This window comes from Marmota flaviventris, chromosome 11 (assembly GCF_047511675.1).
Source record: "Marmota flaviventris isolate mMarFla1 chromosome 11, mMarFla1.hap1, whole genome shotgun sequence".
Classification (NCBI taxonomy): Eukaryota; Metazoa; Chordata; class Mammalia; order Rodentia; family Sciuridae; genus Marmota; species Marmota flaviventris.
In genome coordinates this window covers 66,315,178-66,459,356 of record NC_092508.1, presented here as the reverse complement: position 1 = coordinate 66,459,356, position 144,179 = coordinate 66,315,178, and the positions used below count along the sequence as shown (strand labels likewise).

The window sequence follows — 144,179 nt, the reverse complement described above, 5'->3', positions numbered from 1 at the left end:
GACAAGACTTGCAATGAGATGCTTTGAAAGTTCAATTGTTGCTTTTTATTTATTAGCATACAGACTAAATTCCTAAAATATTTATGAATGTTTGATAGCCCGTAAGATTAAAAGAAAACTTTTAAGTAATTATCAATATTGATCATTTCCTCTGTCTATGCTCTGATCTTTGAGTTAAATAGACAATTTAGGGGTAGAGAAGATAACACCTGCTCAAGCTGGCATGGGTAGTGAGAGGTAGATTTGATCCTGATCCATCTGACAAGAGTCTATTCGCTTAACATTGATTTATTTTCTGGTTCACATTAAGGACCCATTTACATTATTAAATATGGATTCCATTTGCACTGATTTCATTATTGCATAACTTATGTAGCCATTCATTTGTTTCACAAATAGTGAATACACATGATGCTAAAAATGGATTCACTTCCTTGAGCATTTATTAGCTGATAGTTGAACTGCATCATTCTATTAATCCTCAAAGCAACCCCATTAAGTAGCTTAAGTAACCTGACAGTGTCTCAAAGTAAGTGATTATGGAACCAAGAGTTGAAAGCAGGTACTGTGAAGCCAGGGCTGATGCTATCCAACACATCTCTGGCAAGTTCATCACTGGAGTATAAGAAAGATGTTGATTTTTTTTTCTTTTTTGTGGTGCTGGGGATTAACTCAGGGCTCACACATGCAGGTGCTCTACCATCCCCAGCCCTAAGCTATTGATTTTTTATGTTCATCTTGTATCCTGCTACTTTGCTGAATTTGCTTATCAGATCCAGAAGTTTTCTGATAAAATTTTTTGGGTCTACTACACATAGAATTTTGTCATCAGCAAACCGAGATAGTTTGACTTCTTCTTTTACTATTTCTATCCCTTTAAAATGTCCTTCTCTTTCTGAACTGCTCTCACTGGAGCTTCAATAACTACAAGGAATAGGTGTGATGAGAGTAGACATCCTTGTCCTGGTCCTAATTTTAGAGAAAATGTTTTCAGTTTTCCTGTGTTCTGTGTGATGTTGGCTTTGGCTTTATCATGTATACCCTTTATGGTATTGAGGTAAGTTCCTTCTATCCCTAGTTCTCCAATGTTTTTAACATGAATGAGTGCTAAATTTTGTTGAAAGGCTTTTATTTGCATTTATTGAAATGATCATGTGATTTTTACCCTTGACTCTATTTATGTGATGAATCACATTTATTGATTTTTGTATATAACCAACCAGGCAGGGGATCGTGTTCAGGGCTGCAGCTTGTGGAAACTGCATAAATCACCAATGTTTCCTTCAGAGAACTTGGAATTCATTTTTGCTAATAAGATGTTCATATAACTCTAATGCTTACAGGAGAAGTTTACTGCTTCTAGAGATACAGACACATGCTATGAAGTTCATCAGGGAGAACATTCACTTCTTATAAAACAACGAAGACTTAACAGAAAAACAATATTTGAGCTTAATAAAAAAAAAGAAAGTGACATTTGAAAAAGGTGATATTTAGAAGATAAAATTCAGACAGAAAAATTTATTCATAGGAATTTTTAAAAAGTCACTAGAGTCTTGTTATTAATAGTTTGATTTCCATTTTTAAAACATAGTGTAGAAATTTTCCCTCCTTCATTCAGTTAGTATGTATCAAGTGCCTGTTTGATCCAGCTATTACTAATGTAGGCATTCAGGGTATGGCAGAGATCCAAAAGAGACAAAAATATTGCCAGCTCTCTTGGGACTTATGTTTTAGTGAGGAAAGGTTGACAACACAACAGTCATTGAAGTGCGCGGCTTATCTAATAGTGATGGTGTTGCCACCAAACTCAAAGAGCTGAGGGGAATAGCACGGAGCAGGGGAGATGCGTTGCTACTTCACACGTGGGGAGAGAAGTCCTCATCAAAGAGGTTACCTTTGAGCAAGAACCTGAGTTGGCCAACGGAAGAGCACATTTAAAGACTTGCTTTAACACATATAGCTTTAAGAACTTCCTACATGAGGGCCCATGCCAGGTAGCAAAAGATTTGAGTATAGTTTGATTGGGAGGGTGTATTTGTCAGGGTTCTCTAGAGCAACAGAATCAACAGGAAGGATTGTTGCCAGTTGGCCAGGCTGGCAACTAAAAAAAACAAAACAAACAGACAAAAAAAAAAAAACACACACACACAAACACAGAAATACCTTTTTGAGGAATCAGAGACTGCCCTGAGACCTCAGCTCTCACACTGGTTGGTAAGGGGAGCAAGAGAGGCAAGAGGCAAGAGAAAGAGCACACTCTGAACCCCTCTATTTATTTAGGGGAAAGACATTTAATAAAAAGTTCCACCCAGAGGCTGGGGTTGTGGCTTAGTGGTAGAACGCTCGTCTAGCACGTGCGGAGTGCTGGGTTTGATCCTCAGCACCACATATAAATAAAATAAAGTTATTGTGTCCAACTACAACTAAAACAAAATATTAAAAAAAGAGAGAAAGTTCCACCCAAATAAGGAAAGGGATTGGGTTTCAAAGGGTGGAGTCTTGCTTGGTGATGTCTTGTGGTCAGCAGATTGTCTGACATCTTGACAAGTCATGCCCATCTCAGGTGCTGTGTGGGATCACAAGCAGAGTGAGAGGAAAGGCACACGTGCGTGGCACAGCCCAAAAAGGACATAGCCAGACTAGTCTCCTCATATGCTCAAATGCATATAGCTCACACACACAGCCCATGGATGGCTCACTACAAAGTGTAATTTTAAAAAGGGGATTTATCAGGTTAGTTTTTGTGACCAGAGGCTGGAGAGTCCGAAATGGTTGTCTGCAGGCTGGAGGGCTAAAAGAACAAGTAACTGCATAGTCTAAGAGGCTGAAGCCCTAGAACAAGAGGGATCAAGGTGCTACCCTAGTCTGAGACCCAAGGCTTCTGGAGAATCACTGGCACAGTTTGCTTTAGAAGAATGAAGAGAGTCTGATATCCGCCGACAATCACAGCAGCAATCAAGAACCCGTTCAAGAAGAATCAGCTTGCCTCTACTGCAGCTTTCTTGTTTCTCCAATTTTTATTCCATCCAAGCCATCATCCTATTGCACGGTGCTGCACATGCTTAGGGAGGGTCTCCATTTCTGTTGGTTATCCCACATGCCAATCATTACTAGACACACCCTCATTGATACACCCACAAGCCTCTTAATCATGGGCATCTCCTAATCCAATCAAGTTGCCAATTTAAATTAACTATTAGAGAGGGTGTAATTGGGGAAATGGAAACTTCCTCCAAATATCTAACCTTTTTCCAAACTGAAATTAGCTTACAGAAAGGTAGTGGTTCTCTTTACAGATCTCTTTGGGCACTAGTGACTTAGTGACTTGACTGTATTTTTAAGAAGTATAAGTGTGCACACACAGAGAAACACACACAGAGACATATTTACATTTCAAGGGGTTAACAAATTACTTGAAGCTATTTTGCTGCTCATTCATAAATTCCAGAATAAGACCCCTGTTCCCTGAAAATGAGAAAAGACTCCTATTTTTAGGATACATGTTATATGAAATATAGTGGCAGTTAACATTTAACAATGCTTAATTTTTTGGTGGGGAAGAATAAAAGATAAAGTAAATGTTTTCTTCCACTTCTAGAGCCCACAGCTTTAATGTGGGCTCTAGGTCTGCTCTTGCATGAAAGCCAGATATTGCTCTGAAGCATTTTGGAAATTAATGTTCTATACAGACTACATATCTTTACTACTAGCTATAACTTAAATTACAAGAAACAATGTGTCTCCAAAAAATATTTCCCAAGTGTAGATGTATTCTTGAAATGATGGCACAGAATATTTGGGAACAGACAAAATGCTACTAGTGGTAGAATGAAAATAATTTAAAGTATTACTCAGATATACTAGCTAAATAAGTAGTTTATAAAACAATTGAATAAACAATAGAATTTGCCCTGTTTCTAGGGTGATCTGAGTTCCTTCATTTGTGCCACCTCATCTTTTTCTCTGACTTTCTAGGGCTTAGCATAGTACAACATACTATATAGAATTCCACTAAATACTGATGGCTATATATTATTTCTATTTAGAAAATAAAACAAATTGTTTATTGGTGGGATATGACTATGAGCAGCCCATGTTCTTGTTCTTAATAATGTTAAGAGGAGGTCTTTAAGTTCAAAATATAATAAAGATGATGAAATAAATATTTAGGATAAACTAAACTCACATTCATCAGTGAAACTTTAGGTATATTCTGTACAGTTAACTTAGTGATACATGTGTAAGTACACACACACACACACACACACACACCACTACTGTGACTTTTTTTGGTTGGGGGCAAACAAGGGATTGAACTCAGGGGCACTCGGCCACTGAGCCACATCCCCAGCCCTATTTTGTATTTTATTTAGAGATAGGGTCTCACTGAGTTGCTTTGTGCCTCTACTGTGACTTCTTGCATGAAAATCTTTAACTGTCTGTAATCCATTGTGCTTATTTGTTATGGCAGCAATAGGAAATTAATACAGTCATCTTAAAATAAATCATGAAAAATTTGAAAAGCCATAACAGAGCCATTTAAAGGTTAGGACAAACATATTCACAAAAATAATTCTTCATTTGTCCCTTTACTTTTTTTAGACCATGTGTAAATTGATGCAGAAAATGGAGAATAACGTTGTTTGTGGTAAATAATGGAATTAACTCCAGAACCCAAGTCACTGACCTCTGGATCTTTCACTACATCTCCTTCTCTGACTCTGACTGTCCTTGTCTGATTCTTTAAAGGGCGGTGTGATTATGTTAGACTCTCAGGAATAATCTCTCCATCAAACATCTTAATTTAGTTACATCTTCTAAGTCCCTTTTGTCATGTAGGGTACATTCACAGGTACTAGGAATCAGGCTAAGCTGTAACCACACTCTGAGAATGAACTTTTTTTAGGTGCTGTTGATCTGCTTCCACTTGTCACTAACTCTCTACTATGACATAGCTGCCTTCATCCAGGACTTTAACTCTTGACCACAGAATTAATAACTGGTCGTTTCCTAAGTGTTTCCTAATAAATAGGGTTTTTAGCTCTTTTTATTTCTCCACTACTTCATTCATTCATTCATTCAAATTAGTGAAGTCAGTTTTATCAGTTCATTTTATTGAAATGTTGCTTTATTTCCAATAGATTTAGGAAAGTATTAGCTGATTATTTTACACAGATAGAAGTTTCTGCAGGTTACAAGATGAAATAATTGTTATTGTTACTAGAGTCATTATTTGCTGGCTAGTGATAGGAATGTTATTACTATTATTATTTTTGTGGAAAGATTGACTTTTATGTTTAGAATCTTGTTTCGTAGAAGATTATTTTCCTATTAAATAATAATTGGGGACTAGCTTTATAATAATTACTATCAGTCATCCACTCTCAGCAAGCAGTTAAGGAGAATTATTGTTTTATCACTTCATGTTCAATAGTCTAAAGGTGGCAATAAGTTTTCCCCAATAAGGATAATATGGTTCAGTATAAAAATTAAAGCATCATTTAATAATTAAAAAAAAATTCTATCATCATATCGCTTCTCGGCCTTTTGGCTAAGATCAAGTGTAAAAATTCTATCATCAATGCAAGGAATTCATCTATGAATTCTGATATCATTATCGTTTGGTAGACATCTGTATAATATAAAATGCCTATTCATCATAGTCATTATTAAAAATGAATTCATACAATATTATAACTAAAAGAAAAATGGGAGATTGTTTAGATAATTCTCTATTTTGTACAAATGAGACCCCTGAGATCCAAAGGGAAAGTGACTTGCCTGAGGTCAAACAATTAAAATCAAAGCTAAATTAGGACTGCATTCAACTTAATTCTTCTGGATTTTGAGGAGGGTTGTTTTGAGCACAATTTCATTAAGAAATATGCATTAAAAATTCCTGTAGAAATGTGACTGTGAGTTTCAACATAATGCTATTGCAGGAGTGATGCAAAATATGATACGTATGCTGTGTGTGTGTGTGAGATACAAAAAGTACTCTGCTAGTTTCTCTTCGAGTGACCAACAGAAATATAATGACTGTGGTGAAGGCTTTGGGTCAAGCCATGAGAAATCCAATTCTAATATAAATTAGTACATGAAAAGAACTATGTGGAGGGGCCCAAAGATTATAATGGAAGTCTCACTGAGGAAATTTCAGTTCTATCTTCAGAAATAAATGAGGGATTTCCTCCTCTATAGTGCTCTTCAGTGCAGTTTTCCTAGAAGACTCTAACAAAACAAAAGACTCCTGATATTGCTCCAACTGTCTTAGCCAAAGAATGTAGTATTGTCTTTGTCAATATACACCTGGAGTGGATAATTGTTACTGGGTGGTGCCTGACTGAAATCCCTTTGAGTTGGATTTTGGGATGCTTTCTTGGGCTTTCACAATGCATAACCTATGGTACTTATTAGACTCATGTAGTTCACTTTATTAACCTGACATAACAAAATGCCACATAATGGGAATGAAAAAAAATTGGATCACACTGTGTTGTAAAAATATTTTACTACATTTATTAAACTCAAATCAGAATATGTTACTTTCCCGGTTAAAAATCTATGGCTTTCTTTGCTTTTAAGATGCAAACTTTAATCACACGGATTCAATTTCAATCTCAAACAGGAATTGGGAACAGGAAGTTGATGTGAATATATGCTGCCCATGCCTGTAAGACCATAGTGTGTGGTGGGGTCTGAGCCATCTGCATCTCTAGTTCCTATTGAAAGGCATTCAGATCCAATTAAAAATGAATCACAACAAACTGCAAATATGCCAATAAGGAGGAAAAATTTTGACTAGAATTTCACTGGGGCCACTTCTTCATTGTCTTGCCATTCCTCCCCTGCCCATATTTTGGTTTTCTGCAAATGTCTTTTTCCTACCTCCGAATTTAAGAATAGATTATTTTCTGTGCCTGACCTGTTTTCTTCATTTTTTTGCCCGATTACAAATCTCTTGCTACATAGACATTAGCTTAAAAATCACTTCATCATGAAAACATGTCTCTTGTTCTCCTCCTTAATTAACTTCCATTTTTCTATTACAGCATACTTGTCCTTTGTTCAACATTATGATTATTTGTCTGTTATCTATCGTTTCCTCTCCATCCATTTATCCATCCATCTTCTCATCCATGTAATCATTAATTCTATAAATTCTCATTAAGTATTGACTTCTCAGGATAGAGAAGTAGCTGAATGGCAGAGTGCTTGACTAGCATGTTTAAGATCCTGGCTTCAACCACCTGCGCTACAAAAAAACAACAAAACTTTTGTATGCAAAGCCTGAAAAAAAAAATGAGACTACTTGAGAATACAGAAAAATCAGGATGGAGGCATGTTTGGGGGTAGGAGAAAATATTCTTGTATCTAGAGATTGTAGTGAATCATTCAAAGATTAATGACTAATATACAAGAGAAGCTGGGGAGCCATTGGCAAATCATCTACCTAACTGTGATTATGAAGCTATGAGACTACTTACAGTCTCTAAGGGATAGACTAGAATGAAAAAAGAAAGCACGCATTGGCATATTTGAAGGGTACTTTAGAAAATTTGGCTGAAAAAATGAAAATTTTCTATCACATTTTGTATGTAATACAACTTGGCATAAAACAGCTTATTTTTTAAGGAAATGGGTATATTTAGCTTCAATAAACTAGGAAGATTAGATGAATTCCCTGATGTGTATTCTGCCACTAGCAAAGAATGGTGTAACACCTCCAAGGTGGAAAAAATACAGTAAGGTTCAGTGCTTGACTGAGCAATAATTGGTCTGTAATTGTACAAGTTGGAGCCTTAATTAGCCAATTACGTCTTGCTTCTTTATTCTTTCTATTTCTAAATATATATCTTGAACTCCCTTCTAATGTTGGAAAAACTCTTTTCTTTCACACAAAGCCTGATGATATTATCCAGTAGAAACCCTTCTGCGCAGTCATTGAGTCACAACAAACCTGATTCCTGGAATCCCTGGGAAAGGCTTGTCACGTCATCCCTCCATTTTCATTGTTCTGCGCTGGGGACATTGCGAGTTTGTTTGCAGACAGGATTTTCTGTGGTGCTCTACGCTGTCATTTCACATGAGGGCAGCAGAGAGGCGGCGTGGAAGGCCCTGAGTAGCAAACCAGAAGTGCCTGAAGCTCTAATTTTGGGCACAGTGTTTTCAGAAATACCCGTTCAAAAATTAAATCACATGTGTTGTCTTTTTAAACAATCCTAGTCAATAGATTTGTCTATTCTGCTCCTTTAAAAGAACAATCCGATCTGCAGCTAAGAATAGGTATGTCTATGTAAACAGTCTTTGAGAGGGTTATATCTGATATCCTCAGAATGCATTTCCTAATTTTTCTTGGTAGTCACAATTTGATAAAGGCTTGTTTAGGAATGGCTGTATCATATTGTCCTATATCCTTAACAATAATAATTTTGAGCACAGTCTGAGCACAGTCTGTTTTGATACATAGAAACATTTTTATTAAATGCAATTTGAATAGAAGAATAGCTTTTTGTATTACATTTGTGAATTGTCTTTGACATCATCCTACATTACAATAAAAATTATTGAGTTAATTTGAGTATTGTGAAAAAAAAATATCACTATTGAACTATAAGGATAGAGGGTAATGAATTCCCCAGGCTTCAGGCTTCCTGCCTCTGGGGAATGCCTTTGTTTTCTTGTCGCAGAAGGTCTTTTTCCCACCCGGCCTCCCAGCTCAGTTTCCAGCCACTCTCACTCTTTTTGCCTGAGGAATTGCAAGCTACTTTGGTCTCAGGGTAGAGGTACCAGCTGCAGACTGCCTTCCCACTGTTCTTGACTTTTCTGACCATTTTATGCCTCTTCTATTTACTCCCTTCGTGCCTTATAGGCTTCTATAGGAACTACATGTTCTTAATTTTATCTCCATTACTTAGTACTATGTGCTTAGTAGGCATTCCATAAAAAAAAAAAAAAAAAAAAAAAAAAAAAGAATTACTTAGAATTCTTATCAAAATGTGGGTGGGGAGTGAGGAACAGTTAATTTTCCAGCTGTGAAGAAGAGGTTAAAAATTTGCCACCCTGCCTATAGTAGGGTGGGGGTAGGTGTTCAATGTTCAAGGTCATAGCAAAGATGATCTCTTCTCAGCAAACATGTGACAGTCCCAGGTAAGACCAGATTGACCATAGGTTGGCAGCTAGTCAGTGTCAGTTATATGACTCAACACTGATGAGAGCCAGGGGCTTCAAAGGAATAAAAATGTGTTTGTGAAATTGCTTTGTGTAGTGCTCAGCACAGAGGAATGAGCACCCTATATCTGTTGAAAACAAAAGAAACTTAGCTTTATAGTGATCTTAGCAAAACTCCTCTCTTGTATCTGGTTGTTAAGGTGATTCTCTCAAGGGTATCCATCTGTTCTAGAGGTCACTGTAGCATGTAGCATGGTGGGGAGAGAGGAAGCTCTTTCTAGAGACAGAACCCAGCTCCCAGCTCTGCTTGCCTTCTTAGCACCTTGTTGCTAGGCAATGCTCCCTGTGAAAGCTCATCTCCCTCTTTAAAGATGGAGCGAGGTCTTGCTGAGGGAAATGTAGTTTGTATAAATTGGACCATATGCAAACAATATTTAGCTCTAGTTCTCAAAGCTGCCTTATCCTACAAGGGAGACAAAAGATTTCTACTTACAATCCTGTCACTTAGCAACCAGATACTATAACTCCCCTCTCTCTCCCTCTTTCTCTTTTCTGTAAAGCTATATACTTCCTTTTTAATCTTATTGATTTATTTTTGCCTTTCCACCCATATGCCTTTCCAAATTGATTTAATGAGAGTCAGCAGGGCATTGTTTGTGATAGTATTTCCCTAGACTGCTGAATTAATTTCCATTTGAAAAATTACTTTGGATCTGTAGCTTCTAACTAGCACCTTGACTAGTGTCTATTACATAATGACAAAACATACTAGGTTGTCAATTAGAAGGGCCAACATGTATAGAATGCAGCTTTTTTAAAAAACAAAATGTAAAATTATATTCTTTTTACATATCTTTAAAGAACTATACATGGCTTGCTAGACTCTAGAATTTCAAAAAATCAATGTAGAATAATTATCTTTTTTAGAACAGTAAAATATCCTCAGACTCAAAGAGATTTTGGTATTAAACTTCAACATTTTAAATTGTTGGTCAGTTTAGAAAGTCAAATTTGCAATTTACTTTTATTTTATCATCTTATCACACAGATTTTTGAAAGCTAGTGACCAAATTAATGTAGCTGCATTCTATCAGTCTTCTTCTCCTAAATTCTGGAAGACTGAAATTTCTAAATAATTAATTGGAAATTAATTTACCAAGGAGCTTTGACATTCTCTTCTAATTATTATTATATGATTTACATAGTAAATTATTAATGTTCATTACAAAGTTTCTAGTTTTTCTTTTCCAATTGGATTCTGAAGGTCTGACATATGATTGCTATCCAAGATTCATAATTCTGATTTCAAGTTTGCAAACTTTTGAATTCTTGAGTGATTAGTGAAGTTGAAGAAATTTTTTTAGCCATTTAGCTTTTTACCTTTTTTTTTCCATTCTTTCTTCTTCCTTCTATCATCTATTGTTTACATCAGAAATATAGGAAATAAAATGGCATAATAAAAAAAGCCATGACTAACACAAAATGTAACACTCTCCTCTATCTCCAACAAAACATAGAAAAATAATAGAAATTACTATATTTTAAGCAGAATAAAGACAAAAAATTAAAACGTGTTATAATCCTGATAATAGGTGTTAAAAAGAATGAGTAAGATACTGTTTATAATTTGTATAAGTTATAAGAATTTTTCAAACATAGGAACACCTCTTTTATTGTCTCATGGTGAAAATAATCTTGATTTGCTGATAAAATGAGCCACTGAAACACAAAACATTACATGAAGGTAATGTTTGAAATCTTGGTAAGTCCTCAGTTGTCTTATGGTAGAAACAATATATTCTGAGAAATATTGAAAACATAACTCAAACTAACAGTAGACGTTAATAGTAGCTATTTAAAAACACTGTAGACATACTTTATGATTTTCCTGGAAAATCTCTTTTCTCAATTATGATTTTCTAGTTAAATCTTAAAATTAGCTTTTATTTATTGAGTACATACCAGCTGGGCAGCAGAGGTAGCTAAAGTAAGACCATAGTGTGTCTGGAACTTACATGACTTTGAGTCTCCCATTTCATCTCTACAGAGATATAACCATATAAAGGAATTTAAAACATTGCATTAGTAAGATGTAAAATTTTATGCAGATATATATTCAATTATACATATAACTGAAGTAAAATATGTGAATAATACAAATGTGTTATTGTAACAGGAATTTTTTTCAGAGTCCTACCTGTTCTAATTCCTAGTTTAACTATGTACCATAAGTATTTCCCTTAAGTGATTTTATTTTTCATTTTGCCATTATTTTTCAGATTTCCTAAATAGTATACAGTGGCCACATATCAACTAGAGAAAAAGTCAGAGAAATGCTCCAAATGAATAAATCTTTGAACTAAGCTCAGACATTTGCAATGACTATGCTGCTTAAAATTCATTTATTCAGTCTCTTAGGCTGTTTAGAGTAGTAGTATGCATACAAAATTTGTCAGTTTTCTAAAGTGTAGCTCGAAAAATTCTGAACTTATGATGCTCATAATAATTTTACTGGCAATAGAATATGCACGAGTAAGTACATTAAAACATTTAAATTTTTATTGTTTATTCATCAGAAAGATTATAATTCTTCCTACCACAATTTGTCTATGTGTCTTTCTCCATGTTTTTTTTTTAATTCACTTATGTACTGATCAATTTAATTAAGATAAAAGAGAATTAAAGCCTTTTTCATAGACTTCTTTTCATTTATATCATATTCCTGGGACATGCAACTTAGTTAATGAAAATGTCTATAAATGGTTTGGGGATATAAAGATCTTAAAATAATTTGTTATGATATTCAAGGTCAGATGTTTAAATATGATTCCCAGGAGGGGGAGATTTCATCAGAGCAACATTAGAAGGGCTGTGTTGTAGGTGCTGTTGGATTAGATAAAAGTTCAATACTTTAGAAATAGCATTTAGGCTGAATTATAGAGAATGTTAAGGACATTACAGTAGTTTGTAGCTCTGAACCTCCAATTAAGACAACTTTTAAATGGAATTTGTTTTCAAATCCAAATGTATGATATAGCTTATGCAAATGTTTTATTTGTAAAAGCAGAGATGGAAATGCCATGCTGGATCATCTCCTGCCAATGCAAAATAGACTCCTGAAGTCTGCTTATGGTGACTTTGCCCATACTGATTTAACGCTATTGGGTCAAATTCAATAGTGATGGGGAAAATACATTTTAATGTAGAAGGTAGTTATTTTGATTTGACTTCCTATTAAAAACATCAGTAGAATCAAATATCTCTATTATAATTTTCAGATAATCCATTTACATATGATGTGACTCAGCAGAGATGTCAAAATCAAAAGCAGCCTGCTCTGTCTGATAAACTGCCTATACAATACTCAAAATGCTTCAAGAATCTTTAATGCTATTTAGGTTGATATTGTAAATTATCTAGCCCCACATGTTCAAAGAGTGTCTACGCAGCAACACCAAAGATCAAAAGCAATGTAAGTTGCTATTTTATTGAACTTCAAAGACTAATAAAAATCATGAAGTTAAATGAAAAATATTTTATACTGAATACCAGAAACCTTCAACAATATCAGTTGTATAGCCCTGGTGGAATTAAAGACATTCTGATGGGCTCTTGCTTTAAAGTTCTCTAGCTAGTTTCCTCTGAAGCCTCTCCTGACTTCTTTGTACATATTAAGACACAGATAAAGAACAATTTTAACAATAATATAACACTGAATTTAACCTATTACCAAAATCAGAAAGGAGTTTTTCATTCGCTACAAGAACCATGAAAAATAATTTTCAAGTGCTGAGAAGAGACTCCTAGTTTTGTCCTACTTTATTTTTTTTTATTTTTTATTTTTTTCAGTTTTACTGATTTTATTTTATTTTTAAATACACAACAGCGGAATGCATTACAGTTTGTCCTGCTTTATTTTTATTTTATCTACTTGAAAGGAGTAGAAAAAATGATTTTTTTTTTCTCCTTTTGGTCTCCTTATCCCTCTTTCCCCCCAAACATACAGTTCAGGGAGATTGAACCAATAAAAATCCGCGGCAAAACTAAGCTGTTATTCTGATGTCTTTTGGTTATCACTCACTGCTGCCTCCATCCCCGCCCCCCCGCCCCCCACCACCACATGCACAGACTGTACAAGCAGTCGTGGTCCATAAGAAAATAAGCAGCAGTGTGGTGGGGAATTTACTAATTGTAGCATGCTGCATCTTAGAGATAGTGGTGCACAACAAGTCAAGTACCATAGAGGAGATGCCCAGAGTCATGATACAAGCTTTTCTGTGACTTTTAGTGTTCCTGATACCACTGTAAAACCAGTGTGTGGGAGGTGGCAGAAGGCCAGTGCAGAGGAATATTATTGGATTAAAAGCTGCTAGTCTATTTAGAGTGGGCCTAAGACAACGTTTATTTTCTTGTCCCAAAACTGTAGATCACAGAGGGAGATCTACAGGATCAGGGCAAAGAGACAAAGTTAATTTACTCATTTGCTCTCACTAAATGTTTTCTATTAGAAAGTATTGAGAATCTGGATAGTAATGACTGACTTACATTGAGCAATCAATAAGAAAAAATCTACCATAGAGACTGAAAAATTGAGCAAGGTTATTATTCCTAAGAATCATATTTTATAAAAATGATTGGCATATCTGCCATGATGCTAGAAACGTTCCTCCTCCTCCTCCTCCTTCTTTTATTGGGAGCCAAGATGACAATAGGATAAAATCAAAAGGGAGATCCATGAAATAAAAAGGGAAATTCAAAGGGATTAAATAGCAAAAAAAAAAAAAAAAAAAAAAATCATTACATGGAATAAATTCACTTGGGATATAGTAAACTATTTTGACACCACAGAAATTTGAATCTGTAATATGAACAATGAGTAGCATCCTCAGACTAGAGGGAAAAAGACGCAATAATAAAAAGGATGTGGCGGACAATCATAGAAATGAGATGCCAGAAATGGAAAGCCAATCTTAAAATTATACATGTTATGAGGAAAAGATGAAAATAATTAGGTCAGAAGTAGTAATTCAGGATACAGTTGATGAAAAATTTCATGAGTTGACAGTTATAGTTAAAAGAGTTTTCTATGTCCAGACAATAATCAATATAAAGAAGCTTTTAGCTCGGCATATCTTGGCAGTGTTTCATTTTTTAAAAGTCCAGTGAAGTAACAGTATATTTCAAAAGGATTAAGATCATAAAAAGCAGCCTATTTGTAAGAGAATAAAAATCACAATGACGTTTGATGACTCTATCTATGCATGAAGATAATGAAACAAACAACCTGTACTAATATTCTATAATGCTAAGAGGAAAAGGTTGTTATCAGAAGGTTTTATGTAAAATTAAGATTTCTGTTATGAATAAGGCAGCAAAAAAGTAATTTTCACATGACTATATTCTCAGAAAATATATCAATTATTTTCTCTGAAAAGTAACATGAAAATGTTCTTCAACAAATGAAGACAAATCACAATCAAAAACAAATTGAGCTAGTTGCATATGCCTATAATTCCAGTGACTCAGGAGGATACAAATTTGAGGCTACCCTTAGCAACTTTGAGAGAGCCTCAGCAACTTAGTGAGAATTTTTATTTTTAAAATAGCTTATAGCTTCTAATTAGACCCATTTAATAAAACCAGGAAAACTAACCCAAACCAGACTTAATCCTTCCCATCTATTTCTGGACTTGCTATTTGCAATATGACAGTCTAAAATCTATTCTCTTGATTATTTCTGTTTATTTTAGATGGAAAGTGTAGAAAGCAGACAATCCGGCTCAGGGTGGAAAGTTACACCTCAAATGGCAGCACTAATTGATGATTAGTGGCTGTAAGGAAGGCTCCACAGGAGAACTGTGAGATCTGCTGTTCTCTGTGAAAAATTGCCTAAAGATGTCAGCAACGGCTGTGGAAAGTGGGGGCACACATGCACATCCTAACCTCTCATTAATAGCCAGCCTCACAGAGGTGACAGAGGTGCAATCATTATTTCAGCAGACTGGAGCTGTAGGCAGTATCTCATGAAAAATCGGGTCATTCAGATGCTAAGCCTAAAGGAGAATATAGTGGCAGGCATTCTGCAAAATGAGGTAGAACTCTGGTCCGTTGGCTCCCAGGTGCCATTCTTGGAGAAGCAGCTTGCCTAAGTGCCATATATCTGTTCATGTTATAACCAGCAGGTTTTAGCAAAAAGTGTGAAAAGGTGGTGTCAGAGAAGATCAATTTTAAAAAGTGGAAATATATCAAAATACTGAATAAGACAGTATCAAATTATTCTACAATTGATTTTAGCAGCATGTTGGTGGAAGGTTATATTTGGATCTTTGTACAAAAAGATAATATTTGAAATGTACATTTATAGACTTTAAGAGCTAGAAGCACTGTAACTAATTCATCCTGGCCTGGTGATTGTATAGCACCGGTGAGGTCCTGGGTTCTATCCTGCCCTCCCTCTCCCCAGCAATCCTGCTGGTATTCCTACCATTGTGTTTCTGCTGAAAATTCTTTCCTGCCTCAGGGCTTTTACTTGCCTGTGATCTCTTGCAGGACCAATTCCTTTCCTCCCCTTTTGCATGGCCAATTAATTATTTTTTTAAGTTGCAGCTTGGAGTTACTTCCTTGAGGTTCCTTCCCAATTTTCTTTCCTCAAAACACTCATGCTTGCATGCACAGGCATATACCACCTCCTATCTTTTTATGTTTCTCCACCTTCCACTGCTGTGATGTCATGTAAAAGGAAAGCCTAATCTAGCCTTTTAAAATAATTGCTTGTGCAATCATTTGCTTGTTGTTACTCTCCTACAGTAGAAAAAGTCTTGTACTGTACATATGCTGTTTGTTAGTCTAGATGTTCAATAAATATTTTTTAATAAATTAACATGGCTACCAGTATAAAAGCTATTCCATTTCATAGTTCAACACCAGGTACCTATGGTATTTGTTTCTGTGAGAAGCAGGCAGGTTCTGAGTGTGATGGACTTGGCCACCCTTGTATCATGTTTTCTTTTCTGAGGCAGCCCGGATGGATAGCAAGAGCCATGGACGTTTGTGGAGTTAATGATAGTGGACACTGTGTGGCAGATACCTAAAAGAATAGTTGGCAGGTTAGCAACCAGGTAAGTGGACCTGAGAAGTTCATATACAGATGTGCAGAGGACAGTTAAGAACAAAAAAATAAGTTATATAGATAGAGAATGATCAGGCAAAAATTCTAAGTCTCAAATTGTTGGGATGATTTTAAGTGATTCACTGTAAATCTACTATAAAGCTGCCAGCTGAAATTTCAGTTAGTGGAATATGTTAATAAAAAGATATTATGTAATTACTTTCCATAATTATCATTTACCATAAAAATCTGTTCCAGTTTCCTTTACCTTAAAATGGTAGGAGAGATAATGACTGATATAGACATGAAGAATGGAAATTATCACTATGAAAACTAAACTTATTAGAAAAACTCAGAGAGAAGAATATTGAGAACAGATGCAATACGCTTTGACTACAAAGAGTTAGTTTGCATAGAATCAAATAGTTTTAATTGCTACTACAAAACAAGAGGAAGTAAGCCTGAATCATTACAATTATTAACAATATCATAAACGCACGAGAATGGACCTTGTGTTCAGCATTATTGCTCCAATGCCTAATATGGTGCTTGGCAAATGGGGAATTCTTGACTAATGTAAATTGAATGAAGGAAGGAGTAAAAGTGTTAGCTATTTAGTGTTCATAAGCATGTGCTTATATGAAATGGTACCAAACAAAATAGATGATATTGGAACGTTTATAATGTGAGGTGTTGTTCTATAACACAGTTATAGATAAGATTTATTGAATATTCATAACAACTTGTTTTCAAATATGGGCTTTATTATTACTCACATCTGGAGAGGTGATAAGATCAGAAGGTGACTACCCCTGACAAGATATTTTTTAACTCATAGTTCCCAGGAGGAGAACCCATGAACACCATGTGGGGCCACACAGGAAAACACCAGAGACAGTTAGGGGTGAGGAGTGAGAGGAAAGCATTGGCAAAAGCTTTTATTATGGTTTTCATGAAAGTAGAGTAAATAATTGGGTGGGCGTTTCTTAGCCTGAAAAATTTAAATAAATAAAAAATTCAGTGGGCTCTGGGCTATAGGAATGGTTCCAAATTGTTTGGACCTGGCCCTGGGGTGATTTAGGGAAGCCTGGTAGAATCCAGGACTGCAGGATCTTGATAAAAGGGAGAGGGTGGTTTGCATAACAAAGATGTGCTCACAGGCAGGTTGTTTGTTATCCCCAGGAAGTAACTAAGCCTGGAAGGGGCCGTCCTTCTTTAGTTACACAGGCTCAAGATGTCAAACATCAAATACAGAAAAAAAAAAAGAAAAAACAAACAACAGAAAAGACATGATTAATATACAATGTCATGAAGTAGGAATTATTATTACACAAATTTTCAGATGAGTATGAAGGCAAGGAGAGGGTAACTTTCCCAGAATAACATCTAGTAAGTAGGCAAGCTGGGATGCAATATGGCTTTCAGAGACTCAGTTCTTAAGGATCACATTATACTTTCCATATTCATAGCAAGCAACTCTTGGATAAGACAAAAAGCTTAGATAAAACAAGTACACACAGAACCACACAATCAAGAAGTAAATTACTAAAACCATCAGTGTACATATATTTAACCTAGTCATAAATCTTGGTGAAAGGTAAATGGGTCATTAGAAAATAACTTTTACTTTCTGATTTTATGAGGAAGACTTCACAGAAAATGTATTCTTTTAGGATGAGAAGAAAGATACAATCCTGGGACAATAAAAACTATTTATGTTAACCCTTTCAAATACTCTATTGCATTGTGATTTTTTTTACATGTGATTTTTCCACATCAGACCTGTCTAATGGCAGAGAATTTATTTACATCAGTATCTTCCGATATCTAATGTATAATAGGAATTTTACTAAAATGTATGAAATACTGAAACTCCGGTGGAAGAATAGTAAGATGGGTAGATAGATGATGACCTAACAGAGATAAGAACAAATTGATACTACATATAGCATTTTGAAGGCAGTGGCCTGACCTGGATTGATCTGTGTTCTAAACTCAAATTTCCTCCTTATGTAATAGCATGGAGATAATTATCAGGGGTGAAATAGATAGGAAGAGAGGATATGACTATCTCCTGATTGCACTTTGGTTATTCAGCAACCCAACATATTCCCCAGATCATTGTTCCCATCCCATGGTCTGTTTTTATTAGTTGTACAACTGGGAGCTCATGGTTTGAGTGGACCAGTTTTGCTGAGGCCCAGCTCAAAGATCTTAAAAAGAAGATGACAGGAGACGGTTAAATATTTAAAGAGAACTAAAGGAGGCAGGATTCGTATTGTAATAAAATGCCATTAAACTTTAAAAAAAATCAGATCAGCATATTTGCACGTAGTGTTTGTGGTTCGTTTTCTATCTCTTCATCTGTGGAAGACATTTGTTTCTCATGGGAGAACATTTCACCAAGCATATGAGAGTTAATTGCATTTAGCTATTTTAGATTGTGAAATGAATGCACACTGAATATTAGACTGTTCATACAACAGCCTCTTGCAGAAACTGAAAAGCAAAAGGGCTTATTCCCACATGTTTGTTTAAATTTTAATTGCATTTTGAAGAAACCCAGAAGCTTCTAGCCAAGATTTGCAGATATTAGAATCTAGGTCATTATACTAGCTCACAACTTCTATCTGCAGGGCTGTAAGATGTGGTTTAGAAAAATGATTTAAATGACTTGTTTTCTACTGTTTTAGCAAGTCAATAAAATATTTCTAAACATTATAATGCTAGGTAAGAAGATGGCTAATCCTGTTCTGTGGATTCTTTTTGGTGCCTGCTTGGGTGCAGGTGGTTTAAAAAGCGTGTCTCATTAATAATTGCTAGAGCTATTAATTCAAAATGCAGACTTTGGACTCATTTCCTTTATAGTACCCTGCAGAAGGCCACACTTCCAGCTTTTGGTTTTATACCAAGCCAACCCAGTTTGATGGATTATCATTTTTCTTCTGTAAATATCTTTGGAGTAAGAAGAGAACAAAATCAAAGAAGCTGCTCTCTTTTTAAGGTGTATGTTAGAATAAGTTGGATGTGCCCAATTTTTTTTTCAATTATTTGTTTATAATATTTCTTTCTTGCTTTTTGTTGTTGTTGTTGTTGCTGCTGTTCTTAATTATTCTCATGCAAGTGTCAAAGCACAAAGCAGGAGGTTGTGAGTTTTCCTGAGTCCCCTCTTTAGCATGTTATTTGAGCTATTATACTTGTTTTCTGAGAATTTCAGTGAACAGAGGAGCACAAAATACTGCTAAATTCATTTTTAAAAGGATTATCATGAAACTTCCTAATTTATACTAGTAATTTAATTCAAAAATAAATTATTGAGCACCTAACATGTGATAGTCATGTGCCAACACTAGGGTTATCAGTATGAATAACACATAAGCATCGTTTCCAAGGATGGCTTGAATTATTAATTTTATAATGGTCATTGATTTTTTTTTATAAATCTGAAATCTGAGCTCAATAAAAGCCAATAATTGTAAATGTTTAAAATTTAAATCCAAGATCCATGTTCCTAGATCTTATATTTGAATGTTTAAGTTTTCTAGATATTTGTGTTTCTAGAAAATAATGCAAATATCAGGGAACAAAAAGTTCTATGTAAATAACTTTGTTATTTCTGGATTTTTGTGCCCTCCCCACCCTTTACCTCCTGAGAGGCTTTGCTTAGGTTCTTAAGAGAAGTGAGATCACAGGGATGGAAGGTGGACTGACTTCCACAAATATTTTAAGTAGACAATAAAACATTGAGTTGTATTCTGGGACCAGTCTTAAAGAAGACCTAGTCATCAAGTGCTGTCTTTGAACAGCGGAAATGCACTCTTGATATTATTTTGAAGACAATAAGTCTCCCAGTCATAAGAATAATGACAGTTAAATTTCAGTGAGCCTTTACCTAACCCTATGCTAATCCTTTACACCCTTGGAACATTTAATCCTTAGATGGTGTCAAACATTTTGGGTTGATATTATTCCTTCTGGGGCTAGTTGGTCTAGATTTCAGTCTACCAGAATATCCTACTAATAGTCCAAATGCCATATTTCCTAACTGAAATCTGTTGCTCCTGCCAACCACCAGTCCCCCTATACCTGCATTTGCAGTCGTATTAGGCAGTGATACTGCCATCTTTATCCAGTCATCAACTTTAAAAAGTGAAAGTCATTTTCAAGCCTCCACTTCTTTATCTCTTAATTGTTGATCATATGTATTCAAAATCAATCCTGTTGTCTCTTCCATCCAACACCATTGCCTTCCTGTGGCTGTCAGCATTTTTATGTAGACCATTCCACTAACAACTACTTGTCTTCAGTCTTGTACCACTAAAAATGACTACAAAACTGTGGGGAGTCACTCTGAATGACCCACACCTTCCATCCTGAAGTGAGAGGCTCTGACCGATCACTACATTTCCTAGTGACTTGGGCTTTGTCCTAGCTCAGGAAGTTGAGGGTACGTGTTCAGATGTAGGTGTGTCACCCGTGGGGTTGAGCTACACTCACCTATTTATTTATAGTACTACCCCATTTGCCCTGTTTGGAATAGAATGTTCCATGGGAACGCCCTTTGTGTGTTCCCTTCTCTTGCTCTGGTTTTGGGTGTGGCCTTCCTAGATGTCAGTCAACCTGCTGACAGCAGAAATCATGAAGCTAGACTCCACCACCTGAAACTTAACCCCTTGCCTCATTTGAATGGCTTCTCCTCAATAAAAAGGTTCAGCATGTGCTCTCTCTCTCTCTTTCTGTGGACCCTTAAGGTCAGAGGAACTGTCACAGGACCCCCCCCCCCCCCCAAGAAAAAAAGGTATCTCTGTCTATTGTGTGATTATTTCATGCAGCCCAGTTCACCTGGAGTGACCCTGAGTGTTTTAGTCATGAGGAACACGACACAAAACCATCCCATAAATCTAGCTGTGGCAAACCTAATTCAAAACGCTTTGTTTTCCCCTTGACAGTCAAATAGTCTATACAAAACTTACTTGCCAAAAGTCTGGAATATTGAAAATACTGTTATTTGACTTCTGGTTTCTGTTCTGGTATATAAGGAGCTTTTAAGTAGCCACTCTGTCTTAATAACAAGTTAAACGCTGGGAAAAAAAAAAAAAAAAACTGGAAAGAATCAACTATTTTTCTTACATCCTCAAGAGAAGTAAGGTCACAGGGTAGGCAGTAGTTTACTTACTGACCTCCAAATTGGAGAGCTCGGTGGTTATACAAATAACAACCTATCAGAACAGACACCAGCAAAAACTTCAGGGGGAACCAGCACTAGGATAGGAAAATCAGAACTGTAATTACTGAATTGTTGGAGGCTCAGTATGGGAAACTCCTAGAATTGAAACATCCAGAAGGACCCAGTCAGTGGAGGGCTTCCACATTTGCTTGAGTTTTACCTCTAGGAACTTTACCAGGTCCTCTCTTACAGTGAATACTAAGGAAAAAGTATTCACACTTCAGGCAAGGTTAAGGAAAAAGGAATCATTTTGAAATACTCTTGATCATTCTGTTCATACCAAGTCCTGCCCTGTATTTTATCAAAGCTTAATGTTCTGGGATTTTATCAGACACCAGTCAACCTTGGAGAAGGGAAATACTCAAGTATACCTGTCTCTAATCTTCACTTCAGGGAAGGGAAATATTCAACTGCATCTCCTCTAGCCAGCCTGTCCCCTCTAAGGATGGGTGGGATGGGAAACTGAGAAGCATTGATGAAATTCGCAATCCAAGGGAAGGGGTTTATCAGAAGACTGACATCTAATCATGGAGCAACAGAATGCTTCTGTTCTTCCTACTACAACGCTACCATATCACAAATGGCCTGTTTGCCACATTTGCTTCTATCCGGTTCATCATGTCTGTCACTCAACAAAAAAATTACAAGGCACACTAGAAGCCAGAAACATTTAAGGGAACTGAACATGCATTAGAAACAGAGACAAATATGGCAGAATGTAGGGCTGGGGTTGTGGCTCAGAGGAGATATGGCAGAATGTAGTGAGTATCACACCAAGAACTTTACACAGACCAACATTAATATGCTAATGGCTTTAATGTAGATTACACACAAGAACACATGGATAGCATAATCAGAGACATGAAAAATTTGAGAAAGAGTCAAAAAGAAATTCTAGAGATCAAAGACATTAATAGAAATGAGGAATGCCTTTGATGAGCTTATTAGTAAACCGTATGAGGCTGAGGAATCTATGAGCTTGAGGATGTGTCCATAGAAACTTCCAAAACTTATGAAAAAAAAAAGATATATAAAAAAGAAAAGAACTGAAATAAAAGAGAATAAAATAGTCAAGAATTGTGGGACAACTATAAAAGGTGCAATATATGTACAATGGGATTACTAGAATGAAAAGAAGAGCAAGGAACAGAAGGCATATCCGAAGCTATAAGGACTGATAATTCACTCAAATTGATGTCATGCACCAAAGCATGGATTTAGGAAGCTCAGAGAACACAGGAAGGATAAATTTGAAAAAACTACACCTAGGTATATCATACTCAAACTACAAATAATCAAAGGCAAAAGTCTTGGCCAGAGGAAAACACATCTTACCTATAGGGGCGTAGCTTATCCTCAGACCATGCAAGAATAGAATAAAAAATTTAAAGTGCTGAAAGAGAGAAAAACCTCACCAGCCTAGAATTTTATAGAATGTGAAATTGTCCTTCAAAGTAAAGGAGAAGTAATTTCCCAGGCAAAAATGGAGACAATTTTTTACCAGTATACCAATATTGCAAAAAATATGAAAAGAAGTTCTTATAGCAAAGAGAAAAATAATATAGGTCAAAAACTCAGATCTACATCAAGAAAGAAAAAGCATTATGGATGAAATAAGGGAATGTAAAGTGGAAACTTTTGTTTTCTTATTCTTTTTTTAAATAAATTTTTAAGTTGTAGATGGACACAATACCTTTATTTTGTTTATTTATTTTTATGTGGTGCTAAGGATCGAACCCAGTGCTTCACATATGTGAGGCAAGCATTCTATTGCTGAGCCACAACCCCAGCCCCATGTTTTCTTATTCTTTATTGACCTAACCAATAACAGCTTGTTAAAAAAGTAATAATGGCAATAATTAACTTAACAATGTGTACTTATGCATATAAATAAATGTGTACACATACATGTACACAATATGTTTGTTAGGTATAAGTAAAACAGTAGTGAGTCAATGAATGGGCCATAGGAGCCAGGATTATTGTTTATTATCAGACACTCTTAAGACTCATGAAACCATACAGTGTTACTTTAAAGTAGATTTTAGATTTGTTGTAAATGTATAATGCAGACTCTAGGGCATACATAACAAAGTAAAATGTGAAGCACAATTAATATTGTAATAAGGGAGGGAAAAATAAGAAATATAAAAAATGCTCAATTAAAATAACAAAAAGAAAAAGCATGTAAGATAAAAAGAAAAACAAAGAAGAGCATTGAATAGAAACCAGTAGCAGGGTTATTTTATCAATAATTATTTTAAATATCAATATTTAAAGTATAGTAGTTAAAAGATCAGGAAAAAGAGTTGAGGGGAGATAGAGAATGTTCAGGTAGGTTAAAACAAAAAGCAAAAACCAAAAATCCAAAACAGGATCCAGCTATATATTTTCTACAAGAAACCCACACTAAATACAAAGACACACATTCAAGGTAAACGTGTTTTTAACCATGTAATCCAGTAACTGTGTTCCTTAATATTTACCCAAGTATATTGAAAACTCAGGCTTACATGGAAACCTATTCAAGAATGTTTACAACAGCTTCATTCATAGTTTCCAAACCTCACACAAAACCGAAGTATTCTTATAGGTGAGTGGACAAATAAACTGAGGTACATCTAGGCAATGAACTATGAAGCCATAAAAAGGTATGGAGAATCTTAAACTATATGACTAAGTGAGAAAACCCCACCTTAAACAGTTATATATTGTGTCAAGATATGTGACTTTCTGGAAAAAGCAGAAGTATGGAAATAGTAAAAAGACCAGTGTTTGCTAAAGGTTAAGTGGGTGAGAGTAATGAATGGGCAAGGCACAGAATATTTTTAGAGCAGTGAAACTATTCTGTACAATATTACACTAGTGGATACATGTAATTATACACTTATCAAAAGCCATAGAATGTATAACAAACAACAAGAGTGAGCCTTTTTATTAACTATGGACTCTGGGTGATACGGAAAGGATGTCCCACTATGGATTCGTCCATTCTAATAAGTATACTGCTCCGCAGGGGGTGTATGAGATGTGCCTACACCTTCTGCTGATTTTTGCTGTGAACATAAAACTGATTCAAAATAAAATGTATTAGCTGGGCATGGTGCTGCACACCTATAATCCCAGCAGCTCTGAGGGCTGAAGCAGGAGTATTGAGAGTTCAAAGTCAGTTTCAGCAACTCATTGAAGTCCTAACCAACTTAGCAAGCCCTGTCTCAAAAACCAACAAAACAAACTAAAAAAAACTGGGGATGTGCCTCAGTGGTTAAAAATGCTTGGGTTAAATCCCTGATACCAAAATAATGAAATAAATAAATATAAAATAAATAAAATGTATTAATTATTGAAAATATACTTTTTTTAAACTTCTATGGAAACAGGTTATTATTCTACATATGGCCCCCAAAATTATTTCATAGCATTTCCTATATCTTTTCGGAGAAGGAAGACATACTTCCAGTAGCTGTTGAATTAGACGCATATGCATTAACATTACTATAACTGCATGTAAGCTTGAAGCCTTGATTTTAGTGCCCTCATTAACACAGAACTAGATACTATATCTATTTGCCATGGTAACATTATCTTGATGAAACATGGGCTTCTTATCAAAATGAGTCATGTTTCAGGGAGAGACCATATGATTCTCTTCCCAGAGCATCACGCACAGCAACTGATTTTTATGTTAGGAAAAGAGAGAACGTTTCATAAGTGTGTGGGTTGTAAACAGAACAAAGGGGTTATCTGCAATTCCGACTAAAAATAAATTGCAGAGTTAGCAACAGCATTTTCACTAAGGCCCTCTTCCAGAAAGGCTTCTGATAAAAATTGGTGTTTGAAATTTTCCTAAATAAAAAATTCAATCATAACACAAAATGGCATATTTTCTATCTTTCTACTTACATTTTTCCCCATATAGCCTATTACTGACTTCTTCATGTAATAATAAGATTGTAACAACTTTTCCTAAGGATGTTGTTAGAGAGTATTAAGTGTCTAAACTCAGGGAATTAAATCTACTGTCTACTCAGCAGACTTGCTGTCAAAACAAGAAGGACACTGCTATCAATGTGAAGCAGGGATTTGTTATTTAGCTTTACTGCTTAGTGAAAATAGAACACAGAAAGGAAAAGAAATTGTGCTAACATCTGGTAACAACTCTATGACCTAACAGTCTGTGTGTTTCTGTGTGTAAACATAAATTGTGAAGTCTTTTTAGAATTAGTAAAAAGAGGTTGTCATTTCTAAATAGAAGTGTTATATGCAAAAACAAAAGTTCTACTACAGGTGCACTTCTGATAATATGGACATAAGCCCATTCTACATCGAATACACTTATAATTTCTTTTATGATGCCACCTGCAGAAGATTTTTTTATAGACTCGTTTCTGACTTGGAGCCTACTTCTTTGCTGCCCAGACCATAAGACTTCTTTCTTCAAAATGAAGGTGTAAACAAACAGGCAACATTTGTGCGTGTGGCATGTCAACTGATGTTTTATTTTAGTGCAATAGCTCTCAAGCTTTTTGGTATTAAGACTCCTCTATATTCTTAAAAATAATTGAGAATTCTAATGTGTTTTGCTTATGTGGGTTATATTTATTGAAATTTACTCTATTAGAAATTAAAACTAAGAAAAAATTTAAAAATGTGTATTTATTAATTTAATGTAAATTAGCAACAGCAAACCCACTATATAGTAGTATGAGTTTATGTATTTGTGAGTGTGAAAAACTCTCTATTTAAAAAAAAACAAAACTTGGGGCTGGGGTTGTGTTTCAGAGGTAGAGCACTTGCCTAGCATGCATGAGGCACTGGATTCGTGCAGCACCACATAAAAAATAAAATAAAGATATTGTGTCCACCTATAACTAGAAAATAAATATTAAAAAATATTTCCAAGACAAAGAAAATTTAGTAAGAGGGGAGTGGCACTGTTTTGTATTTTTTACAAATCTCTTTAAATCATGACCTAATAGAAGACAGCTGGATTCCCATATCTACTTCTACATTCAATCTCTACCAATATGTTGCTTTGGTTAAAGAGTCTGAAGATAATATGGCTTCACACAGATATATATTTGGAAAAGGGAAGAGAATTTTATAGCCTTTCAGGTAAGTGTGGATGTTGTTCTATGATACTACACTAACATTCTACAAGTGGGCATTCTACAAATGCTGTATGATAGAATCTCATTTCGTATCAATAGACTTTGCATGTTCTCTTATATGTAAAAATCTGTTCCTTTATTTCGTATTTTGAATGATGCTGAACTCATATGTAATTTTTTTATCATCAGGATTTATCAGTTGAAAAATATTGTTTCGTTGATTATGCAGACCTTCTAAATGTTAACACATTTTATGACACAACATCAGAAATTACATTTGTTAGTATCCACACTGACTTCCATCAGAAACTTTTCCAATACTGGGAAGCTGTTAAGCTCATGGCAGCAAATACAAGTTTCCAAAATTTTATTTTTGCTTGAAAGCTTGAATTTGTCATCAGCAAAAATGGTGTTGGCTGTTTTCCTTGAAGTGACAGGCTTATTTCATTCATTTTCAAGAAAATACCTGTCACATGCTGAAGTCTGAGTAACCATAGCTTGCCTGTCAGTTGTTCTTTCAAGTAAAAATAGTGTTCCGTGAAAAATGTAGCTAGTGTATCTTGCAGCTCACTCATCAATTGCTTTGCCTCAGATGGCAGATAGAGCAGAGTGATTTGGGGTACCTCCCATTTTGTCATACACTTTAAAACACATGCAAATCCTTGGCCAAATCAGTTGTTAAGCTATGTAAAATCAACCTTTCTTGTTTTATCTAGCACATTTTTAGATAAAATGTGACTTACAAAATTAAATGTGTGCAGTAAGACTGTAACACCAGATCCTACAGTTTGATGTTACTGCCTGGATTCAGGCACAGACACTGGCGATCTTACCTAGCAGTGCTCTGCACCGTCAGCACAGATGACAACAATGATGAAGGCAAATAACATCTTCATATCACTCTGAAAAAAAAAAAAAAAAAAAAACTTTTTGGCCTGTAGAGACCCTGGAGAGTTTTATTTGGTTGCTGAAGATCTGTGGTCCAAGACTAGAGAGTGGCTGCTTTAGCATGGACAGTCACCACAGCTACAATCAATAGATCAAAGGTCTGTCTGCTGTGAAACAATGCATCTCAAAAATTAGTGGCTAAAATGATTTATTATTGACTCTCATAATTCTGGGAGATGAGTCAGTTCAAGCAAGGAGGCTTTTATTTTTAGTGTTTAATGCAGTGCAGTTGGTCAGCATCTGAGACTGGAGTCATCCAGTGACTTCTTCACGCCTGTCTCTCATGGCTGCCTGCTCTGATAGGACAGCAACAGCTTCAGGGTGATTGGGACTCACTCTCACTGTGGCCTTTCCACTTGGCTAATTTGAGCTTTCTCAGAGCACGGTGGTCTTTGACTAGTTAGTCTTTATAGGGTAAACTAGCTTCTTTCCTAGCTGTATATTACTGTTGGTGACCTTGTATTGCTATTTAGTAGCAAGTGAGTCTCTCAATTCAGAAATTGCTCAGGGAGTGGATGTGATGCCTGGATCAGGACCCACGTCATAAACCCTGATGTATATGGGTAAACTTGCAGTAATGACTGCAGCCTGCATGTGATGGCTTCTGCCTTCCTGGGACAATCCACCCAAGAATGCGCTTATCATCGCTTTTAAAAATCATAATTACTACTGCTCTTGACAGTGTGATGTCAATATACTACAGCTCACTCATCAGTCTCTTTTAGCTTTTTACTATGGATCCCCAAAATCAAATGTGAAAAAAAAAATCCTCTTCCATATGTAAGTCAGAAATGATGATTATCCTTCTCAAATTGACAAATGTAGGATATGTCCCATTTAAAGTTGACTCTCCTAGATGAGTCATTTTATTGGCAAATTTAAGTAAATGTGTGCATTTTCTTTCCTGAAGACACAGAGTCAGGATAGAAAACACTGACATAATGTTCAAAACAAAATTTGCAATCAGATTATAAGCAATTAAGAACTTGTGAGGAATAAAAGCATATTGCTTCTCTTAAAAATATGCCTCAGTATATTGTTTCCTCCATTAACCTAAGAAAACAGCACAAATAAGTCTGGATGAGCAAGCACTATCCCTCCAACTCCCATCAACACTTGTGTTGCTTCCAAGGCCCAGGTCTTTGATTTCTTGCCAACTGGCAAGGTAGCTCCCAGCTTTGATGGCAAAATTTCCTTTCGGTGACTAGAATTTTGATGGAAAATATAATTTTCATGTATTAAGAGTAACGGTAGTTCCAATTTTCATAATTTCCCTTACCTAGGTAGTGAAAGAAAACCACAAATATTCAAGAAAACCTCCTGTCAGTTGTCACCTTTTAAAAATGTTTCCAGAATAAATAATCTTAGTTTCCTTCTTAGCAGTCTCATCAGTTATAATGCTATCTCCCACCATTTAAAAGCAGCTGATAAATCTTCTATTTAGATGCTGAGCTTTCCAAGTTTACAATTAGCCAAAAACAACTTGAGGGGTGTATCTGTAAGCCACTTGACACTCTTGAGTGCTTAAATCTCTTACCAGAAGATCCCTCACACTCAGGAAGGTGTTAATTAGGGTTACAGGTAATGAACTTGAACAAATGAAAGTGTTATTTTTAGAAGATTGGTTCTACTTGCCTAGAGACTTGGATGGACTGTTATCTTCTAACTGTTTCATTTGGTCTCCATTTAAATGCAATAGCTCTCAGATGACTTTACCATCTAAGTCAGAGGATTCCCACTACTCTACTTGTTTAAGACTTACCATAAATCTTCAGTAATCAAGACTGTGTTATAATAGAAGAACAGATGACAAGAGTAAAGTTTTAAAAATAACAATTTAGCAGCCTGTCCTCAAACGTAGACTCTTAGGCTTGTTTATCATTCGAATTTTGATTGGATTCAAGATTATCTCTGCTTCCTTCTTATATCTGGTCATTCATTCAGTCCATTAGTAAGTCACAAAATGATATTACTATTTGGTAGTCTCTGTACAGGCCCGGTGGCCTGAGGTATTTTTCCCTTAGGTAGCTTCTCAGCTGTTCTCTAGAACCCTGCACTTCCACATTTAACATACAGCTGATTGCTTCTCTGGGCTCCTTATTAGTCAGTAAGAGCAAAGAGCATATATATTCTTGGATAATTTTACCTCTTTTCTCCGCATTAGCACAGTGTTAGGTACATTAAGTGCTCCTTATGTGTGTTACCTGTAAAGCAATGTGATATCTTGCCAGCTTTTGGCTTTGACCTCTTCACTGTCTCTATTTATACACTTTGTTTCATGTTGTACTGCAGGTGTTTAATTATTTTTTCTGTGTGTGTCAGTGCTGCCTGACCTTAATTGAGTAAGACATTGTGTATTTAATCAATCTTTCCCATGTCCAGAACAGACCAGCTCATATAATCAGGCCTTTAAACTCAGAATAAATTGTTCTAAAAATTAGATTATTTTAAGCTCAAGGGCAGGAACAATAGATTTTTATGTTCTTTTATACCTTCTGATTTTCTACATAAGATATTTGATAATTATTGGGTAACATAATACATGATTTCAGAGAAAACAGTGACTAAGGATACTATTGGAAAAACTAATGTGTCTGACAGTTTTAGAGGCGTTAGACCTAACAAGACTTGAATTTGGGCAGGTTTTGTCACCAGCCAAACCTGGATTGGAAAGTCGGCTTTGTCACTGACTTAATGGTGCTAAGCTTCAGTTTCTGCATCTTTAAAATAGGTTTGATTCAAACTTAACTCATTAGGGTAATATGAGGGATAAATAATGTAAATTTTATAAAACTCAACATCGAGTGGTCTGCTATCATTGTTTTACTGTTGTCCTTCTGATCAATTTATAGTCATTGTAAAATAAATCAGGAGATTATTTACATTTGTATATTATGCCCACATTTGTACTGGCTCATTTTCTTCTACAGAAAGGATATTGTTGAATAAAAAGCTCCTGGGTCTTTATAAGTCTGGAAAGATAAGTATGGCAGCTTCCAGAAAGCAAGAAAGTTGGAACCTGGACCAAAGTGTCAGGAGGATACAACTCTGCATAGAGCCTGCTTTCCACTGGCTGGCCAACCAAGGAGTTCAATTCCACAACGAATTGTAGGAAGGATGAATTAAGGAAGGTGGGCCCCCTCAAACTGGAGTGCAGCATCCAACATGATATTTTGTATGTTTTTTCAGAGTACAATTTTAAAATTCAAAAATTTAATCTTTAAAATATTTATGTTTTTAAAAAGCAGAATTGAAATCATGTTATTTGGAGTAGAGATGGAATTTGAAATGCATACTCTAAAATTTCCATGCCTACGAGGGAATTATATCTCAAAATAATTTTGCACATAGTGCACACAACATGTAGCCTAATTCCAGTGTTCAGATTTCTATGGCATTCTGTGTTTTAGAATTACTTAAAAGTGCTACCTTAGAAAGTTGATTAAATTCTGCCATTTTCTCCCCATACAGTAACTATTAATTAAGAAAGCACTGAATATTTAAAGTTGGGTTAGCTTCTTGGAATCAAATTTGAAAGTACAAGAAGAAAAATCTCTCTCTCTCTCACGCGCGTGCACACACACACACACAAACACTATTGTGTATATATTGCAACTGAGGGAGGCCAAACTTATTCACTTAAATTACAGACACAACTGGACAATTGCAGTTCTTTGCTGAAACAAAGCTGGGCAACATGGGTGACTGTAGCACATGGCAAATTCATATGTCTCTTTGCACACAGGCAGACCCAGAATTAGATTCCAGAAGATGGAAGTCAAATTTCATGATTCCCTTTACTAAAACTCCCTGTCAGAAATGTTACTTCCTCTTACCTAGAAGAAGTAAAAGGTGAAAAGAGACTAATAATATTCTTTTTATACTTTTTCCTCTAGGAGAATGGGTTGGAAATTTCCTTAGTGAAAACACAGGAGCTTCTGTGTGTGTGTGTGTGTGTGTGTGTGTGTGAGAGAGAGAGAGATATTGCCTGCCACAGTTGAGTTGTGTGGTAGATTTTTTTGTTGTTGTTCAATATCTTACCAGGGATTGAACTCAAGAGCACTAGGCCATTGAGCCACATCCTCGGCCTGATTTTGTATTTTATTTAGAGATTCTGTCTCACTGAGTTGCTTAGCACCTTGATTTTGCTGAGGCTGGCTTTGAACTCATGATCCTCCTGCCTCAGCCTCCCGAAATGCTGGGATTACAGCGTGTGCTACCATGCCTGGCATTAATCAGCTTTTTGTTACTGTGATCAAAATGCTTGACCAGCACAACTTTGAGGAAGAAAACTTTATTTGGGATTACAGCTTCAGGGGTTCAGTCCATGGTTGCTTGACTCTAACACTCTGGGCCTGAGGAACATCAGGGTGGAAGGACTCAGGAGATAAAAGCTGCTCATATCCTAGCAGCTGGAAAGCAGAGACAGAACACAAGAAGCCAGGTGTAAGATCTAAAATGTTCTAGGGCTCACCCCAGTTACCTAATTCCTCCAGCCATGCCCCATCTGCCTACAGTTGCCATACAGTAATTCATTCAAATTATTAATCTATCAAATGGAGGAACCACTGATTAGGTAACAACTCTTATAATCTAATTATTCCACCTCTAAACATTCCTGCATTGTCTAACATGAGCTTTTCCAGGGACACCTCATATCCAGGCCATCAAACTCTGTGTATATACTGGGGGTAGGTAGGTGTGTGTGTGTGTGTGTGTGTGTGTGTGTGTGTGTGTGTATAATTTTTTTTCTTTTTAATGTTTCTCTATATGTGTATACACATGTATAAATATACACCTCCACAACACACTCCTCATGAGAGAGAAAGGGAAGAAAGAAAGAAGAGAGATAAAACAGAAGGAAGCTCAAAGCTTCAGGTGAAAAGTCAGACTGGTCCAGGGTGATAAAAAGCACTGTGAAAAATACCTGATTACTGATAATAATCACCATCGTTTCTATTTACTGTTGATCTCTTAGTGCTATGATTAACAATATTGTTATGTTATGTCTCTAAAGTCAGGAGTAGCTTAAATATTGATTGACATCAACCATTTTAGAATGTCAGGTTAAGTATGAGAATTCCCTAAGAGGGGTCTTTTGTCTTTTCACCTAGATCCATTTTTATGTAACATGTTTCTTACAAAAAGGACGGTGAAGGTATTGTGTTACATTCCTTTACTTATATGCTTGATTGTAGTTTCAGAAGCTGGAAGAATAAAGGTCTTCAAAGAATACTAATGTTTTCTCATTAGCGTATTGGGTGCTAGGGAATAAACCCAAGGCCTCATGCATACTTGGTAAGCTCTGTACCACTGAGCTATACCTAAGCTCATTTTCTTATGTAAAAAACAAAAATTTCATCCATATTTACACTTCATTTATGTTTTAAAACAATACATTGGCAACTTTGGTATTGCATATAGTTAATGTTTATTGAATATTACATAAACTAAGATATTCACAACATTTTTGTTTAAAGACTTTTAACAGATATTCAAAAGCATTTGTGTTAATTTTCTTTGGTATTGTTTTCAAGTGAAGTAACATGCTGTATCCAATAGATTACATATAAGTTATATGTAAATTTGCTGTTTATTTTATTAACTTTATTAACTTTTTTACATTAATATACTATTTTTCTGTTTACATTTTCTGCTAAATGGGATAGGATGTCAATATACAGTGAAGATGTCAAAACAGACTTTCTGGACAAATTAGCTGTGCTTTTGAGTTTAATGAGACTACAGAAAAAAGGGAGGAAATGTAATTTATATTTTCTAGACAACTGAAATATAAAGAATACTGTTTAATATCACCAGCTCACATTTTCTCTTTAAATTATTTTTAAGTCCTAGTTGAATTAATTTGCTCTACTTTATAATATAAATAGGGCATTATATAGAACAGAAGTTTTTTTTTTTTCAAGTACTAATAGATATATTTCTATTAATCATTCTTAATATTTAAAAAAATTGTTAGCTTGTACTTACATTCCAGTATACTTTTCTAATATTTTTAATAAAAAATATCAGTGACTATGCTGGCAGATAACTTTTTTAAAAAAATCAAACATTCTTTTTGTAGTGTTATGTGTTTATTTTTATTATTAGTAACGATTTGTTATTGTATGAAAAGATTGAATCATGTTGTAATAGCAGTAGCTTTGCCTTTATTGGACCTTAGAAGAAATAAATGACTTTTCTAAAAATAGCATTCTCATTATTGAAATTTTAGCTAAGTATATAGATGATTAGTTTCCCTATTTTTCCTAATTTATTGTCGTGTGTGTGTGTGTGTGTGTGTGTGTGTGTGTCTAGAGGAGATTTGTTTGTATTCCTTTTCTCCTCTCAGTACACTGGATCATTGCTTGGTGTCTACAGCCAGCTGCTAAAGGGCTCACCATTGTGTTCCCAAGCTTACTCCCAATCAGCCCTGCTGTTTCTGCTCAGAGGGTTGAGAAGGAGGTCCCTCCTGTCTCCATGACAACCGTGTGTCCTCTGGGAAGCTGCTCAGAGCTAAAGATCCTCTGAGAGGCCGGAGAGAGGCCATTTCTGAGGAAAATCTCACCTCATTTCCCCTCTTTTGAGTGCAATTTGCAAAAGTTTGTGTTTTTACATAATGCTATGTATTTTTACATAACTCTGTTACCCAAAAGCCACACAACCAAAACCTTACTTTATAAACAAAAAGACCGCATTTCAAGGATTGTTCTAGAATGAGGCATAGTTTCACTTCCCTACCTACTTACATGTTAAGTTTAGCTAGGTCTCTAGTTCTCCATTTCCCTGAATGATTCAAATATTAATGGCCATTGGGGAAAACCAAATACTCCCTTAGCCCGATGGTACTGTCGTGATACATTATGAATATTCGAAAGAAAATCGTGTCTTTGTTTTGTGCTTGAACAAACTTGCTAGTATAATTTGAAAGAGTAGCATTAAAAAATGTGATTTGGGAGGATCCAAGATGGCAGGCCAGAGGGAGGCAGCATTCTGTATCACTCCGTGACCCAGATTTCAACTAGTGGGAATACTGCTTTGCTGAGAGTGATAGAGGACCCCTCCATAGTTGATCCCGTGCAGGAATCACAGCCACCATGCCCGGGGCCTCAGCATTAGAACAGGACTCACAACTCCCAGGACTACTCACCCACGCAGGCCTCACAGGAACCTTAGCGGGACCATTGGCATCAGCACCAGTGCAGAATTCTCAGATGCTGTTCCCCGAAGGACACTCAGCCTCTACCCATCCGCAGGTACTCTGGCCACCACTCCCTTGTGGACCCCCATCTATCAACGTGGGGCTCCCCAGGTTGCCTCCATCTTGGGACTTGGCAGCTACTGCCATAGTCCCCTACTCATGGTAGCCTGCCTGCCCCTGGGGACATCACAGGCTCTGAAGAAAGCTGACAGCCGCAACACTGCACGCCACAGAGCTCATCTCTGAATGTATAGCACAAGGCTATCGTCTGGGTCCCGCCACCCGACAGGACACCCCATCACAGAAAGCAGCAGCCTCCATCTTGGGTCACCTCCATCCCCATCTTTAGTTGAGGCATCTACCAGTTTGGAACACCTGATAGCCAGGTACCCATAGTTTTCTAATTCCCCCCAATCCCCAGCAGCTGGTAACTTGGCAGAGTGACTGTCCAATACAAAACAGCCAGCCCTCTGCAACAGGTGTCCAGTCAGCAGAGTGCAACAAACAACACCCCCAGAGCCAAATGTTCCTCATTAGGAAGTAGAAAAGGAGAGGGTGAGTGAGGTTCACTTTAGAGACTAATCTAGTGGGCAGGAACTGTGAGGTCTACAGGCAAGATAAGGAGATAAGACCCAGCGCCCACATCACAGGAGCAGACTCCAAAGGAGATCCTTGAGGTGCAGTCTCCCAATGGGACCCACGAGTGCCATACCCAATTTCCAGGTGCCCTGCACCCCAAACCAACCCTTACACCCTGGTAACCCCCACTATCCTGAGTGCAGAGATACCAGCTAAGAACAGACAACCCCACCTATTGAATGAGAAGGGAAGCAGGAAAGATACTGATCTCCAACCAAAACAATCCTTGTTTCTTTCTTCAAGTTTTTTTTTTCTTTTTCCTCTTTTTTCTCCCACCCTCAGGTCCCCCAAATATGTGAAACAAAGTACTTTGCATGAATTAGGATATTGAGGGCTAAGAAAACTGAAGAGTATATTACAGTTGTGTTGTGTATTCTTTTTTTGGTTCTCTTTTCTTTTTTTTCTCTCCAATTTTTACTATTTTAACGTTTTTAATTTTTCTTAATATATATGTGTGTTTGTTTTATGTACTCTACTGTTTTCCCTCTTACTTGTCAACACAAAATTATTAACTCTCTATTCTACTAACCTTTTTCTTTAGATTTCTCTTTCACATTTCCTAAGATATAATAACTCTATATTCTCATTTCATACCTCTTCAGCATATCTTTCTACACCTCACCCTGGTTATTTGTTCACCATCAGAAACTGAAACCCTTTTACAAACCTACTGATTATATTGTAGATGATAATTGAATCCATGATATCTGTATATTGAGACCAAAATGTAAACATCTTAATAACAACTATTTGTCTTTAGGTGGTATTTTGTTTATATTAGGATCTGCTAACATAGTCCTTCTCCTCAAAGGAGAGGTATTGGAACCCTACAGCATCACTATAAGCCCATAGGGTAAAAACGGTAATGCCTCAGATACACAGAGCTAGGAAGGAAGACACATGAGCAACATGAAAAGACAAGGGAAGAAAGTGCCCTAAACAAATCAAGAAGCCATGTTACTAGAATCCATGGCCAGCACAGCAGATGAAATTACAGAGAAGCAGTTCAGAACGTACATAATCAAAATGTTTTGTGAATTAAAGGATGATATAAGAGAGCAAATATAGGCAGCAAAAGACCATTTTGACAAAGAGCTACATAAGCAAATACAGGAAGCAAAAGATTACTTCAATAGAGGTACTAAAGAAAAAACAAACAGAAATCCTTGAAATGAAAGAAATAATCAACAAAATTAAAAGTTCAATTAAAAGCATCACCAATGGATTAGACCACTTGGAAGACAGGACTTCAGACAATGAAGACATAATATATAATCTTAAAAAGAATGCAGACCACACAGTGAAAATGGTAAGAAACCATCAGCAGAACATTCAAGAAATATGGGATAGCATAAAAAGACCAAATTTAAGAGTTATTGGGATAGAGAAAGCACAGAGTTTCAAACCAAAGGAATTAACAATCTATTCAATGAAATAATATCAGGAAATTTTCCAAACATGAAGAACAAATTGGAAAACCAAATTCAAGAGGATTACAGGACAACAAATGTATAAAATCACAACAGATTCCACACCAAGTCACATTATAATGAAAATGCCTGACATACAGAATAAGGAGAGAATATTAAAAAGCCACAAGAGAAAGGAATCAGATCACATAGAGGGGGCAACCAGTTAGGTTATGTGCAGATTTTTCAACCCAGACCCTGAAAGCTAGAAGATCCTGAAATAACGTATATCAAGCTCTGAAAGAAAATGGATGCCAACCAAGAATTTTGTATGCAGCAAAATTAAGCTTTAGAGTTGATGATGAAATAAAAACCTTCCATGATAAACAAAAGTTAAAAGAATTTACAGCTAGAAAACCTGCACTACAGAACATCCTTGGCAAAATATTATATGAAGAGGAAATGAAAAACAATAATGAAAATCAGCAGAGGGAGGTATTACACTAAAGAAAAAGTTAATCAAAGGAGAAACCAAGTAAAGTTAAATAACAAAAATGGATGAGAATACAAATCATATCTCAATAATAACCCTGAATGTTAATGGCCTAAACTCACCAATCAAAAGACATAGGCACACTGATTGGATTAACAAAACAAAACCAAAAACAAACAAACAAAAAGACCTAACAATATGATGCTTCCAAGAGACTCATCTCATAGGAAAAGACATACACAGACTGAAGGTAAAAGGTTAGGAAAAATCATACCACTCACATGGACTGCAGAAGCAAGCAGGGATTTCCATCCTTATATCAAATAAAGTAGACTTTAAGCTAAAGTTAATCAAAGGGGACAAAGAAGGACATTTTATACTGCTCAAAGGAACTATACACCAACAAGACATAACAATATAAATATATATGTCCCAAACAATGGAGCATCTATGTTCATCACACAAGTTCTTCTCAAGTTCAAGAATCAAACTAATCACAACACAATAATTCTGGGTGACTTTAACACATCTCTTTCACTACTGGATAGATCTTCCAAACAAAAACTGAATAAAGAAACTATAGAACTCAATAATACAATCAATAACTTAGACTTAACTGAAATATATAGAATATTTCATCCTTCAACAAGCAAATATACTTTCTCCTCAGCAGCACATGGATCCTTCTCTAAAATAGGCCATATATTATGCCACAAAACAACTCTTAACAAATACAAAAATGTAGAGATACTACCCTGCATTCTACCAGATCACAATTGAATGAAATTAGAAATCAATGATAAAATAAAAAATAAAAACTACTCCAACACCTGTAGACTAAATAATATGCTACTGAATGAAAAATGAGTTGCAAAAGACACCAAGGAGGAGATTAAAAAATTTTTTTTCCAGGTAAATGGGAACACTGATACAACATATCAAAATCTCTGGGACACTATGAAGGCAGTACTAAGAGGAAAGTTTATTAAACTGAGTGCATTCATTAGAAGAATAAAAAGTCAACAAATAAATGACCTAAAATTACATCTCAAAGCCCTAGAAAAACAAGAACAAATCAACACCAAAAACAGTAGAAGACAGGAAATAATTAAAATCAGAGCAGAACTCAATGAAATTAAAACAATTGAAAAAAATTGACAAAACGAAAAGTTGGTTCTTTGAAAAAATAAATAAAATTGACAAACTTTTAGCCATGCTAACAAAGAGAAGGAGAGAGAAAACTCAAATCACTAACATAGTGATGAAAAAGGAAATATCACAACAGACACTACAGACATACAGAAGATAATTAGATATTATTGTGAAAACTTGTACTCTAATAACATAGAGAATATTGAAGGCATTAACAAATTTCTAGAGGCATATGAGTTGTCCAAATTGCATCAAGATGATATACACAATTTAAACAGATCAATTTCAACCAAGGAAATAGAAGACACCATTAGGAGCCAACCAAGAAAAGCCCAGGTCCAGATGTATACACAGCTGAGTTCTACAAGAACTATAAAGAATAAATAATACCTATACTGTACAAATTATTTTGTGAAATAGAAAAAAAGGGAGCAATTCCAAACTCATTCAATGAGGCCAATATCACCCTGATTCCAAAACCAGGCAAAGACACATCAAAGAAAGAAAACTTCAGACCAATATCTCTAATGAGCATACATGCAAAAGTTCTCAATAAAATTCTGGCAAATCAAATACAATAGCATATCAAAAAGATAGTGTACCACGATTAAGTGGGGTTCATCCCAGGGATACAAGGTTGATCAACATACAGAAATCAATAAATGTAATTCATCACACCAATAGACTTAAAGATAAGAATCATATGATCATCTCAGTTGATGCAGAAAAAACATTTGACAAACTACAGCACCCATACATGTTTAAAACACTAGAAAACTAGGGATAACAGGATCATATCTCAACATCATAAAAGCTACCTATGCTAAGCCTCAGAACAACATCATTCTAGATGGAGAGAAATTGAAAGCATTCCCTCTAAAAACTGGAATAAGACAGGAAGGCCGTCTTCCACCACTTCTATTTAACATAGTTCTTAAAATACTTGCCAGAGAAATTGCACAGATGAAAGAAATTAAAGGGATATGAATAGGAAAAGAAGAACATAAATTAGCACTATTTGTTGACGATATGACTCTATACCTAGAAGACCAAAAAAATTCCACCAGAAAACTTCTAGAACTAGTAGATGAATTCAGAAAAGTAGCAGGATACAAAATCAATACCCATAAATCAAAGGCATTTCTGTATATCAGTGACAAATCCTCTGAGAGGAAAACTTCCCCATTTACAATAGCTTCAAAAAAAAAAAAAAAAAAAAAAAAAAAACCTTGGGAATTAACCTAATGAAAGAGGTGAAAGTTCTCTGCAATGAAAACTACATAATGCTAAAGAAAGAAATCAAAGAAGACCTCAGAAGATAGAAAGATCTTTCTTGTTCTTGAATAGGCCCAATTAATATTGTCAAAATGACCATACTACCAAAAGCACTATACAGTTTTAATGAAATGTCAATCAAAATCCCAATTACATGCCTCATAGGAATAGAAAAAGCAGTCATGAAATTCATCTGGAAAAATAAGAGAACCAGAATAGCTAAAGCAATCCTTAGCAAGAAAAGTGAAGCAGATGGCATCACTACACCAGACATTAAACTATACTACAGAACAATAGTAACAAAAACAGCATGGTATTGGCACCAAAATAGACTGATAGACCAATACTACAGAATAGAGGACACAGAGACTAACCCACATAATTATAGTTCTCTTATATTAGATGAAGGAGCCAAAAACATACATTAGAGAAACAATAGCCTCTTCAACAAATGGTGCTAGAAAAACTGAAAATCCATATGCAATAAAATGAAATGACACCACTATCTCTTACCATGCACAAAACTCAACTCAAAATGGATCAAGGATCTAGGAATTAAACCAGAGACACTGTGCCTATTAGAAGAAAAAGCAGGCCCAAATCTCCCTCATGTCAGATTAGGCCCCTACTTCCTTAATAAGACTCTTATAGCACAATAATTAAAATCAAGAATCAATAAATGGGATGAATTCAAACTAAAAAGGTTCTTCTCAGCAAAAGAAATAATTAGTGAGGTAAATAGAGAGCCAACATCTTGGGAGCAAATTTTTACCACTCACACATCAGATATAGCACTAATCTCTAGGATATATAAAGAACTCAAAAAGCTAAACTCCCCCAAAACAAGTAGCCCAATCAATAAATGGGCCAAGAAACTGAATAGACAGCTCTCAGAAGATGATATACAATCAATCAACAAATATATGAAAAAATGTTCAACATCTCTATCAATTAGAGAAATGCAAATCAAAACTACTCTAAAATTTCATCTCACTCCAGTCAGAATGGCAGCTATTAAGAACACAAAAAATAAGTGTTGGCGAGGATGTGGGAAAAAAGACACACTCATACATTGCTGGTGGGACTGCAAATTGGTGCAGCCAATATGAAAAGCAGTATGGAGAATCCTTGGAAAGCTGGGAATACAACCACCATTTGACCCAGCTATCCCACTCCTTGGTTCATACCCAAAGGACTTAACAACAGCATACCACAGGGACACAGCCACATTAATGTTTATAGCAGCACAATTCACAGTAGCTAAACTATGGAACCAACCTAGATGCCCCTCAGTAGATAAGTGGATAAATAAAATGTGGTATATATACACAATGGAATATTACTCAGCAGTAAAAGAGAATAAAAATCATGGCATTTGCAGGTAAATGGAAGGAGTTAGAGAATATAATGCTAAGTGAAGTTAACCAATCCCAAAAAACCAAACGCCAAAAGTTTTCCCTGATATAAGGAGGCTAATTCATAGTGGGGTTGGGAGGGGGAGCATGAGAGGATTATATGAACTCTAAATAGGGCAAAGAGGTAGGAGGGGAAGAGAGGGAAAATCGGGGTAAAAAATATGGTAGATTGAGATGGATATCATTACCCTAAGTACATATATGAAGACACAAATGATGTAAATATACTTTATATATAACCAGAGATATAAAAAGTTGTGCTCTGTATGTGTATAGATGAATTGTAATGCATTCTGCTGTCATATATAACAAATTAGAATAAAAAATAAATAAATAAAAATAAAATATATTCTTTACTTGCTATTGGACAACTTAAATGTATACCATACACATTATTAAAAGACCTAAATTTACCAAGTTAATTTATTGAGAAGTGAGTAATTGATTTATGATACATACATTCTAAGCAATATTTTACACATTACTTATTTTTTAAAAATATAAACTCTGTTCACAAAAAGTAAGTAGTTTTTATTTTGTCCCCCTGGTTATACCTGGTAATAGTACTGGTTGGCAGTTATCTATCCTCTGTTTTCTTTCTTCGCTCATGACAGTCTCTTTCAGTCCTGTAGCTTCAGCTGGCATTCAGAGTTAATGAATAACAATTTGCTTCACTGGTGTCTTCACCCTGCCTTGACAATATGTGGTGGCTTTATATAGAGTGAATTTAGATAATTGGAAACTGCATCTCCCAGAATTTTTGGTAAGGTTTACGTTTTTGGTAAGATTTTGGTTTAGCTCATTCTCTGGGCAGAATGGAAGCAGTAGCCATATATTTTTACCCTCTAAGGGTAGCTTATGGGCCCAGGCAATGTGCTGTTTTGCCTGCTGCTGCTCATCTAGTGGCACAGGGTGGCACTAAGCATCTTCACCTTCTCTAGTTTCCACCATATCTCTTCCTTCACCTTCTCAGAGGCTGATGTGAAGCTGGACATTGCAAGGTGTCAGCTTCTCTTGCAGATCACTCACCCTGTTTATCCCATGCCAGATGTGTGTGCAGGAGAAAGAGGACTAAACTTGAAAGGAGAAACCCAAGAGTTGATTTATACTGGATATTTTAACATACTTTACTCAGTAATCAAAAAAGCAAAAACTCAATAAATTAATTAAACATTAACCATGTAGATCACTACTTGACAATTTGAGAATAGTTGTTCGTTTAAAATACATACAGAAAATTTACTGGAAAAGACCGTTGGCTATCTATAAAGTAAGTTTTAACAAGATTCTAAAGAAATGAAATTTAAAAGGCTATGTTCTCCAGCAGATTTTACCACAGACTCATGATATTTTAAAATGGCGTAATTGTCAGTTTTAAGAATTGTCCTGGCATCTAAGTTTTAGTTCAAGTCAGGGCAAACTCATCACATTGCCTCATTCCACCTTCTTGCTTTTAACCAAAAATTGACTCATAAATGTTGACTCTTATCCCTTTCAAAATAAATGAATAAATCAAAGGCTGTGTTCTCTGGCTTCAGTGGGATTAAACTAGCAGGTAATGACAAGAAATTTATTAGAATATCCGAACATATTTGAAAACAGAAATATATATTTCCAAATAATCTATGTGTTCAAAGATGATATTACAATTAAAATATTTCAAAAGAATGATAATAAAAATACTACATATAAAACTTGTGGAATGCAGTCATGTCTATGTTCAGAGGGAGATTCATGTCTGTGAAGGCATATATTAGGGACTATATCAATGACCTAAATTCCTGTCTCAAGGATTAGATCAAAACAACAAATTAATTGTAAAACAAATAGAAAGGAGGAAGAAATAAATACAAGAGTAAAATTTAATGAATAAGAAAACAAGATGTAAGAGAAGATCAGTAAAACTAAAAGTTGATTCTTTTGAATAGACTAATAAAGTTGATAAATCCCTCTTCAGACTGAAGGAAACACAAAGGAAATACAAATAATCATAGTAGGAGAAAAAGATTTGATAATGACAGTGTTTTGATCAACTTTTTCTAATAAATTTATAAATTTTAATAATATGAATATATTCTTAGAAAAAATAATGAGAAGAAAGACAAACTGAGTAGTGCTAAAAATAGGACTGCAGATATGGCTCAGTGGTAAAGCACTCCTGGCTTAAATCCCCAGTAACCCTCCCCCCCACCCACCCACCTCCCCGCAACAAAAAAAAAAAAAAAAATCTGTCCTGTAAAGCTTTTTTTTTTTTTAATTTTTTATTGTGGGTTGTTCAAAACATTACAAATTTCTTGACATATCATATTCCACACTTTGATTCAAGTGGGTTATGAACTCCCACCTTCACCCCATACCCAGATTGCAGAATCACATCAGTTACACATCCATTGATTTACAAATTGCCATACTAGTGTCTCTTGTGCTCCGCTGCCTTTCCCGTCCTCCCCCCTCCCCCCTCCCCACCTCTCCCCTCCCCTCCCCTCCTCTCTCTCTACCTCCTCCACTGTATAACCCTGAGGGTCTCCTTCCATTACCATGCAATTTCCCTTCTCTCTCCCTTTCCCTCCCACCTCTCATCCCTGTTAAATGTTAATCTTCTTCTCCTGCTCTTCATCCCTATTCTGTTCTTAGTTACTCTCCTTATATCAAAGAAGACATTTGGCATTTGTTTTTTAGGGATTGGCTAGCTTCACTTAGCATAATCTGCTCTAATGCCATCCATTTCCCTGTAAATTCTATGATTTTGTCATTTTTTAATGCAGAGTAATACTCCATTGTGTATAAATGCCACATTTTTTTTATCCATTCGTCTATTGAAGGGCATCTAGGTTGGTTCCACAGTCTTGCTATTGTGAACTGTGCTGCTATGAACATCGATGTAGCAGTGTCCCTGTAGCATGCCCTTTTTAGGTCTTTAGGGGATAGACCTAGAAGGGGAATAGCTGGGTCAAATGGTGGCTCCATTCCCAACTTTCCAAGAAATCTCCATACTGCTTTCCAAATTGGCTGCACCGATCTGCAGTCCCACCAGCAATGTACAAGTGTACCCTTTTCCCCACATCCTCACCAGCACTTGTTGTTGTTTGACTTCTTAATGGCTGCCAATCTTACTGGAGTGAGATGGTATCTTAGGGTGGTTTTGATTTGCATTTCTCTGACAGCTAGAGATGTTGAGCATTTTTTCATGTACTTGTTGATTGACTGTATGTCCTCCTCTGAGAAGTGTCTGTTCAGGTCCTTGGCCCATTTGTTGATTGGGTTGTTTGTTCTCTTATTGTCTAATTTTTTGAGTTCTTTGTATACTCTGGATATTAGGGCTCTATCTGAAGTGTGAGGAGTAAAGATTTGTTCCCAGGGTGTAGGCTCCCTATTTACCTCTCTTATTGTTTCTTTTGCTGAGAAAAAACTTTTTAGTTTGATTAAGTCCCATTTGTTGATTCTAGTTATTAACTTTTGTGCTATGGGTGTCCTATTGAGGAATTTGGAGCCCGACCCCACAGTATGTAGATCGTAGCCAACTTTTTCTTCTATCAGACGGCGTGTCTCTGATTGGATATCAAGCTCCTTGATCCATTTTGAATTCACTTTTGTGCATGGCGAGAGAAAGGGATTCAGTTTCATTTTGTTGCATATGGATTTCCAGTTTTCCCAGCACCATTTGTTGAAGATGCTATCCTTCCTCCATTGCATGCTTTTAGCCCCTTTATCAAATATAAGATAGTTGTAGTTTTGTGGATTGGTTTCTGTGTCCTCTATTCTGTACCATTGGTCCACCCGTCTGTTTTGGTACCAGTACCATGCTGTTTTTGTTACTATTGCTCAGTAGTATAGTTTGAAGTCTGGTATCGCTATACCGCCTGATTCACACTTCCTGCTTAGCATTGTTTTTGCTATTCTGGGTCTTTTATTTTTCCATATGAATTTCATGATTGCTTTCTCTATTTCTACAAGAAATGCCGTTGGGATTTTGATTGGCATTGCATTAAACCTATAGAGAACTTTTGGTAATATCGCCATTTTGATGATGTTAGTTCTGCCTATCCATGAACAGGGTATATTTTTCCATCTTCTAAGATCTTCTTCTATTTCTCTCTTTAGGGTTCTGTAGTTTTCATTGTATAAGTCTTTCACCTCTTTTGTTAGGTTGATTCCCAAGTATTTTATTTTTTTTGAGGATATTGTGAATGGAGTGGTTGTCCTCATTTCCATTTCAGAGGATTTGTCGCTGATATACAGGAATGCCTTTGATTTATGCGTGTTGATTTTATATCCTGCCACTTTGCTGAATTCATTTATTAGCTCTAATAGTTTCTTTGTAGACCCTTTTGGGTCTGCTAGGTATATAATCATGTCACCTGCAAATAGTGATAATTTAAGTTCTTCTTTTCCTATTTTGATGCCTTTAATTTCTTTTGTCTGTCTAATTGCTCTGGCCAATGTTTCGAGAACTATGTTGAACAGAAGTGGAGAGAGAGGGCATCCCTGTCTTGTTCCAGATTTTAGAGGGAATGCCTTCAGTTTTTCTCCATTCAGAATGATGCTAGCCTGAGGCTTAGCATAGATTGCTTTTACAATATTGAGGTATGTTCCTGTTATCCCGAGTTTTTCTAGAGTTTTGAACATAAAGGGATGCTGTACTTTGTCGAATGCTTTTTCCGCATCTATCGAGATGATCATATGGTTCTTATTTTTAAGTCTATTGATGTGGTGAATAACATTTATTGATTTCCGTATATTGAACCAGCCTTGCATCCCAGGGATGAATCCTACTTGATCATGGTGTACAATTTTTTTGATATGTTTTTGTATCCGATTCGCCAGAATTTTATTGAGGATTTTTGCATCTAGGTTCATTAGAGATATTGGTCTGTAGTTTTCTTTCTTTGAAGTGTCTTTGTCTGGTTTAGGTATCAGGGTGATGTTGGCCCCATAGAATGAATTTGGAAGTTCTCCCTCCTTTTCTATTTCCTGAAGTAGCTTGAAAAGTATTGGTATTAGTTCTTCTTTAAAGGTTTTGTAAAATTCTGCTGTATACCCATCCGGACCTGGGCTTTTCTTAGTTGGTAGTCTTTTTATGGTTTCTTCTATTTCCTCAATTGATATTGGTCTGTTTAGGTTTTTTATATCCTCCTGACTCAATCTGGGCAGATCATATGACTTAAGAAATTTATCTATGCCTTCACTATCTTCTAATTTGTTGGAGTATAAGGATTCAAAATAGTTTTTGATTATCTTCTGTATTTCTGAAGTGTCTGTTGTGATATTGCCTTTTTCATCCCGTATGCTAGTAATTTGAGTTCTCTCTCTTCTTCTCTTTGCTAGCATGGCTAAGGGTCTGTCGATTTTGTTTATTTTTTCAAAGAACCAACTTTTAGTTTTGTCAATTTTTTCAATTGTTTCTTTTGTTTCAATTTCATTAATTTCAGCTCTGATTTTAATTATTTCTTGCCTTCTACTTCTTTTGCTGTTGTTTTGCTCTTCTTTTTCAAGGATTTTGAGATGAAGTATGAGATCATTTATATGTTGGTTTTTTCTTTTTTTAAGGAATGAACTCCAAGCAATGAATTTTCCTCTTAGAACTGCTTTCAATGTGTCCCATAGATTCCGATATGTTGTGTCTGTGTTTTCATTAATCTCTAAGAATTTTTTAATTTCCTCCTTGATGTCTTCTATAACCCATTGATCATTCAGTAACCTATTGTTCATTCTCCAAGTGATGTATTCTTTTTCCTTCCTTCTTTTATGGTTGATTTTCAGTTCCATTCCATTATGATCACCCACCTCCCCGCAAAAAAAAAAAAAAAAAAAAAAAAAAAATCTGTCCTGTAAAGCTTTAAAAAAAAATAGAAAAAGAGAAACCATTTCTTGTCTCCTTTTTGGAGATTACTGTAATCATGACATCCAACTGTTATGCTTTGGATGTAAGGTGTCCCTCAAAAGCTCACTTGTGAAGCAATGCAAGAAGGTTTGGAGAGGAAATGATTGGCTTATAACTTTAACCTAATCCGTGAATGAATCCCTGAGGGATTAACTGAATGGTAACTAGAGGAAGGTGGTGAGGGGCGGGGCTGGAGGAGGTGGTTCCTTGGGGGTGTGGCTATGGGGTATATAGTTTGTATCTGGAGAGTGGAGACTCTCTCTGCAGTCTGATCACCATGTGAGCTGCTTCCCTCTGTCACACACTTCAGCCATGGTGTCTTGCCTTACCTTTAGCCCTGAGGAATGGAGCCTGGAGCCAACTGTCCATGTACTGAGACCTCTGAAACTATGAGCCCACAAATAAACTTTTCCTCTCCATACAATTGTGCTGGTTGGGTCCTTTAGTCACAGCAGTGAAATAGCAAACTAAACACCAACATTTATTGGTTACCACAAAACTAAAATGGAAATTATAGAAATCTCTCTCTCAAAAACACAGACACAAAATCTTAAAATATTAGCAAGCATATTGAGTTATATAAAGAAAATACAGCAAAATAAAATTAAATTTCTACATTAAATGCAAAATTTTTTAACATTAAAAGTCAATTAATTTAATTTACTACATTAATAAATTAAAGTAGAATAATACTATGGTAATTTTTATAATGCATAATTGATAAAATTATATCTCTATGCATGATAAAAATGAAAACTAGTCTCTATTATAACAATCTTTTTTTTAATTCTAAAATTAGCAAACTTGTCACAAGACTGAATTCCTTAATTTGACAAAAAGTATTTAGGCAAACCTACAGTAAATATGCTGATTAAAACTAAAATATTGAAACCTTTTACTGAAATAGAAAATGAGACATCACTTTATTCAACATTACAGTGGAGATGCTAGTAAATAAAATGAGAATATGAAAAGGGTGAAAGTGTGGGTTGGAAGGGGAGAAATAATAGTCTCATTCTTGAAAACAAAATTAAAAATTGAAGTAAAGACAAATCAAATTCTCACAGATGCTCTTATATGGTATATAACTGAGATTACCAAGTTGCTGAAAGGTCAATATAATGATATGTTTTTTTTTTTTATACCAGAAGCAAACAATTACAAATTAAATATATTAAAATACTATTGTCACAGGCTTTAATAATCTATGTAATATTAATATGTGAAGTGCATGATGCCTTCTTTTAATTAAGAGAAATGTGAGAAAACCTGAATAAGTGAAGAGACATTGTCTTTGTGGATTAAAAGACCAAAAAATGTATCTTATCACTACATTGATATTTTCATTCAGTGTATTCCTAATGAAAATTCTGGGTGGTTTTATTGTGGCAATGGACAAGCACTGTAAAATGTTTTTAAAAATTTAAGCAACAAGAACATCTAATGTGATTTTTAAGAACATATTGAGAGGAATTACTCAACTATATATCAATATGTATAAATCTTTAATAATTATGATGCCAAACAGAAAAAAAATAAACAGACTAGAAAGACCACAATTATATTTTCATATATGGATATTTGATTTATGACAAAAAATAATGCTTTGGAAGCATTCTGGAAGCTGTCTTTAAGTGGTTCTGGGTAAATTGAATATAACAGGAAAAAGGAACTTGAACCTCATTTAGTATTATGAAGAAATTAATTTAAAATCACAGTTTTGGCACATACGGCATTTTGGGCAATGACAGATCTCATATATGAAGGAGGTTCTATATGATCACAACATAGCCAAGAAGTGCAGTATGCATAGCATTTTGGTTTCTGCAAGTAAACTCTACAATGTGTGCACAATGATGAAAAAGCCTAATGATCCATTTCTTAGTATCCCTATCATTACAAGATGCATAACTATACTTGTAGAACTAAATGTAAACAATTAATTAATTAATTAAAAGAAGTAGCTGGGGATATAGCTAAGAGGTAACATGCTTACCTTGCCTGTATGACATCCTGGCTTCAATCCCCAGAACTACCAAAAGAGAGAGAGAAAGAAAGAAAGAAAGAAAGGAAGGAAGGAAGGAAGGAAGGAAGGAAGGAAGGAAGGAAGGAAGGAAGGAGGAAAGAAGGAAAGAAGGAAAGAAAGGCAAATAAAAGAAATGAGAAATAAACCATAATTTAGAAAGCTCATTCTTAATAATGTCTGGATTCCTTGATTATGTTCAAGGCCCTGCATCAAGTACCTTCATAGATAGTGATGTATCTCCTATGACAACTGATAAGATGTCATGCATATACTCTTGCCTCCATGCTTTTTAAAATGCCATTCCTTCAGTTTGGAACACAGAATATGCACTCTTCACTTCCTCAGACAATGAAAATCCCCCCCTCCTTTTTTTTTTTATAGTTTTACTTAAATTCCCTGTATCTATAACCATGCCTAATATTCCCAGTCAGAATGAATGTATTACTTTTTTTCCTTCACAAACCTCTGAAGTACAAAGTTCTTATACTACTTCCGTTTAATGCATTCTGAATTATTTTTATGGGTTGTTCTGCAGGCATTTCACTAACTTACAACTTTTTAAGTCCAGAGGAGAAGCCTTATCCATCTGTGTAATCCAATACAATCGGTTGAACCAGACGAGGTAGATTAGTTTTTGCTGTGGTAACAATAGGTCCAAAATTTTAGTGGCTTGTAACAAATGTTTATTTCCCATTCCTGCTTCAAGTTTGTCATAATTAGCTGGGGATTCTCCATGTCTTCTCATTTTTGAGCCAGGCTGGAGGAAACACCCTGGTCTCAAACTTTGCCCCTGACCTGGCAAAAAACTTCTGAGCATCTCGTTAAAGGGAGCAAAACATTTTTTTGCTTTAAAGTGATAACATTATATCTAGGGCTAATAAGGAACTTAGTGTCATGAGTTTCCTCCTAAGCAAAATGCAGGCCAGGAAGTACTGCTAAGGTATGCATCAAGAAGCATAGAATGCTAGAAAAAGTTGATCAAGAGCTCTCTAAGGACTTCAGCATCATGACACACTTTTGTGTACCTGTGATATATATGTGCTGAGAGAATGAATGAATGCTTAAATTAATGGATCAAAGGCTAATAGAGCTGGTGTGAATTCATACAATGATATATTAAGATATTGTATTAAATTCTACATAACATATAGTAATAAAGGGGAAATTTTGAAAAAAAATTTTGCCAATAAAATTTTTATATACTTAAATTTTTTCCTTAATAATTACTTGATAGGTTGCTTTTTCAAATTACAGAAATATAACAATTAAAATTTCACACTTTACTATAAAAATACACACAAAAGGAACTGGCTAATTTGAAATGTGATTTCAACATCAACATTTTTATTAGGAGGTTCTCATTTTACCATTGGAGGTTGGGTCATCTTGGGTTGCCATAACAAAATACCACAGACTAGGTGACTTAACCAACACTAATTTATTTTCTCATGGTTTGGTTTCGGTGATAAAAGGTCCAAGATCAACATGCCAGCAGGGTTGCTTTTCTTGTAAGGCTTTTCTTCCTGGCTTGTAGGTGGCTACAAGCCTTCTCTCTGCATCCTCAGGTATTCTGTCTTCTGAATGTGTTCAGAGAGAAAGAGTAGTAATTCACATTCTTGTAAGGACACCAGCCTTTATAGGTATTTTTTTTCCCTAAGGTTTATATTGACATTGACTGCTATACATTTGAGTATTTTATTTTCTCTTTTTAAACTCCTTGATCTTTTCTTCTTTTGAAGAAGTTCTCTCTTTTCATTCCATTAGGCTGCTGCTGCTTTTTGGAGGTACAGGATATTAAACCCAGGGTACTCGACCTCAACCTCAACCGCTGAGCCACATCCCCAGCCTTTTTTTGGTCTTCTCTTTATTTCCTTTTTTTTTCTTTTTTTTTTTTTTGGTCTTGCTGAATTGCTGAGATTGGCTTTGAATTTGAAATCTTTATTTTTCAACCTCCCAAGTTCTGGGACTACAGACTTGTGCTACCACACTCGGTGGCTTCTTCTTCATTTTTTTTTTTTTTTTTTTAGTAATTGTGAAACACATCTTTCAGTTATTAAGTCATCAAGCTCCTATCTCAAAAATTTATTTGTTCTGGTGATTGGGGTTAGAATTCAAATTTCAGTTCCAAACTCCAGGTCTAGCTTGATAAAAAGCTTCCCCATCTTTAGCTTTCATTAACCTCTTTGTATTGACTGGCAACCAGGAGAGAATATGACCACCAACATTTTCAGATTGTTCTACCTTTTAAGCAAACTCAGCATTCTTTGTTCTCTTATGAGATGATCAGTAAAGTACCGTCACAAGAATTTATGACTCTAAATTCCCCTGAAGTACTGTTAGCTTCATCTAGTAATTTGGATGTGTTTTATATTACCAGACATTATTTCACAGCTTTCGTTTTGTTGCACTTTTTACACTTACATGATAAAGAATATATTTTTAATTTTCAGATTTGATAATTTGTATTGCTCTTTTTTCAAGTTCCCTGACTTTTTCCTCTATCATTTCTTTTTGGTGGTGTTGTTTCTTTTGTGGGAGTAGGTTCTGAAGATTTAATCCAGGGGCACTTTAACCACTGAGCTATATCTCCATCCCTTTTTTTTTTTTTTTTTAATTTTGAGACAGGGTCTTGCTTACTTGCTCAGGGCCTTGCTAAGTTGTGGAGGCTGGCCTTGAACTTGCCATCCTTCCATCTCAGTCTTCTGAGTTGCTGAGATTTCAAGCATGCCCCTCCACACTGGGCTTCTCTATCATTTCTAATATGCTAAATTCAATTTGATGTCAGATATTATAACAAATATAATATCTGATTCCATTCTTTTGGTATCTTTTTCTATTTTTCTTCTGATAATGTCTACTTTATTATGATTATTATGAGCATGCATTCTTCTATAATCTTTGAGTATAATAATATAGTTGCTTTGGAATTCTGACCATTTAATAAGCCCCATGGTTTGTCTTCTCTTCTGAGCATTACCAAAGACACTTTGTACTAAAAACTCTCTGAGGGGCTGGTGTTGTGGCTCAGTGGTAAAGCACTTGCCTAGCATATGTGAGACACTGGGCTCGATTCTCAGCGCTGCATATAAATAATAATAAATAAATAAAATAAAGATCCCTCAACATCTAAATATCTATATCTATATCTATATGTCTATATCTATCTATCTATCTCTGTGGATTCTTAAGCTTTAGCATGGCTATTTTAAATCTCCCCTGCCCCCGACGTGTATATAGATCAGGGATCCACTAGAGACTTGAGCCACATTTGGGGCTTCTCTTCTTTGGCTATGTCATTTTCCAGTTCCCTTGATTTTTTTTAAGAAGTGACTCCATGTTGCTATATGAAACCTGGCTGGGACCTGACCTCAGAAAAAGCCTTCAAATTCAAGAAACTCACCCAGAGCCATTTCCTTCTTCCAACTTTTTTGGTTCATTTATTTTAATTTGATTTTTTTTTTCACAGATGTGTGTCTCTCTTTAGTACCTTAAGATAATTGTATTTTGTTCTGAGCTTATAGTGATCCATTAGAGAGTTGGTCTCACAGCTACCTCATCATTTTCAGGTGAGAAATTTAGGATTGAATTTTTAAGCTATCAAATAAATTCCAAAAAGTTCAATTTCTAATTTAATTGTATTTGAATCAGAGAACATAGTGTGGTCTGTGTGATAACAATTCTTTGAAGTTTTTGAGACTTTTTTTGACCTACCATGTATTGTATTTTTTTTTAAAGTGACATGTACATTTGAAAAAAGAAAAAAAAAATTCATTAGACTTCTTATATGTCTAATTGATGAAGTTGGTAATTGTGGTGTTTGAAGTTCACCCACAGGTTCTCCTGTCCACTTGAGCTACCAATTATTCAGACAAGTATATTAAAATCTTTTATTATGTGGTGGATTTGTCTGTTTATTCTTCTGATTCATTTGACTTTTACTTCATGTTTTAAAGATAAGTTTAATAGGTTCATTTAATTTAAACTATCTTGGAGTTTTAAAGCTTTAATAATATAAATATACAACTATTAATTTTAATAGTATTTTATAATATTTTCAATCCTATTAATCTTAACCTTTCTGTATTGTTGGCTAATTTTTAAATAGCTGGATTGTAAAAGTCAGCCTGATATTCTTTCTTTCTTTTTTTAAAAAAAACAAACTTAACAATTCAATGTATAGAGGACCCATATGACCTACACACTGGTTCAATGTACTGTTTTTGCACTTTACCATGCTGTGAGAACAATATACATTCAGAGCTGGGCACAGTTGAGCACACCTGTAACTGCAGTTATTTGCAAGGCTGAAGCAGGAGGATCATAAATTTGAGGCCATAATTCTTTCAAATCTCCTTCTTTTGAATTTATTGAATATTAGGTTACTCAATTTTCCTTCTCTAGTCATTTTTAACATTTTTATCCCATATTTTTGTCTTTTCATGTACAGCTTTGCAATTTTAATAAGAAATTCACTATTTCTCTTCTTACTTCTGTGTAAACTGCTACTTAAGTCTTCCATGATATTTTCATTTCTTTGATTGTGCTTTTTGTTTCTAGGAAAGGCAGAACATTTCTCGTCAAATATACCTCATCATATTTATTAACATTCACTCATGCTTCATATTTTATACCCTCTTTATTTCCCTAATATCATTAAACATTATGTTTTATAACTGAAGGCTTTGTGTGTATGTTCTCCCCACTCACCCCAGCAGCCTGTGCTTCCTTTTCTCATAGTTTTATTATCCAACTTGTTGTGAGCTCTTGTGTCTTTAGCTTTGTGGGAAGTGTTATGACCTGGCTTGATGTGTGGCCTCTCAGAAGAGATTTCAGTTAGTTTCAACCAGGAGTTTGGGGCCAAGATCATTGGGCCCATGTCAAATTTTTGCTTTCAATATTTTATAAGAGACTGATGATATGAATATAAGCCATAAATCCAGCTGAGTTCAGGTTCTAAGATAGTGAGACTCAAAAGAGGCATTTTTATAAATCTAGAACTAAGGGTAGATGGAGAAATTTGTTGCAAGTTTCCTATCTGCCTTTATAATGTTGATTTTTTAAAAAAAATATGTGTTCATTAAGGTATAGTCTTTTGTGGCTCCAGACTTCATGCAGGTTCTCTAATCCATACATGGAATCAAACCTTTGTCTTCATTAATTTTTTTTTTTTTTTGAACCAGGACTTGAACCCAAGGCTCCATGTGTGCTAGGCAAGCATTCAACCACTGAGCTACATGCCCAACTGATTAAATCTTTGTCTTCTACCATCTTGAATGCAGGCAATCAAAAGTAAGCTGGATTGCTGAATCAGGAGAAGACCATAAAGCAGTCTCTGAATTCAGTGCTTTATTATCTTTTTCTATTCCCCCCGAATTTCCTTGCTTTCTTATGAATCCATCCATGTATTAAAATGGTCATTTAAGAGAAAAACTTGTATTCTCTACTTATATTAATTATGTTGTGATAGGGAGGATTTACAATGGGTATTCATTATATACTAGAAATTTACATTCATTAAGCTAAATCCTAAAGTTTAGTGTATTACCAGTATACCTATGAACTACTAAAATAAAAATATCTACGTGGTTTAGGTATTGAAATGAAACCTGACTTACATTTTTATTCATTGAATGTATTTCTCATTTGAGATAACTGAATAAAACTATTCTTTTATTGATAGAAGAAATTCAATCAAGTTTTTTGTTGCAATTAGGTTGCAACTATAACCTAGCTTCTGCTAGATTGTAGATATTGCTTGTAAATCATACTTATAAGATATACAGCATTTCCAAGATCTTCGTATTTCTTCAACTGATTGTAAAAGTGAATTATCTGAATATACATGATAATATATTTGAGAAGTCATTTTCAGTAAAGACCAAAGACATTTACTGGTATTTTTGTTTGATGCTTAAGTAATTTTGGATGTTACTGCAAGAATCAATTTTATTAACTATATATCTCAATACTGAAAGTCACATACTCTGCTAGTCATTGTTAATAAAGGACAGAAGGGTCAGAAAATTAATGAGATGTATGCCATACCTTGGGGATTCTATGATCTGTTAGAAGAGACAAATACATAAGGAGGTAATTTTAACACAGAATGATAAATGCCACCGCACACATAAATTAGGATCACTAAGGAGAAATGATGTACTCTACCTGCAGAAGTCTGAGGAGACTTCCTAATGCCTGAAGACATTGAAGCCAGTTATTGAAAGATAACAGCACTTTGCTAGGGAAAAAAAGAAAAAGGAAAGACATTCCAGGTGAAAAGTATAGCATGTGAAAGACAGGGAAGATATCTAAACCTTACAGAACTAGAGATGGTGTGACTTGGATGCTGGGGGACATGAGTTGTGAAGTGGTCAATGACAGATAACTACAGTGGGATAAATGAAAGGGAAGGTTGTGCAGGGTGTTTCTTATTTCATGATAAGAATATGGGAATTGATTCTGTGGGAAAAGGACTGCTCTTGGGTGGAGAGTTTCAGATACATGCTTCTATGTTTCAACAGGCAGAATTACAGAGAACAGAAAGATTCCAGACAGAAAAGGTGATAAGAGAAATATTGCAGCAAAGGGTTCTACAGGCATCAATAGTTACTTAAGTTTGGATTCATCAAAATTTTACTTTTTAATGTAAAAATAAATTGTTATAGGTATTATTATAAGAGAATAATGTGTATCTGTTATTGTTTTTTGATAAAACTCTACCACTCTAGGGGATATGACATAAGCCCCAGTTTTTGGAGTGTTGGTGGCAAATGTTATGAATGACAAAGAAGTAAGTACATTTGTGGCTTGAGACAATTTAACAAATGACTAGTGATTTGTTGACTTTAACATTATTTTATTATATATCAGATATTGTCTTTTAGAAATCTGTAACATATTTGGGGTAAAAAAGGGAGTTCATAACCCACTTGAATCTAATGTATGAAATATGATATGTCAAGAGCTTTGTAATGTTTTGAACAACCAATAAAAGAAAGAAAGAAAGAAATAATAGCCATCCTTTCAATTATTTAAAGCATCCTTCAAGTTTATGGCATAATATTTTCAAGGGTAAAAAGACTTTGTTTCTTAATGGGGTCAAAGTAAAACCAAATGTTATATATTTTTTTCTGTTAAATATTTTCAAAGCAATGTTTAAAAAAGCATATTGATGAGCCGGGTGCAGTGGCACACACCTGTAATCCCAGAGATTTGTGAGGCTGAGGCAGGAGGATTGCAAATTTATGTTCAGCCTCTGCAACAGTGAGACACTGTTTCAAAATAAAAAGGACTGGGGATATGGCTCACTGGTAAAGCACCCCTGGGTTCAATCCCCAGTACCAAGATAATTAAGAAATAAATAAAATAAAAAAGTAAAAAAAGGCTGGGAATGTAGGTTGGTGGTAAAATGTCTTAGGTTTAATCCCCAGTACCACCAAACACACACACACACACACACACACACACACACACACACACTCATACACATACACACTGTATGGAGAGAAAGACACACACACACACACACACACACACACACACACCTACACATGGGGGGGGGGAGAGAGAGAGAGAGAGAGAGAGAGAGAGTTTTTCATTAAATATTACCCATATAGAGGAAATTATTCACTTTGAATAGGCAATTTGATTTGGAACATGAAATTAAAGGAATACTAGAGGCAACATTCTCAATCCACATTGATATTTAGTAGAGGAGGAATCTGAGGAGGAGTAGAATTTGTTTGTCTGAATTACACAGCTAATTTGATACCAAAATGAAACTAAAAGCCAGTGTCAGGATTCTTACCCCAGTTGTTTTTACAATTTACATGTCTGGAGAAATGGTTAAAGCTAGCTTTCTTTATAATTACTACTGCCTGGTTTTAAACACACAAAAATGGTCTCCACGTTACATTATTATGTACCAGTTATTTGAAAGTTAGTGTAGTGCATAAATTTACATAGTAATTATCTTTTGGCTACATACATAAAAACAAGGATATCCATTTCTCCCCAATAAAAACCTTTGTTTGTTTTTTGTACCAAACAGCTATTTAGTGTTACTTATTGGTGAAATTAAATTTCTTCAATTTCATAGTATTATTACTACAGCCACCTTGACAGAATTATAGTGATAGAAGGATATTTCTGGTGGAAGCAGTTATTTAAAAAAAATCTATAAAATTATATCAGCAGCTCTACATCCTGAACAATACTAGCCTTTTACTAGATAGGTATATTTAAAAAGTATTCTGTCTTTTCAGCTAAAGCCTCTTCTGAATTTTTTCAGAGATGATGATTTATTTATAATACATACTAATTAATAGTTCACATATAGATTAGCTAGTGATTACGTAACAGTATTCATAGAAAGGCTGAAGATTTTGCAAAGCAATATTTGGCTTCTCTGTGGAATCTGTGAAATCTTAAATTGGCTTGAGCATAAAGAAGCCAATGAATTCCAATTAGTCACTTTATATAATATTTGGGGGAAATTATGAAATACATATTTAGATCCAAGTTGTCTTAAAAATATGCATTAACAACTTGAATTTTCCGTTGAGAATAAAAGTTTGTTTTTGACCTGACATAAATCCAAGGGATGTGGAAAAAATTAACATAAATTCTTAATCTTTGTATCATTAATACTTTATGTATAGATAAAATTCACAGTGTATTTAATAAGAAAGAATGTAATATTTGTCAGTCATCAAGGAAATAGGAGGGGCTGGTAGAGCACTTGCCTAGCATGTGTGAGGCCCTGGGTTTGATTCTCCCACCACATATAAAATAAAGATCCATAGACAACTAAAAAAATATTAAAGAAAATAGGAGATGGCATCAAGTAAATCTAGAAAAGTGAGATTCAAATGTTTATAGCCAAAGGAATTTATTGGAACCATCAGCCATTGTTGGTGGCTACTATTATTATCAAACCTGGAAGTAGAATATATGGGCTTAATACTTTGCACCCATAAAAAGTTTATAAAAATGCTTTTAACCAGCCTTCTTCTGAGGAACTTCTTGGTGGACCGTGTAGTAGGTTATTAGAAAATTCATGTGAACTTTCATGTACTCATATCAGATGAATAACATGTTTCATTAATTATATATATTTTAAACAGCCAACAATAAAAACAATCAGAGGCAAACAAATGAAATACAATAAAAAAATGAAATATTTATTCTTTTGGCTCAATAATGAAGTAGCTCACCATTCTTTTTTAGTAATAGCAATCCCCTGCATGCAGTTCATCAATACACTACAATAAATAGTTTTGTAAAAGTAGTTAACATTAAAGTTTTGGTTTGTGCAAAAAACAAAAATTTATAACATGTTAGGTAATTGCACAACTTTGCCACTTGTTCATGGCTTAAAAGGACAGAGTTATATCTGTAATAACTTTAGTGCAGCAGGAATTAAAAAAATAAGCCTAGTCTGCATATGCAAATACTACAAAAGTTAAGTTAAAAAAAAATTCCATGAATGAAGGGTTATTTTGAGGCAACCATTGTTGGTAGAAAATGGTCTAGGTTTGAGTTTTTGACCAATGTATTTCCTATTGGAATGGTAGAAAATATAGTATAACAAAGAAATCCAAAAAACCCATTGTCTAATTTTATTTTAGGAAATTATCTATTGAAAAGTCTTGTGGATTCAAAAGTTTGGAATTATGATTATAAATAAAAAGCAAAAGCATAAAATAAAATAAATTGCCATGTCATCAACCTGAAAATAATTTTCTTATGTACAAAATGTTGACAAATAAAATTGATCATATTTTTACATTATTTATATTTTAACAAGTTTTAGACATACTTTTAGCAAAATATGAATATGACAATAGGCTATACGCAGTTTGTTTCATTGAAATTGAGAGAGACACTGTATGATACTCAAGTTGAATTAAAAAATGCAAAAGTAAAGGAGTCTTTTAATAACTTCAATCTATTATTATGCTTGACATGTAGACAGAGCTGGTTGACTTCATTCTACCACCAACGTGTGACTTCTAACCAAGACTCGTGAAGAATGGATCGAGTAAAATAGAGCAGCATAGGCAATATTGACATGCATTAGTGATAGCCTTCAAACTATTTATGTGTAATGAGTGAACAGGTTACATCCCTGTTGGAAGCTCGCAAAAGACACATAAACTGTGGTACATATTTAATTTAATATAAGTTGTTTATTGGGCTATATATGTGTATATATTTGCCCAAACATGCACCACAGGATAAAATAACTATTTACATAAAAGAGGGTATTTAATTGACATAAACTGTCAGCTTTGCTGAGAGCAGAAGATAGCAAAGCAATACTGCAGCAGGAAGTGGAACTACTCTAAAGTCATACTTTAGATATACTTTTCTAGAACAGATTTATTAGATTACTTTTTTTGGAAAGCATTTTACCAAAATTAAATATAGATCTCTGGAACTTAGAATAAAATTTGCACTTGCTGAAACAGAATACTTTGCATAAAAATAATCCTTTAAATATTAGAGGACACTTTACAGGCACATAACTGTTCAGATGTAAACAAACATAAGAGACTAAAACACTTTTTTAAATTAAAGCATCTAGAAAATGGAAGTACTTGAAACTGTGAACATCAGAATTTTTTTTTTTCTGGTTTTGAGCAAGGATTTCATCAGGAAAAAAAAAAACAAAAGTATTATTATTATTTTTTTTGTTACTGGGGATTTAACCCAGGGGCACTTAACCACCAAGCCATATCCCCAGCCTTTTTTATATTTTATTTTGAGACAGGGTTTCACTAAGTTGCCTAGAGCCTCGCTACATGCTGAGGTTGGTCTTGAACTTGTGATCCTCCTGCTTCAGCCTCCCCCAGTCACTGGGAATACAGGCATGTGCCACCACGCCCAGCTCAGGCAAAATATTTTTGTCTGATTATTTAAGAGACTTATGGGGTAGGAACACAGAGCTCTTATATAATTTTCCCTCAACATAAACCTCATTTACAAAAATAGTGACATAATATTATGAATAAACTATGAATCAAGGACCAGGGAAATCCACTAGAACAAATTTTGTAAAAATATGGCAGATATGGAAGTTAAAAATAGAGCAGATGCGAGTACTCTACTAAAGGTGTTTGGTGTAGTCACAACGATCACTTTGCACAGCTTTCCCTGTGGTCTAGGTAGCCGTTGAGTCCTCCTCAGCAGTGTCAGCTGGTAATGAAGCAGCAACCTCTTGTCAATGTGGATACCCTGTCTCACAGAGTTGCAAGTGACAGAGAGGTCACTGTCGTGTATAGGCACTGACCATGAGTATTTGTTACAACAGTCAGTTTGGCAAGGACCTCCTCTGGAGTCCAGTTGACACACACACTATACCTTCATAGGCTGTAAACAATTGATTACAAAGATAATGCTTTGTTTCTTTTTTACTTTTGATTTTCTCTGACCTCTTTCCCTTTGCTTTCTTTTTCTGGCTTGTCTTTCTCAAACTTTTCTTTGTCTGGTTTTGTAACGCTATCATAGGAAGGAGGAGAAGTGGTAGAGGAACTTCCATCTGTTTTCTCTGGGGTGGAATTCCCATTTAATTTGTCAATAACCATGCCTTCTTTTATAGGTAAGTCAATCCTCCCTTTGATTGTTTCTTTGTTATATTTACTTGATATGTTTTTTAACCTTTGCTTTAAAAGATAGCATCTGAAATTACGCTGAATGATAGCAGCCGACACCTCTTCTTGCTTGCGCTTCAAAGTGGTAGTGATAGGCTCATAAGAGACTTTGGAGGGGTTCGATGCCATGAACCTATCTTCCATCTGTATTCGAAGGGCATCCATCTCTCCACTCTCACCCAAAACACGCTTTGTAAAAGCAAATAAAATGTCGAGGCAATGGATCCGGTCTCCACTGACCATCGGCAGGTCCATAGCAATGAGCTGGACTTTGTTTGGTTTTGCTATGAGAAGAGGAGGATCCAAGGCAGCTGCAAAATCAGAGAGCTTGGAGAACTCTATGAACTGGGTTGCATCAGGATCAAACTTCTCCCAAACCTCATAGAACATCTCAAAGTCATCCTCACTCAGGGGCTCTGCACTTTCTTCAGTAGCAACACTGAAGTTCTCCAGGATGACAGCGATGTACATGTTCACCACGACCAGAAAGGATATGATGATGTAACTGACAAAAAAGAAAATCCCAACAGAGGGGTTCCCACAGTCTCCTTTAACTGAACTTCCAGGGTGAATTGCGTCAGGGTCACAGTCAGGTGGGGCACTATTGAGAATAGGTGCCAGCAATCCATCCCAGCCAGCAGAGGTGGTGATTTGGAACAGGCAGATCATGCTGTTGCCAAAGGTCTCAAAGTTGAACATGTCATCAATTCCAGCTTCCTTCTTAACATAGGCAAAGTTGGACATTCCAAAGATGGCGTAGATGAACATGACCAGGAAGAGCAGGAGGCCAATGTTAAACAAGGCAGGAAGGGACATCATCAAAGCAAAGAGCAGTGTGCGGATCCCCTTAGCCCCTTTGATCAGACGTAGGATTCGGCCAATCCTGGCAAGACGGATCACTCGGAACAGGGTTGGGGACACAAAATATTTTTCTATCAGCTCAGCAAGAAACATTCCTGTGTAAAAATACAGAACAGAGCTAAATAGTGAATATATTGTGCTTATATGATTGCCTTATCTCTGTGTAGTCTGCGAAAACAACAGAATGTAAACCTTTACTAAATAATTGTATACTCTTGGATTTTAGCAATTAAATAGTACAATGATTGTAGAATATCATAAACCAATATAAACTTTTGAAATTTTTAAAATAATCTCAGATATTATCATGGCAATTTAAGATCATATAACCCAAATTTCTATGAATGCTTATCCCCACAAATCAATTGCGGAAATTTCAAAGACTACTTATGAAACATATAAATACATCTGTTTTCTATTTTTTAATGACATTCTTTAGTTAGAGAAAAATGAACACTATTTGATACAAATTTTCTAAATTTATTGTTCTATGGTGCCATCCATATCTTCTCTTTTCTCCTGTTAAAACTCAATCCTACTTTCAAGGGAAGTCTCAGATGTCATCACTCATACTTTGGAAAACTGTTAACTGCTCTGAGCAGTGCTGGTCATTTCTTCAGCTTTTTATGGTATAACTCTATTCTATTTTGATGACTTTTCAGAGACTCTTCTCTCAGCCTGTGATTTTTGTTTAAGACTATGAGAATATGATGACTTTTGTTTCCTATCCTCCCCACCCATCCCCCATTCAGTATTTCTAACATGATTCTAACTATCAGCTTTGTCCATACATCCAGGTTTCAGAGTTTTCATTCAGATTCGTTAGCACTGAACTTGAGATCTACATAATCTATTTTTCCTCACACCTAATTTCCCTGTTAAGCAGCTGGTAGGACTTGGGGGAACTGTTTCACTGTAACTGTACCTCTGTAATTAAAATGTTCTTACCTACAATGGAGAGAATCACTACTACAAAATCAAAGATGTTCCAGCCTATGGTGAAGTAGTAGTATCTGAGGGAGATGAGCTTCAGCACAAACTCCCCAGTGAACAGGACAATGAACACGAGGTTGATTCGGGACAGAACTAGAGTCATGTATTTGCTCTGGTCATCAGTTTCTACCATCATGGTGACCATGTTGAGGCAGATGAGGATCATGATGCTGATATCAAAGACCTGTCTGGTTACAAAATCAAACACCATTCCCTGGAATTTGTTCTAGAAAGAGAGAAGGGAGAGGAGGTTAATGTATGCATTTCATAAATAATGATCCATTAAAATTATAGAGAAAACTCTTTCCACATATGGTTATGAGATGTGTATCTACTCACATTACCCTAAACACTTTGTGCTTCATTGTTCTTCTTATTAATATGGATCTATCTACCACATGACCCCCACATTTGGTTTATTTCTACATTTAGAACACATGGAGAGAAAAAGATGACTAGACATAAAAGAGTGGCAATTGGCTGACAGTATGCATAGACTTTGCTTGAGTCTAATAACTATGATGATTTTTATAAAAAATAATGGCAACTAGTAATAAGAACTTAGAAATTAGGTTAATATAGATAGATTTTTATATAGATAGACACTCTAGGTCATTTATGAACATTTTAGGGATTTTCAGTTAAATCTTTTTTACTTCTTCAAAATAAGTCAGTCACTTTTCCATACAATTCTACTTTTTCCCATTTCGTGTTTCTATGTGTTTGTTAATTCATTTCTTTTTCTCTTCATCCTTTTTTTTTTGCTTGTGCCTCAGTAAACCTACATGACGAAAAATTTTGTTTTTGTCTAATTTACAGTCATTTTAGGAAGTACACCCTTTCGAATAGTCCTATTTTAACATTGTAGTTAAATACAACTTTACTACTTAAAGAAGTTTTTTACGATGTTGAATAAAAACATAAAATTATATGGCTTACCAAAAAACAAAGGTCATGAACTGACTTGCTTCCAAATTTAAATGAGTTTCAGTAAAGTAGGTTCATTCCCTTCTGTGTACAGTATTCTATGTCCCTTTGTCTCCTACTTAACACCTCTGAGCTCCAATGACTCTTTTTTCTGACATTTTTATTGGTGCATTATATTTATTTATACTAATAGGATTTGTTTTTACATACTTGTACATGCATACATTATCCAATTACTATTAAAAAGTATTGTAAAGCAAAATCACTTATAGGATTCATGAGATCTTGCAAAGTCCCAATTCTGGAAATCACATCTTGTGACCTGGGATACAATAATTATCTTCTTTGAGCCTCAGTTTCCTTATTTGTTACCAATCTTAGAGGATAGATGAGTTAGAATACAGTTCTGCCAACATAACTTATGATTATGACATTCCATTATCATGAAGCTCTAGCATATGCATTATGAATAAGCTTTTTTCTTTTTTGGTGTATGTAGTGAAACAACAAACAACTTGGATGGCATTCTTCCATTCTAAATAGGGTAGGAATATATTCTAGTCTTAAGAATGCAAGAACCAAGAGCATAGAGGGAGGAGGCCTTGACAGCTGGAAATCTCCACCTACTTAAGAGGATGTGAGAGTACCACTTAAGATCAGATGAACAGCAAGCCAGATGGGTCAGTGGCAGCAGAAGGGTGAACCTTGCTTTGAAATCAATTAGTGGGAACCCTGATCTGGAGATTTTCAATTTGTAAAAGATAAAGAATATTATCTTACTTTAAGAACTTGGCAATTGTTATTGAGTATAGCAGTTGAAATTTACACACAATATAAACTTCATAATTAGATCTATACATTGGTGACATCACCCAAAAGTTCTGATTCCGAGCACTACCCAATTAGATTATACGGAAACTTTGAAATTGCAAAGATTATGAATAATTCTCACTGAAGGCCGAGGAATGGGTTTCTGAGGTTTCTTGGATCCAAGTTTCTTCATTGCATTGTAATATTTTTTCTGTTCCTCTGTCATAAAGATATCTTGACCTCCAAAGTAAAGACATAGTACAAAACTGGTTACAATCCCAACACGTGTCACAATAGCACCTTTACCAAAATATTTCCAAGTCTTCCTTTAATTTTTTCTCAGTTTAAAAAAAGATATTATTCTACTACATCTAGAATCTTTCTGCTTCTCATATTTATGATAAATTTGGAAAACTTTAATATTATGCAAATCCCATAAGTAAACAAAATTCTGATTAGCACAGGGACCTAACTGATTATGTTGTTTAGAAGGAGGCTTAAGGATCTGAAATATATCTTCATGAAACAAAGTATGTTTTATTAGTCCATTTCACTATTGACAGGTTCGCTGCCTTATTCAACAATTTGTTTTGAACTCTTTTTGTGTGCTGAGCTGTGTACTGGCTATTAGTATTCCATAGATATACAAGACACAGTGAGGGCATTCGTGGAACATGCCTGTAATCACATTATCTGGGGGAGGCTGAAGCAGGAGAATCACAAGTTCAAAGCCAGCCTCAGCAAATTAGTGAGATTTTGAGCAACTTAAGGAGACCCTGTCTCAAACTGAAATACAAAAACCAGTTGGGGATGTGACTCAGTGGTTAAGCACCCCTTGGTTCAATTCTTGGTACTTATGGGGAAAAAAAAAAAAAAAAAAAAAAAAAAGACACAGCATCTTGTATCTGACCAGGGCAGGAAACTGAAAACATAGAGGAAAACTGCATAGTGATTTGGGGAAAAAATTGTTCTGCAGGGTCAATAATAAATTCTGAGACAGCTTTACATAGAAGGGTGCCCTAAACTAGGCCTTAAAGGATGAGTAAGAGTTTGCTGTACAAAACACCCCAGGAAGAGAAAATATCACAGATAAAGTCATGGAGATACAAGGGTATGGTTTGCTCAGAAAACGTCAGTGAAAATCAGCTGTGTCTGTAGCAACTCCTTGTGGCATTAGCTGGTAGGTGGGGAGTGACTGGGTAGCAGAGTAGTAGCTACAGAGAATGAGATGTGGGAGAAGATGAGGTCAGAAAAATGAGTGGAGGCAATTCCTAAAAGCCTCCACAAGACAAATGGGAGATCCAAAGATCTGCATTAGTGGTCACACTTTTGGGTAAGAAAGACACCACAGCAGCTCTTAAGTGGAGGGGAGCCACTGATTGGGGCAGTAGCTTAGCTGACCATGTAGTAAATTGAAAGTAATACAACACAGTCGTCTGAGGCAGTCATGGCTGTATGGCTGTGGGTATCCTGGTTACTTGGTGATAGAACAGACAGAAACTCAGAACAGCAAAAGCTGAGAAATACTTATCTTCTTTTTCTGCTGGTTGAAGTTATCTATGATGACACCAATGAATAGATTCAGAGTGAAGAAAGATCCAAAGATGATGAATATGACAAAGTATAAATACATATAAAGATTTTCTTCATATACAGGTTGAAGTTTAACCTAAATAATATTGAAAATATTAAAATATTGAATGATTAAAGTAGATTAATAATGTAGTGAGGGTTTTTACTGGATATAGAGCCACTTTTACCTTGTCTTAAGATACTATTTTAGAAAAACAATTCTTTTTTCAAATTAGCATGAAAATTTTCCAATTTTACAGTTTTCTTGAATCTTTTTCCCCACTGTGTCTTACAAAATGTAACATATCTTTATGTAACATATTTTTTAGCATAAATAACAATGATATAAATAGGGCAAACATTTTGAGCCTGTTATTGGTCTTATCATAATGTTTGACAATCTTTTCAGTGTGGTTTTGGAAATGCTGCTTCTTTCAAATATACCTTTAATAGAACATTGACTTCTAAGAGGGAAATACAGCATAAACAGTTATGTTCTGAGGAGTTGTTTTTATTTCTATTTTCGAAATTGCATTTTCCTGAAACTTGCTTGCTTTTCTGTATAATAATATTCTTGGAAGTTGCTTCACAGGCTGGTTTATCATATACTCTCCAGGGACAGGGAGAGACAATCACTGCTGAGTGGAGGAGTCTCACTTACAGGACTGATCTGATGTCTCATAATCCATGCAGTTAGATATCCTTTCATTACAGATATGTATTATATATTAGACATAGATTAAAAAATTATCAACCAATCAACCATCATAGTATACTGGCTTTAAGAGACCATTTCCACATATAATAATAAATATTCTAATTTTATATAACATACAATTTTGGGTCTCTCAGTTGAATTATCAACAATAGTCACTATGGAACATATAGCAGCTATTAACAGATAGTATTTGAGTAACACTTACATCTCGTGAATCAACAGCTGCATACATAATGTCCATCCAGCCTTTAAACGTGGCCTGTAAACAAAATATATTTGAATTTCACATAAAAACCTCATCCAAGACTATGGCATCATACCAGATGAAAATCTGAAAATATTGTTGCAAATAAATTTTGGCATGATATGAATTTTTCTATGAAGAGATTGGAGTGAATGGAATAAAAAAAAATAAATGGAAAAAGATTGGTATTTAGAGCTTTGAACTTGTTTTCTTTATTTCTCTTAGAAGATATTCTAATTTTTTTTTCTGTAATAAAATTTAGCTAGAGACTAGAATTTAGCTAGATGGATGAAAATTTCATCTCAGTCTCACATCCCTTTCTTACCAAAGAGTAAGCTTTATGATTCAAACCCATGGTTTAAACAAAACTCAAGTTTTACTAATCATTGGTTAGATAATATACTACCATCGAAGTAAAAGAAAATTAAACAGTACATTATTTTGAAATCCATCCCATAACATTTATATTTCCTCACATGACACAATCACATTTATTTAGACATTGCTACAATAAAATTATCTGGTTAATAATTTGTACATTTAAATTATCACTACTACAATTTATAGATTATCATTTTAATACTAAATTTCTCTTTTGACAATGATTGCTAAAGAAAACTAAAAATGAAAGTAGTGTTCAATAGTAAAAAAAAGGAAGAAGAAATATGAAATTATGCTCAAACATTCTAAAGGTTGCAGACTAGGAATGTAATAAACAACAGCAACATCTTTAGAGTCAACTTAATATTATACGTGTTATCATCTACTTTCCACTGTCAAATATTGATCACTCAAATGAAGAACATCAGAGAGATGATCTTACTTGAAACATGTTGAAAATGTAGTCAATACTCATATGGTATATCACTTACCACCTGAAGCAAGGCAAGATAGCCAGCGCCAACATTGTCAAAGTTTACTTTCACGTTTTTCCACCGAGCTTGCTTGCCAAGAGCTTGACAATCACTCAAATTGTTGACTTCACTAACTTCAAACATGTTGCCTGTTGTCATGTTAACACAGTGGTAGAACTTGCCAGCAAACAGATTCACACCCATGATGCTAAAGATCAGCCAGAAGATGAGACAGACCAGCAGCACATTCATGATTGAGGGAATGGCTCCCACCAGAGCATTCACCACCACCTAGAAGGGGAAACAAGAAGACCATTTACAAATGTTCAAAGTGGAAAACATTCCTTTCATTTTTGTATTTAGTATTATAGGATATTTTGAAAGGAGTTAAGTAACAACCTAGGTGAATTATTACTTTAGGTTTAAAACAGTGACACAACTGAAGGGCTAAGAATTTAAGGGAAGCAAACTATACCAAAACATGAAAAGAAACAAACAAAAATCCGATACAGTAAGATGGAGTCATAAAATGTGTGGTAGGGAAAAAAGGGAGGAAAAGGTGCATTAAATGCCAACAGAAGAAATAATCATCTTTTAGCAATACATTTTTAATTATCCAGAATATTAAATACTGAATAATGATTTGGACAAAAATGAGCAAATAAACCCTTTACAAATAAACATGTCTTAAATCTGTATCCTCGTATCAGGTAACATTTAATGACTATGAAGAATAAAGTTAGGAATTTACAAGGTCCTTTTATTTCCTATTGGCAAATCTCCATTTAAAAAACATATCAAATTAGGAAAGGAGGTGAGATATCTGTAGACATGAACGTATTGCACACATGTCCCCATTAGTCTTCCATGGTCTTCTAAATGGTCACTTCAGGGCACAAACTTTTTCATCAGACCAGGCTGACTGATTTTGTGAAAGGGAAATTCAATTATCCTTCACCTCGTTAAATTCTGAAGAGGTTAAGATATATTTTGAAATCTCTACAGCGCTCAAAAGTAACTTTTCTTATCTAATTTAATCTAGTTCAAATTGGACTATTTTTGTTTAGCATTTATATTGAATGAAGCTATTATTTGATTAAAATACTATGGACATTTTAGACATAAATATCAAAGAATTTAAAACTGACATAAAAATCTGAAATGTAAAATTGTAAAAATTTCCTGTACTAATTGAATTTCATTTCTCTCCGAAATTAAGCCATATATACTATGCATACTATGTTACGTTTCTTACTAAAATTTATGTAAAATAACCTGCATGCCTCTACAAATTCTACTATCTTAAAAAAGACTATTATACGTTTATTTGAATATTGGAATGGTAATTCTTCCATATAAGTGAATTAAAATGTTAATGAAATGATTTTTATATTACAGCATATTTATTTGTTTTCAATTTTTTCAATTGTCACCTCCCTTCTGAAATGAACTATTGCTATGAAAACAGAAGAGGGCCTAAGTCTTTCTTATCAGTAATAGTACACATTTGTTTGAGAAATGGGAAATTGTATGATTATTTATGAATTTGTTAACAGTAGCAATGAAATAAAATTAAAAACCAAGTGTTTTTTGCTTACAATGGTTTTGGAGATTCTGCAGAGTGGTTTCATTCTCTCTGATGAATAAATTTTGTAGTCAAGGCTGAAGCATTTTTATTGCCCCAAATAAACCACCTCCTAACATAAAAGTCTTGTGGCCTTGAAGAAATTTAATATCTCTGTGCATTTGCAAACCAGATTAAACAAAGCTGGCCTTTGTGCCAAAGAGTACTGAGTGGGGTGTGGTAAGCATGTACGTCATGTTTAGATGCATGATATCTAAAGTACTAAGGAAGAGAACTGAAAGGAAAATGAAAGTGCTATGGAAAAAGTGAACCTCACTGAAAATGTTACTTAAAAGTGAGATCTATAAAACAAAGCCTGGGGTTGTTTGAAATACTTAGCAAATTAGCTTAACAACTTATTTTGGTGCTCAGAATATACAGATTTTGTTGTAGCCTACTATTTATGTTGTTTTCTTGGATGTATAACAATTTTGGGGGGTTTTGGCAATTGAACCTAAGGGTGCTTGACCTCTGAACAACATCCTCAATTCCTTTTAAAAAAAATATTTGTTTATTTTTTCGAGACAGGGTCTCACTAAATTGCTAAAGCCCTTGCTAAATTGCTGAGACTGACCTTGACCTTGTCATCCTTCTGTCTCTGCCTTCAGAGTCACTGGAATTACAGACATGCACCACCATGCCCAGCATCAATTTTTATTACTAATGTTGATTGAAGAGTTAAAGTACACAAAAACCATTCTGCCTTTAATTCCTTACCAGTACCTTTCCCGCCCCCTCCAAAGGCACAGACAGAAGTTTATTTAGGAAAGTAGATATATATTCAAGGAAGAATGGAGGCAATCTCAAGAGACAGAGGCCTTTGGAGGGAGAGTGAAGAGTATACATTCAAGGGAGAATACAGGCTATCTCCAGAAGAAGAGAAAACTTTACCAGTACTTGTTGAAGAAGCAAATTTAAATATTATGAAGGGTTAAAAAAACAAAAAACAAAACAAAAACAAAAAACCCTCATAGGATGAATGTCAACAGTCAGCAGTCATTTCAAAGTGTGTAGGCAATGAAAAGAAATAACTGGCAGCACGAAGTTTTTGGATGTTGTGGAAACGACATCCTTGAACTGTGATCCCAAACCTGGATTCTATCACAATTTTGAAAGGCCTAAACTAAACTTCCGTTTCAAGAGGTTAGACTTAGTGGTCACTAAGATTCATGCTGTCAAGTTTTGTAATTCTCTGATGTAAATATCAGAAGAGGATGGTAGTCTGAATCTAAATGACTGACTACATGTTATTTTGATATGAATCTTAAAGAGCTTCCAGTCTTACCCTCATTCCTTCAAATCGAGATAAGGCTCTTAGAGGTCTTAAAGCTCTGAGTGTCCGGAGGGATTTGATGGCACCAAGTTCTGAGTAGCCAAGAGCAGTGGCTACCAAACTGACCAAAGAAACCTACAAAAGGAAAAAAAAAATATTAATTAGTCCACCAATAAATCAACTATTGACTAAAGGCACAGGATGCCGTGCTGAATGAAGGTTTAGACATGCAACCTTTGCTTCTGCACTGTGGGATCATCTTACCCACCAGCCTCATCCCCAACCACTGAATATCAATGAAACTGCAATATTTGCCTACTCTTACAAACATTTGTAACCCCCTCCTGCTAGATACGTCACACTGTAGATCCCTTTACAACCTATGTATATGCCAAAGATTATTGAAGGCTTAGTTTAAAAGCCAGATCTTCCATGGATGCGTTCTTAGTATTGTTGATTAGCAATCATGTTTCTCTCCCAAATTATGTAGCATCTGACTATGCATTCTAGAGGTATTTACATATAATAGAGTCAATTGGTTAGATACCTTGTCTTCCCTTGCAGTTCATGCAAACATTTTATTATCTGGGTTGAAACACTTTTTTACTTAACATGCCTAAAACTCTCTGACTGAACATACTTTAGTGGTTATGTATTGGATAAATAAATAAGGGGAAATTTTTACCTGAAAAAATTCTATCCAAATTATCTATTATACTTACGATGAGAATTAGTATCTATTATTTAGAGTGGTCATACACCTTTCTGATATTTATACATTTGTTAAATTGCACTTAAATATATGAAATATTAAAAATAAAAAAGACATGTCCTTTTCAGGAAAGGGAACTTTTTTGTTTTAATATAATTTCTTGATTACGTGCACAAATTCCAAGAAGTAGGTATCACCTTTGCATTAGTAAGTTGAGCACCACCCATCCACAGAAAGAAAGAAGGAAGGAAGGAAGGAAGGAAGGAAGGAAGGAAGGAAGGAAAAGGAAAGGAAAGGAAGGAAGGAAGGAAGGAAGGAAGGAAGGAAGGAAGGAAGGAAGGAAGGAGGAAGGAAGGAAGGAAGGAAGGAAGGAAGGAAGGAAGGAAGGAAGGAAGGAAGGAAGGGTCTGCTCAAGGACACATGGTATCAAGGGTGACACTAAAACTAGCATATGGTTTTTAAAGGCAAAAGAAACCACTTTCTTTTCATGGTTTAATTTAGAACGTATCTTACAGAATTCAACAGAATAAGAAATGACTTAAATATTGAACTTGATCAGTGGCAGAATAATTTATGGAGCTATTATTTCTATCTTGGGTTTGCTGCTACAGAAGACAGGAAAGATTGGACAGGCTATTAAAGGACTCAGAGGTTTCTATGTTTTAGACTATGCTTCAGGAGACATTAACAGCGTTTTCATATTCTTATAGGTACTGTTTGAAGACTTATTCCATTTTTCCAACCAAGTCCTTTATTTAAGATAAGAGTTTTTGAAAGGAGGTGGCTGCAAATTTCTCAAGAATCTAAAGTAAGAAAGCTCATGCTTTGAAAGGAAAAAAAAAGATCATGTACAAACCAGTGGGTGCTGGAACTATAGGAAGACAGGCATTTAAAGGCCAGGAGGTCCCACTTGCATTTCACTACCCTATACAGGAATGGAACTGTTAGGGAAGGTGGACATTAGTAAAACTGTGCTCCTTGGAGTTTTATTTTGTTTTGTATTGTTTTGGTACTAAGCATTGAACCCAGGAGTGTTCTACCACTGAGCTACAACTCCCTTTTTATTATTTCTTTTGAGATGGTGTTTCGCTTATTTGCCCAGGTTGACTTTGAACTTGGGATCCTCTTGCTATCAGACTCCAGAGCAACTAGGTTTATAGGTATGAGCCTGATGAAACATTTCTCCTTTTCCTCCTTCTTTCTGTATACTGAGGACTAAACCCAGGGATGCTTTACCACTGATCTACATCCCCAATTCTTTTTAATTTGGATAGTATCTTGCTAAATCACTGAGGCTGACCTTGAATTTGAGATCCTCTTGCCTCAGCCGCCCTCCCAGATTGCTGGGATTATGAAATATGCACCACTGCACCCATCCAAAACAGTGTTTCTTTTAATGGACTTTATGGCTCAGAAAACAAAGTGCCAGAGTAGCAACCTTATATAATGAGGATCAGCAGAACTTACTCTTTTTTTTTCTCCCTGGGCTACAATGTCCCAGAGTTTCTGAAAGTTACAAAGGTGAGACAATAAAAAATTGTATGACATTGAACTTCCTGGCAAACCTGAGATGGGATTTGTAGCATATTTGATTTATTTAGGAAAATAAAGGAAATTTAAAAGAAATGTCTGATTCTCAGAATATTCATTATAGATTGATTTAATCAAGTAGCTTAAATATTCTGTGTAAATCATTCGGATAAGATTATCGTAATATTACCAATAATGTAAATAATTTTTCTGGTTTCCTTTTGACTTAAGACAAATGTCATCTGTGTAAGACAGAAACTCATTTTATTATTGGGTTAGCTAATGTAAAAATATGAAGCCGATTTTGAAATGAGATATTTTAAATCTATTAGAAACAGAGGTAGATTCTTGCAAAAGGTTTAAAGATTTCAGCATACATAAAGTTTGAAGCTAATGTTCTATACTGGCAAGGCACTTGACAAATTACAAATTGGTGCAAATTCCAGCATAAACACTAGATATACTAACTTGGACAAGCAACTTAACTTTTCGTTGCCTTAGCTTCCCCATTTGCAAATGAGAATAATTACCGTTTCCATTTCATAAAACTCTGAAGATTAAATGAGTTAGCATATGTTAAGTGTTTTCAGTAGCACCTATATACAGCAATAAATCAGGGTTAGGGATTTTCATCATTATTATGTAAGGCTCTTCATGAGGGCATTCCCACAATAAGGGCTTAAAAAGTTCTAGATAATACATTGTGCTACTACCACAACAGTCTAGCTTCATTATTGTGGATGTCAGGATGTCAAGAATTAAGGCAGGAACCACTAGATTCCAGAGGTTGCTGACAGCTGGAAATCCACATTAGGATCAGAAAGTGTCCCTATTCTTCTGCTGTTCACATCAACGGAACAGCTGACAGAAATCTAAGGAGCCCTTGAACAGGCAGGGAAGAGTTCCCCAGCAACCTGTAGCCAAGCATCTCTTGTCTACCACACCACCCTGCTGTGCTGCGTATAAAGTGGAACCCCCGAGTGCAATAAATATTTCCTTCTGGTTGAGTATGGAGTTTGTTTTGGATACATCAGCATCTTAGGATAATTTAAAAACTAAATTTAAAGTTATTATGAGTGATGCACAGATTAGTTTTCTGAAAAATGACACTTAAGAAAAACTTGATAAGGATCACAAGAATTTTGATTGCTTCCAACCAATTTCAAATAAATATTAATTAAATCATGTATTTAGTTCACTCTATGGCTAGTACCTATGGTATATAGTTTGCTGAAATCTAAAATAGTTCAATATATTTGTGGTTTTATAAAAATAATACCTTTTTGATTTGGGGATAATAAAAAAAAGAATTATACAGACACAGTAAAAGTAGTCCACCTAGTTTGATATTATGGCAGAGGCATGGAGTCCTTTTGAGGTCCTTCTGGATTCCAAACTGATTTACTATACTTGTCATTCACTCCTTCGTCTCTATTTTCTCCTCTATCTTTCCAACAACCATTCTATTCCCTTCACTTCTGTGAAACATCTCTCATCCACAAAATCAATGTTCTCCCTTTTGCCAAATCTAAGTGACCTTCCTGCAGCCTTTGAAAACAAGTTCTCCCTTCCTTTGATAAAATCTTCTCTGAGATTCTGTGACACCATGCATTCAAGTACGACTTCTCAGTAGAATTTACTCTCTCTTTCTTCTTTGCCTGACTTCTAAGTGTTAAGGTGCCCCACGATTTGGTTCTGGATGTCCTAGTTCATCTACATTCTCTGTCTAGGAGGGCCAAAACAAATTCAGTTTCTTTGACTTTCACTCATGTTTCATCACACACAAGCACACCAGTTTCCTTTCTCTCTCTTGAATATCATCAGCTCCTCCCCACTCCAGAGCCAATGGATTTTATGGCCCCCTCTTCCTAACTCCTCTTCAGAGACATCTGGTGGACAAAATCTGACTTTGTCCTCCTGTTCCCCACACTATGATCACCTTCTATCCCACCACCCTATTTTATTTCTAGCAGTAATCTAATTATTTTAATCTATTTTTTTAGTTGTAGTTGGACACAATACCTTTATTTTATTTATTTTTATGTGGTGCTGAGGATTGAACCCAAGGCCTCACACATGCTAGGTGAACACTTTTACCACTGAGCCATAACCCCAGCCAAGTAATCTAATTTTTAGGTTTTATTTATTTACACTTTTGCTCTTTGCTTCCTCCACTTTCTGCCCCATAGAGCCTAAGTTCTAATAGAGAGCTTGCCCCATCATCTTCATATCTCCTCTGTCTGGAAAAGAATATGGTGCTTATTATTAGGCACCAGTCATGTCGACTGAACACATGAATGAATTTTAGGAGATGAGAAAGAGTATACGGCAATCTAATTTTACCTTGTAGGGGATTAAAGAGGTTAAATTGTTTACATAGATACCTGTCTCAAGTATATAATATATATATATATACATATATATATATATACCACACATATATACGTTATATATAATATATATGATATACATATAACATGTGTATATTATATATAATAAGCTGATTTCTTATGAACTCAAAGGTTAAATATATTTTGGTTATGCAAGCTAGAGACAGTGCATATAATATATAAATATTATATATGTGTATATAATATATTATATATGTGATATATAATACATAATATACACGTATATCATATATTATATATAATATATAATATACACGTATATCATATATTATACATAATATATAATATACACATATATACTTTTTTTTTATATTCTGGGAACTGAACTTGGGCACTTGGCCACTGAGCCACATCCCAACCTTATTTTATATTTTATTAAGAGACAGGATCTCACTGAGTTACTTAGTTCCTCACCATTGCTGAGGCTGGCTTTGAACTAGGGATCCTCCTGCGTCAGCCTTCCAAGCCACTGGGATTATAGGCGTGCACCACTGTGCCTGGCTTTTGTTTTTTATGCATTTAAAGGAATTTTTGTTGTTGGTAGTGATTCATTTAAGTTTTTTGTGGTTATTGGGTTTAGTTCCAACAATGTAACCTATGGATTATGAAGCTATTTTAAGATATTGTACTTGTACTTTTAAAACCTTTATGTTTACTTTTTTCTGAGAGATTCTATCACATTTTGAAGTCTTCAAACATGATCTACATACATGACAAAATTTTGAGTAGAGGGGATTATTGAACATACTTGGTATTCTCTTATTTCAGAGAGAAGATGATTATACATGCTACATCTAAAGCCAGTATCATTCTCTCTCTCTCTCTCTCTCTCTCTCTCTCTCTCTCTCTCTCTCACACACACACACACACACACACACACATCCCCCATTATTTGCCTAAAATGTTTACAGTGGATCAGTTAAACTGGAAATCTATGGGAGAAAAAGGAAAGCTGAATTGAGAATTAGGAAACATGGACACTAGGGTCAGCTTTATTAAGCAGTTGTGTTATTTCAGGAAAATTATTTAAACTGAGGCTTCAGTTTCCTGATATCTAGAATAAAGGCTAGACACTCTAAAATTCATTCTAGCTACAAAATACGAGAATATTGAACTTTCCTTAATGGACAACTTTTTGAGACAATATTTAGATTCACCACTATTATTTATGAAAGGCCAGATATGGAAATTGGAGGTCATTTATGCTTCATTAAAAGTGATTTGGCAGCTGATTTCTTATGAACTCAAAGGGTTAAATATATTTTGGTTATATAATCATGAGTGTAATATGTATGAGAGAAAAGAGTAGAATCGGATAGACCCAGACTTGTCAAAACTGATAAAAAGAATGAATGCACACATATGGCAGGCATTGATTCATATTGGCAAGTGTTGGAGCTAAAAATAAAGTGCTTTAGGATGGCTAGGAAACAGCTAGAGATAGTGCATGAGGCACCTTGCTCTGTTGGTAGACTGTGAAGCCTGTGCAATGGAATATCCCAGACTACAAAAAAGCAGATGACTGTCATTTTGCCCCAGCACTTCTCTATCATTTGGAATTAAAAAAAAAAAAAAAAAAAACAGGTTGCAAATCAGGTAGATTCTATAATTGCCATGTTCCTATGACGACTCACCAGCATAATCAGATTCAGAGCAGACACATACCTAACCCTTTGCATGGTAAATATCTGATTAGCTACTGGTATATCCAACTACTGATTTAAAAATGGAAACATATTTTGTTGTCTCCGTGGGTATGTGGCTGAAAAGAGACAGTAAATGGGTTAATTTAACATTATCTAGTCACATGTACTCTAATAAGGGCTTAGAGCTCAATTCCCACAATTAATGTCCCCAAATCTGTCTTGACTTTGCCTCCTGGAGATATTTTTTAATTGAGCTGTTAATAAGCTAAGTGCTTAGATGTCAATTATCAGATTGTTTAACTGTCCTTTATCTTGAGGTCCTTAACTTTCAGGAGAAAAGGAAAAAGAGCTAGCTATCATCTTGTGGTATATAACAACCTCTCTGGTTTTTTTTTTTTTTGTTGTTGTTGTTGTTTTTTCTTACCACTGTCTACATTTTGGGGACTTCGTCTACTCTTATTTGTAAGATATTCCTCGTTTTTTAATTTGTTACAATTTTAAAAACCCTGTACAATTATGTCAGCATTAGTGAAAATAGTTTTTTAGTGCCAAGGTTTTAATCTTAGAAATATATGTGATGTCAAACTTGAGTCTTTTAAAAGTAATTTCATAATAATCATTCAGGATACTTACATCAACAATCAAGAAATCCAGCCAGCACCAGGCGTTAGTGAAATACGTTTGAAATCCATAAGCTACCCATTTGAGAAGCATTTCCAGAATGAATATATAAGTAAAGACCTTGTCAGCGTATTCTAGCATGGTTTTGATAGTCTTTCGCTGTTCAATATATATATCTTCAAAAGCCTGTGAAGCAAGAATACTTCGTTTTACCTTAAATTCTTGCAAAATTGCATAATTTAGTATGAAGCAATAATTTGTATTGGCTAACATCACAAAAGCATTGAACATCAGATAAACTCTTACAGGTAAAACTAACTGAGATGATTTCATGTGGGCTTTTATTTCTGCTTCTCACATCAAAAGGCTCTACTTCCATTACTGCTACAAAAACATACTTTTAGTGAGTAACGTGAACTCACAAAATAACCTGAGGTTCTGTTAATAAGAGACAGAGGTGGCTTATTCCAACTTTACTTTTTATGATTCCCTAAAGAATCTAGCTTATATTGAAAGAATAAGTTGATTCGCTAATGAAAGCCAAATATACTCTTAGTCCCTAATGTTAAAATTATTATTAGGGATAACTGGATGGTGTGTGCAACAGAATATCTCTAAATGGTTTATCCGTGAGGAAAACATCTGTTAGATAAACACCAGAGCAGAAATTTCATCTGGCTGATTCATGATTCTGATTTGTTTTGAATGGAATTTTGCATAATTAAACCATGGGTGTCTAGGTCTGCAAGGCACAGCTATTCCTCCACCTTTGACCCTTGAACATAGTCTATGCTCCTAGTATTTTTAGAAAACAAGCAAATTTACTAGAAGCTGATTCTTGCCAATATGCTTTTCACTTACCAAAGCACCGCTACTGAGAAGTATCATGAAGACAATGAAAGTCTCAAACCAGTTGTGCTCAACAATGCTATAGCAGGTTTTCCGAAGATTCCACCAGATTTTTCCTTTGCCTTCTTCTGTGCTTACTTGACAAAAGGGAAACTTTTTAATACACCCTAAAAGAAAACATTAAACATAATAAGTAAAAAATATATTTTAATCGTAAATAATAACAAATAAACTTTTTGCTCACTCCCTACCCCAGTTTCAGTTCATTTCCTAGTAACAGTCAACATCCCTCCTTGTATATGAATCATTTATAGACTTATATATTCAGATAGCTACTTAGAATTCAAGAAAAAACTTTACCCATATTGCTTGACTAAAAATGGTTTCATTCTTCAATACCCAACATGATCTCTTTGTCTTAAGGCCACTGAGGGAAATAGGGTTTTGGTATATTTCTCAGATTGGGCAAAACTACACATTAAAGATGTTTATTCATATTTTCATGTGATCCTGGATTCACTCCGTTTCTTCATGCATGGAAAATCCCACTGTCTTCCCAGGCATCAGCCCCTGTCAGTTTTCTCAAGCTAATTTAATTTCAGCCTCAGTGCTTTTCTTTGTCACACCTAGGACTCATCTTGGCAGTCAGTATCTCTATTCCTTTGTCTTCTGCTTCCTAGATTTCATATTTTTTCTAACTTCTACCCACTGTTCTGCTCTAGCTCTGGACATCTACTCATCAGATTAAATTCAATCACAATAAATCAATAAGTATTGATTTGTATGCAAGACACTACGCTGGTTGCTGTGGGAACAAATATAGCTCACCCTGCCCAGATTCTAAAACACAGCTACATCCCCAAACAGCTCTGGTCAGAGCACAAATTGATGCATTTGAAACTATAGGGGATGAGATGTGATTACTGAGACATCTATAAGTTAGCCATTGCCAATGCATTCTGAAGGGACTGCCATATCAGTGACATGACATTGCAGAATTCCATTTATCTCACAGGGCCAGCTTTCTTACATTCTGGAGTGTGGGAACAACAATAATGACAAAATCTCATTTCACATCCTCTGATTTGTTCCGGCACAGTCTTTGCTATACTATACTCTAGAAATATAGACAGATGAACTTCTTCTTCTTTTTGTTTTTTAGAACAGGAAAAAAGAGATGAACATGACTTCAATATTTCTTTAAAAGATCTCCTTCAAATGAGGTATATTCAGTCTCTCTAAGGAAGGAGGGGAGACTTGAGAGTTTGTTTACCTTCAGTAAAACAAGCTTCTGGTTTAAGGTCTTCCTCGGGTTCAATTTCAGCCTGTTCACCTTCACGGGGTGGAGCAACATCAACTGTGCTTCCTTCAGATGAGCTGGTTGCATTTAATTTCTGGAAACATAATCCAATTTCAAAGATATGAATTTTCTCCATTTTTATTCATCTAATTGGTAAATGCTCTGTTGGAGTGTCAAAAACTGATAATGGTTGTATTTGATTCTACTAATACTACTGATAATTATTTAAAAATAGTTTAACATAATTGAAGTCCTACTATTTAAAACATTGTGACTACTGACCTAATTCAGACAAAAGGCAAGACAGAAAGAGAGAAAGAAAGACATAGGCTTTAATGTGGATGAATTGGTAAGGAAGGATAATATTGATTAACTTATTTTTTGATGTCACTTTTTATATAAACGCCACATTACATTACTTGCTAACATTAATCCTGTAGCCAAACCAAGAAGAGTTTGATAAAAGTTTGGTATACTGACATCTACTAATGATTATATTAATTAAAATGTGTCAAATCAAATCACAACTTCCACGTCTTTAGATGGAAAATTTCAGTACTGTCCATGTTTCTGTAATTTTAGAAAGGAAGGGCAGCACATTAACATTAGTCACAGTCATTACATTTCAACTTTGAGCTATATTTTTCTCTGGCTTACATAATTTTCTCCTTACTTTACTAGTAGAAAATGATGGATCTCTCTCTCTCTCTCTCTCTCTCTCTCTCTCTCTCTCTCTCTCTCTTGAACTGCATAAATGAATTCAACACTTGCCAAAGAATTCTAAATTAAATGGAAATTTCTTCATAAATAGCATTGTCTAGGATCTGTATAGACTTTCATTAGAAGTCCACTTTGAATTCAACATTTGATCAGGCTGTGAATTTTTCCTTTAAATAAATCATTGTGACATGCCAAATGGCTAGAAGAGTCACTTTAATGTGACAAGAATAAATACCTAATGTTTTCTGAGATCACTTGAGAAGACATTATGAATGTGCAATGTTTTATAAAAACTGGCACAAAGACAGGACACACAGCCCAACTGAGGAAATGAGAAGGTTTTAAAATGAACGAATAGCTCATGGATATGTTAATGGTTTCAAAGCCCCCAACTAACTTCAGCAGCTAACTGTTAGGTCACTCTGTCCTAATTTTATGAAAGAGTTAATGTGTTATTTTTAAACGGCCAAATGAATCCCTAAACACAAGTCACACTGGAGAAAATGTGACTCAAAATTCTGATTTATTTAATACATAATGCCAATGTGGTCTATTATTTCAAATCAAAGTTGAAGGGTAACACCCAGATATACTTTCTGTGGTATGATTTTGAAGGTGACAATAACCATTTCCAAGTAAATATATTATGAAAATGACTTTTAAATCAACATATGACTCCATAATGCAGTCCTTCCTAGTCTGGAGTATGCTAAAAGGAGAAGTTAGGTCATCATTTTTGACTGATGGTTCTTAGGATTGTTATAAAATGAAAAAATTTTTTTACCATTAAATTCCTCTGCATTTTAGAAACATGGGACAGTCAAGACCTACTTTATTCTCCTGGGATTTATCTGCTTTGTACAGCCAGAGTATCTTTATTCTTCTAGGAAAGGCCTAGGAAAGTTACTACTGGGTACAGTTGTAGTTACCACTGAGTGATCAAGAAGATACTGGATAATTGCTTGGTTGCAGTAACTAACTTCCCTCCCAACTTCACTGATAGTTTATCGGTTGGGCATTTTGGCTTTTGAGGAGCAACAGCAATAATATCTGCTGAATAAATAACACCGGTAAGAAATCAAGTTATTTGGAAGCTATTTATAAAAAGGTTCATGATTCATTTTCTTCCTCTGGGCTAATCCAAACTCAAAAATTTCTTCCGAACCTGGTCATGGTCCACATCCTTCTTGGAGTTTTTCTTTCTTGTATGATTTATCTGTGCTAAATTTTGCAGTACATGTAGTCCATTGTAATTCAGGCCTTTGACCAAATATTTATACCAAGTACACACACATATTATATATCAAAAAATATGGCATATCACCAATAGAATAGACACCAAATACTTATGCTAGGTTCACAAAGAGTTAATAAATGAATGCCTGAATGCATTTTTATATTACTTTTATGAAGAGAGCTAAAATGTTTAGATAATTTCATCTCTCCTTTTTGATAAAGTATAACTCAGTCATGACCGTAAGAGAAGTCTATATAATTGTACTAGAAAATGAAATTTACTATTGAATAGAAATTATTTAATTAAAAATACTTTAATGTTAAAAACATATTTCCAAAATGCTTCTCTAAAACCTTGACATTCAATAAAGAATAAAGAAGGAATATAGTAATAAATATTATATGCATATTCATACAAAAAATATACTCACCCTTCGTTTTCCATTTTTATAATATAATTGGTAAGAGAACTGGCAATATAATGGTGAAGTGTTTAATTTTTCACATTATAATTGTCTATCATATAGTCTACAGTTACCTTATATTTTAAATATAAATAATTATCTAAAACAGTGCTTCATAGCACAAGTAACAAAAACCACTAACTTGAATGTGATTGAACCGTTTATCAAGGATGAACCTCTGAATGTATTTTGTTATTGATAGTCTGTAGATTTTAAACCTTTGTGAATGTGGCTAACATATTTGGGTGTAAATAATCTTGATATTCTAAATAGCTTTGGAGGTTATGTATTCAGACATCATGGAGAGGAATGGTTTTCAGTTAATTCACTTCTATTTGCCTCTCATTATGAGGCACAACATGTCTTTTGAAAAAGATTTTGCCCCCATTCTGCTCTTCTCCAAGAAGCAGAACCCATTTATACCATGAATCATTTTGCTGTCATCCAGGAGGGTTTTTTTACCCCTCCTAATTATAAGTATAGTTTTTTAAACTTAGGCTCTCGAAGTCTTTCCAAAGAAAGTTTGGTGGCAGGAGAGTGGGGGGTAAGGGGATATTGAACTAAAGGCTGGAAGATAGTAGACAAGAGGTCATTTCCCTAGCAAGGGTTCATGTGAGGCTTCCTTCCCCATAAAGGTTGACATAGAGTCAGCTCTTCTAAGATGGACAATTAGGCTCAGTGATGTTTTCCTCTCAGAAATGCTATTACATTGTTTTCTCAACTCCAAGGCTACATCAAGTGGGTGGGTACCGGAGATTGAACTCAGGAGCACTGGGCTACTGAGCCACATTCCCAGCCCTTTAGAGACAGGGTCTCAATGAGTTGCTTAGAGCCTTGCTTTTTGCTGAGGCTGGCTTTGAATTTGTAATCCTCTTGCCTCATCCTCCTGAGCTGCTGGGATGATGGGATTGAACCATCATGCCCGGCAAGGCTGCATTTTTATGAGGGGAAGTATATATATTTAATCTATGAAATTATAAAAATACTAAACAATTTTAAAATAACAAAAGTGGTGAGTTTACCTGCATTAATAAATTAAAGCTTGAATTGAGTTCTTATTAAGTTACATTAAATTGACCAATATACTGCTTGCTATCCTTTAATCACTACATACATAAAAGTTTACTGTTGTATATTTAAGTTACTAATTTGAAAATTAATTAAGCATTTTTCATTCTTAACATTGATGTAATAGCAATCTATACTAATTCCACATATTTGTATAATCTAACCATGAACATTTTAGCATTCATACTCTAGTAGATGGTAGTTTGTTATAATCTTATTATAGCCACACCAAAAATGACTCCCAAATTTATATAAAAGCATGTAACTGATTTAAAAGCAAATAACTGATAATTAAGTATAAAGAATAACTTACTTTCTTTATATTGCCATAGCTGTGAAACTATAATGACATAAAAAAAGCAAAGAAACCTGAAATGAAATTTACCACATTAAGGAACTCAGTGACTAAACTGAATAACTAAAATGAATAGTTGTTTTGAAGTAGTTAAAATGTAATTGTTAATATTAGGAATAACAACAGAAAGCTTCCATATAAAACCACATAGTACAAGCCCAAACTTGTTTTCTTGTACTATTTTCTCCCTAAGCCTTCCAATATTTTATGGCATTTAAAGGTTAGATTCCTCCATCCCTTGTAGAAACTCTTGAGACTACAGAGGGATGATAATTTAGGCTCTACAAATGCACGCTGGAAAGCAGGTTTTGAGATGCAACATTCTCCAGGCCTAATTCAGCCACAGAAAACATGCCTGGCTGTAGCAGAAGCCCGGCGCAATGCTGTGGAAGCTGCACACTGATCCAAGAACCATGTTCTCAAAGACATGGTACCTGAATATGAAGTGTTCAAGAAGTTTACCACCAGTACCACTCAGAGGAATGGGTTATTTCAACATTTAAAAAATGACAGAATTCACAACCAAAAAGGCCATGAGACCATTTTTCCACCTTCTCATATCACATGACCTTGCATGGAAATTCCCCCTTACGATGAATATTACCCTTGATTTTTATCCAATTAAATAATGAAATTTAACTTTCAGAAATGGAAGAGAATGTTAGCAACTGGCCTACTTCCACTGAAATGCGCTCACATTTCATTTATTTTCAGTCAGCTCTTAAATGTTTGACTCTCACAAACTGCTGCATGATTCAAGAGACAAAATAAAAGATTCAGCCATTACAGATTGCCTTTAAAAATCTATCCATTTCTCCCAAACATTCTGGATTTTGTCTTACTAGTAGAAGAGGAAAGTCTTTTGATCACACATACTATCAGGGCCTTAGTCTGATCTTTGGATATGCATACCCATATCTTGACTTATTATATTTCACTTGAAAAATAGGCAGCCACCTATTGAAGCTGTTTGGTTGCTGGTCTAAGGCAGAAAGAAAATGGCTAATATTTTAATGGCTAATATTTAACCAAATCTCTATTTTTTCTGACCACTTGTCAACTGATTAAAAATATAAACTGCCACCATTTGGTTTTGTTTTGACATATGTTCAGAGCACAACATCATTAGTGCTGCTTTTGTTTAAAAATAGCTTAATAGGAACACAATATATGAAACTGAAAATAATTACATTGTGTTTGAAGAGTAGGGTAAAAGGGCATCAATAGAAATGGTTCTAAATGGTTAACCACAAACCCATCTCTGCCTGTCAGAAAGGACATTTGGGTGACACTGGCAGCATAACAGAGGAATGGAGAGCTCAAGTTGTCCTCCCTTTACTCTTCAAAGTCAAAACAGCATCACGCCTTCCGCAGAAGGGCATGTGCTCAGGACTTCAGTCCCGCATCTCACAGTTCCCATCAAAGCTTCAAAAAGAGGGCATCCTGCAATGAATATGGTATAAAAGACAATTTGCCAGTACCAATTAAATCTAGTCTGCTTGTGTAAAAAAAAAAAAAAAAATCGGATTTTCTTCAGTGAATACTAATGCTATCTTGCACCTAACACTAAGTCAATGTTAAATAAAATTTACATAAATGATTAGAATTTTTTTTCTATCATTTATTAATAATCTTATTTCTTAATTTGTTGTATTCTACAGATAATTCTCCATTTCCCCAGGGAAAAGGAAAATATGTGCAAATTAAACCTAAAAACATCCCCAAACTCTAATTAGATATTCTTTGTACCAAAAGTCCTGGAAAAGTTCAATACTTCTAAAATTTTTACTTTTACTTTATTATTTTCCCTCCCAGAACCTGCACTTTGGCTGAGCTATGAAAAGGAGAAAGTAGATTCTAGAAGGTTAACTAAAGGCTTAGTTAACCCACAAAGCTACAGTAATCTTGGGAGATGCCCTTAACTCCTAATGAAACTATAATTAATAATCAAAAGTAGTAAATTCTCCAAGTTTATTTTTTGCCTGCTCAGTTTTGCGTAGAATATTGAGGAAGAAATTAACATACATAAGGAAAATTCCAAATTGAAAATGAGTACATTAAACCAATTACTTAATAATCAGGATGTAATGAATTTTTTCTTTCTATATCATATTTTCCTTCTTTAAATTACTTTACAAAGATCATTATGGTTTTACAGATACTCAAATCAACAACTTTCCTAACCTACTGAAAATCCAAGATATGTGGTGTCCAAATGCATAAACAGACTATGGCCCTTATTCTCCAAAAACTCAATGTTTACCCTACTTTTTTTTTTTTTTTTTTTTTTTTTATAGAGCCTTTCCCAAATACATGAAAGCAAGCATTTCCATCTGGAATATATGAATTAAAGATTATATACATGAATCTGAGTATAAAGATATGAAAATGGCAGTACTATCAGGACAAAAAACTGTGACTCATTTTAGTAATAACATTTACTTATAAGGGCTGAATCATCAACAACAAAAAGGTTGTGGTCTTAATTTGATGAAATAAAAGCAGAGAAATAAAAAAATGCATGCTCTCTTAAGTCTTTGATTATATTGAATCTTTAACATTCCTATCATGTTTTAAAATAGATATTATAAATCCTATGAGCATGCAATTATTGCTTTTAAAAGTCTAAAAGAGTAAACTGGGAAACTCATTAGCAGAACTAAATGTGATGTTGGGACTTCCCATCTTTCCTGACCATGCTGTGATGTCACACTCTTCAGCAGAGAGCAGCTGGGCGAGTCTAGCGCTTCCTTGCCACGGCAGGGGAAGGAACAGAGCCGAGAAGCATGCAGGCCAGTCAAAATCATTTAGAAAGTGATTGTACATGTGCAACTTGCTTGGGTAACCTGGGTAAAAGTGGTGGCACGAGCCTCTGGCTGGTTAAAAAACACCAGAGCTGCATTCCTGATGGCTCCAGCTTGATTTTACCCCTGTGAGAAGTAAGAATGGTAAGCAGTAAAGGTCACAGGATGACATTGCCAGACTGAATTTGGAATTCAACTTCAAATATGATTGTTAAAAGCATTTATTCTATGTCCTTCACTTAGGAAGACAAATCAATGACCTTTTAAGAAGTATGTTTTAAAGATATATAGTTACATAAAAATGCTAAGAAATCATGATTTTGTGAAATTTAGAATGCTAAAAAAAAAAAAAACTTCTACAATAGAGTTTGTCACAAGATTTGTACAATAATAAGTTTTCTGAGAAGAAAAAAAAAATACTATTTTGAAATCTATGCCTTCGGTTGTCTTACAATATTTTTTCATGCAGTGGTTTATATTTATTTCCATTATTTTCATACCTGCCTGTTTATGTTAGTGGTATATATATATATATATATATATATATATATATATATATATACACAAATATAATATGCACACTTTTTATAATACATATTATGTAATTTATGAAATAAGAGCAGTTCATATTTTCATCTCTAAAACACTCCTAGGGATCATTTATCCCATGCTATCCATGCCAGGCAGACTTTATTTCAAAATGAGGGAAAGAAGAGAGGAGATGGAGTTTTCACATACCACCTAAGTTAATTAGTTAATTTACTGCTTCCTCTTAAAACAGAAAATGTGTGTATTTTTTGTAACATATTTATTTTTTATTTGTTCTTTTTAGATATACATGCAGTGGAATGTATTTTAACATATTATACATACATGGAGTATAATTAGAATCCCATTCTCGTGGTTGTATTCTTTTTTCTTTTTTCCCTTTTTTAGTGAGAAATGTATAACCTATACTTTGGTTAGGTTGAGCCTATGTGGTTGCTCAGTTTGTCAGCAAAGAAAAGGAATGTTCTGTGTTCTCCAAAGCAGAGTTCAATATTTTTTTGCTAGTTTGACCAAAAATCTCAGAAACATGAACCAAAAGTCCACTACTTATGTGTGTGTGATACCTTTTTTAAAAGCCTAACAATGGAAGTGAATGCAAAACTGAAACGTGACCAGTCATCAGTTTTTGGAATTTTGGATCAAAATTGTTTTTAGTTGGAACACTCTATGATAGTAGAACATGCGGATCTTTCACTTTTATTTTTCAAAACTGCTTTTTATCTTGTATGTGAGCACACATGAGAATTGCCCTATTACTTGTTTAGAGTGTTTTGGGTACTAATTTGAGCACATTACCCATATATAATTTATTGTTGAATTTAGTATTACTGTGCAAGATCATTTGAAAATTTATTCTTTATTTATAAAAACATATAATTTCATATGTACTTTTGATGATTTTCCACTAATATATTTTTATAATGTAAACAATTTCATTTTGTTCTGTAATTGGATTCCATGTATTCAAAATTAGCTTAAAAGAGAATAGAATGGTTTTAAAATTCACCCAATAAAAATTTTTTTGTTCAGGTAGTAAATGTTTTGAAGGACTGATGATGAGGAAAAGACTATCTCAGTATTCCAAATTTGTAGTTTGAGGCACTGAGAAGAAATATCTGTAGACTTAAGAAGGTTTTGAAGTATTTTGAAATCCAGCTATTTGGTAGAAGGAAATTAAGATATTTACTTTTTATAAATGTGATGTCATAAAACCTTAACTTAACAAGTTTCTTTAACTCTTTGGCTTTTCTTGACCCTAAGCTACTCATGCTATTTTGTCCCTAGTCTTCTCTCAATTTTGCTTTACAATGAATTCTTTGGTAAGCACTTCTGTTTTCAGGGAACCAAATTATTATAAAATTGCAATATCAAATCTATTTTTAAACCTGACTTCTTATCCAGACTCCAATTCCCAATACCATCACCTCTAATTCAGCATAATTATCTCATGGTATCCCTGAGGCTCAGTTTCAGGACCCCCTGCAAAAACCAAAATCTGTGGGTATGCATGATACAAATATGCTTAGTATTAGCATATGATCCATGCACATCCACTTTATATTTTAAGTCATCTTTAGTACCTAATATCATGTAAATGCTAAATAAAGAGACGTTATGCTACATTTTAAGGGAATAATGGCAAGATAAAAATGTCTGTTTATATTCAAATTTTAAAATTTTAATTTTGATTTGAGTTTGGTTGAATTTCTGGATGTGGAATCCACAGTTATGGAGGGCTGATCTCTCTCCCACATAAAACGTGTAACCTTTTAAAAAGGCCATTCTATACAGTAGCATTGACATTTTTCTGATTTCCTGGATTCGTTAGGTTTGTGAAATTACCAGTTATAGTTACTCATGATCCTAGCCCCAAATGTCATCATCTCATTGCTATGAAATGATCACTACCACACTCTCCAAGATAATCTCTCTTACCTGTCTGAATTGTTTACTTTTGATACCAAATAAATGTTTCCAATCATTTTCCTTTTTCCTTCCTCTCTTTCAGAACAAATCCTTATTGATTAAGCAGGCAATTCCAAACTCTGATTTACTTCAAAACTTTACAATCTTCACCAATACTTTATTAATGATGATTGTTTTACATTCTTATTTTAATACCAAGAGCTCACTCTCAACTTTGGCTTTCCTTTTGAAAGTTTCTGCTTTTTATTTTCTGTTTGTCTGTATTTGACCCAAACTTTCAGGCCTATTTCAATTTTATCTCTTCCATTTGACAACTACTCTTGCTGTCCTCAACACTTACAACTTTATATGCAGTCCTACAACATTAAACTTTTAAACAGGTCTTTAATAATTTTGTGAAAAGTGTTAGCTCACTCAAAGATGTTAAGATCTCCCTGAAGGAGAATTATAAAGCTCTTCTTTAACTCTTCCTTACCCGTATTATCCAATAGAGTGCAAATTCACAAAAAGTGGTCAATAAATGCTTGTTAATTAATTGGTGTTTCTTCTTAAAAAAATCTATATCAGATGATGAAAAATGAAATTAGAATTAAATTCTTAGTTTACCAGAAGGAGCAATATAAATTAGAAGTGAACTCATCAAGCAGACTTTAGGTGGAATTCAGAGAAAGAATATTGCTACCTCATTTTGTAAATACTTCTACTTTTTTCAAAATATTTTAAAATTTACTATTATATTTTAGCAGCTCTGAAATGCTTGGAAAAAATCAGGAAGTTATGAGTTGTAACACTGTCAGTTACTTATTTGAAGGAATTCAAATCAAATATGTTGGTATACTTATTTTTAAAAAGAAAGTTCCAAAATATGCTCACAAAAATCAGACATCATTGGTCTGATTCCCATGGTGTCAACATTATACCCTCAAGCTAAAACATGTCTTTTATAACTCCATCTGTGCTAGATTCGCTGCCAAGTGTATATAAGAAGATCATAAATAAATAATAGTAAAAGTTTAATCCTGTTCTTCACAGCACAGAATTGAAGAATTGATGCCATTAAACTACTATCCTAAGACCCTATGAATTCTAACCATGAGATATGTGCATTTCCCCTTCCTTTTTCTCCTTCCTTCCATCCTTTCCAACTAGTAATGACAGTAACAGCAGATTTTCTATCTACAGTTTAACTGTAATCCTCAAATGGCACTTTTCTAAGTAGTTCACTAACTTAGTATTTTCAAGTTAATGTGGAAGACTTTATCATGCAAATGTGCTTATCTTTGACAAGACAAATGAAATCAGTACTATTTGAACTTTCCTAATAAATATAATATTTCCATGAATATAATACTTTCATAAATAAAGCACTCTATCAAAGTGAGTAAAGAGGTGAACAGATATACACAATACTTTTGTATTAAGAATCATAGCAAAACCTAATATAGAAAAGAAGGAGATAACACTGGCATAATTATAAAAACCATAGTTCACTGATTTTTCACAAGAGCATAATGTAGTATAGACTTTATTAAATAAAACTCTTTTTTTGTAAGGCTCCATTTTCAACCAAATTTTCCAACTAACGAGAAAATGACCATACTGATTGTTCAGAATGGCGATTTGCTGTGGAATGCTGAAATCTCTATAGACTTCCCAATTTCTCATAATTTTAATTACCATATGACTTTTATATTACTTTTCTTTTCAGTGATAGGATCAAACTCAGAATCTCACTCATACTAAGCATGCACTCTCCCACTGAACTACATCCCAATCTCCATATTAATTTTTAATAATGCACCTAAACACAGTAAAAATACTGAATAACCATACTGTGTGGCTCTTACAGGAAATACAACCAAAACTTACCTCTTTGCTTTCTTCTAGTTCTGACTCGCTGCTGAACTCTTCAGTATTTAAGTTTTCAAAGTCGGACTCTCCAACAGCAATTGGCACTGTTACAGTGAGGCTGGGGTTGTTTATGAACGACATATAATCATTTTCATCAATTACGTATTTTTCAACACTGCTTCCAGTACCTACACCACTGGTGGTTCCATTTCCATCTTTAAGATAATTAAGCTCTTTGCTTATTTCAATTCCAGTGTTATTGGACATGCAGCTGTCTATTTTGTTGCCTTCATGGATTTCTATGACTTTTGGCTTTCTAAAGAAAGCTTTTCGGAAACATTCCCGTATCTTATTTTTCACATAATCGATTCCCTTTTGCATTCTTCCTACTGCAATTTGGAGATTGTTCATTTCATTATCATCATCAGTAGCAGCAAGGTTGTCTGAGCTGAAAGAACTCAACAATAAGGCCAGAAAGAGGTTCAGAACCTAAAAGAAAAAGAAGGCAAAAAGTTCTATTAGTATTGAAGTATGTGTAAAAATAACAGACTAAACAGGGAACTTAGATCTTAGCTAAAATTATTTTAACAAATGCTTCTTGAATGCTTATTATATTTCAGACACCATGTGGAAATCACACACTATTTAAAGGACCAGATATCGTCTACCTGCTGTAAAGGCAAAACTGAAAAACAGGCACCTCTTCCTTCTCACAGAGAACACTAAGAAAGGAGATCTAAGGTTTAAATTGTATTGACTCAGACTTTTCAGTGAGAAGTCAAAACCTCATGTTTAAGGATTTTCCAAGAAGAAAAAAAATATACTTCAATTTTAATCATTTTACTGTATCTTACCAGTTTGTCTAGTCAATGTTTAGCTTCATGTGTATAAATAATAAACTTATTTCTTTAATAGCCTTCTGATCTTTACATAAACAATATACTTGAAATACAAATTCCTTACAAATTACTTTTGTAACAGTAGATATTTCTAAATGCAAATTATATAAGGCTCAACACATTTCCCATCAAATATACTTTGAAATTTATGTGTTCAAATATCTCAACAGATGGAGAAAAATCTAAAATTATTCAAAGGTTTAGGCTAGACCCATATAATGTAAATTACTTTTTCTTCCCTCATTTTTGTTAAGAAAATATGAGGAAATGTTAATTCTCAGAGTGTCATCAGGATACATAGAAAAATTACCCAATTAACCAAACAACTATAGCAGTACAGGAGTAATTCCCAATTTCTGGTGTAAAAGGAAATTTATTTATAGGAATATTTTTAGCTTGAAATGTAATTATTGAGTTCCAGCATATGTTACATCATAGACAAATGCAAAACTAGAATCCTATCTCATTTCCTTTTATCTGTATCGGATATTGTTAAGAATCTAAAGCTTTCTAATTTACTATTCTGGGGGCAAAATTTCCATGTTCACAGGTATCTCACTAGTAGTGTTTTGAGTAATTTTTTTGTTTAAAATGTATCCTTAAAGGGAAGGATTAGTAGGACTGTGCAAAGAAAAACTTTGTCTACACAAGACTAAGAAATTCAAGCACTAACACATATATACAAATTTTACTTTCACATTAATGCTTTTAAGTAATAGCTAAAAGTCAGTCTCTTAAATCTGATCAATGTCCATGCATGTGAATGCATCAAACAGCAATAATTTATTTTTCTTTATTAAAGCAAATTTAGGGAATAACATATTTAGTACTCTGGTAAATTATTTGGATAATTATACTCCAAAGCTAAAATATAATGCTCTATTTCATTGAATTTATCTTCAAAATTTGCTAGTATGAACCCATGCCCCCGAGTTAGCAAACAATATGAACTATAGACATGTAAAAAGGAACTTCAATATAGAATGCATAACTATTTTAGGTTCAGTGGAGATTGTCCTATGAAACTAACATTAGGATAATATTAGTCTTAATAATAAAAATGCATTTTTGAAGAATCAGGTAAAAGCAAATTGGTATTTATGACTTCTGAGCTTTCATTAGATAGACCTCACTTTATTCTCACATCAACCATGTGATTTCAGTTTTGTTATTCCAGGGTCATAGATAGGGAGCCTCAGTCTCAGAGCTAAGTAACTTTTCATTCTCAGAGGGCCAGTAAGGGGATTTGAGACTAAGTCATTTACTATAAAATCACACATGTTTGCCACTCTGGCCTTCTTTATCTACTAATATTGTTTTTTTATGATGAGCATGTGTAACACATACATACCACAAGGTTCCCAATGACCATGACCAACATGAAAACAATAAGGCACATGGTTTGACCAGCAACCTCCATACAGTCCCACATGGTCTCTATCCACTCTCCACACAGCACTCGGAATACAATCAGAAAGGAGTGGAAGAAGTCATTCATGTGCCAGCGTGGGAGCGTGCAGTCTTCATTGATCTTGCAGACACATTCTTTGTAACTCTTTCCAAAGAGCTGCATGCCAACCACGGCAAAAATGAAGACAATGATGGCCAACACCAAGGTGAGGTTTCCCAGCGCCCCCACAGAATTGCCAATGATCTTTATTAGCATATTCAGTGTGGGCCAGGATTTTGCCAACTTGAAAACTCGAAGCTGTAATCAAATGGAAAGATATTCTGAGTGTTAACCGTGATATAATTTTGGAAGTTACCATCATTTTACAAGTATATGACATTGTAAACCCATGTCTGTTGAATAAACTTATGTTTCTTCATACTAAATTAATTCAACTTCAAATCCAGAAAAAAAAAATAGTGTCAATAATACTAGAATCATAAATTAGATCATATTATTTAAAAGCAAAAAGATTTAAGACTCATTTCTGATTTATCAAAAGATACAACCATGAACACAAATTGCTGCTTTGATTGGAAACATTTTAAAATTTATCAGCTAATGTCTCCTCAGACTCTATTTTAGAAACTGAAAAGAAACATCAAAGCTATTAATTATGTATTCTTCATAGACCTTTATAAAATGAAAGTGAAATAAATTACTTTGTTGAAAAGATAGAAAGTCTTTCTTTCAATTTGGAAAAATATACACATATACTTAATTTCCAATAAAAGCCCACATATTTTTAATATAAATGTTTTCCTATAATTCAGAAAAGTTTCTATACTATTTAAAATGCTAAAGTCATCAGATACTTTTCTGAATCTTGCTCAAAAGTAGTACCTACTAATATCATAGAGTTGATAAAAATTTAAGATTAATTCAGGCCCATCATTTTAATTTGCATTTCTTTACATACTATAATGCAAAAAAAACACCCAGAAATTTATGACATAATTTTAAAAAACATATATGTTTTTTTAAAGTGTTCTTTATATATCATCCTTATAAAGTGTTTCAACCACTTTTATTTTTCTTTGAAAATATTCTTGGCTTTAAAGAGAATGCTTATGTATTTTCTTAGGATATCACATATTGATGTAAATTATAACATCATTACAAAAGCTGAAATAAGTTGTAAATATACATCTCATAATATGTTATTCAAATGAGAGATTTGATGTAAATGTAGGGTATGCAGGTACCAGTCTGAAGGATCGCAGTACAGACAGTCCCTCCACGTTTGCCAGACCCAGCTCCATTAAACTCAGGCTGACGATAATTCCATCAAAGATATTCCAGCCTTCTTGGAAATAATAGTAGGGATCCATGGCAATGATCTTGAGAACCATTTCTGCTGTGAAGATCCCAGTGAAGACCTAAAGTAAAATAGAGAGCAGCACTTCAATGGCACTGAAAAATGGTACTTTAGGATTTTATAAAGAAGAATGTTAATGAGTAAAACTATTTAAACTTTAAATTTAGCACCAATTCAAGTTTAACATTCCCCAGCAAGGTAGTAATTTGTTAGGTGGGTTTGGCTCAGTTAACAAATCGGCTGGATTTCCAGGGAAAATATAGATGTTAAAACATTTCACCATTCACATTTTAAATTTGATACCTGAAAAATAGCTACTGAATTATTGCCCTTTGGCACACTATGCTTCTACATGCAGATTTATTTGGGGGAATAATTTTGTATCAGGAACAAATCTAAAAGTTAATGAAAGTTAATAAAAATTAGTTAAAATTTGGTTAAAATATGTATTTTGTTCTGGATTTTGTGTTTTTTAAACAGACAGTGTTTTAGTTCTATAATTTTATAAACATTCCTAAAAGAAGATTATTTTAAAATAATAATCTTTGGGTGCATGCCTCAGAATTAAGGTTAATGAATTAATAGAGCACAGAGCTAGAGATTTACTTGAAATCATCAAGAGTACAAACTAAGTATGCATATACCCATAATTATGATCAAGAAATTATTTGAGTGGCTAGATAAAAATGTGTATTTGATAACAAAAAGAAAAACAATGAAAGACAGTCAACATTGTTTTTTAACTTAAAACCACAGGTGAAGCCAGGTGCCCTTGCTTATGCCTATAATCCCAGCAGTTCAGGAAGCTGGGGCAGGAAGATGACTTCAAAGCCAGGCTCATCAAGGGCAAGGTGCTAAGCAACTCAGTGAGACCCTGTCTCCAAATAAAACACAAAAAATAGGGCTGGAGGTGTGGCTCAGTTGTTGAGTGCCCCTGAGTTCAATCCCTGTTTTTGAAAAAATGACAAAAACAAAAACCCACAGGTGATGATATACAAGGACATGAAGAGTTATGGAATTCCTCTTGCAGAAAGTCTTTTAAAGCAATTTTCTTAATTCTCTTTTAAGTAAAGACTGCATTTTATGATCACAAAGTTCATCTTTCAATTTAAGAAAGTAAATCAGACTTTGAATTTGAAGGAATTATGTTAAAATAACAATATTATTAAAATTAGTTGGTGCTCTAAAACATCACATTAATTTAAAAAGAAATCTTGACCACTCTTATAAAAGTATAAATGTAGCTAACATCTCATTTTCCTAATTCCAGCAAGATCTAAGGAAAATGGCTATGCAGAAAACAGCTTCACTGATGTTAGTCATGCATTCATATAACTAGAAATAAGATGCATTTTAAGACATGAAAATCTCGGAACATAATGGAATTAACTTTGAAGAATATATATTTTTTTCATTTTATGAATAAGAACAGCTCACAATGGGATTTTTTTTCAGATTGTGAGTTTCCCTAGTGAATTTAAGTTCTAACTTACACAAATTTGATTTCTTATATAAGATTTTCATAACAGCTATTATTTGAACAAGGCACCCTGGCAATAGGAATGCATTAAAGTGAGCTAGATATTCTCTGTCTAAATGATCTTCAAATACTCTTCTTAGAAAATCATGAGGTAATCTTTCTAGGTCTTCTGAAATGACTAAGTCTCCTGCATTTAAAAACCTAAATTAATTCTCTTTAAAAACCTAAATTCATTCTCTTTAAAAACCTAAATTCATTCTCTTTCATCCAAAACATAATACTACCGTGCAACTTCTCTTTAAAAATATTGCAGTTACAATTTGCAATTCAAAATAAAAGCTATATCATTTTGAATGCTTTTAATTTAGGCTTCCAAATCATTGTTTTTGATACATTTTAGTCTAGATTTAGCATTGTCAGATTGGCTGGGAAAGTTTATATGATGAAGAGGTTACCTAACCTACTATGACTGGTGGACTCTTTCTAGCTTTTAGAGAAGCTGAGGGAGGATGAGTTTTAAAATAGCTTCCTAAACAACAACAACAACAAAAATGAATTCCTATAAAAACACATAGTTTTCTTATAGAAACTCAGTGGAGATTTGATGTCTTCCAGATACTCAAATTTGATTAAACTAATCAGCAAAGAACTGATTGAATTTTTATGTACTGCAAGAACAGGATACAAAAAGGAGCACTTTAATTCAAGATTAAAGGATTCACAACTCTTTTGTGTTCTTTTGTTATTGCTTCAACCAAAACCTTTAAATCTTCATCTATAAGTCAGTATGAACTTATTGGAGCAGCAATAAGCTATTCCATAGACATTCAAATATTTTAATGGGCAAACTAGAAACTCCACACAAAATATGCCATACAACCACCTAAATGGTATAATACAGTTTGAAGACAGCTAAGTACACATGAAATACTTTCCAACTCTTTTCCTCTCTATATAAAATATATATTATTTTTCATATGTACAAATATTATAAAGGTTGTTGTGAGTATTAAATAAGATATATAAAAATTATAGTCAAACTGTTTTGAAAATTAAGCTATGACTTATTGATATGTTATTATTAATTATAATGAAGTTTCAGTCCACAGAGATAGAGAGATCATAAATTTTCTTATTCTCATAGTTAGATCACTCAAGTCTATTCCCTGACATCTATGCTTTCCATCTTCATGAGCCTGTTTCCCCAACACTAAACTCAATTACTGATGGTTTTATTACCAGCAATCTACTAGTCATCAGTTCCCTGTTCTACTCCACTACCTCATTACTTAGGTCACCACCATAAAGTCATGGAATTGTAGATATAGGAGGAAATGAAGTTCGCTAATCCAACACAGTCATTGATTATGTGTATTGAGAAAACAGACCCAAGGATATAAGAAACCTTTTTCAGAACCACACAGACACCTAGCATTGACTCTTGGACTAGGACTCAGATTTTGTGCTTTAGATCAGTGTTTTTCCATTTGTTTACCCTAAAATCCAAAATCTATTTATCTTGTGCTTCCATACTCAATTGGAAGTCCATAAAACCTCAATTTCCTGCACTATTCTGACAAATTTCCAAAATATTCTTCACCTATTCAATTTCCCTAACTGTCCAATATCCTGGGAAAAACACAAGAGCTAGAACAGAAATATTTTCCATCAGTGTTTCAAAGAAAGGTTCAAGAGGTTAATAGCATATATAAAAGGAAGGAGGAAGGAAGCTGTTTAATGAGCACATGCTACATGCCAGGCACAGAGATAGGTGTTTTCACATTACCTCATTCGACCTTCACAAAGGCTCTCAGAGATTGGTATTATTACATCCATTTCAATAATAGAAAACCAAGACTCAGATTGTTTGTTATACTTTTCCAGAGCCCATATTATTAGTAAACATGGGCTACTATGGTCAAAACCAATTTTGCCTGACTTAGGAGCTTGTGTTCTTTGACAAAAATATGCAACTCCAAGCAGCTCTTTGGGGATAGAATCAACCAGTGGATTCTTTATCAAGTGACCACTATGTGAGCATAGTTGGAGACACAAAAGAAAAATGTGTCATGACCTCTGCCATTGAGTAATTTATAAGAGACTGAAAATCCAAACTCAAGGTATAATATACAACCTTGCTTTATTCACAAGAGTATTAGGAGTTAAGAATGTTTATATGGACTGAGTGTCATGTTAGAGGAGATGTCACTGAAGTTGGACCTTAAAGAATACAAAGAATTGAGATGAGTGAGAACATTGCAAATATGAATGTAGAGAACAATAACAGATAAATATTTTGTTACATGTACATATATAAATATGTGTGTGGTATTTATATTTGTGTAGTATATATGTGGTACAGCTCTCAGAGATGGGTACAAGGTTCTTCTGAAGGGGCTGTTTTGACTGTTCAGGAAACAATGGAGATTAGTACTAGAAATATTATTTTACAAGTAGTTTTACAATAAAAAGACATACCTTGAAAGAAAAAATAATGGGTCTTCATATCAAGTTTATACAAGAAATAAAGGAAAAGTAAGCCGTAATATAATATTCCTACCTTTGGAGCCAGAAGGTCACTAGTTTAGGTAATATAAAATTGAAATGATGTTGACAGTACTTCTAATAAGCTGTGGGAAAGATGACCTTCCAGCTGGCCCTGACTTCATCTAAAGTAATCCTTGAACTATGATCTATAACAGTTGTAAATATAGGACTTGAACAAAAGTTATACCACTAGAGTAGGTAATTCCTAGCACTGATGAGTGAAAAGCATACCTTAATAGGAATCAGAAGAAAAGTTCAAAAACAAACAAAAGATAAATTAGGCAGGGATGGAGGTACTGAAAAGATCAAGGAATGCATCAGGAAAAAAAACCCTCGGCATTACAGGTGCTAAAGATGGAGAACATGGTGGGTATTCTCCTGAATCTAATAGTGAAGAAAAGTTGAAGTGACTTATTAAGGAATACTGCAATTGTCTGCTCAGAATTCCTTTCACCCCATCTGTTGGGAATTCTTCCTCCACTTGCTTGATGCCTCAGGGTTGCCATGTTTTCATATGCTGCCAAGGCTGACGAAGAGGAGGTGGACAGCTACCAACCTATGCCTAACACACCTCTATCATGAAGGTCATTGAATTGCAACTCAAAAAGAGATCTAATCTTTTTCTAGTGCAGAGGACAGAAGATGTAAAACCTGTGAGCTGTGGCTGAATGTTTTCTGCCCTGAATACAAAAGACACAGTCAGTGTTTGGGCTACATCCAAGAACTGTTCCTGAAACCCAACTGCAAAAGCCCCTTTACAAAGCTTAGTGATTCACCTTTTCTTTTCATTCTGTGAGTCAGTCTCCCTCACCCCTCCAACCGGGGTTGAATTAGTAAAGAGGACGATCTTTGTCCATAAATTATCTATGTCCATCCTAACTCATGACATCCTGTTGAAACCAGCAGGAATGAGAGGGTAGGAGAGAGGAGGAATCAGAGGAAAGAAACTAACACTTTCATGGGTTAGACATTTTACTTAAAATGAATGAAATAGCTTTTTTTTTTTCACTGATTAGAGACCTTAGGCTCAAATAATAACTTTCAAAAAGCCCACAGGTATTAAAAGCCTTAGGAACATGCTGTTTGGGAGGTGTTATCCTTATTAGTAACTTTCTGTTAAAAAGAAGATGGAGATTTCTAATGTGAAATTGATATGAATAATAAGTTATCTGTCTTCAGGCATGAGAGAATGCTTCTAAAAGCACACTAGATAGTCACAATTGGAAGTTCCTGAACCTCAAAGCTCGGATCAGATCCCCAGGATCAGAAAGAATGATGCTATCACCTTTAGGGCTTAATAAACCAAACAGCATCCATCTTCATTGATGACTCTATCACCCTTAAGGAAACAATGTACTCCAGGTATATACTACATGCCAGAAACTACAAAAGGAATTGCTTATCCCATATATTTTTATCTGAAACATTTCCAGGGATTAGGCACTAAAGATACATTAAAATAAAATAAACATAATCACTGATATTTGTCTATGATCTTTTCTTAAGATAGTCTTAAGTACTAAAATCGAGTGTTCAATTATACATAAGGGTAACTTTTATGAGGAAAATATATTTGGTATTTTGAAGGTTAAAACTAAGCAAAACTGTCTAACACAGAGAGGTCACAGTAGGCAAACTTGTTCATCCATTTTAATTGTTTTCTTTTGCATGTAGATTTAGGAAGAAATGTACGTTAGCACAAAGATGTATGCTCAAGTAATTTGGATCTTAAATAGGGCTAAATTACAAATGCATTTTTGCCATTTGTTTTCTTCCATGACTATCACTTAAGTAATTCATTAATTTGAAACAATTATGCTTGTCCCTTCCCCCATTTAAAGGAAATCCAAATCTTGGTCAGCCCTCCAATAGACATAATTTCTTTAAAACCTGTGTCTGTTAATGCTATTACCTTAGGACTGATAATAAGGATCTTGTGATCCCTCTGGACCTACATTTTCAGTAAGAAATAGACAGAAGATTGTGAGGAGTTTATTTATTACTGTTGACACCATGATCAGTCTGCACCAACATTAGCTTCAACAATCAGCATTGATAGTGGGTGAATTTTAGACAGTATCTCCTAGATTCTCTGTAATATTCCTTTAGTTGTTTTTTCTTATGAAGAAAGAAGATATAATTTGGGGGGTTTCAACATAGGACACACATCTCCTCACCACCTTTGGTCTACCTCTTCTACCCCTACACAGGAAATAAGTAAATTTCAAATGAACTTACCAGGTTTCCTACAGTTAACACGCTACTGAATTGGTCAGTCATGGGGTAGTGTTCCATGGCCATAAAAAGGGTATTTAAGACAATGCAAATAGTGATGGCAAGATCAACAAATGGATCCATGACGATTAAATTCACAAGATGTTTTACTTTTAACCAGGCATCGCAGCAATCCCAGATCAAGAACACATTGGCAAATCTATACCAGCAAGGTGGACATTTCTGTCTAGACTCTTCAAGTTCTAGGATGATAACAAAAAAGAGTAGTAAGTAACAATAAAAATGAATTATTGTTGGTAGTAGACTACATATTGTTTGACAAATTTGATGCTTACTTGGGAATAGAAATTCATATTAGCTTAACAAACTTGACAAGACAGTCCTACTAAATAGACTTTCTCTTTTAAACACAGAAAATAAACACTTCAGTCATTTTTATTCAAAATAATGATTAAAGAGAGAATTTTATATTCTCTTTATCAAAATAGAATTTTAAAATAAGCATCACAGCAATATTAAACTTAGCAAAACATCATTGTTTCTTGTAAAAGTGCCTTTTAAAGAACATTGTCTAAAGCTATGATCCTCATTAATATCTGTAACCTATTGTTTCCTCACAGGAACGTTGATCTTGTGTAGAATGAGAACATGTCTTTCTTCTTTGGATTCAGATCCAAATCTAAACTACCCTTTATTCATATAGTTGAGAATTCTAGCCTCATACATAAACAAATTACTGGTAATTTTAATAAATGAAGCCTGCTATAAAGTTATTATGGGACTATTTGGATATCTAATATGCTAAAAGGACAAATAAGAAATGCAATTGATATTTTCTAAAAAATCTGTTAGAATGTATCCATATAATTGATTTACAAAAGTGCAGTATTAATGTAATATTGCACCAAATTTCAAGAAGTAGGGACTTGTTTAAAGTGTAAACAAGGGAGTAGTAGTTGCTGACCATTCCTGTGTGTTAAAACCAATGAGCATTCATGTCAAGTGTCCTTTGAAAGAATGTCATGTTTGCTGTGTATGTGGAATATGGAAGAGAGAAATTTTTTAGGATTTTTGTTGGAATGTTTTGATCTGTCTAACTCATTCTCATCCTTCTTCCAATCCCACAATCACTGCCCTGCACTTCTACACATTCAGATTTTAAAAAGGAAGTGTTCACATAAAGTATAGTGTATCGTTAGATTAGATCTTCACTGATGCAATATCAAGGATAAATTATCATTCTAAGGCTGGAGATGTAGTGGTGCTAATAGTGCTAGCTTGGTATGCAGGAGGCCCTGGGTTCAATCCCTAATACTGCAAAAACAAAACAAAAAAGGCAAAAGAGTATCCCTCCATAGATAAGATGAGGACTTAAGTAAAAAAGAAATAGGCTAATGTCAGTTTTTGTGATAATATCATGCTACAATTTTTACATGTACTTGTCCATAATGCAGTTCTGATCTTGGGGAAAAAAACATAAAGAATTCTCCAAGAAGAAAGAATAGCTCCACAAAGCATACAATATTATAGAGAGCTGAGCATCCCCCTCCTCGCCCCGCCTGCTTCTTACCCTCCATTGTGTTGGTCAGGATGCTGGCTATGCTCATGGCTCTTTGCCTTCCAGAAGAATCCTCCAGCATTTCCATTGAAATCTGGTAAGAACTTAGCCTTCTCTTTCTGACTTCCGTTTCAGTGGTGGTACCCTGCAAACCAAATACTGATGGCTCAAACCACCCTTTTAAAAAGATAATACAAGAACACATAACACTTCCTTGGAAAATCATGCTGCATGCAATTTTTTTCAGGTAATCACTTTCAAGTAATAATAAAATATTGAATTTATTATTATATTATAAATACTTTTTGAAGACAATATTATAGGTGATACCTTTCGACAAGAATTCACCAGTTGGATGAAATTGTATAAGGCAACCATGTCACAAAATATTTTAATTAACATGTCATATTTTTCAGGGAAAAATTTTATAAGCATGCTAAAATACTATTTCATTCAAATGCAAATTATATTTTCAGCTTACAGAAATTAGTAACACTCAGATCAATATGCCCCCAAGATAAATACTATGATTATATAGTCTCAAGGATAAATTATCTTCTCTGAGGCTATATTGACAATATCAACATATATGGGCCAATTTGTTTTCCATGCACAAACACAGATGTACAATGAAATGTGTGTGCTTTCCTGAGATTTCTTCAATTATTTCTATATGCCATCCTACAAGAAATTAACACATTTTACTTTAGAGTCATTTTAAATTGTACTATAATATTGACAGTTGTATGAAAACTGATTATTATCAATACATTAGTCATATAATATTTAGTTATTTTAGGAACAAGAACTTTTCAGAATATAAATAAATAGATAATTTTATAATTTCGGGTGAACCTATCTAATCTATGTCTATAATAAATTTGATTACCAAAGTGCTTAACATTTTGTGTTGGGAAGTCTACCAAATTTGCAGCTTTGGGTTTCATTCCAGACGCTAAAAATTAAGTTCTTTTAACATAAAGCATTTGAAAGGTAATGGTTGCATACAATTCAATTGGTTCTCAATATTCTATTGTTTTCCATTCAGGTATTATTTTTAAAGACTTTCATTTTGGGGAAATGAGATGGTATAACAGGCTAAACTGCCCAGTCCTTTGGATCATTTTGAATTGATGTACAGTGTCAGTAGCAGCTAGTTTATCTATTATCACCTCTGGCTGAAGTTGTCCAGTAGGTGACGTTAGAGCTGATGGTCCACCCACCAAGGAAACCACACCATTGCAATCCACAGTGCTGTGCATCTTCCCATTTGCTGGAAGCCCTGGCACCATCCTGGATGACATACTGGCCTGACTAACGTTACTGTTGCGTCGCTCTCCATGTCTGTGAGGCACAAACAGTGAGTCTCTCCTGCTCTCGCTGTCTTCAAATGTGCTGTGCTCATCATCAGCAAAGTCATTTTCAGATCCGACATCCTTTGTCCGACCTCTGAAGCTGAAAATGCTAGTTTTGCTATTGCGTCTTGGGGAAAACAGGGATCCACGGATACTCAGCAGAGACTGAGGAGAAAGCAAGGAAGAAAGGAATTGGGGGCAAGGGGTGGGGTAGGACACAGTTATTTAATAAAAATCTTAATATTGTAGAAATGATTTGCTTTTGCACTGGAGTAATCTTGCTCTTAAATATGGGCAATCAGTTTATAGGAAACATATGTGTTTTGATATTTTTATTAATGACCATAAAATGATTTAAGTGTTGTTCTGGCTAAGAATCTTGATTTGCAATTCACCAAGTGCACAACCTCACTCTAGTATGAGACAGATTGCATTACCATGCTATAGTAGGTAAGGGTTCAGATGCTGGAAAGGATAAATGATTCTTTTTTGGGGTGCAAGTGGCACTATGATCTGAAGGGCTTGTGACTTGGAAAATAGGTTTTGGCTCAGTTTGAATTTTAAATTCAACCATTTTACATTTTGATAATTATAGTATTGAAAAAAATACCATTTTTTCTCCATTCTCTTTTCTGGATTCTAAAATCAAGATTTTCTGTGGATCTGTTTGATTCTATCCACATAGGAATAAAAGTCACAAAACTTTACTCAAATGCTGTCTTCCAAATTTCCTAATAATTTCTCTAATGGCAACCAATGATTCACTTTATTTGAGTGACTCCATGTCATACCAAACACAGTCGAGAGGATTTCCTAAACTATTACCATACATTAGTATTCTTATTTAAAATTTAATACCAGCTTAAAGAGACAAGACATATAACATGACTTTACCAAAAAGGGTGATAGAGAATAAAATGGAGACTATAGCTTATTCCTCTGACTTCACTTTAATACTGTAATTATAATAAAAAATACTAGTTGATTAGACATGATTTTTTTTTTTTCAGTCTCTGAAATCAAACCCAGGTTTGATCTCACACAACTTAGGCAAGAATACTGCCACTAAGCTACATCCTCAGCCCACAAAATTGTTTTTTATTATTGACATTCATAATAAATCAAGTAATTGATTTTCTAGTACCAGAAAAATGGGGATTTATCTCAGTGTTAAATCTTTAACTTTTTGAGTGAAATTTAAACTAGCAGCATCAGATAACTCTGTGTTTATTGCACTCTTAGTGACAATTTTCAAAAATATTTGTATTTGGTCTGCAGAATATTTGTTTACTTCCCTCACTATTAATGCTGACACTCTTCTTTGACCCCTCTGCTTGGTCTCCCATTCCCTTTCCTAGTTCTTTTTGCAGCCAAGGTAATATACCTACACACTCACATAGATGTATGCATATATATGCATATGCTAGCAGCAAACTTGCTTCCACATTTCCTTCTAAGTTTTAGTGTAAAAGCACATAAAATACTTTTAGTGGAAAAACATAGGAAAAGAAGACTCTATTGGATTATTTTTGGTCTCTCTGCCTAATTAGGCCAGGCTGATATTCTTAGGTCCCATTTTTAGCTTTATTTTTTATGGCTTCTCCCAGACTCCAAAGCAGCAGAATAATTTTGTTGCCCTCCATCCCAGTGATATTCTTGAGAGAGACTATTCACCAGAAATGGCATTGTTTCTTTGGATTTGGTTAAATTCTCCACAGGAACTGATGGCTGTTTAGCATATTGAACCTGAGGCTGTGTCTTTGTGACATTCAGTTCCTACAGAAGTGTCTACCTAATGCTAAACAGTAGTGAGACTGGCTTCTTATCAAAGCATTCAGGAGATTAAAACCTCCTCAATTTATAAAGAGCACTAATATGTTAGTCTCATCACTCAATTTAAATGATCAATATATTATTGGTTATATTCAGAACTCGTGTTTTGAAACTTTATGTTTGAATCACTTTGAGAGTTTAAAATATGAACTTTTAGGCCCCATCTTTTTGGAATTGTGATTGAGAAAGTAGATGCTGTGGTTTGAATATGTGTCTCAAAAGTTGAGGTGTTGCTTCAATGTTTACAGCAGTACAATTCACAATAGTCAATTAGGGCATCAACCCCGATGCTAGTCAACAGATGAATGGATCAAGAAAATGTGGCATATACACACAATGAATTTAACAAAATCATGTTATGTGCATATATAAATTTACCATAAGGAATTTCATCTTTTTATGCATATGTAGAATATACTAATAAAAATAAATAAATAAAGGAGTGGAAAGAAGATCAATAGAGTAGATGAAGGAGAATAAGGAAGGGAATAGGAAATGGAAAGGAATGGGGCGATAAGAACTGAAATCAAATTTCTTGCATGTATGGTTTTGTCAAAGTGAACCCAACTACTGTGTATAACTATGCTGCTCTAATGGAAAAAAAAAGTTCATGTCAAAACCTTCATTCTTCAATGTGCCTATGTAGAGATGGGGCTTAGAAGGAAGTGGGGGCAGAACCATAATGACTAGATTGATGCTTTTCTTGTGGGAACAGGTTAGCAGATACCAGACTTGATCCCCTCTTTTCTCTTCTTTATGCACCCATTTGACCTTCAATTCACAAAGCCCTCACGGGAAGCTGAGTAGATGCTACGGCCATACTCTTGGACTTCCTAGCTTTCCAAACATGAGTCAAAATAAACCTCTTTTATTTATTAATTATCCAGGCTTCAACTATTCTGTTATAGAAACACAAAACAGACTAAGGCAGCTGGAGCTAGAATTCAGGGATCTGAATAATTACCACATACTCTAGGTGGTTCCTAATGCAGGTGGACCTCACTTTACACTTAGAGATATACAATCTTATATCATCTTATCCCTTATATTAATCCTTTGGGTGGTTCAATGTAATCATCTTAATACATTTATGTCATAAAACCTTCTCTGAAAACTGAAAATCACCTGCGTAATATTGGTCGTGGGTATTTGGTATGTTTTCACATCTGTAACAGATTTGGTACATGCCTTTAATTTACATGTTTTTATGTTGGAGTATTTTCAGAGGCGTTCCGAATCTTTCAGTTTATTTGAAACTTCTATTCACTCTTTGGAAAGTATAATAATGGGTGTGAGCGCAGCTTTCAAGGCAACAGAAATCCAAAAAGAAGATAGCAAAAATAGTATTCAGAGAAAATAAACCAAAAATAACACGCTAGAAGACACAGCAGAGTGAAGGGAATACCCACAGCTGTGGCAACCCTTTCTCAGGGAAAAAGAGCTTTGATGCTGAACAGAGGCCATCTCTCTCTGTCTCAGGCTTGCCAAGAAATAAGCTACAGGGATTTATTCTATTTTTTACCTGTTCTAAGAAAGTAAAAACTTATTCTTAATTTTCAATAGCAAAAATAAAATACAGAACTAAGGCTGTATGGCACAATTCTGCATGTAGGTTTAGACTCAAAGTGGACTGAGAAAAGTCAAGAAGAAAAAAGTTGCAGGAAATTTCAAGAAAAATGTAAAATGAATATTTGTTAGAAATTCTTAAATTAAAAATTTAAGTTAAATGTATGTATTTTTTGTTGTCTCTAATAAGTCAATAACTACAATTGGTTCTAGCTACAAAACCTCTAGTTTAAAATAAAAATGCCTTTGTGTACTCAAGCAACATAGTCTTTGTTCAGATTCAGTTTCCACGGTCACCTTTAAATACTTTTTCATTTTTCAACACTACTATGCATTACATATTTAAAAATAGGATAATATAATAAATGTAAATTAACATTTAAAATTAACATTAGTAGAGGACAAGGTGCCCATAATTTATGGCCTCTATGCTTTGACATTTTTCAGTAATTGTATTTATTTTAAACAGTATGCCCTGTCCATCTTGTGCAAGGATTCTTGTTCCTACCAGAGAGAGACCTTTTCTGTTGACAAAGCCAGAACTGTAAATTGCTTCAGGCTTATTTCTGCCTGTGAGTTGTGTTAATGCCCTCTTCCTGTCTTTACTAGGATTTGTAAATTGAATGTTAATTGGTCATTTCTTTTGCTTTTGAAATTTTGTCTATCTATCTATATACCTATCTATAAATAGAAAATGAGCCACATATACCATATGCATAGACTGATTCTCTTTTCAGTGTTAAAACCTGCTGTCAGCTAACTTCCCTCTTCTATCAACTTCTATCAGCTGGGTGAGCCTCTGCAACTCAGGCCTCTGAGCTGCTCTTTGACAGCACAGGTGTGCCACCACATGAGGTTCTTGCACTTCCATCAGATCAGCCTGGAATGTTGTTCCATCAGACAGTCACTTCCTTCCTCTAAATTTTAGTCAAAATGTCTTTTTCACAAGGGAGATTTCCTAAACCACCTTATCGAAAAATTTACTTCCAACTATTTCTCTTGTTCCCATTGATTGCTTTAATTTTTCCCCTAGCAATTATTGCCTGCTAGCACAATGTTTAACTAATTTGTTTTGTTTATTGTTTATTAAACTTTAGAATAAAGTTCCATGAGGTCAGCTAGTTGAATTTCTTTGTTCATTGAGGTATATCCAGGATCACTATTTGTGCCACATGGGAAGTGATAATACATTTGTTGTTTGACTGAGTGAATTAATCAACAGTTTTTATTCTATAAAGGAAATAATACTATTTTCAAAAGCACATAAATATGCTCATGTAAATATTACTCCCTATACATATGCATTTATAATTGAGTTACTCAAAGTTTTTAGCATCTTCATTTGAAATTCACTCACCCATCTTAATAAGAAACTTTCTCTTTGTTACATAGAATTTCCATACATTGCTTTATCCTCCACAACCTTCTAAGACATATGGGAAAATTCGCAGAAAATTTCAAAGTACAAGTGACTTGACCAAGGTCACAGAACTGGTTTGGAGTTGAGAACTTAACACAAACATTCATAGTATCAATCATTATTTTAGACTGTAAAATATTCCTAATCCTAATCACTCCCAAGAGTTTTAAGAATGCCAAAATATCAAGGGTGACTCTTTTATTTTTTTTCCTTGTACTGGTTATGGACCCCAGAATCTCACACATGCTTGGCAAGTGTTCTACCTCTGAGATACATCCCTAGCCTTTTAAATTTTTAAATTTTGAGACAGTCTTGTTAAATTGCCCCAGCTGGCATAAGACTGGCCATCCTCCTGCTTCACCCTCTCAAGAAGCTGGTTTTACAAGCATATGACACTGCATACAACTAAGGGTGACTCTTTAATTCAAAACATTTTTTTTTCTGAGAAACTGACTTCCCTACAGGGCTTCAAATAGATCCCAAATGTGTTACATGATTAAATACCATATTTTACATTTGTATTATGGGAGAGAGTAGTAGTTAGACCCAACTGTCCTCATCACAGAACTATTTACTCTTTATATTATGGAATCCATAGTATTTATTAACAACAAAGAATTGAAACTATTTTTTCCTATTTGACTTGAAAATATGTTAAAGCATTGGGCAGTGGGCATTAAATTACGGGGAAAAATGACTATTTTTAATATCATCTCTTCAGAAGCATTTAGGCCATAATATCACTCTAATAGATCATGGCATGACTCCAGGCCAGTGTAATGGAGACTCCCAGCAGTGCAATTCTCACATCGAAGAATAAAGGCAAAAGGAAAATCCAGAGATATTTCTTTTCAAAATTCATACACATGTTACATGTTACAGTCTCAGATGATAAAGGCAGAGAGACCCACACATGCAAAATAGTGTTTTCTGAGGTCTCAAAATGAAAAAGATTAACAAGAGCTTCCCAAACTATCCCACTAAAAAGTCTGATAAGCAGGTTGTACCAAAAAAAAAAAAAAAAAAGACCAATTAAGAAATATGGTCTCAAGGTCTGGGGATGTGGCTCAAGTGGTAGCGCGCTTGCCTGGCGTGCATGGGACACTGGGTTTGATCCTCAGCACCACATAAAAATAAAATAAAGATGTTGTGTCCACCGAAAACTAAAAAAAAAAAAATTAAAAAATTCTCTCTCTCTCATTAAAAAAAAATATGGTCTCAAAATCATGAAAATGTTTAAAATAGATTCCCCTAAAAGGCATAAATGGTTTAATTTTAAAAAATCTCTTTTAAAGAATTTATAATTTTAATATATAACTGTATTAAATGTTAGAAGCCTGTCACTCAAGTTAAATACTACAAAGATGCACCAAAATGAAATATGGTAATTAGAAGGCAAAAGCAATGACAAAACAAACCAGAGCTCCCAATAGACATCTGTACCTGATGAGGGGAGCAGAACTTCTTGTCACCAGTCAACCGGTTTCCATCCATGGAGAAAAGAAAGCTTCTTCTTTTGACACTGTCTTCAGATTCAGATTTGGGAAACCTGTCTCCTTCTCTGTTTCCTTCGAGATGCTCCCTCTGTCTTCTTTTCTTTCTCCGATTCCTCCACTCCTTGGCACTTTTGGAGCTTAACTTTGATGCTTCTGAAGAACTTTCCAAGAGCTCTCCCAAGCCACCTATTCCACTGAAATCTCTTGAAGCTGCGGATGCGGCTGCAACTGCCTGTATAAGACAGAGCCAGGTGCTGCTCAGAATGTGTAACTTGGAAGTCAGTTGACCACAGTTCAAGTGCTGTCATTTGAGACTATTAACTATATGTGTGAATTAAGGCTTTTGGGTTTTTATTTTGCTTTGCCAGGAGAGTTTACTTAAAAATAACCCTTCTGTGATAAATAGCATAAATTTATCTGGTACTCTATACATTAAGGCAAGTAAAGTCTGCCCTTGCTCATCTCTGTTGAGATCAACTTCAGTTTAGGGGATGTTTGCTCTTGTAAAGTGTTGTCTGTGTCTTCTACACTTTAAAAGTAAATGCTTTGTTAGTAGTAGTTGCTCCTCTGATCACTATTCCATTTTAGCCAATTGGATTATTTCTCCAATATGTAACTGTCCTTTAAATCCAGGACAAAATACTTTCCTTTTTTTGTGAACTCAAAACTTTTATAGTATCTACTATTTTACCTCTAGATAGAAGTAGTGGGAATGTATTGGCTAGTTTTCCTCCTCACTTATTTGAATGACACTTAGGAATATAGTCTACATCTGTGGGCTTATGTTAATTTCAGAGAATTTATTGTATATCACTTTTTGTTCTAAAATTTAAATATTTACAAATTTATTATTATTTATTGTAAATGATTAACATATCAATAAGTAAATACGTGAACATTTTTTCAAGAGATTATGAGAATTTTTTTCAAATATTTTCTTGCTACATTTCAGCCCTAAGTATTACTAAGCATCTTGAATTTCTGTACCTGCTAATGAAACACAGACAGTTCTGAGGTTAAACATGACAAATGTTTTGTACTTTAATCTATATTAAGAACATGTTTAGACTGGAAATGATTCAGTCATGACTTAGAGAGGATATGAAACAATATGATGTATATCAAAGCTGAATTTTCATTAGGTATGTTCCTGTTTTTAAACAAAACCATAGAAGTGAAAATAATTAAATTATGAAAACACTGATTAAAATTTTCACATTACTAAATAAAAACAACTCTAATTTATCTACCATTTTGTCTCTCTTCCCACATGGACTGTAAATTAGACGGGAATTTTGTCATTGTTTCTTTGCACAGTGACTGGTATGTCATCTGACGTAAAAGGTGCTCAGTAAATTTTTGTAGCATAAAGGTTTCAAAAGCATTTTATTGTCAATTTTCTCAGACACTGGGGTGGGGGGTGACTGGGGGCAGACATGTGAGCCCTGACTTTTCAAGATCTCATAAAAGATGATGGTTTGTAAAGAATGGTTGATAAAATAGCAACTTATTTTAGGAAGGAATAAAGGTAAAACCCATTTACAGCCTCAAAAATACTTTGTGCTTTATTTCTTGCTTGCTGAAAAGAAACAAGTAGTTTTTATTTCTGAATGTCATCTCAAATGAAATATAAAATGTTTGAAACCAAAAAAGCTATCCCGTGGATTTTCTAAGATTAACATGACCTCAGAGGAGCTAACTGTAGTACTAAATATAGTGCTAAATTTATGTGTTAAACTCAGCAACACGAATATTAGTTTATGCCGAGTGCTATATTCACATGGAAAACCTAGATCAAAGACTTGATATAAGACAATGTCTAGCATTTATTTACATCCTAATTTGCAATTCAGATATTTATAAAATTGCATATTATTAGACAACTTTCTTTATGACTATTGATTGGCACTAATACTTCCAATATCATCCATGGTAAAAGATGGGAGATAAGATCTTTTACTACATGACTGCATAAGTATAACAAGGCAAATAAATTAAGCACTTGTCTGTAGTAAGTTACGTTTGCAAAGTACTTGATCCATAGAGGTACATAATATATATGCCATTTTTTGAAGGAGCTAACAAATGTCAACATATATCTTTTATTTTAGCCAAATACAATCCTAATTCTCCTTTCCCCATTATACAGACACATGTACTCAACACACAGAAATATCATTTATCAACTTGTTTGTCCCTAGAAACAAAGGAAGTGGTGGTACTATTCCCTTGCCATAATCATGAAACTCATGTTCATTTAAATCACGTCTGGAATTTGTTTTGCATAAGCATGATTTCCCTATCTATTCTGAGTAGCAGTTCAAATAACTAAAAAACAAAACACGTTTTTTTTAAGGCAACAAAGGTAACCTCCGACACAACACATTTTCTCTGTCACTCATCAACTCATATCTGTCACTTGTTCCACTTTCAGAGATTTGCTGATTCCCTGAAAGGCAGATGTTTCCTGTCATCTCTCATGTCTGCGACACCGCCAATGTCCTGCTTATTTAGAATAATAGCAATTTTTTCACAACCAACTTCCTGAATTCTTCTTGTAACAAATAACAGATTAGTGTTTAATATACTTACACAGGTAAGAACATTTTCTTAGTACATTTCTTTGTGGTTCAAAACAGGCTCCAGAACTTCCTGTCTCTATGTGTCTTCAAAAAAAACCTAATAGTTCTTTCATTTTAAATTTAAAACTCAGGTAAAATCCCATTTAAAACCATGAGACATTAACTGTACCTGTTTCAATTTGACCCCTAATTATTGCATCTCTTAAATGCTATTTCTAGTTTTGTCTTACAACTGACTCCTAAGTATTTTCCTGTCAGACCTATGTAGATCACAATGGGATATGCTAAAGTTGGTCACTATTAGGCATTTAAAGATCATAAATGCCAAACATAATTCCATTGATCTCTAGCAAAGTTTTTATTTTCTTGTAGGATTGGTCTTTTTTCCATCTCTAAAAGTTGCACTTGATTTATGAATCCCCTGAGCTGTACATGTCATGTTTTCATGTCTAAACAATGACTAAAACCACACAAGGACCCTCAGCGGTATTAAATAAAGTGGAAGTGATGCTAGGCTTTGTGAAGTCATTAGCAAAAGAGTCAGTTCTGAAGAGTCATACGTGGTGAGCAAGATTTAGACTATATTGCAGTATGAATAATTCCAGGAGTGCACTAATGCTTTCTAACTCCCTCCTCCCTCCAGCACGAGTTTTGTTTCTGATTCCCTCCTCTGTTTCAGTATTGGCTGTCCACCAGTCATTGTAACCTGTGATATCAAGAAGAAACTAAAATTGATTTGGTACTGTGAAATCACAATAAAGGTTAAAACATTTTTTTCTGGGATCAATTTAAATGTTGTAAAGAAAAAGCTAAGTCAAATCAAGATTCAGTCACTGGAATCTAATAACTGATTATTACGTACATATAATTAACATTTTTTGCTGACTAAATTTTAATAGAGATAATTAGCTTCTTTAAAATTCTACTAGACATAGTGCACTTTTATTTCCAAATTCAAAAAGATGACACTCTTATTAACTGATGTCATATTTTACCTTAAAGAGGCTTCATCTTAGAATAACTTACTCTTTTTGTACTGTTTTCTGTGTAGCATTTTTAAACACATAAACTTGTCTGTGTTTACAAATAATAATATGATAACTTAATGCTTTAATATAAAATTATATGCAGTGTGTAAATATTATTTGTTATAACATTTATTTAAAACTTTGAAATAATAAATGTCTTTACTCTCTAAATAGCTATTTTGCTATCTTACAAATGTCTTTTATTTATAGTTAGATGAAATAAAACTCCCTAAAAATTCCGGATATGAATAAAACTTTTTGGAAAGTATGAGGGATAGTTTATGAGATTCCAAATATTTCAAATTTCTCCATAGTTTCCTTCTAAAATCAATAGAGTAAAATCATATTGCAACTTCTTACTCAGGGTAAGAGGCAAATAGAAAAGCCTGCATTGCGTTCAGCAGGTGCTAACATGATTGAGGTCAGGAATTAGCTAGGCCACTCACTGCCAAGTCCCTGTTTTACCAAAAATGCTTCAAAAAAAGACCAAATATTGTGAATCTTCAAAGTAATTCATAATTGTTAAAAACTTAAACTTCATATACTGCCATTTAAAGAATAAATATATGAATTAATTCATCTGAGAAAAAAATTCTAAAATGTCAGTATATAAAAATATTATTTGGACTTCTGCTTTTGGCCAAGGTAGGGTAATACAGAGCAGCATTGCTTTCCAGACTAAAGGACAAGGAAGGCCTTTGTATGGGCTCCATAAGTGGAAGACACAGAACTAGGTGTCCAGGAACTCTAAGGTGGCTACAGTTCATAGGACAGGCATCTTAGAAGAAAGGGCTGAACAGAGAACTCTGGAGCTCTTCTGAGATCCCTCATGAGTATTGAGAAAAATATTCATCAATGCATGTGTATTAGGCTAAGGATTACAGGAAATGCCACCTACCATGTATACAGAGCCAACGGCGTATGCCTGTTCCTACCAGCGACACAAGTAAAAACTTCATTTTAAATGGGCCATTGAGTAGAGTATTTGGAAATGGCTTCCCTCAGTAGTGTTCAACAATCAGCCTTAGATTAAACGCTGTTCTTGTCCTATTTAGCACCCCCAAAACAAAAATGGTCAGTTTCTGAATTTAAGATTGTCATAAATGTATAAAAGAAAGAATATTTAACCCAAGATGAAGAGGCAACTTAATTGAAACTGACCAATGACCAGCACAGACATTAGAAGTAGCAGACAAGGACATTAAAATATTGCTATAATTGCATTGTGTATAGTGGAATGAGATGGACATCATTACCTTAGGTACATGTATGAAGACATGAATGGTGTGACTCTACTTTGTGTACAATCAGAGAAATGAAAACTTGTGCTTCATTTGTGTACTATGAATCAAAATGCATTCTGCTGTCATGAAAACCAATTCGAATAAATAAATAAATTAATTAATTAATTAAAAATTGCACTGTGTACGTTCAAAATATTAATTATAGACTTAGAAAATAAAAAGAAGATATAGTTTCAATTTTCATTGGTGAAAATGATAATAGCAGAGATTAAAAACACAGTAAATGGCCAGGCATCATGGTGCATACCTGTAATCCTAGCAGCTTGGGAGGCTGGAGCAGGAGGATCGTGAATTCAAAGCCAGCCTCAGCAATTTATCAAGGCCCTAAGCAAATTAGTGAGACTCTGTCTCTAAATAAAATACAAAAGGTGGGGGCAGGAATGTGGCTCAGTGGTAAAGTAACCCTGGGTTCAATTCCTAGTACCAAACACACACACACACACACACACACACACACACGATGGGATTAACAGCACATTAGACACTGCTGAGAAAAGATGATAAACTTGAAGATAGAACAGTAGAAATTAACCAAACTGAAATAGACTAGGTTATTCTAAAACTCATATGGAACTACAAAACAACTTTGAGAAGAAAACTAAAGTTGAAGAGCTAGCATAATCTAATTTCAAGGCATATAAAAAGCTACAGTAATTAAAAGAGTGTGCCATTGGTGTAAGAAAGGCAAATAAACTGGACAGAATAAATCCCCCAGACAGACTAACGTGTGTTAGTCTAACAGACTAACAGAATGCATTTTGATGAAGGTTCAAAGTCAATTTAGTGGAGAAAGGATATTATATTCAATAAGTGTTGTTGGAATATCTCCATATACACATGCAAAAAAAGAATATATAATACTCACACTCTATGCAAAAATTAACTTAAAACAAGTCATTGACCTTCATGTGAAATATACAATGATTTGGATTTATAAGAAAATACAGGAGAAAATCTTTATTTGGCAATAATTTCTTAGATGCAACATGAAAATCATTGAGTTTTTAAAAAGTCAAAAATTATATTAACTAAATAAACTAAAATGAAACATGTGAGGAGGAAGTTGCCTCCATGTTCTTTTCCTTTAAGGGACTGGAAGGTCCTGTGGGACACCTGGCATAAAGAGATTTGTACCTAGGAAGAAAACACTTTATTCAGATCTCTGCTGAGCCTATCTTCTTTGAGAGCCCTCCCAGGGAAATTTTAATTCAGATTAAAAACCTTTGCTTCAAAAAATACAGTTAGTAGATGGGTGCAGTGGCACATGCCTATAATCCCAGTGGCTTGACAGTCTGGAGGATTGTACTGACAGGAGGAATGCCCATTCAAAGCCAGGCTCCGCAATTTAGTGAGGTGCTGTTTGAAAATAAAAAAAAACTATTTAAAAATCTTGGAATGTGTCTCAGAGGTTATATGTGTGTGTGTGTGTATGTGTGTGTGTGTGAGTGTGTATACATATATATTATTTGTGTGTATACATATATATTATTTGTGCACATATATGATGCTTTGCAAATATAATCTCCTAGTAGAGTGTGTGTGTATACAACTGGGAGATTATATTTGCAAAGCATCATATATGTGCACAAATAATATATATAATGAAGGACTTGTACCCAGAATATATAAAGAACATTCAAAACTAAATTCATACAAAACCAAGCCTAACTAAAAACACTAACAAAGAAAGAGTATAGATGAAGTTTTGAACAGTCACTTCATAAAAGAGGTATACAGGTAAAAAATAATAACATGAAAAGCATTAGGAAAATGCAAATTAAAATAGCAATGAGATGCTTATTAGAAGGACCTAAATTAAAAAGACTGCCCATATCAAGTGTTGTCAAATATGTAAAAGAATTGTATCTGCAACTGACATGAATCAGATATTCACAGTCTCTCATGGTCTTCATCTTAAAATACATGTTTTCCCCTGCTCCCTGTTTAGTCCAATACTGTGCTCCTATCCGCATTCCTTAAGACCTGAGTGACCCATTCACTAAACTCCTAACCAAATCAACTTTAATACTAATAAAAATCTGAAATTGGTATTTAGTTTCTTATGATTTCCTAATATCTTGATATGGACTGTAGCAAACAAGTTTTGCAATGCAGATGTCCTGAAGAATGGTTAAGTGTTGGTATACATAATGTCATCTCTTTGATATTAAAAATCAATTAACTTCAGAAGAAAACGGGAAAATTAGAGGTGAAACAATAATAGTTGGAAATGCCACTTATACTTCTTTTTCAAATTAAACTAAAAATTAGATTCCTCCCTCAGTTTCCATGAGGTAACCATATAGTAAACGCTATCTCTAATGCTTTATCTAGCTACTAGCTAATTTCTTGGTAATGTATAGTGTCTAAAGAACTCTTGGGCTGTAACTTCAGAAACAATTTTAAGTTTGAATGATTTTCTTTTTTAATGGTAATTTCTACAGTCAAAATGAGAAGCTAGCTCCAACTTAACCCCTGTGGTACAATAATATTCCTACTAAATAACTGAAACAATAATAAAGCTGTACTTATTTATCACTCTGTACCTGAGCTTCTTCCTGTTGTTTTTTAAGCTGTTCGAGCATCTGCTGAAATTCCGCCTCCTTCTGTTCTGCCTCTTCCAGTGTGGCCTGATTCTGTTCCTCGTAGGCCATGGCCACCACAGCCAGGATCAAATTCACCAAGTAAAAAGAGCCCAAGAAAATCACCAGGACAAAAAATATCATGTATGTTTTTCCAGCAGCACGTAATGTCTAGGGGAGAAAAGAGAAATTTATCAGTATTTTAGAATAGGGTCCCCGAATAAAGATCTAATCGTCACAATTAGAAATCAAGAGATGAATGCTTTTTAATATTCAATTTATTTTGATCAATTTTCTTTTGCTCCTAAAATATGCAAGCATACACACATACGAAAGTAATAATCAAATTATCAGAAGTTTGACCATAGTGCATCTGATATAAATACATTTCACATTAGTGCATCTTGGATATATATTTGAAGGGTGAATAAAGGAGGGTGATAGAACAACGGAGAACACTGGATCTTTCATTTCTTTCAGTGGGGCTCCTCACCCATAGTATCCTCCTCTAAATCTTCTAGAAGAGACACCTTTCTTCCTTCCTCTTTTAGCCTCAATTAATTATGGCTTTAATTTGAAAATTTTGTATAATTGACTTTGTAAAATCCTTTTACATGCTGTTTCTAATCTCCATGACTAGGTTATAAACTCCTTAAAGCCATGAGCATTCTTTGCATTTGCCACAGCCCTTAGCAGAATGCCTTTTATATAAGCAACTCTCCATCTATCTAACTGACTGAGCAGTGAGGATTCTATGCACACTTACTTTATACCAGACCCTTTTATGTATTCCAGAATATTTTAAACAAATATCCATACTTAAAATTTTATATATATTCAAAAAAGATTCTATTCATGTTAATTTGGATCTTACCAACTGATAAAGGTTCTCCCAGTAGTCTTGAGTCATCAGACGGAATAAGGACAGAAAGGCCCAACTGAAGGTGTCAAAGCTTGTGTAGCCGTAGTTGGGGTTCCGGCCAGCCTTCACGCAGATGTATCCTTCTGGACACTGACTATGATAAAGAGGGTTGATAGTAAGGTCAGTATAGAAATTATATCAAGTTCAACCCATCTTGCTTTGTAGGAATTGTCATAACCTGGAATTATGGGCAATGAATTATTTTTTTGCCTTCCACTTTAGAATACTTATGTGCCTGCTCACAGGGAAACTCATCAAATAAAACCCAGAATTACCAGGAAAACCAGAATCAACTTAGGCATAAAGGAACCATATCTACAGACATTTAGAACTGCAGATCTTTGGCTCTGACACCATAATTATTCTTTACAAAGTGGCAATAACAAATAATTAAAAGCTAAATGTCGGAAAACATTCGAAGGGAGAGAAACCACTTAATTAATGGGCTATTTCAATTAGTTCTGTAGAATTATCTAAAATAAAATTTATGATTTATAATAATTCGAGTTTCACAGAAAAACTATGAGAATAGTACAGATCTCCCACATCCTCCATGCCCAGTTTCTAATATGGATACTTTATTATTAACTGAAGTCTAGACTTTATTTCTATTTCTTCAATTTTTCCTCAACATACTTTTTCTATTCCATATATCTTTTTAGTCTCCTCTTGGTTGTATAGTTTTTCAGACTTTCCTTGTCTTTGGCAAACTTGACAGTTTTGAGCACAAGTCAGGTATTTTATAGAATGTCCCAAGGTTAGGATTTATGACATGTTTATTTCATTATTATTTTGGTTATCGATTTTGGGGTGGAAAAATACAGAATAAAAGTACTATTATCCTCTCATCATGCTAAAAGCATGCACTTAATCAATGTCATTTGTCATTGTTGACAACATTGATCACCTGACAGGACATAGTGTTTGCTAGGTTTCTTCACTGTAAGTCTACTTTTTTTCTTTCACTTTTATACTACACTCTTTGGAATAAAGTCAGAATGTGCAGTCCACACTTAAAGAATGCACAGTTATGATCTCCTTAAAGGCAGTATATGCATAAAATTTATTTGGAATTCTGCATGGAATATTTGTCCATTATCACTTATTTATTTATTTGATTACTTATTCACATCAATTCATAGTCATGAATATTCATTTTATACTTTGAATTAAAATGTAATATTTACTTGCTCAATTTTTCAAACTTTGGTCATTACCAGCTTTTATTGTTGATATTTGTACCAGTCTGATATACCCATTGGCTGCATATTTTGTTTTTATTTATTTATTTTTTTCTTAGCACTTTTGTACTTCCTGACCTTACAAGATGCTATAGGTTCATTTTATTTTCCACACTAGTTCTTTAATTAACCATTTCTCCAAGGATTCCCATTTCCTTTTATTGGAGAACAGTATTAAAAACCAAGGTCAGATGTTAGCTGGGTGTTTGTTGCTACTAAGATCTCATTGCTTCTAGTGCTTCTTACCTCTCAGAACAAGGTCACATATATGCTAACTTGTGATGTATGCACACACACAAATACATAAATCATTTGTGTTAAGAGTAAGCTAAACTTGAGGTTATGCTCATGTCTCCAATTCAAATCCACTACCACAGGATCATTCTAGACTCCTCCCTTTATTTGAAATGTGTCACTGCAAAAGTGAGAAATCTGCCTCCTACTATCCACTATCCACTTGCTTAATTGTTCTATACCAGTACACATGCATAGTAGTTTTAGGATTATCAGTTCATACCACCAAGAGCAATGACTTTATCCACTAGAGTACTGTTCCTTGGCCCTTTATTCTCACAGACCCTGTTCATTTCTAGAGTGACTTAGGATAGCACATTATTATGCCACTTCCTTTAGTCAAATGGTTTCATACATTCATAATATATTTAAATAGTCTTTTCATATTTATTATTTCATCCTGGGATCCCTAAACATTACAAAGGATTTTTTAAAATGATTTGTGTATGTTAAGGTTTACTCTTTGTTCTGTGAGTTTTGGCAAATGCATAATGTTTTTTATTCACCATTACAGTCATAAAATACTTTCTCTACCCTCAAAATCCCACATGCTTCACTTACTCACTTACTTAACCCTTAAGCATGAACCCCTATAAACACTGATTTTGTTCTCATCTGTACTGTTCTCTTTTCCAAAATGTCAATATATTTGGAATCATATCATGTATGTTTATCAGGTTGGCTTTCTTTAAACACAGAAGCATGCATTCAGATTCATTAAAGTCTTTTTTTTTTTTTGTCTTGATAGCTCATTTTTAAAATCACTGAATATGTCACTGTATGTAACAGTAATGTATTTATTCATTCATATATTAAAAGATATCCAGATCGCTTCCAGGTTTTAGTGATTATGAACACAACTGTTATAAATATTCACTTACAGGTTTGGTATAGATATATCATTATATTGGGTGGCTGAAAATCTAATAGTGCAGTTTTCTGATCATCTGGTAAAAATTGTGATTATTTTGTGAGACTCCACCAAACTCTTTTGCATTCCCACTAGCAATAAGGGAGAATTCCTGTTATTCTGCATCCACATGTTGGTACACCAAGAAGTTGATATTGCCAGTATTTTGGAGATTTTAGTCACTGTAATATGTATACAATGGAAACTCATAGATGTTTAAATTTGTAGTTGCCTACTAACAAATAATGTTGACCATCTTTTTGTATTTTACTAGCCATCTGTATATATACTTTGGTGAGTTGTATGTTCAGGATGTTTTTGTCATTTTTGAATTGGGTTATTTATTTCCTCGTTATTGAGTTTAAGAGTTTCTTTGTATATTTTGAGTGTAGGTCCTTTATCAGATTTGGGTTTTGTAAATATTTTCTTCTATCATGTGCTTTGTCTCTTCATTTTCTTAAGAATGTGTTTGCAGAACAGAAGATTCTAACTTTAATAAAGTCAATTTATCACCTTTTTTATTTCATGGACTGTGCTAATTGGTTTTATATTTAATAACCAATCTCAAATTTATGTAGATTCTCCTATATTTTCTTTAAAAAGTTTTATATCTTACACTTAAATGCATAATCTATTTTGAGTAAGTTCTGTTGCAGATTTATGTTCTGTTTTAGTTTTGTTTCTTTAATTTGTTCTAGCATCATTGGTTGAAAAGATTTTGTTTACTCTATTGAATTACATTTGCTTGCTTCTTTGTCAAAAAATTGGTTGACTATATTTTTACATGACTATTTTTGGGTTTTGGGTTCTGTTTCATTGATCTATATTCCAGTTATTTTTTTTAACCAATAGTATGTTATTTTTATTACTGTGACCTTATATGAAGTCTTGAAACTGGGTAGATATTTTTAGAATTTTGACATTTAACAATAGAGTGACTATCAATTTTACCATGCAAATTTCTTAACCCATAGTAGGTATTTATTAAAGAGAAGTGATTATTATGTTTTCATAGGAATAAAATATGCATTAACTAGCCTTATCCAAACATTTATCTAGTCTTTTGAGTTAACCATAATAATAAATAATAGCATTAGTTACAATCCTATTATAAGCTTATGATATTATAAATTGTAATGCTTATGATAGAGCCTGTTCTAGTACAAATGCTTTATGTATATTAAATAAATATTCATCACAACAACTTTAAGAGTGGACTATATTACTCTTCCAAGTTTAGAGATATATAAATTGAAGTAACCAAGAGTTTAGTACACTTGCAAGTTCAAAGAACTTGCAGACTGTGGAGTTAGAATTTGAACCTAGAATCCATGCTCTTATCTATTACATTCATGTACCAAAACTGTCAGGAAAAAAAAAATTCCCCAAAGCTCTATCTATAGGACTAATATGTACTTCCATTGATGCTCTTAGATTTTATGACCACACCAATTTTCTGTTCTAAGAGGCCCTAAAATATGTTCAAGTTTTATGGCCTCTGAGTCACCTACTATTTGTTTTTCTTGCTTTTAAAACATTATCTGTCTTGATTTAAAATTAATTTTTCGTACTTTTGGGAAAATATGTTAAATGTGAGAGATTAGAAGGATGACTAAGATATCAAAGGATCTCTCATTGCAGAATGTAACCAAATAGAAGTAGTTTTCTGGCTCAGACTTGGACATACCTTTGGCTCTTTGCTCAAAGATTCATACGATTTTAAGAATACCTGAATTTTCAAGGCATTTTCTTGAAATATATGGCATCCTAAAGACATACTCTTTTCTGGATTTTTTTTTTTTTTTTTTTTGCCACAACAAAACTTACTTCATCAGTACAAACGCACATTAACAAAAATGTGCCCACCTTGTGTTCTTTTCCTCTGCTTCCTAAATAATCCTGATGGGTTTACAGAAAAAGCTGACTCTGGGCCTTTCACTCATTGGAGAAATACATTAGGTACATCCTGAGTGTACATTCTGGAGAAAACATCTTTATCCAAAGGAATGATTTTTCAAAGGCTGTGAGTTTAGGGTCAATGGTAATTCAGAAAGTCACCCAAGGCCCTTGCTAGGTAGACATGCTCTCATTATTTATATGTAAATATCCTTTTGTATTTTTTCCTGACTTTCATTTTCTTTTTGTTTTGTTTTCTTTCTTTCTTTTCATAAGATTCGACATCTTTTTTTTTTAAAGAATTGTATTCCTTACCCTGCATCTGAGCCATTTCCACAGAGTAAAGGATCTTTTTGTCCATCCAAAACATAAAAGTGACCTGTTAATATAAAAAATAAACTCTTTTCATTTCATCAGTCATACTCACACTAAATAAAATCCCCAAATTTGTTTCAGTTATTTTCTACATGCTCATTAATGTACTTAACCAGACTCCTAAAGCACAAGCAGTAAAATCAAGAAATCAATAAATGGGATGAATCCAAATTAAAAAGTTTTTTCTCATCAAAGGAAACAATCAAGAACATGAAGAGAGAGCCTACAGAGTTGGAGAAACTCTTTACCACACACACATCAGATAGAGCACTAATCTTCAGGATATATGAAGAACTTAAAAAAAAAAAAAAAAAAACACCAAAAAACTCCAAATAACCCAATCAATAAATGGGCAAAGGAACTGAATAGACACTTCACAGAAGAAGAAATACAATGGTCAACAAATATATGAAAAAAAAAATGTTTAAAATTTCTATTGATTAAAGAAATACAATTTAAAATATACAGAAATTCTATCTCATTCCAGTCAGAATGGCAGTTCTCAAGAATACAAGTAACAATAAATGTTGGCGGGGATGTGGGGAAAAGTGTACACTCATACATTGCTGGTGGGACTGCAAATTGGTGTGGCCACTATGGAAAGCAGTATGGAGATTCCTCAGAAACCTTGGAATGGAACCACTGTTTGACCCATTTATCCTGCTCCTCAGTTTATACCCAAAGGACTTAAACTCAGCATACTAAGTGATGCAGGTGCATCAATGTTTATAGCAGCTCAATTCACAATAGCTAAACTCTGATGCCCTTAAACAGATGAATGGATAAAGCCAAACCCCCCAAACCAAAGGCCAAATGTTTTCTCTGATAAGTGGATGCTAATTCATAATGGAGGGTGGTGGGGAAGAATGAAAAAAACTTTGGATTGTGCAGAAAGGTGTGAGGGGAAGGGATGGGTTGTGGAGATGGGAAGGACAGTGGAATGAGATGGACATTATTATCCTATATACATGTATGATTACACTTCTGGTGTGACTCTACACTATATTCAGCCAGAGGAATGAAAAGTTGTGCTCCATTTGTGTACAATGTGTCAAAATGCATTCTACTGTCATGTATTAGAATAAGGTTTTTAAGAAAGTACCTTCACAAAATCTCAACTATCTATAGTTGCAAACTCATTGAGCAACACTAAGGTTAACATATGTGGTAATACTTCTTACTGTCATCTCCAATGTAATCTTTCCAATTAAATGTGCTCATTGTGACATTAACAAATGTCCCATTTGAATCCATTGTGCCATTGAAGTAGGAAGTGGTGTTGGTTTCAAAGGCAGAATCATTTGGGGGCCATTGCAAACATTTATTCCTCAGGTTGCCCATGAACAGCTGCAGTCCAATTAGAGCAAACACGCTCAGACAGAACACAGTCAGAATCATGACATCTGAGAGCTTCTTCACTGACTGGATCAGGGCCCCCACGATGGTCTTCAGACCTGAGAAGAAATAACTCAATTGAGGAAGAGTGTCATAAACCATGATTTTTTTTTCTCACAAGCTGCACACACTCCTATTTCCCCACAAAATATTGCTTGGCCATGTACACACCAAAGCTTTATGGACAGCCTTATGATCTGGAAAGTAGATGTAGCGCAGACTTTCAATATGAACAGTGTGCTTTCTGGAGGTTCAAAATTAAAGTTAAAGTATATAGGCAGGAAGTTTTGCTTGTGCGGTTTTATGTGCTGCCATATAAAAGACAAAGTTGCAGTTTTGTTTTTCCTTTCGGATTCTGTGTTTCATGAGGCTATTTCCCTCCAACCCATTGTTTACACTAGCCTCCAAGTAGCAGTGATTTAGAGGAGAAAAGAATTTTAAGATACAGAAATCCCATGCAATGTGGATGCTTTTCCATATAATCTTTTCTCCTTTATCAAAGAAGATCTATTTTTTAAATAGATCTGCAGTGAATGGTAAAATACAAATCAGTAAGCCATGGTAGCAAAGCTTCATCAGAATGCAAGAGACAAAACTTTGCATCATATGCAAGAGAGAGAAGTGGGGGGGGGGGGACAGAGAGAGCACAAAACCAGTAATATCTTTTTTTTTTTTTTTTTTAGTAGATGTCTCATGCAAATTTTTGTTAAACTCAAAGGCTGACTTTACAAAGAAGCAGAAATTACTAAAATGTTAGGAAATAAACTGACATTGAAACATTATTTGGCATTCCTTAATGTATCCAATGAGCAATAAGCAACAAGGTTAATTGCATACATTTGATATCAACCTGAATATTATTGTAGTGTATATAAAGTCAGCCTCGGTGTTTAACCTAGCTCTCACCTGGAATCACTGAAATAGTTTTCAATGCTCGGAGAACTCTGAATGTTCTCAATGCTGAGACATTGCCCAGGTCCACAAACTCTGTCACATATCTGTAATAGGGGAGTTCACACACAAACACAATAACACACAAGAAAAGTTGGAGATATAAGGGGCCTATCACCTTACACCAGTTTCTTCTTACCTGGAATTACAGAAATAGTTTTCAGAGCTCGCAAGACTCTGAAAGTTCGAAGAGCTGAAACATTGCCTAGGCTTACAAATTCTGTTACATACCTGTAGAATTAAATCAGAGTTACTGATAGTTTTGGAAAATTTCATACTAAAGAAATAATTAATGCTGGATTTGGCATATATAGCCCCTTGAGTTAAATAAACAGAATTGCCATAGACCTCAGGGTGGCATCTGCTGAAGGGTGCCTTTAAGGAAAAAAAAAATTGTTGTTTTATTTCTGTGTAGGTTTCACTAATATGGATACTTCTGTTTGCAAAACCAATCAAAGTACAGTTGTAGCTATTAAATTTTAGTCAATGAATAACTTCATTTTGATGAAGATAAATACTGTGACATCAGAGTAATTCCATTTATTGCTCATTTAGTAAATCTATTTACCTTGCAATATGTATTCTCAAAATACATGAGGCATATAGCTAACTTGACTAACATGAAAGCTCTACATTCATGATATGTCTCAATATCCTGGTTTATGCTGTAACTATTGCCATTCCTTTGAAATTATAAAATTTTGAAAATTACTCACGCCATCACAATGACACTGAAATCCAGCCAGTTCCATGGATCACGAAGGAATGTAAAATCTTCTAAACAAAACCCTCTTGCCAAGATTTTTATAAATGACTCAAAGGTATAGATCCCAGTGAATGTGTACCTAGGAAAAGCATCCAAACCAAAATTAATAATTTAATTTGAACTGCTAAAACACATGTTTTCAAGTATATGAAATCCTTCTTGTATGTGTGTGTTTTTTTTTCAATTCACTAAACTTTTATTCTGGATTTCTATGTCAAAGAATCTTCTAGTCTAATTAATCTTATTGGACTAAGTAAAAGGTTAAAGTGAAGAGAAAACATATTCTTCAGGCATCTGTTCTTGTTATACTTTTTGGATTTTAGAAAAACAGTTTCATGTATTTTGTGGATAATCAATAGGCTTGATTCTCTAGAACAGAAATGTCCAACAGAAATATAATGTAAGCCACAAAGGTGATGTGCTATTTCCCAGTGGCCAAATTACAAAGTCAGAAGGAGCAAGTGAACTTAATTTCCATGTTATATTTTGATGAAATCAATATATCCGAAATATCATCATTTCAAAGGTAAAGCTAGCCAAATTCAATAGCAACATGAGGCTGATGACTCCTTCATTGGACAGAACTCTATAGGCAACATAGCTTGGATTCACTTGTATGAAAATGTTTCTATCTATTCAAATTTCATGATGATTAGATTCATTTAGGTTTATTTTATGTGTCTTTATATGGAAAATATACTTCGTTTTTTTGTCATTAAGGGTCAGGCATAATTATAAAACTACCCACCTCTCCTGTCTCTTTTTATCTCACCATATATAATTGTATATATATATATATATATATATATATATATATATATATATATATATGTATATATGTTTATAGTCACAAGAAATGATTCAGTTCTCTGGTATGTTGTATGTGTCTATATTTATATAGTTACCAAAATTCACAGTTAAAAAAAATTCTTTAACTTTTCATCAGCTACTATCTCTTTTCAACTCACTGGGTCAAATCATTTAACTCTTGCTTAAATTCCAATTTCAGCCTCCAAAATGATGGAAGACTTTTGTTTGCTATCCAATGTAGTTCATTTTTCCTTTGAGCATTGACAATAAAGTTATTTTTGTTTCTGTTTCTTCCAGAAATAGCTGAGGGTACTCATTTTTAAATATTGTGTTCTTTAAAAGTCCAATCTCAGTCTATTTTTAAGAATAATACTTCACTCAAGTCACAAAGATTTCATTTGCTCTTATTAAAATCCATTGTACCTCCAGTCTACCAGTGTGTCATATGTGCATAATGTTGGGATAGGTATTTGTAACTTTCTTCTGCAGAAAGTTTTCTCATATGACGGAACAAAGAAATCGTAGAAAAATGTATGCAGAAAGATTCACATCTTGTTTTCCTAAGTATATTCTCTTCCATTTTTCTTGACAACTCAATTGTTTCAGGAGCAATAAGTATAATTCCTATCTTTGCATAATTATGAAGTAGCTGACTACTAGGAGAACATGTATTTGACAATCCCAAACTTACGTGTACTTGCACTTTTGTTTGGATCATTGTGTACTAAATATAATCACTGTGACATTTCCATTTGGAGAGATATGTGTTCTTTTAAAAGGACTTAGAGACACATTACATATATGTCCTATTTGTCATGTTAGGGGTTAATGCTCTTATCTATTCTTAGGCAGTTTGTGAAATTACTCTGAGAGAGATTAAAGTCTTCTGATCTTGTTTTAGGAAATGTAATCTATATGGGGACATATAGAGTAGGTAGTGCACGAAAGAGATTTAGAACTGAACTATGAGAAAGAGCTTTACATAGAACAGGTATTCAAAGTGCTTATTAACAAACTAGATTGGACAGGCATGTAGGAATTAGGAGACCTGGATCTTTCTTGGCTCAGCCCTTACTAGACTCCTAATCTTGCTGTCTCTTCCATCCATGTGACAGGATTGTTTTTGTTTTTATTATTCTTTTCTTCTGTGATTATGGAATCTATAGCAGGGCCCTACCTTACATAATACTCTCCTCACTATACTATATCATCCTGAGGCTATTTTGGGTATGTCACATCTTTGTACAGGAACCATTTCCAATTTCAATGGCTTCTGTTTTCATCTCAGAACTGAATTGTTTTATCTTCTCATTTGACTCTAGGTTTTTGTTTTTGTTTATTTATGCAGTAACCACTACTGTTTTGCTTCTTTTCCTGATACCTTGCTGTCAAGCTACTTGAGATAATTGATCAGAAAACTTGCACAAAGTTTTCTAACTGAAAAATGCAGTTCAAAATTTCTGTAATGCTGACTATTTCATAATGGATTAAAATGTCTGTAAGTTAATACTATTCTGTTTAAAAAAGATATATATATATAAAATACCACCCTTACCTATTTTTCATTAATTTAATACAAATAAATGAAATTTATACAGGTTTAAATGCTTCAATAATTCCTGCTGGGAAAGAACATACAGAAGTTTTATATAGCTATGTCTATTTTGTTAACTCCAGAATCACAAATGGTAACTAATAGCTCTGTTAAATTGCCTGCATCAACAATAGAACTGGATTCTTTATGACAAGACCTTCTAGAAAGCATTTTCAAACTACTATTTTTTAAAAATTTTTCAACATGTTAAATCACTGACAAACAGTGGCTTAGAATAGAATATTAAATTCTAATAGAAATCTTCAAAAATGGTTAGAAATAAAAAATGACAGTGTTTGCTTTAATATTTTATTTCCATTGGACATTACTTTATAAAAATAAAAAGTGTATTCAAATTTTCACTGAATAGATCAAATATCTGGCCATTGTATTATTTATACATAAATAGTCTATATGACCTAAATACCTTCCATTTCACTAAAAAGCATATTTCTTTGATACAAACAATCTCATATATGACTGACAAGAGAATAATGTGATAATATAGAAATTGTGCTACTTCATATTGATGTTTTGAAACAATGAGGAACATTTTATTTTCTAAAAGTTAAATAGAAAATCTCTAGAAATTAAAAGTACTTTAAAGTGAAAGATCAATGGAAGCATTTCTTTTAGTGCATAAAAACCGATGTGATTCTGCAACTTGTATTTGGGGTAAAAAATGGGAGTTCATAACCCACTTGAATCAAATGTATGGAAGATGATATGTCATGAGCTGTGTAATGTTTTGAACAACCAATTAAAAAAAAAAAAAAAAGGGCTAGGTTAGGGATCTCAAGAAATAACATGCTTTGGCTTTTCCTATTGATTCTGTTAAAATACTGAATCAACTGTTTTAACAAATGTTTAAACAGATGCCCCTGGTCTTTCTCTCAAAGGGAGAAAGAATGAGACAGCCAGGATCTGAGGCTGCTCAGGACTATATCTATAATGTGTAACAATGATTGAGTCTTAACTTTAAGATGTAAATGATTGTTTTAGTGGATGCTAATTGATAGCCTCTTTTAAATGGGTACTATCATGAATTTGTTGGGAAAAAAAAAAAAAACTTACCTCAAAGAAGAAAAACTCCCCCAAAGAACATTCCTTATCTTCTTTCATATTATGGAAATATAACTTTTCTTAGAAGTATTTAGCCTGACTTCAAAAAGTGGAAATGGTAAGTCAGACCATAACCACAAGGACAGAGCTAGAGAATACATGTGTGCATTTCTCATTCCAGTAAGTTTTTCCTACTTACTCTACATTCTTTGTCCAATCAGGAGGGTTACTCAAAGTCATGAATACACAGTTGGTCAAAATGGTGCACATGATAAGCATGCTGAATAAGGTAGATTATAGTTAAGGAATAATTGTTAGTTTGTTTTCATGGATATTTAAAAATGATCCAAAACACACACACACACACACACACACACACCAAAATTTATCAACACAATGTAACTCGAAAATCAATCTTATTTATTAGTATTAAGACAATGGTAAAAAATAATAATAAACTCTAAAGCCTGTCACATGGTCTTGGTCTATTCTTTTTGAAATTTTACATCATATGCTCACAAAACTTAATTAAGCATTTGAAGCAAATGAGAAATATTTTTCATTCAAGTCAGTTCTGTGAAGTTGTAGTAGAAGGGCAACTCACCATTTTTTAGGTTTATAGTATGATATAAGTGGAATCATTGCACTTCTGATCTAACTAAAAAACTCCATGGGGACAATAGGTTAACGAATGCAATATGCAAACCTGAGAAATATAAGCACAATATTTTCAAAGATCACCTTGAGAACTCTACTGTAGGGAGATTCTCCTTGTAGTGATGTAACTCATTCCTTTATAATTCACAACATAATAAAATTTTGTGTCAATAAGGTAACATTATTTGCTAATGTTTTTGTTTTCACTTTAAATTCTAGGGGAACCCAAAAGGCCATCTAGCTATCCTCCTGCATCTGGTCCACATCATTCCAAACCAGTAAAGAAGTGTTGTGAAGAATCAACTGTAATCATTTCTTTTGGTATTTCAATACAGACCTCACTGCAAGAAGTTTATGATTATATTGAGATAAATATCGTATTTAGAAAATATACTTTACTTTCCAGTATAAACCCAGAATGAGAGAATTCAAATACCCTTCAAAAGGTTGTCAGTCTCATTTGCTCTGTCTCCAGGTGAACCGGTCTTTTAGTTTATATATAAGCCTGTTTTGAATTTTCCTATATAAAAGCCCATTCTTAAACAATGCCTGAATCAAATCACCTTTCTATTTTATCTTTTCTTAAGTATCTATTAGAATCTACACCTGGTTTTATATTCTTCCCCTTCACAAAATTCTTTTGACTGAAAATGTAAATAGTTTTTTTTTTTTTTTTAAATAGTGCTGAGGATCAAATCAAGGGCCATGTGTATATGTGCATGATAGTAAGCACTCTGCTAATGAGCTACAGTCTCAGACTTCGAATAGTTTTAACAAATATGAAAAAATAGTTTTTTCATATATTATCAACCAGATACAGAAGCACAATGAAAGTTTAATAAATATTTACTAAAGGAGGAATGAAAGAAGGAAAAGAGGAGAATAGACTCAGGTGCCAAGATAAATAGCCAATTAAGGTACAAAAGTTTAAACATTTATCAGGGTGAAATGGCAAAGTCTTGTAATCCCAGCAATTTGGGAGCTTGAGGTAGGAGGATCAAGGCCAGCCTAAGAAATGTAGTGAAACCCTCAGCAATTTGGCAAGACCCTGTCTCAAAATGAAAAATTAAAAAGGGGCTGGGGATGCAGCTCATTGGTAAAGTGCCCTGGGTTCAATGCTCATGCCCCCAAAAGAGTTTGAGCATTTAGTAAAACAGATAATAATATTAACTGCAATAATTTATGGTTTTTTTAGCAAAAGTTATATATTATTTAAGATTAATTATTTAATTAAAATTAATAAAAGTCTGAAGGGGATCAGGTCTTTTACCTACTATACAAATATAGTTCATTTACACACGAATTCATTCCACATGAATTCACTACAGTGTTTTCAAATTTACTTCAAGAATTATAATAATGATTCTATAATAATCTTTTTTATCCTTTATCAGAAATTAGTATTGTCCAAATAAAATAGTCTGGTAAAATTTTATATATCAAAGAATACAGCCGAAAGACAGACATTAAAATCTTATTTCAGATTGTTATTATTATTATTTTTTATTTTTTTAATAATCTTAATTACATAAAGTTTCATGCTAAAGTCAAAGGCAATAAATCAATTAAACTAACAATCCTACCATTAATCTCAAAGAAATTTTATGAGGATTTTGCAATAAGGGTGACATTTTCTTTAAAGTTTTCTTTTTAGAAATAGCACTTGGACAATTCACATTAAAAGGATATGAGTGTACTAAAATCTTAATAGCGATTTTCCTTACAGGGTTTAATGGAGTTAAAATATACAAGGCAGAGGTGGCACTGAATCGGAAAATTGCCTTCCCTTTATTCAATACTATAAAAGTCTGAAAAAGAAAACATGAGAAAGAAATTGTTAAATTAGACATGTGGCTTATTTGAAGAGTTGATATACATCAAAAACTTTTTTTCTGATGTGTTTGTTCAAACTTATTTGTTTAAACCATTATAAACAGGTAAAGTATACATGTTAGGTGTTTCTCCCATAAATTAACATAAAATTATATATAAAATACACTTTACTATTATCTAATCTGTCTCTAAGGTTCCAACTTGCTGATACAAACTGATAATCCTACACAAAATTTTTTAGCAAATTCTAATGTAGCTTTACAGATTTCAATTCTATTTAAAGCTTGCCATCTGTCTCCAGTTATTGGTAACTTTTCAGATTATTCTGTACACAATGCTATTAAAATAGTGTTTTTCTAGATATTTTAATTAAATCAAATCTTTTAACTCCAAAATGTGTAATGGCTTCCTATTGTCCCTTTAGTTGTTCTCTTCTTTTAAAAATTATTCAAGTGGGTTGAATTACCTGGCTTTGCTGATTCTGCACATCAGCTGGGAAGGGATCAGCTTCCCAGCTAATACTGAGAAGGGACAGCTGCATTGAAAATTAGCCTGAAAACATCACTTTGAAGGGCATTCCACAGCTAAGGTTCTATGATCTGAAAGCTATAATCATCAACCTAGCATCTAAACTATACTGCCTGGTGATTGCCAAATAAGTCAGTCTTGGATCATCTTTTCTTTTCTCCTATAAGAGTCATCTCAGCTTCAGCCAATTCAATCCACTCTTCAGTCCTACTCACAACTTGTCAAACTCTCCCTTTGACTCTGAAAATGAGTGTCACAGAATCTTAGAGAAAGGTGGAACCCGAGAGGTCATTTAATGAAAACTCCCTGCCATTTCAGGAAGACATCTCCAGGACAGATTTGACAGTAATGTCCCACTTAAATTGGCCCACTATTATATCAGTGGCTCTTTAAAAATCTTGCATGCCAAAATGTGCTGGAGAGAATTTTAAATTGCTGAAATTTAAGTCTCACCTCAGATCAATTGAATCAAAAATTTTGGAGAATGGGCACAGATGTGGGTATTTTGGATGCTTTCCTTGAGTGATTCTGTGATTCTAAAGTGCACATGGGGTTGATAAATCCTGCTCTCTGGGCATGTCCTCAGCTGTCAAATTACCTCCTTCCTCATATCTTTCCCAACAAATCACACTGTTTCTGACCATTCCTTAATTGCTTCCTTTACCACTAAGTCTTAGTATATAAATTTGCATTCTTTTGCATGTTGCAAGTAACCAGAATTCAAGCAGCAATTTCCCTGTAGCCTTCATTCTAGGGAGGACTAGGTTAGATGTAGTTGTATACCACTGAGCACAAAGAGTCTGTAATCGACATTTCCATTTCTCCCTGCAGTATTTAATAGCATAGTTTTAAACTAAACACTTGTTTTAATTGAATATGGGTTTACTTTAAGATGATATTCACCTTTATGACATCTGTTCTCTGTATTGATTTACTTGATAATATGTTTTTACCCTTTAACTATGAGCTATATCCCATATATTCATGTTCACTGACGACAAGCTCTGTTTGAATAGGTAGGCAGAAATATTTATATTGTGGGCATAAGGAGCAGGGAAAACATGTTCTCTGTTCTTCGCCCTTTTCTGTTAAAGACCTTGGAGCCAACCATTACTTAACTAACCAATTTTAATAAACTCCCATAAATTCTATGAAGATGGTTAGTAAACTAACCTTTACTAGCAAGATTACAACTAGGATTATCTGCAGGGTCAGTGGACTTTGGGAAGACTTCCCTTGAAGTGCAGAAGGATTGTCTTGATTTCACAGGATTAGATCATTAAATCTTGCAGTTAAACAATCAAGATCAATTTAGGCATTCAATGACAGCAATAACATGTAAAAGTTCACTATACTTTAAGGTGCATTAATTCATGCTTTTCAAACAATTTCCATGAAAAGGAAATTTTTACTTGCAACATTAGAGAAGGACTTTGTTTTGAAATATTGCCAAAAACAGAGTGAGCAGGAATTAAATGTCCTTTAAAAAATGGAACCCTCTGCTACTCCTGCAGGATTAGCCTGTGTAGTACTAGTGGAATTAGGCTAACATGCCAAGAGTATCTTTATTAAATTTATGTTCTGGAACAGGGCAGACCTTAAGAACATAATCCCAGTTCATTTCTGGAGAACAAAACCCAACATAAAACCTTCAGTTATGAAAAATTAGGAATAAAATATCAATGTCCTAGATAATGTAAGAATTACAAGAAAAACATTTGAAAATTAGCGCTCTGATATTATTAAACTATGTACACAAACTGGAAATTACCTGAGGCAATAACAGATGATAGGGTGGATTAGTGCCAACTTTAAAGTCAGGTTTTCAAATAGTGATAAATAATGATGTGCCTATAGAAAAAAAAATAGTTCCTGTTGCTACTACATTGTAAGTACCATATTTGGAACTATATTACAGTTGTTGTTTTCTACTCTGGAGTACTATTTGCTTCTTAGGCAAATGTACAGCTTGTAAATTCACTAAAATTTTTGCTACTTTGAAGCAAAAGTAAGCTTTACATCTCAATGAGTAGGACCACATCAATCATAGAGTTTTAAAAACATAATACAACCAATTTTTTCCACAAACCTTTTACTATATTAATAAATACTCTATATAGTTAGTGGTTTAGAGCTCTGACTCTGGAGCTCGACTGTCTAAATTTGAATCCTGTATCCAACACTTATGGACTATGACCCTGGTAAGCTAATTTACCTTTTTTGGGCTTTACTTCCCTGTCTGTAAACTAAGGCTAACAACAGTAACCACTTCAATGGTGCACAGAATATTAAATGAGCTAAAGCACTCAAGTAATATTCAACACAGTATAAGCACAGCAAATATTAGCTATTATTAATCGTTGTCACTATCTCCACACTATCACCATGGTCAAGTTACATGCCATGAAAATGTACTGTGACGCCATCCATCCATATGTGGTACCAAACTATATCACTTATTAATGGCAGCAAACAGTCGCATTATGCTTTATGCTATTAAAATGCTCTTTGCTTGAATTATTCCATACAATTAAAATAGCTTCATGCCATGATCATAAATTCTAGACTTTCTTCTGTTAGTTTCTTTCCATTATCTCCTTCTATGCATCATTGTCTCTTTCTGTAGTATCACCTCATGTATAACAGGAGTGATGCCAACAGTAAAGAGCCTGACTAGAGATCTCCTAGGAAGGGTCACAGCAAAACTAGGAATAAATCATGACCCAAGTCTAGTTCTCAGCTCTGGAGGTAATAATAACTGGTTTTGTCAGCATGAAGAGAGCAATTCTGTTTTCTAGTGGCAGACTCATATTAACCAAACTTGAAAGCCTGACACATAAAATCAGATGCCAATCTATTTACAGTGAGATATATTACTTTCACATGGACTAAAATAATTACAATGGCATAACCAGAACATTCTTTCCTTTCAGCAGATCTATGGGAAAACCAATTATAAACAGAAGTTTCTTGCTGAGCTTTGAGTCAAAACCAGCTGATTTAATCAAATGATGCAGAATGTTTTATGTCATCTATTAGGCTAGCCCAGGGTAGCCCCTGCACAATGAGCTGGCCCTGCCCTTTCGGTGCTACTGAGAAGGCCTGTCTCCCTCGGATGATGTTTACCCTATTATTCTCCTTTCCCCTACCCGCCACTCCCCATGATCCCACCAAGCTGAGCATTTTCCTCTTCTTAAGTAGAAAATATTTTTAACTATGTCAGAGTGAAAAATGTCCCTGTCTCTTGAGGATATCTTTTCAAATACTTTAGATCAATAGTTCTCAGAGGAGAAATTTTTTTTTCAGTTTCTTGGGAGGTGTCTCATTGTCATCACCATTTGTAATAATACAGTAACATAATTTCAGAACTTTGTTTATCAACTCTGCAGTACAGTACTGAAAAAATATTTTAGGTGTGTATGATTATGTAATTAATGCCACCTTTTGTGAAACTAGTTTAAAAAGGGGGGAAAAAAGAACCTGCTTAATTCTTTTCACTTGTTTTTATGATCTTAAATAAAACATTTGAAGGCTTGCTATTCAAAGTGTGATTCAAGTCCTGGCAGGATAGGTATCATATCACCTGATGGTTTATAAAGAAAGGGAGAATCTCTGGCTCCACCCCATCTTGTGGAATCAGAATCTGCATATTAATAAGATTTAGTGGTGACCTATGTGTTCAGGCAAGTTTGAGAAGTACTCTTTTAAAGCAAGAGGCTAGTCTGCATCTGAATGATTAACTGTCACTTCCTTTAGCCAGCATTTATTTTGTAACTATAAATTGAATATTGTTTAAAGAATACAATTTCTCAACCACTGCTTTTTAAAGGGTCTGCTTTGACTAAAATAGGTATTCAACATCTTCCTTAACCCATAAGTCACCAGCTCATAGTGATATTAATTTACCCTGAGTTTCTATATTGAAATATTTTTATGCATGTGAAGATAACATATAAATTGTGGTTATAAAATGCAAAATACCCAGTTAGAAATCATAGCATCTCCATTTGTTCTTTTAATATTTCCTATAAAATATCACCAACCTTGTTTAACTACAGAAACTAATTCTTACAGAACATTTAACATTCAGAGGTCACAGTCATAATGGTTACCTTTTTTTTTGGTATCAGGGGTTGAACTCAGGGCATTCAATCACTGAACCACATTCCCAGCCCTATTTTGTATTTTATTTAGAGACAGGATCTCACTGAGTTGCTTAGCGCCTCCCTGTTGCTGAGGCTGGCTTTGAACTCAAGATCCTCCTGCCTCAGCCTCCTGAGCTGCTGAGATTACAGAATGTGCCACCACACCCGGCATAATTGTTGTTCTCATGCATATATGAAGAAAACTTGAACGTTTTATTTGTTTGAGTTTGGGGATTTTATTTTACTTTTAATCTTGACACCTCCCCCCCAATAATGTTTTAAGCATATATAGATATTCCAAATACAGCATAAGAATCTTGGTATGGTTAAGATTAGCTCTTAATCCTATTCCAGGTTAGTGGACGGAAAACAAAAATATATGTCCTGGTGAATCTGCATCTCCATATATTATCTGCCTATAGAAGAGTGTTAAGTAGATGATTATTTACTGTCCACTAGAAACTTCAAGCCAAATAAGAACTAAAAAGCACAACATAGACCCATAGTTAGTTATCTTTTCTTTTGCACAGCTGTTTGGTTGTCTATTGTGTGCTTAATTATGTTAGCAATAGCAGATATTTAGCTTTGTTGGTGTCGATTTTAAGTTTTATTATTTATTTCAATTATTGAGAATTGTAGAAATTGTTATCTATTCCTATTTCCTCAGTGTGTAATCAATTCCTTATTTCTTATAAATGTTTCTGTTTATTGTACTGTGTATAGATGTAAGTGGCAGTAAAGAGTTTTAAAGGAGAAAAATTTTAAAGGAGAAAAATCATGGGTGTCATATGTATATAAGTCCCAGAAAAGGATATCAATGCTAAATGCTTAAAGACACGTTACAAAATCAACACTCACTTTCTTGTTGATATAGTAGGGGTCCAGGTCCTCCAGGGGCTCTGACACCATCTCTGGAGGAATGTCTCCATAAATAAATGGAAGGTTCTTTCCAGCTTCCAAGTCACTGTTTGGCTTTGGTTTGTTCTCATCATCATTGTCTTGTTCTTTCTTGGGCTTCTTGGCTTTCTCTTCTGCGGCACGTTTTTCGATAGCAGCAAGAGATTCTCTAGTGAAAAGGCGGAAGCTTTCAGGTCCCGGGGGTACCAGCAGTGCCTGTGCCATCTTTTCATCCTGCACATTTAATTACGTTTAGCTTCTTGCATAAGAATTGCCTACAGTAAATGAAAAAAAATGCGCGAAAGTTAGGAGAGAAAGTGACAAAGAGGGAACAAGAAAATCAACCAGAATGTCATTTTAAAAGTAATTTTTAAATGACCACAAGTCATGCTTTCAGTGTTATACTACAAATTCAAAGTCAGAAACATCATCATCTGATCTAATTTTTAATAATTCAGCTTTGCAGATCTACCCAATTCTGTTCTGAATGTTAATTAGCTTGATTTAGCCATTTTACAATGTTGCTATATTTCAAAATATTATATTGCACACAATAAATATGCAGAATTTTAGGTGCTAAGTGAAAGATTAAAAAAATCTTACAAATAGCCTATTCTGAGACTATTGTGCCAAAACATATTATAGTACTTTTTTGATAAAAGAGTAATACCAGTAATACTTGTCGATAAAATTGTTTAAAAGCCCATTCTCCCTCCCCACCAATGCACACACTGTTTTTTTCACAATTTATTAACTCTTCATATAAAAAAGTACTAGTAACAATGCAACTATTTTGATACATGTCTGACACAAATATCAGGATAAGAAAGGAATTATTTGCCTAACCCAATAACTGCTCCGGTTGTCAGCCTCATTAACTGCTGCACCACAAAATATCTGATCAACAGTAGCAATAAGGAAGCTACTGCCTTCCCAAAATAATTTGATAATTTGTCCAACTTTGGTTAGTATTCTCTTGCTTTTATTAAGTCAAACTTTTTTTTTTTTTTTTAGCTTTTTACCTGGATCTTTTTGGGGCACTGTCTGAGACAATAGAGAATATCTATTTCATTTTTCAGTTTGCTATCCTTCAACTATTCCAAGAAAATTTTAATATTCTTCCTGATTCGTCCAGTTGAAGCCGCCGCTAAAAGAATGAACAATGAGGCTAGACTCTCTCTGTTCTAAACCTTGGCCCTGCCACTCTTATCAGATATGTGATCTTGGAAAACTACCTCCTCATTGCTTCAGTCTTCATCTATGAAATGGGAATAATAGGAAAACTGACGACCTGGGATTGCAAGGAACAAACGAGTTAATTGATGTTGTGTCTAGAATAGTTTCTGGAGTTAATAATCACTGTATTATAATCAATGATCATAATTGAATTATCTTCATTTTGCCAGGCATTTCTCTTCTCTCATGGCTTCAAGCATCCTCATAATTCAAACCATTCTCCTTCAAACAAGCTCTTAATGTGCTCGGACCACAACAGACCCTGGAGCTTCAGGAAGGCCCTGAGGAGTGCAGAATATAGGGGCACTTTCATACATGTCTGGCACCTGAGAAAGGAAAGGAGAGAAAGCAGACAGGTGGAGGGGCCGTTTAATTTCCCAGGGAAGGAAAAAAAATATGTCTGCAGATAATGTGACAGGACTGTCAAAAATATAGGAAATCGGTTATATAAATGTTCAATCATAAGTAGCAGTTATTTTTTTCATTATGACAAAACTCACATTTAAAAAATCAAGATAGGAAATAGAAAACAATGATAACAATGAAACATGATGAGCACATCGATCATCTTGTAAAAGGATCTACAAACTATGGTATCAAAATCATTGTTAAAGCCATTGTGACGTTTTTCCCATTTTAAACCATTTCCCTCCAGCTCCAACATTTGTTCTAGTCTCCATAGTACTTTGTCCCTGAGTGGCCTTCTAATTTCCAGCAGTTCACTGAATGCATATACTGAGCTTACAATGAGAAAACATGGATTCTTTAGTAATATAAAAAATATGCATGTAAATTACTATATATTTTCTGAGATTACATCTGAATTTATAAATATAAACTATATCTATTATTGCATATATTATTGAATATGTGTTGCAATGACAGAAAACATTTTTAATATTAGGTGTGTCTATATAATTTTTATGATATTATCATATTATGATATAAAGTCTGCCGAAAAGTTACTGCAATTTTCCTGTTAATTTTATAGAAGAACTCATGTTTTGCGGTTCTGTATTTTTTATTATCAATTAGCATATGAATTAGAACATCTGAGAACAATTTATTTTACTCCAAAAAAATCAATTAATCATATTTTTGGTGTGCTTTTTAAATCTGTGGAAGACAACACAACATTGAATTAATGTCTTCACCCATCTCATGTCAATTTTGATAGTCACACTGTGGTCGACTCAACACCAGGCTGTGTACTTTCAAATGCAGGACAAGTTTGAGCATTTTCTGCAAATCTCAAAACCTAAAGATGTGCAATCCACCTGTCTCTCATCACCTGTCACAAACTGAATGCCTGTGATTCTTCCAAGTGCTAAATGAGAATGCAACAGCATGACAAATCTGACTTACAGAAATTCTCTGCAAGACGCTTGCTTTCTTAGGAAAGAAGAAAGGCTGTGTTTGTATTTAAGCATTTAGTTGATTTGCTTTTGGTTTCCTTATTGACAATACACTGAAAAACATGCAGAAATTGGAATGGGAGATTTGGGTTAGCACTGAGCCTGCCGAGGACACTTTGCCTGTGTCACTGAAACTTGCAAAACCTCAGCATCATCAAAGTAGTTCATCACAAAGGTGGCAATACTCTGAGATAGAGATAAAAGGCTGACATTTCACTTAATTGGAGACTCCTTATTCCTAAAGTTTCAAAATAAAATTAGATTTAAAATATCAACCATGGAAATCTCTTAACAGATTATGATGTCTCTAAAGTGATGCGGACAAATATGCCATCATAAAATCATAAACATTTATTGTCAAAGAAATAATCATGTATCTTCTTATTTATTTATCAAGGGATACAATAAACAGTTTGATTCTTTGTTAAATTCTGTGAAATTATCAGAATATTGTCTCTAAATCCTGAGCAGACAGGCTACCAGACTCTCAGCTTTTCCCCTGTAAGGGGAATTGGGGCTTTTCATTGTTTGCGTAGGCTTTGACACTAAAGAACTCAGTGGGTTGAGTTTCTCATAGCTTCATCTATAGCTCTGCTGTTCAGAAATCTGTCATGGTTCTTTGGCAGTTCTGTTTTAATTTTTCTCTCTTCTTTCTTGTCCTTTGTGAGCTTATTATACAGAGCTCTTACATAACTTTATATTCACATTAGAACAGACTTTTAAAAATTAATTCATACTGACGACTTGGTATGGAATATATATTATTAATGGGTATATGTGCATTATGATTTATTAAAATACATCATATTTAATATAACAAAGTTTCTCCAGAAGTCTCTTTTCAAGAACAAAAAAAGATAAGGAAAAAAATCTGAGGATATGAATCTTTTGATTAAAAAATGAAGAGTCTGGACGCCTGTAATCTCAGCTACTCAGGAGGCTGAGGCAGAAGCATTGCAAGTTCAAAGCCAGCCTCAGCAACTTACTGAGGCCCTAAGCAACTTAGCAAGACCCTGTCTCGAAATTAAAAAAAAAAAAAAAGTAAATAGGAGCTGGGGATGTGGCTCAGTGATTAAGTACCCCTGGGTTCAATCCCTGGAACCAAAACAACTACAACAACAAATCAAAAACCCTGCGTGCATGATTGTGTGTGTGTAAGCAAATGCATCCCTTTGTTATTTAATTAAAAGATTGTGATTCAAGATATCTGCTATAGGAATCAACTATAGATTTTCAAACTTGGAAGAAACCTTGGGGGGTTGTTTATTCAAGAATATTATTGAAGGTCTGTTATGTATCTAAACTGCTTGAACCAGGCTTTGATGGTCCCTCCTTCTAAGAAGCTGACATTCCACTGGGGAGACTGATGCTTTTACAAATTATTGTAATACAATTATGTACAGCTGGTTATTATCTGAAGTCATTAAAGTGTTTGATTTATTCTGCCCAAGGAAGGAAAGAAGAGTTATAGTTCAGGGAGTTTCCCTGGGAAAGTAGTATCAGAGTACATCTTGCTACATGGAACTTGACCAGGGTTGTTGGTGGTAGTAGTAGGAGAAGGGATGTAGGAAGACATATCAATAGAGACACACTAAACAGAGGACTGCATGTGTGTGGACACAGACAAGAAAAGTATAGAGAACTACAAACAGTTTGTTATGGGTGTACATCAACCTGCACAAAAGGAGGTGGGGTGAAATAGGGCTGGAAAGTTAGGCAGGAGAGGTCACCAAGGGTCTTTACAACATACTAGAGTAAACCATGAAAGAATAGTGACATGGTCAACTTGAAGACTGAAAATATGGCAGCAGTATGAAGGGCAGGCAGGAAGGGTGTAGTCCTTAAGCAATAGTTTTCTTTAGTTTCCATGTCCCTTAAAATTATTAATGAACAGGGAGAAAAATATATTTCCGTTCAGGTAATATTCTTCTTTGATAATACATCAAGATTCCAGAAATGGTAATTTATTAAATTTAGTTTCAATGTGGAATCTGAAACTACGTCCATAAACTTTTGATCAAGCTCGCCTTTTGAATGCATCTTTTAATTAATTATGCATGATTCTGTACCATCATGCATGGGTCATTTGGAAATTATCAGTTCATTGGTATGCAGATCTTCCAAGTTTTGGCAAATTTCATCATATAATACCCAAGAATCACATTTGTTAATATCGCCAGTGATGTCATGAGAAAAGCCATAATGTCTTGGAAGGCTGTAAGGCTCCCAGTGGCAGGTGAAAGTTTTGCAAAATTCCAATTTCCACTTGAAAGCTCCAGTTTTAACACTGACAACAAATGCTGTCATTTGCTTTTCCCAAAGTGACAGGCTTTTCCTTTGTTCATTTTTGAGAATATATGTGCCAAATAACCAAGTCTGAATAACCATCGTTTGTCAGTTATTCTTTCAAGTGAAAATGGTGTTCCATGAAAAAAATAAATAAAGTGACTTATTCAGCTCCTGACTCCAATAATCACACAAATGTTTCTGAGAGAACCAGGGTGCTTCAGCATGCTCCAGAAATACTTTATGTACTCTTCCATTTTCATCACACAGAATAATACTAAAAATGTGTACTCTTTAGGGTTGAAGTTTAACAAAATTAATATTAACTGTTTCATCAGAGATTTCACATGTGAACTGGCATTTGTTTTCTTACTTAGAGTGTATCGCAATGAAGTAAACAAAAACAATTTCTCCAGTTTGAAGCCACTTCAGTAGCCATTTAACCCCCATAACTATTGCACTACCAGTACAAAAGCCCAAACTGTGAAAACAGGCAAGTGGCAGCTTAGTATTATTGTGAAAATATTTTAGATGTCACAGCCCTTTCCTCCAAAAGGCTCCAGCGGCCTCCAATTTCAGAAAATCCACACTTTGAGGAAAGCTGCCCTAGAAAAAAGCAGTTGGTACAAAGGAGCAAAGAGGGTCTTACTATAGCTCTGCTGCTAATGGGCATGGACTTGGCATTGGACCTGGGCTCAAGCCCTGGCTCTGCTACATTCTAACTGCTTTAAAATCCTTTATACTCTTCAGCTTCTCTTGCTCATAGCAATGAAAGCACATCCTCTGCAGAGTCAACAGAAAAATTCCAATGAGAAATTGCACCTATTGGCTGAACATAGCACCTGGAAGGTGGTAGGCCATCAGAAAGTTAGGGAAGAAAAAAACTGAGACCAAAGAGTATATTCAAGGCAAGATCATGGAAGATAGAAAATCAGTGAGATTTTGCACTGACTTGATACAAAGAATGAAGAAGAGTTATGGAGTTAGTCTCATTTCTGGATTTTCAGCTTAAGGCACAAGTTGACATTAGTCCAATAGAGAAGTGGAGAAGGTTTGTAAGCATAATAAATTCTGTCTGGGACCTGTTTAGTTTAAGATGCCTGTGGGATATCTGTAGGTAATTAAAAATATGTGTCTGAGATGCAGGGAAGCTGTCTGAGCTGGAGAAATGTTGATTAAGGGGTCATGGGTTGAAGCTGAATCTGGGAATCCTTTTGACATTGCCTAGGAGAAAAGTGGAAAGGTGAATAGGCAGACCTTGTGGGACTGTCAAGCTTTAAAGAGAGGAAGCAGAGAATATTAGACAATGAAGTCAGTATGATTACCTGGACCCCAAAAGAGGAATTTCCAGGATGCTAATTAAAAGGCATATATTGGATTTGACAATTAGTCACTCTTTGCTTTTAAAATAAATGAAGAACAGGCCCAAAGAAGCTAAGTAATTTTCACTGAAACATCTACTGATAAACATAAATTGTTGCTTTGAGGCAAAACATTTTTCTATACCTTCTGTGCTTCATTGACTTCCTATTATAGTTTATACATTTGTCTTAAATATTGCTATGTATGATTTGATTTTGAAGATCTAAACTATATGTAAATAATTACAGAAAAATAGATTTATACAGATCTATTTGGTTTCCCCAGCTTACATATCAGTGTGCTATAATACTATCATAAAC

The 144,179-nt window shown here is 34.4% G+C and overlaps 1 protein-coding gene and 1 pseudogene across 8 annotated transcripts; one reads left to right on the top strand and one right to left on the bottom strand.

The window, feature by feature from the left end:
* Nucleotides 1–5,534: 5,534 nt before the first annotated feature.
* On the top strand, nucleotides 5,535–5,685 carry LOC114101247 (U2 spliceosomal RNA; annotated as a pseudogene).
* A 54,788-nt stretch (nucleotides 5,686–60,473) lies between these two features.
* Nucleotides 60,474–137,785, bottom strand: LOC114101146 (sodium channel protein type 3 subunit alpha). Of its 8 annotated transcripts, none has more exons than XM_027946051.2 (26): nucleotides 137,522–137,785; nucleotides 131,847–131,965; nucleotides 129,700–129,789; nucleotides 125,985–126,113; nucleotides 125,408–125,499; nucleotides 124,104–124,376; nucleotides 122,863–122,926; nucleotides 118,159–118,300; nucleotides 117,242–117,455; nucleotides 109,736–110,016; nucleotides 103,291–103,638; nucleotides 102,131–102,263; nucleotides 100,564–100,802; nucleotides 94,186–94,359; nucleotides 92,882–93,238; nucleotides 90,650–91,120; nucleotides 79,632–79,752; nucleotides 78,371–78,525; nucleotides 77,522–77,695; nucleotides 70,602–70,724; nucleotides 67,711–67,983; nucleotides 66,800–66,853; nucleotides 65,836–65,973; nucleotides 64,447–64,551; nucleotides 62,523–62,793; nucleotides 60,474–61,669 (listed from the first exon to the last, which is right to left on the bottom strand). In XM_027946051.2, the coding sequence occupies exons 1-26, from the start codon at nucleotides 137,783–137,785 to the stop codon at nucleotides 60,474–60,476; spliced, it is 6,000 nt and encodes a 1,999-aa protein (XP_027801852.1). The 8 variants fall into 8 exon arrangements, with proteins under 8 accessions (XP_027801852.1, XP_071475486.1, XP_027801854.1 ...); XM_071619385.1 differs by having other exon boundaries at nucleotides 103,258–103,638; nucleotides 109,736–110,020; nucleotides 117,249–117,455; XM_027946053.2 differs by having other exon boundaries at nucleotides 109,736–110,020; nucleotides 117,249–117,455.
* Between the last annotated feature and the right edge of the window lie 6,394 nt (nucleotides 137,786–144,179).

Bases quoted from the DNA above. Each gene is read 5' to 3' on its own strand.
- LOC114101146 (XM_071619385.1), bottom strand. From the start codon at position 137,785: ATGGCACAGGCACTGCTGGTACCCCCGGGACCTGAAAGCTTCCGCCTT. The intron at 102,264-103,257 runs GTACATCAATTC...TTTGGTTTGCAG, and splicing joins AACTAGCTGCTACTGACACT to GGTACCACCACTGAAACGGA. The intron at 100,803-102,130 runs GTAAGAAGCAGG...TTATCATCCTAG, and splicing joins CCTGACCAACACAATGGAGG to AACTTGAAGAGTCTAGACAG.